This window comes from Abrus precatorius, unplaced genomic scaffold (genome assembly GCF_003935025.1).
Source record: "Abrus precatorius isolate BTA unplaced genomic scaffold, Abrus_2018 Scaffold8, whole genome shotgun sequence".
Taxonomy (NCBI): Eukaryota; Viridiplantae; Streptophyta; class Magnoliopsida; order Fabales; family Fabaceae; genus Abrus; species Abrus precatorius.
This window is the reverse complement of record NW_020874428.1, coordinates 21,697,126-21,841,304: the sequence shown is the minus strand read 5'-3', so window position 1 is coordinate 21,841,304 and position 144,179 is coordinate 21,697,126. Positions and strand designations below refer to the sequence as shown.

The 144,179-nt window shown below is 30.0% G+C and overlaps 11 protein-coding genes and 2 non-coding genes across 20 annotated transcripts; 11 read left to right on the top strand and 2 right to left on the bottom strand.

The window, feature by feature from the left end:
• The first annotated feature begins 316 nt into the window (after positions 1-316).
• On the top strand, positions 317-7,203 carry LOC113846521 (B3 domain-containing transcription repressor VAL1-like). Of its 2 annotated transcripts, none has more exons than XM_027474903.1 (13): positions 317-442; positions 779-943; positions 1,868-1,949; positions 2,054-2,155; positions 2,803-3,431; positions 3,531-3,627; positions 3,774-3,948; positions 4,292-4,368; positions 4,469-4,888; positions 5,037-5,086; positions 5,818-5,919; positions 6,067-6,134; positions 6,399-7,203. In XM_027474903.1, the coding sequence occupies exons 2-13, from the start codon at positions 831-833 to the stop codon at positions 6,980-6,982; spliced, it is 2,499 nt and encodes an 832-aa protein (XP_027330704.1). In that variant the 5' UTR covers positions 317-442; positions 779-830; the 3' UTR covers positions 6,983-7,203. The 2 variants fall into 2 exon arrangements, with proteins under 2 accessions (XP_027330704.1, XP_027330705.1); XM_027474904.1 differs by lacking the exon at positions 5,818-5,919 and having other exon boundaries at positions 393-667; positions 2,803-3,112; positions 3,188-3,431.
• A 1,977-nt stretch (positions 7,204-9,180) lies between these two features.
• Positions 9,181-11,264, top strand: LOC113874445. The gene is made up of 3 exons (XM_027512667.1): positions 9,181-9,681; positions 10,151-10,254; positions 11,009-11,264. The coding sequence occupies exons 1-3, from the start codon at positions 9,181-9,183 to the stop codon at positions 11,262-11,264; spliced, it is 861 nt and encodes a 286-aa protein (XP_027368468.1).
• Positions 11,265-15,446: 4,182 nt separating this feature from the next.
• Positions 15,447-17,725, top strand: LOC113847709 (transcription factor RF2b-like). Its single transcript, XM_027476953.1, has 4 exons — positions 15,447-16,020; positions 16,388-16,520; positions 16,979-17,063; positions 17,207-17,725. The coding sequence occupies exons 1-4, from the start codon at positions 15,512-15,514 to the stop codon at positions 17,572-17,574; spliced, it is 1,095 nt and encodes a 364-aa protein (XP_027332754.1). The 5' UTR covers positions 15,447-15,511; the 3' UTR covers positions 17,575-17,725.
• Positions 17,726-52,218: 34,493 nt separating this feature from the next.
• LOC113874444 (receptor-like protein 13) lies at positions 52,219-66,077 on the top strand. The gene is made up of 5 exons (XM_027512666.1): positions 52,219-52,305; positions 52,594-52,602; positions 59,014-59,296; positions 63,860-65,955; positions 66,054-66,077. Exons 1-5 carry the CDS (start codon positions 52,219-52,221, stop codon positions 66,075-66,077), a joined length of 2,499 nt encoding a protein of 832 aa, XP_027368467.1.
• A 4,549-nt stretch (positions 66,078-70,626) lies between these two features.
• Positions 70,627-72,534, top strand: LOC113848471 (expansin-A15-like). The gene is made up of 4 exons (XM_027477999.1): positions 70,627-70,934; positions 71,058-71,200; positions 71,304-71,592; positions 71,964-72,534. The coding sequence occupies exons 2-4, from the start codon at positions 71,068-71,070 to the stop codon at positions 72,292-72,294; spliced, it is 753 nt and encodes a 250-aa protein (XP_027333800.1). The 5' UTR covers positions 70,627-70,934; positions 71,058-71,067; the 3' UTR covers positions 72,295-72,534.
• Positions 72,535-93,898: 21,364 nt separating this feature from the next.
• LOC113846941 (expansin-A8-like) lies at positions 93,899-95,933 on the top strand. Of its 2 annotated transcripts, none has more exons than XM_027475718.1 (3): positions 93,899-94,058; positions 94,594-94,906; positions 95,630-95,933. In XM_027475718.1, the coding sequence occupies exons 1-3, from the start codon at positions 93,911-93,913 to the stop codon at positions 95,931-95,933; spliced, it is 765 nt and encodes a 254-aa protein (XP_027331519.1). In that variant the 5' UTR covers positions 93,899-93,910. The 2 variants fall into 2 exon arrangements, with proteins under 2 accessions (XP_027331519.1, XP_027331520.1); XM_027475719.1 differs by having other exon boundaries at positions 94,022-94,034.
• A 3,650-nt stretch (positions 95,934-99,583) lies between these two features.
• Positions 99,584-110,245, top strand: LOC113846460. Of its 5 annotated transcripts, none has more exons than XR_003501685.1 (10): positions 99,584-100,123; positions 100,835-101,020; positions 101,736-101,828; positions 102,149-102,331; positions 102,459-102,561; positions 102,644-102,826; positions 106,861-107,798; positions 107,909-108,342; positions 108,503-108,682; positions 109,929-110,245. XR_003501685.1 is itself a non-coding variant. In XM_027474765.1 (10 exons), the coding sequence occupies exons 1-9, from the start codon at positions 99,875-99,877 to the stop codon at positions 108,561-108,563; spliced, it is 2,430 nt and encodes an 809-aa protein (XP_027330566.1). In that variant the 5' UTR covers positions 99,584-99,874; the 3' UTR covers positions 108,564-108,579; positions 108,649-109,513. The 5 variants fall into 5 exon arrangements, 4 of the variants coding, with proteins under 4 accessions (XP_027330566.1, XP_027330564.1, XP_027330565.1 ...); XM_027474765.1 differs by lacking the exon at positions 109,929-110,245 and having other exon boundaries at positions 108,503-108,579; positions 108,649-109,513; XM_027474763.1 differs by lacking the exon at positions 108,503-108,682.
• Positions 110,246-111,370: 1,125 nt separating this feature from the next.
• On the top strand, positions 111,371-111,441 carry TRNAG-GCC. The gene has a single exon. It is a non-coding gene; the product is annotated as a tRNA-Gly (tRNA).
• A 4-nt stretch (positions 111,442-111,445) lies between these two features.
• Positions 111,446-111,533, top strand: LOC113848690. The gene has a single exon (XR_003501953.1). It is a non-coding gene; the product is annotated as a small nucleolar RNA snoR114 (small nucleolar RNA).
• A 7,735-nt stretch (positions 111,534-119,268) lies between these two features.
• Positions 119,269-123,787, top strand: LOC113846353 (probable serine/threonine-protein kinase WNK4). 2 transcript variants are annotated; one of them, XM_027474503.1, is made up of 8 exons: positions 119,269-119,807; positions 119,943-120,039; positions 120,613-120,878; positions 121,236-121,459; positions 121,554-121,711; positions 121,792-122,095; positions 122,364-122,699; positions 123,198-123,787. In XM_027474503.1, exons 2-8 carry the CDS (start codon positions 119,956-119,958, stop codon positions 123,656-123,658), a joined length of 1,833 nt encoding a protein of 610 aa, XP_027330304.1. In that variant the 5' UTR covers positions 119,269-119,807; positions 119,943-119,955; the 3' UTR covers positions 123,659-123,787. The 2 variants fall into 2 exon arrangements, with proteins under 2 accessions (XP_027330304.1, XP_027330303.1); XM_027474502.1 differs by having other exon boundaries at positions 119,269-120,039.
• Positions 123,788-126,782: 2,995 nt separating this feature from the next.
• On the bottom strand, positions 126,783-130,177 carry LOC113848368 (transcription repressor OFP4-like). The gene has a single exon (XM_027477842.1). The coding sequence runs from the start codon at positions 128,427-128,429 to the stop codon at positions 127,293-127,295; it is 1,137 nt and encodes a 378-aa protein (XP_027333643.1). The 5' UTR covers positions 128,430-130,177; the 3' UTR covers positions 126,783-127,292.
• Positions 130,178-131,988: 1,811 nt separating this feature from the next.
• Positions 131,989-132,543, top strand: LOC113848188 (transcription repressor OFP17-like). Its single transcript, XM_027477590.1, has one exon. It carries the CDS (start codon positions 131,989-131,991, stop codon positions 132,523-132,525), a length of 537 nt encoding a protein of 178 aa, XP_027333391.1. The 3' UTR covers positions 132,526-132,543.
• Positions 132,544-133,457: 914 nt separating this feature from the next.
• Positions 133,458-134,789, bottom strand: LOC113874443 (protein GRAVITROPIC IN THE LIGHT 1-like). Its single transcript, XM_027512664.1, has one exon. It carries the CDS (start codon positions 134,787-134,789, stop codon positions 133,458-133,460), a length of 1,332 nt encoding a protein of 443 aa, XP_027368465.1.
• Between the last annotated feature and the right edge of the window lie 9,390 nt (positions 134,790-144,179).

Here is a 144,179-nt window from a genome sequence, read left to right as displayed (position 1 = left end):
GTGAACTAGATTACGTGCTTCATATATAAATAAAAGTGTGTGCGTCACTATGTGTATATTCTTTTTAATATAAATTTAGTGTATATTGTTTTTAGCCAAAGTATATTTTTATATATAATAAAACTGTTTTTCTTTAATATTTAATATTGGTCAAATTTTCATAAATGTAAGTAGTATAATATAAATATATTTTTATATTCACATAGTTAATGACTCCTTTTTATAAGTATTTTTTTATTTGGTATTTATTCGAGCTACGGTTTCTTTTACAGAAGATACAAATTTGGTTTTTGTAAAAAATAATTGAAACAACAGAAATATATTATAAAATTATTGGAGTATGAAACGGAAAAGGGTGAGAGTTAAAGTCAACCTGGAAAACCAGTAAGATTAATGTGAAGCGAAAGCAAAAGAGAGTGATAAGGGAAGACCCGTTTATAAGGTAAACGGTGATGTTAGTGTGATGTGTCTTCAAGTGTTGTGCATGCATTTTTCGCACCTCTGTGTGTTTATGTTACAGTGCTTTGCATGCACTTTCTCTCTCTATGCTCACACCTTCCTCACTCTATTCTTTCTTCTCTAGTTCCAAAACCAAACGTTAATTAACGTCTCGATTCACTCGCTGGTAATGTGAATGGTTGTTGCAGCACACAGATAGCGCCACAGAGTTGTTTTTCTTGTTTCTTTTCGTTCTGTTTTGTTGTTGTTGTCACCGTGAATTTTGAAATTTGTGCGTCGGCGACGATCTAATCTTTTGTGTTCTGTGTTTGATTTTTAGGGTTTTGACTTTGCTGTGGAAGGGATTGATTTTCGTTTTGGGTTGTGTGTTAATGGGGATTGAAGTTTGCATGAACGGTTCGTGCAAGAATGGCTCTGCCAGTGAATGGAAGAAGGGGTGGCCACTGCGATCGGGTGGATTCGCTAGGCTATGCAATAAATGCGGGTAAGTTTTGATTCCTTTCCCTCTTTTCTTGTGTTGCAATTCCATCAATTTTCCATCGTTTGGGGTGATTTCAGAATATCATGTAATTTTGGGTTTTAATTTGATTTTTCTTTTTCTATTATGGATAATTTTGGGCTTTGACACGAGTCTTATGAGTTCAAGTTGGATTAGTAAGGTTCAACGTTTTTTCTTTTCCGAGATTTTCTGGTTTTGTGAGTGTCACTGATATATACAGAAACTAGTTGTCTTCTAATAACAGTAATTGCATAGTTCAAGAACAATTGTAGTTCTTACTTCATTAATGTAAACAAAGGAGCTAGTGAGCTACTGCTCTCTATTGTTAGTCAAACTTGATTCTTCGTTTTTCTTTTCTTTTTTAAAAACAATTTACACTTAACAGATTAAAGCGTGAGATACTATGTACACAAGTGTAATCGGAATGTCTTTGTATGTTACTTTCTGTGTACCTTTTAACGGTTAATGGTTCTTACAGTTTGATATTCCTAATTTGTTGAAGTTATTTGGCTTTGTTAAATTCTACCTAGCTTGTTTATCTACTAAGTTAGATTCAGCTCCTATAAAGAGCATGCAGCAGTTAAGAGGGTACAACGAAGTGGTAACAGATGATGAGAAAATCAAGACATTGACTTCTCACATATCCATTTATCAATTGCTTCATTTACTCTCCAGAGTGCACTTAGAGTTTAGAGTATCTTTTTCCTCTATAGTTCTTTACAAATGAAAAATAGGTTTGGTTTTTGTTGTCAAGTAACTCAAGTTGTCTCTAGGACATGAAATGTTAATCTACCTTTGCTCTTCTCTTCCCTATTTTAAATCTTGCATTGCTTTATTTGCTAGTAATAATTGATTTATTGGTTCTATTCTCACTTGGTAATACTGAATGTGTCACTCTGTGTGCTTTAGATCTGCTTATGAGAATTCAATTTTCTGTTACAAGTTCCACGATCACCAGACTGGTTGGAGGGAGTGCAGCTATTGCAACAAGGTAAAATGATAGCATGCATTTTTTTTTTTCTCTGTTTAAATTATATTCTAGCCTTGTCTTTCTCTCCTTAGACATTGAAGTCTATTGTTTGACTTGGTTTGCAGCCTATCCACTGTGGATGCATAATATCAAGGTCTTTGTTTGAATACCTTGATTTTGGCGGTATAGGTTGTCTTACCTGTGTAAAGGCTTCCCAACTTCCTTTGGTAAGGCTAATTTGAATATTCATTTTAGAGGAATGATTTCCAAGCCTAAAGTTTATTTCCTTATTAATGGTTGCTCTCTAGTTATATTTTAGTTTATCTCATATTGTTGCAAAATTGCAGTTCTAGAATTGCGCTTTTGCACATGGATGTATAAATTTTCATAAAAGTTATTCAGAAGAGTGATCACAAGTATTATAATATTATTGTTGAAATCATAGGGATCGGGGAAATGAGAAAATAGAAAATGTCACTAATAGCTTTCAAATGATTGTGATTATGTGTTATATAACAGAAATTGTAATGCCTGTTGATTCTAATTTCTGTGACCAAGTACCAGTGAAGTACAAATTTGGACATTTCCTACTAAAAGAAGACAAATGTAATGCCAATTATATACTCGGAAGACTAAACTCTACATTTATTAAAATTTGCTCCCTCGCTAGTTATTTATATGTCACTGCTTTTGTCATGTAGTTCTTTTTCTAATTAATAATTAAGTTTAGCAAATTGTTTCTGTTTGCTTGATGGTTCTTGTTAGTCATTCTGTGTCCTGTTACTGCAGTTATTTCACCATGTACTTGGTTTTTTGTACATTGTTAGCAGTAATTTTGATCAGGCTCCACTTATTATTTAATGTTATGCTACAGATACAGGATACTGAAAATACTAACAGGTCTGTTAGATCAATAAAAAATAATGCAAGTGATCGAAATGCTGAACGTATTGATGGTAGACTATTGGTGGATGGTGCTGGCGAAGGAAAACTTATGCAATTGTGTAGAATTGCTGAAGCAAGTGAATCCAGCCATTGGTCTCGACCTCAGAGAGATGGCGTAGATTCATGTATTGGTCCAACCAGGCAAGAGGATAGAAGATTTTCAAATGTGATGAAAGTCTCTAGTCATCCATTAGCGTTTACATCATTAGAAAATAATAAACCAACATGGGAGACTAAAAGTATGCATGAATCACTCTCACTGAATATTTCTCTGGGAACCTCATCAGGGAATTGTGACCGACCTTCTGCTTCAGAGATTGTAGAAGGGAGAATTCAGGGTAAAGCATCTTCTTCTCCCCTTCATCAAGGGCAGGGATCTCAATCCGTATTGTCTAAATCATCAAAGAGTGAGATAACTGCGATTCTTGAACCAAATAAAGGCATTATTTCTCAGGAACGCATTGCCCGGCCACCTGCTGATGGAAAAGGCAAGAATCTGTTACTTTCTCGATACTGGCCCAGGATTACTGATCAAGAGCTGGAGCAATTATCGGGGGAGTATCCTTTGTATTTATTACTTTGGTCTACTACATATCTACATTAAACTTTGATATAAAGTTATGTCATCACCTGTTTCCCTTAATGTTATTATCACAGTTTGAAGTCTACTATAGTGCCATTATTTGAGAAGGTATTGAGTGCTAGTGATGCAGGTCGAATTGGTCGTCTTGTTCTCCCAAAATCCTGTGCTGAGGTATGGTTTTATTGGTTTGATCTTTTTCTCTATCTACTTGTGCATATTTGACTCTGTTTATCCTGTTCTTCTGTTTTTTTTATTAAAGAAATATATTGTCACCCTGTAAATGCAGCACATCTTACAATTTGGCGTGTAAATTTCAGGCTTATTTTCCTCCTATTTCACAGTCAGAAGGTATTCCATTGCAGATCCAAGATGTGAAGGGGAATGAGTGGACATTTCAGTTCAGATTTTGGCCTAACAACAATAGCAGGATGTATGTATTGGAGGGCGTAACCCCCTGCATACAGTCGTTACAATTAAATGCTGGCGATACTGGTATACATTAATCTAGGCAATGAATTTATGCACAAACACAAACCTATTTCATTGCCATTTTATACCTGATTGAAATTCATTTGGTATTATGATTTTTGTCAAAATGTTATCAAAAGTGCATCTGCTTTCATGGTAATAATTTGTTTTATATTTTCTTTAATTGCTGCCATTCCCAAATCTGTTCTAATTTTTTCAGGAGAAATATCATGGCTTTATAGAATTGTCTCCTTGTACAGTATTTGTTGTGTACTATGTAGTGTTTTAAGTATAGATATACATGGGGCAACTCATATGTCTTGCAAATTTCAAGATACCATTGATTAGTATGGTTTTTTTGTTGCAGTGACATTTAGTCGAATAGATCCTGGGGGAAAATTTATTATGGGTTTCAGAAGGGCATCCAATTTGATAGATACACAGGTAGTGACTGATTTTCCACTTTACTATATGTTGCCTCTTTAGATAATACATCTATATTCTTCTCTTCTTTTGGTGAAATAAACGGTCACTATTGATACAGGATGCCTCTATTTCTTCTCATTCTAATGGCATTTCAACAAAGGAAACAACCTTTTCTGGTGCAACTAAAATTCTGCCCTCAGGATGTAGTTTTCCTGATCTTCTCCAGTCAGGGAAGGGGAATGGCGAATTTTACATAAATGGACATCCAGAACATCTGCATTTGGGTACTCGAACTGCTGATTCACTTCAAACTGAAAATTGTGAGATGGATAACAATAATTTGTTGCAGCAACCAATTTCGGTTTCTGAGAAGAAAACGCGAAATATTGGACCTAAGAGTAAGAGGTTACTCATACATAATGAAGATGCTGTGGAGTTGAGACTTACATGGGAAGAAGCACAGGACTTGCTTCGTCCACCACCTACTGTCAAGCCAAGCATTGTAACAATTGAGGACCAAGTATTTGAAGAATATGATGTAAGTGTGACACTGTCAATGCAGTAAATCATTTTGTTGTATGAGTTTGCTTTTTCAAGGTGAATATGAACTGATATAGTGTGGACTTTGGAGCACTATATTCAAATTTCTGTTAGCTGGCTAATCTTTGTGACTTCATTTACTTTAGGAGCCCCCGGTTTTTGGAAAGAGAACTATTTTCAATGTCCAGTCATCTGGGTAAGATTAAATACGTTACATATTTACATTGTATTTGATTCAGTAAAAAGTCTTGATTGGGTACAAGCAGTTTTATATTTTCTTTGTTGCTAGATCTTGTCTACAAGTTTGTTCAAACAGATGATGACAATGTTGGTACTTTTCTGGACCAATGTGCTTTATGCATTGATATTCCAGTTTGTGTGTAATTAAAATTCCAAATCACTGTTTTAGCTGTCAATCACAGTGCAATCTCAAAAAAGCTTTTGTCCTTAATAATCACTGCTTCAGCTGTATGAGACATGAACTATTATCCTTAAATTACTAGCTTTCATTTATTTTTCCTTGGAACTCTTTGGTAATTGATGTAATCAGGCGCCAAACTATTTTTTTAGTTGTTGAATGAAACTCAATTTGAATTTTCTTTGTTCATAGACAAGTTTAGTTTATAGGATAAATACAGCAACCTGTTAAGTTGCTAATGCAATAATTTGGCATGGTAATTGGTAGATTAATTTCTGCTTCCTGTCTATATTATTAAATTATATATGACTATCAATAATAGGAAGAAGAAAGAAGCATATGTGAGTTAGCAAGAGTTAGTCTCTCAAGAATCGAGATCAGGAAGGATGATTCATAATGGAGATTAGGATTGGTTACCTTCTCGTTTTAAAACTAAAGCATAGATCAAAATATTATGTAGAATGTGGCTTTTGTGTCTTGAAGAAATTCTACAATTTTCCTTCTGACAGAAACAGGAACGGATTTCTAAATTTTTTCTTAGGAGACCATGGGACAAAGATGACCTGTTATGATATGGAGGGTAGTTTTGTTCTTTCTGATGAAGAGAAAGTGTAAACATAATTCCATCACTTGGTTTTCATATGACAGCATTTCTTTTTCTGTTCAGTTCCATGGTTTGTTTTTAGACCTTGTCTTGATAAGAGACTTGAGAGTGAATACATGGTCATCAGTTATTATTATGGACAACGGTTTTTCAGGTCTTTACACGCTGCAGGCGAGGAGACGAGTCCAAAGGAAATGGACAATATTCTGAGAACTAGCGAAGGTGTGATTCTGCTATCTCTTTTTTTAATATACGCTCTGCACTTGTTGTGTTCGTCACAACAGGTTTGATAGTTCAGTACAAGCAATTGAATGTTCAAGATGTAGGATGCATTTATGCAATTTCTTACATTCCTAGACTTTATCAGAATGTGTGCATCGATATATCTGTTAAATTTAATGTTCACTATTTATATTCAGATTTGCATTCTAGTTGTCTTTGATAATTAGTAGCTTGATTAATCTGGCTGCATATGATCTACCCCAGATTTTAAAAAGCGAAGAATTGTAGAAAAAAGTGCATCAATCCAAGAACACAATCCTTCTGGCTTAGACGCTCTTGCCAGTGCAGCAGTTTTGGGCGATGATCATGTTGACCCTCCTGAGCCATCTGCTGGAGTCACTACCAAACATCCAAGACACCGTCCTGGATGCTCTTGTATTGTTTGCATTCAGCCCCCAAGTGGAAAAGGGAAACATAAACCAACATGCACATGCCTTGCCTGCATGACTGTGAAGCGCCGGTTCAACACCCTGATGACGCGTAAAAGAAAACGGCAATTAGAATGCGAAGCAGATGCTACCCCAGAAGATCATATTCATCACAGGGATGAGACAGATACCAATGGTGCATCAAGAGATGATACAAGTGTGTTGGAGAAAGAGGTAAGCCTGAACAGAGGTGGTGTGGAGGTGGATGAGCCCAGTGCAGGACAAATAGATCTGAATTGTCATCCCAATCATGGAAAGATGCAAGTGGATATAACAGCAGGATTGAGCATGACTAGTCATGTTGAAACAACCAACTTTCCTGCACGCGAATATATGAGTCAAAATGGCCTGAAACTTTGATTCTGAACTGCAGTTTAGATCACAGTCTTCTTTACTTAATCTTCTGTTCGGAAGGTGGAAAAAGAGATGAGTCATAGTGTCAACCCAATCACAGTCAGAACAATATTTGTTAATTTTATTTATTGTGTTTCTCCTTCCGCAAACACTACATAGTTTACTTTCCTTTTCTAAAGGGTGGTAAAAGATAGTTCTATTCTTACAATCAAGACTAAAATGTTATTCTCCTTTGTCTTTGAAGTTTTTACTTTTTCATGAAAATGAGTTTGACGTTGAGGGTGCATCGGAAATTACGGGAAAATTTATACTGTTATATTTTTTACAAAAAAATAATTTTAATTTTTTAGCTAGGACTTTATATTTTTATTATTTATCATCTAAAGGAATTCATAAATATAAAACCAGATTTTTATGTAAATATTAATGCCGTAAGCCCATCCACTCTCTCTCCTCATTTGTTGTTGTAACTTTTTCCATTAGTAGTTTATGAACATTAGAATCTTTCTAAAATCATCTTCAAAACATACATCGAAGTTTCTAGACTAGCTTGTTTTAAAATTTAGTTTTTAGAAAATATAATCCATTTTTATTAAAATAACTGAACGATTCGTATCTTTCTTACAATAAAATAAGCTTTTGATCTTTAAATTAGTTAGATAATCACTTGTGGATTTATGTTATAGTTACACAGTATATAAAGATTTTTTTCACTAAAGTTCATTTATTAGAAGGTAAATTTGATACATCATAAGATTCTTTGATAAAAAAAAAATCATTTTGCGTATTAGCCTTTTTTTTATCTTACTTCTTTTTATAATCATTATGGAGTTCAAATGGAAACTTAAAAGATTATCAGAACGTTTTTTAATATATAGAGTTATAATTTAACCTTCTTGTAAAAGTATTTATTCATTTTAGTTAGTATCGGAGTACAACTTTCTTAAAATGAATATACATATATATATATATATATATATAATAAATGATTTAAGTGAAAATACTTTTAAGAATGATAATGATAAATATAAAATGTTAATTAAATAGTTAATATTTAATTATGACTAATCACGTATGATTATGTAATCCACATATATTATTTTCAGAATTTTAAAATAAAATTTATTCTCACTAAATATTACGTACGTGCATGCATGCATATATATTGAAAAAGGAGAAAGGGACATAAAATAAAATTACAATTGCTGTTCTTTACTTAGTTCGTACTAAATAATATTAAAATTATGTTTCATATTACTATGCTAAGAAATGAGTAAATAAGTAATCAAATTTATTCGAGGACCCATTTGACATACAAACACGAGAAGAACAACATGAATACATATACACAGAAGATTAAACAATGAATGAATGGTCCAAATTGCAAACATTAATTAAAACTGAACTGGACCAGGGAATTTGATTAATTGAAGTAAGAATCAGTCAGGTAAATGGTTTGGACAACTAAAAAAATTAGTCAAATTCAATTTTAAAATCTTTGGTTTATAATTGTACAGGGGAGAAGCTTATCTGGATATGTGGTGGTCTTGTGGTCAGCAAGCTAAGTGGAATATCACAGACTTCACCGATATCATCAGTGGAGGGTCGGTTTCGAGAGAATAAAATAATGTTGGTTCAAATTGAGTACTTCTGTTACTCCTTGCCATGAATAAAGTTTATTTTGCCTATCAATATCCACTTAATATTTTATAAAAATATTAAATAAAAAGTAAATACCTCCAAATTTTAAAATATAAAATTAACTATTTTTAATTCAATATTCAAGGTGCAAGCATTTCGACAGGCTAAGCAAAAGAAAAGAGGTAGCTTCGGCCTTCGGGTGAATCTTAAACCTCCCACATCAACTTCTAAAATTTAAATATTTTATAGTAGACAGCCAGCCCTAGTTTTGAATCTTTCAAGCGATTTATTCGATATATCTCTTAGAAATGGGCTACAACCAACAGGGAAACTTCGAATCTAGTGTACTAACACCCAGACGTAATCTTCGACCGGCCTCAAAACACGCAATCTTGGCCACATGTGGTCGTCTTTATTTCCTATTAGACCGAATTAACATACCCAATTAACCTTTGTCCCTTTGTTCACCCTTTGCTTAAATTTCCTATCATATAGCTTATAGCTAGGCTCATATATAGCTATACCCTTATCTCATCTTATACTTAACTTAGAAGTGCTCTAATATGGGTGATCACATGAACAAGGCCATGCAAGCAAAGCCAATATTACAAACTCTCGAAGATTTGTACCAAGGAATCCCAGATGAATCCGTTAACCTCACCTTTCAAGACCTAGCTGAAGTGAACACATTAGAGAAGAGAAAACCCACAACAACAATAACATCACCATCACGCTCTCTAGCCAAAATACCAAGTCTTGATTTCACCAAAGGCTTGCAAGCATCTGGTCAACACCACCAACAGCAAGACTTTGGCTTTGGAGGTTCCCATCATGGTGACTCACCATGGAGGCATTCTGGTCATTTTAGCCATGCAAGTGTTGGTGCACAAAGTCCTCAATTTATGGCCAGTAGAGATGATCATCATTTGGGGTATAGCATGAGCTGTGATGATATGAGTGAGGCTTCGGGAAGAGGTGTTCGACGACGTCGTCCCGGGATTCCTCACTCTAAGATTTGTGCAATTTGTGACACCTACATTTATATCTTCCGAACTAGATGCCTGGTACGACTTATATACATTAAATGTTAAGTAGATATATTATTTACCGCTAGTGTCTGGCTTGTATAAACAAAATAAAATGAAACATACTATCGTGTTTCTTTCTTCTTCATTTCACCCTTTTTAGTGGGGTTAAAATGTGTATCTTTTAATCTCATATTCTATATTATTCTGTTTTTAAAACTTACTAAATATAAAATAAAACACTACCACTATTATTTGGAGAAAGTGGAAGATTTTTGTTTTCAAATAAAATGGTAATTTGGTGTGTTACTAGCATGCGTTGTTTAAGTGATGTCTTTTTTTAATTACACAATAGAAAATGTACAATATATCAATGCATGGGACTATGTCATCGCTAGCTAATAACTTAGTTTAGATATGAAAAAGAAGAACATAGTTTAGATATCAATTAGCTGGATATAGTTGCGTAATTCAAATCTATGGCTTATAATGATTGTGGTGCACGCAGGTGTGCGGCAGGGTTTATTGCAGGCGATGTGTGGAAATAGGGATGGGAGAGATGATAGAAGGAAGGAAATGTATTGAGTGCCTTGGATTGAGATTCAGCCAAAGGTAACCATTTTTCCAGTGTTTTAAAACAAAAAATAAAAGGTTGCTAATGTCTAAACTAATTATAAATATATTTTAATTTAATAACTCTAGCGCAAGCTGTTTGACTCGTTCTCCTGATCTCCTCACACAATTAGTTAGTCACAAGGCAATTCATTACTATATTTTAATTAAGAGGCTTTTTTGACCTGTGCAAAGAGGTGGACATAATAAATAATAATAATTTGTTTAAAAAATAGAACATTTAACACTATTAATGCATTAAATTACATTGATTTATATAATTTTAATAAAATTTAATTATATATAAATATTTATCATATACTTTTTCACAAGTTAAAAAAAAAAACATATTTTAAGTACCCTACGTTTTGTGAGGCATTTAGGCTTTTGTTTGCCGTGCCGTTATTTTGTCATCGTCTCAGCAAACAATAGTTCTGTAGTATACAACAAAGACGCACGGTCCTCACCAATCAAGAACCACATATAATGCTAAACTATTAACCCAGCTTTTCCTTTCAACGACCCTTTAATTATGATCAAATTATTAATTTAATTATCCACTTTAATTAATATATACGTGTGTAGACAGACACACATATACATACAACTTGGATGAAGTTACATCAGTGGTGCAGACTAAACACTTGTCAGTTACAAAAATACAAATACATGCATACGTATATAAAATAGTTAGCATCAAAATAATCTTAGAAGTTAGAAGATTTATTTTTGGTTAATTTGATCTGTGACATAGGTATATAGAAAGAGCAGGGAAGATAGGGTGCTGTGGTTGGAGGTATCCAAGAACATTGAAACAGGTTGAGCTAAAGTGTGCAGAGAAAGGACCAAGGAGGAACGGAAGGTATGGTCATAGGGGAATGGCAACCTCATCAAGATCAAGAAGTCCTATCACCCCAAGAAGTACTCATCCTATTGGTCCCAATGAACACTCTTTTGTTATGTCTTCATCCTTTTCTTCTTTCTCTCCCCATCACACCCTCCCTTTTTAAATGAATAATAATTTAATTGCAATTTAATATCCTAGTTAAATCAGTGCCACGTTAGTATTCTTTCATAATTTGTTGTGTTAAACTTTATTTTATGCTGTTTAATATAATCTGTTTATCAGGCTTAATTGAAAGCTCATATGATCATTGTCTAGCATTAATTTGTTACACCTTCTAGCGTTTCTATATGAGAAAGAAAATCTGATGAAATCGTGTAGATAAAAAATTGAAAGAACTTTATGATGTTCAATCTATATTATCAAAAGTCTAGCTACCTGCTAATCATTAATTAGCCCCGAAAATAAACGGTAATCTCTGATTAATAGATAAGCGGATCTCTCTCACAAAGAGATATATTTAACATAGTTCATAATTAAAAGAATTATAAAAATAATCTAAGATTATTTTATATAAATTTATTAGTTTTCTTAATAAAATTTATGATTAAACTTATGATATTAGCTCTCATGTAATAAAGATGCATTTAAATAATAGCTTAATTAAATATTATTTAATAAATTTTTATTACATAAAGACTTATGATATAAATTTGATCATAAAATTTATTAAAATATAAAATAAATAAGAATTTATAAAACAAATGTAAGTTGCTTTTATAATTTTTTTAAAAATATATTTCAAACGTGTCCAAAATTTATTTTATTGAAATTATATACACAAATCAATCCTAAAAATCGAACAAACGTCAGATACATCGTCCATCTATGTTTTAGATGGAGATACATTGAACAGCACCCTTGATTTTGACAAAACGGAAACAGATCCAAATCCAATAATTAAGGAATTGTTTTAACTAAACTATGTCTATTGTCAGTAGGTGCTACCATACTTGAGCACGTTTAGATTTGTACTGTGATTAATGTTCTCGTACTCAAAACCTCATCTTTATAGACTAAAAAAAATTTAGATTAATATAAGTTTGAGACGTGGTGGGTATATATTTATAATTAATGTTAAGCTTTTTCTATTATAATATTTTTTAATATTTTAATTTTTAAAATTTATTTCTTTAAAAGAATATTAAAAAGAGATATGAAAATAATAAAGATAAGAAAAAAATAGTTTATATATATATATATATATATATATATATATATATATATATATATAAAGAATAAATTCATTTACAGTGTAAAAGACTTGTACCAAATCTTAACGGTACAAGTTAAATAATTTAAGTTAAATAATCTAATGATTGAAAAGTTATTTGTTGTTTAATTGATGTTAATAGATTTTATTTATATATATATATATATTAATATTTTTTAAATTTTTTTAATTAATCATACGTTGTTAGTTACTTTTATTAATTTGAGATTAAATATAGTTTATATTTACAAAATCACGTAATTTGAATAGTTATGTCATATTTACAACAATCTTTTTTTTTCTTCTTCAGCCATTCATTTATTTTTTCATTAGACCTTCAAAGCTTCTAGTAACTCAACGTAGAGGTTGTCTTTCTTATTTCTATGACAGGATAGAATATCAAATAACAATGATTTTGTTCATCCATTTTCTCTTAATATGCTCTTTTGTAGATATACCCTAAATTCTACACATTTTATTTTGTTTGACTCGTCTAGACTTCTCGTGCTAATCTTCAATATTTGAGTGAATCCAATAAAAATCATCATCACCAACTCAATAGCTTTAAAAGAAATAGATTTCTTTCTATTGAAACACTTTTTGATATTGCACTTGTCATTATTCAATACTTCAAGTTTGTCTTTATTAAAAAAACACTTATCAATTAGACAATTCAAAATTCTATTAATTAAAAAATAATTCTTTTACACAATTATATAAATAAATATTGTAGAAAATATTAAATATTATTTTAAAATTTTCAAATTAAATTTTAATTATATATTCATCCATCTTCGATCAATTTGACCAGCCCCTTCAAACTTTCTTTGGAACATGTTCATGATAGCACCCCTCAAGTTTGATGCATGGAGTTGGAGAGAATTAAGAAATTGTAAGCTGCATTTTATACATTTACATTTTTTGTCTCTGAATTGTCTCCATGGCATCTCTAGTGTTATGCAAGACTGCCATTGCAACTACCCAGTGGCATTTACTAAAAGCACCTTTTTATTATTTCCAAACATCAATAGAGACCGTATAGTATTAGATGAAATTTACGATTAAAAAATTTAAATTATATTAAAATTATCTATAAACTAATGTATAGGAATTAAAAGTATAATTAAACAAAAAAAATTAAAATTATATATAATAGAGTAAATTACATTCTTTCTCTTAAAATATGTAAATATTATACTGTCATCCCTTTTATTTTGAATTATATAACTTTTTTCTTAATTAAATTATATTACAATTTAATTTTTAATTTTTTTTTTGTTGAAACACGGTTAATATCTATTTGACAAATTTTTTTACTAACATACTCTTTCTTTAATAAAGTTTAGACTTTCTTTTTATTACTTTTTTTAGAAGATCAACGAGCTCAATGTTTTAAGGACTTGTCTCGTATCAAATATTTTTACATTAAATGCAAAATGTATAAAATATAAAAAACTTGAAACCTTAATACAATAAAAAAAAAAGGTAAACTACAAAAAGATTTAAAAAATTAAGGTATATAAATAAAAACTAAACTATGGATAAAATAACAAATAAATTAAAATTTGAACAATGCTTTAATAAAACTTAAATAAATTAAAATCTGATGTATTTTAATATTTTTGACGAAGTTGTATAAATTTAAAATTAAAAAAATAGAATACTATATTCATTTTCTAAGAAAAAAGAGTAATTTTTTATAAAAACATAATGAATCCCTTTAAAAATTATCTTTCACTCAAAAGAAATACAAAAGCACTTGTTTTACTAATTGGAGTTCAACTTTTCATTTAAAATTAAAATAGTTCTTGACGCTTCAATTTTAAAACTAAAAAATGGAAGAAAAAAAAAGTATTTTAAATACTTTCTTATTTTTAGGCAAAACACTGGATTAATGATTTTTTTTTTTTCAAGTTCTACGATAAACTCAACTCTAATGTTTCTTCTTCCTGCAATTGTAACAAAGAGATAAACAAATGTTTTAGTCATCCCAACACTTCCTTATGTCACTCAGTACTAACTCTCTTCGAAGGTTCTGAGTCAACATGCTCCGACAAGTTTTGAACAGATTGCATTATATCTTATGTTCTATTTAAAATGTTACAAAATATTTATTTTTATTTTTAATTATGTCAACTGAAAATGAATACCAATAAGTTTATAAATAATTTATAAAAAATTAGTTTAAATAATTAATAACATTTAAAATTTTTAAATTAAAATATTTATGTAAGAATAAAAAAATTGTGGTAGTTAAAATTTTAGAAATTATGATTAAAAGGTAAAAACTTATTTTCAACTAATTTTACTTGTATATTTATTTTTGATAATTAATTAATTTAAATATAAAACTAACTATTCTAAATAAATTTGTTTTTATTTTTATAATTATATTGCAAAACTGATTATTTTAAATAGTTTAAAAAATCAATGATCTTAAAATTACTTTATACCCAACATTTTTAAACATAAAATTGATTTTAGACAAACGCTCATTGAAAATTAAAATGTAATAAATGTCGTTTTGATGCATACTAATTTTTAAGTTGAAGTTTTGTATTGATTGATTTTTAAGCAAAAGTTACTTTGTTTTAAAATTTTGTATATAAACTATTTTAAATAGAAAACAAATTAGTAATACTCAATTCACACTTGCTTCAACTTCTTCACCTGCACACTTAAATATAGCAAAAGAAAACCCTTCCCAAGGTCAAAACACCAAATTGTACAGTGTATAGTGACATATCACTGGACCTTTTCAACCGAGTCACATGATCGTGCATGTGGTGCTACATGGTGTTTGAAAATGATGTACATAAATCCATAAATAAAAAATACTATATGATAGGAAATAACAACGAATTAAATAACATTTGAGTCCTCAACAAGATATACTATGATACATATAAAAACATATTTTTTAAATTCACATTGCTTTCATTTCCACAAGGCGGGGATCACAAGGAGATTTATAAAGTAGTAAAAACTAAAAATATTAAAAAATCATAACATTAAATATTTCTTATTGTTATTTTATTTTTATTACCAAAATTGTTAGAAGAAGAGAAAGAAGGAAGGAAAGAGAATGCATTTGTGTTGTGTTGTTGTGTGACAAAAACCGATACGAATTGTCAAGAGAGATGCAAGATCCGTCTTCAAACCCTAATGACAATCCAAATCCTCACAATGCCAATGCAGCTTCCCAATTACCACCAACGCCGCCGGCCACTACCGCCGCCGGCGTCTCCTCGTCCTCGTCTTCGATGTTCGCGCGCTCCGGCTGGTCTCACCACCGGAGAGCCCACTCGGAGGTGAGTTTCCGGCTGCCGGACGACATGATGGACTTGTCGCAGTCCGATCCGTTAGCCGGCGGGTCGTCGACGGCGAGCATGGAGGAGATCGGATCCGAAGACGACCTGTTCTCGACGTACATTGACGTGGACAAGCTCGGAGGTGCAACCGGTTCGGGTGGCGCCGGAAACGGAGCGGATCCGAACGGCGAACGCGAGAAGAGCCCGAGGCCGAGACATAGGCACAGTAGTTCCGTCGATGATTCTTCGTCGTTCGGCGAAATTATGGAAGCGAAGAAAGCTATGCCTCCTGATAAATTAGCTGAGTTATGGTCAATTGATCCCAAGCGTGCCAAAAGGTTCTCAATTTGGTTCACAAAATGCTTCATCTACACTAATTATAGTTTTGAACTGATTATGCTTCGATATTATGAGTAAATAAATTTAGTTAGCTTATGAAATTAAATAAAATTGAGGTTTGTTTTGTATGATTGTTAACCGGTTTCAATGTTTAACTTTCGCGATGTGATATTTTGATGATGTTTGCGTGAATTGATAATTTTTCATTTTTGAACGAATAGAGACCATTGAGAATATTTCTCGTGAGTGCGAAGTATTTGAATGATGGGAGAATGAGAGAGAGGTTTATTATGCAAAAGATGGTGCTCTCTAGTTTGATCAGTAATTGTTGTTTTATTATTCTCATAGTATTGTTTTTGTGGATAGAATAGTTGCGAATCGACAATCTGCTGCTCGATCGAAAGAGAGAAAGGCTCGGTATATACAAGAACTTGAGCGCAAGGTTCAAACTCTTCAGACTGAAGCCACAACTCTTTCTGCTCAATTGACATTATACCAGGTTTGTTGAGTTGACTTGTATATAAAATTATTACTTTTAGAGTTCGATTTTGTAGAGTAGCCCCTGTTTTTTGTAATTTACTGATGTAGCTTGGTGCGATGAATTCGAATGCATCATTACTTTTACCCCAGAAGTATCCTAAACTTGCTTGAACTAGGATTTTTAATATGTTACTCCAGTTTTATTCTATTTGTTGTGCATGATTTTATTATTTTATACAAAAATATGACATTTCGGATGCACTGTTTGTATTTCTCTTCTGGAATTTCTTCTATTTATACAGGAGTCTAAAATTTTCAGGAATTTTATAGAATCACTTGTAGTGTGATTCAAGGTAAATATAACGGTGCCATGTTTGTGAGGCTTCATCATAGTTGACTTCAGTTTTTATTCGTACACTACACAGACTTGTGGTTGAATAGGAGTATGACTCAATCACTTCTTGATTCATTTTACAGAGGGACACAACAGGCCTGAGTACTGAAAATACAGAGCTTAAGCTCCGTCTGCAGGCCATGGAGCAACAAGCACAGCTTCGTGATGGTAACCATTATCACTTTTATTCTATACCCAAAAAAAAAAAATATTTACTGCTTATTTATCAAAATATATTTTCAATGAGAACTTTTGGAAGAATGTTTTTAAGGTTAATAATCATACTGCAATTTGTTTGTGATCTGTTGCAGCTCTTAATGAAACATTGAAGAAGGAAGTTGAGAGGCTTAAGGTTGCTACTGGGGAGATGATGAGCCCCACTGAATCTTTTAATCTAGGAATGCACCAGATGCCATTTACAGGATCAAATTTTATGCCAATCCCACCACAATCAGGTCCTTCTGGTCACCAGAACATCCAGTTGTCACCATTTGGTCACTCCCCATCTACAATGCCAACTCATCAACTGCAACAAACCAATTCTTATCCATTTTCAGAAATATTGCGAAATGACCAGCTTGGTCGTTTCCAGGGCCTTGACATTAGTAGCAAAGGATCAACTCTCGTGAAATCCGAGGGCCCCTCACTTTCTGCAAGTGAGAGTAGCACTGCATTTTGAATTTGACACAAAACACTTGACCTGCTGACTTATCCATGGCATTCATTGTTCATAGTGTTGACATCTAGTCAACTAATGAAGGTACCTTATTCATGATTCAGATTGAGGATTAATTCTTAATTATTTATTCATAGAGATGCTCATCCAAAAAGGGAAGCATCGTTGGGTTTTGTTGCAAAGTTCACGTAATCATGTTTCAGCATGGCAAGTGTGGGCTGGAATATTGGGAATTAAAGGCCATTCTCATTGTATCTTTGTATGTCAGGATGTGCATGTAAACTGTGTGATTTATTGTTGTTTTCACTTCAGTGATAGTCCAAGTACAATGGACTTGGGTTCTTCTATAATTAACTACTTAGACTTAGATTTATTCATAGTCGTACAATCCAAAAGTTTTGGGTACTTGTATTAAGCTTCTATTGAGATCAGACCTTTTTGAATAACTGGCACGTCTTAGTTGCTCTCTTCAGATTTTAATAACTCTAATGATGGACGCATAAATTAAAATCTATATATTTGCCTTTTGATTGTACCAAGTTTGTTTATCCACCATAAAAATGAAGAATCGTATCAGTAATTATCTAAGCTTCTTAAGGCAATAGCACTGTTGAAACTCCTGAAAGACTTCGCCTTTGACTCCATGTATTAATTTTTTCGGCATGCCGGTGGCACTCCTTTTGTAAATTTTGGTGGAAGTTTTTAGATTAATATCTCTCTCTCCCGATAATGGATGATCTGATCTTATAATTGTTAATAATTTTCTGACCCGAAGTTCCCAACATGAAATGATGAATGGCATATTAGGTGATGTGGTGGTGTTTGGGGTAAGAAAAATTTTCTAAGTTAAAAATCATGTTAAAAGGAGCTACATTTTGACAAAATGTTGAGAATCAGGAAGGAGTCTAAAAAGGTCTAAAACTTGAGAAGTATTGGAAAGTTATTTAAGACATTTTTGTTTCATATCAAAAGGACACATCTCGATATATTTTAGAGGTTTTTGTCACCTCGTTGATGTTCCTCTAAAACTGCTTGAAAAATAAGACTGACAAAAAAATATTTTAAGTCCACAAAATTGAGGGCTTTTTCGAGGAGTTTTGAGGAGCTTTTAAGTCACTAACATCCAAAATTACTCGAAAAACGAGACTGACAAGAAAATATTCTAAGTCCACGAAACGGATGGCCTTTTTGAGGAGTTTTTGAGAAGTTTTTCAAGTCTCTGATACCCAGAAAAACTGCTCAAAAAACAGGAAGTGATCAGAAAATATTCTAAGTCCACAAACCTGGTTTAGCTCCAGATTCCCTCTAAAATTGCTCGAAAAACAGGAAGTGGTCAGAAAATATTTTAAGTCCGCCAACTTGGTTGAGCTCCAGAATCCCTCCAGAATTGCTTAAAAAACAGGAATGAACAAAGAAAATATTTTAAGTCCACGAGATCAAGACAAACTCTCAAAACTCCAGAATTAGTCGAAAAGAGAAGTGAATGAGAAATCACTTTAAGGTCATAATACTAAATGAGCCTCTTCGATTTCTCCCAGAAACACTCAAAAGATAGAGAAACAAAAGTCTTGATAGGTCAAGTCATTGCAAAATCCAAAAACTGTTACCAGCAGTCATCAACATTCATAACTACGCAAAGGAGATCGTGGACGATAGCGATTACGAAAGAAGCCCCAACCAACAACACTATCACAAGCAATCGTGGATGATGGGCATCAACAGTTGAAGGTAGTTACTAAGAAGTGTCGGCAAAAGGAGGAGAACGATGGTGGTCTTCTTGCCTATAAATACTTCAAAGCGCCATTTCATAGATGATGACTTTTTGCACCCTGACACCACATCTAAATTCTCTGAAACGCTGAAAACCTGTACCGCGTCAGACACTAGTTACGAGGAGACTCACGTGTGGTCGCTATTCGCTGTTGTGATGATTCGTACGTTTATATTCTCGCATATTTACATTCCTGCACATTTATCTTTCTACATTTTAATTCCAGTTTGTTGCTTATTTTCTTTCTGTAATTTAGTTTCTATTTAGCATATTTCTGTAAAAATATCTACTTCTAATTTGCTATTTCCATTTAATCTTTTACTTTATAACATCAATTCTACTATTATGTTAACAATACATTTAAAAAAATTTAAAAAAGACTTAATCCCGTCTTCTCTTCTTAGATTATTTATTTATAAATTTTTATTTTTCATCGTAAACAAGGCATAGCCGAGCACAACCATATATATTCATCAAAATCAAAGATGAAAAGCTGAGAGTGTGAGATGATAGGTTGGTAAGTAAAAAGTGGTAAGATTGATGTATTAGGATTTAGTCTAACTGTCGTACGATGGTAGATAATTAATCTGACATCAACAAAAAAAAACTAAGTAGGGCAAGTGAAATTGGAATTATCAATTCTGTAATTACGGGGTATGAAGAAGCACTGATCTGGATTATTATATTGAAAGATAAAAGTCCCTTATACTTGGACTTGCTTTATGTTAACAGTGAGAGAGAGCAGATCCAACGTGTCGCGTTAATCACGCCAGAAGCAGAGGTTACTTTTAACTTTTTAGTTTGGTTTGCAGAGACTGGGAGAAAAAGGGACCATCCAGCTTTCACACGCGCGTGTGTACTTTTTGTAGAATTGAAACAAAATGTCGTCATCTATTGTCTCATCCATTTGGCAGAACAAAACAAACTCCTCACAGAATGATTCGATGTACCTGTTGAATTCCGCCGGCATCCCTTCGATCGTGTTTGTTATGTTTGCTATTTTTGAGTTTTTAAATTTTTTAAATTATAACTATTTTTAATTGTTATAATTCTTAACTTCAAAAATTATAAAAATTATTTATTAATTTAATCATGTTTGGTGATAGAGTGCTGGTAGAAATAGGAGAACAATAGTAATAGTAACCACATTAATAGTCATGAGTATTAGTGACAACAAGTGATACTTAACAATAATTGAGCAGTGATGACAGTGAGAATGACAAAGACAATTATTAGTTTTAAAATTGAATAAAAATAATTTAAATATATTTTAAATAATTATATAGTTTAAAATTTGTGTTAAAAAATAAGTAGTCGAAAACTAGTAATCACTTTGAAAATGTCCTTATATATTCGTCTTTATTTTATTTTTTTAGTGATCCTACGTCCAACTTTACACGTAGAACTATAACTCCACAAGTTTAACTAATTTGGTTACAGCCCCACTATTTTGGGTCTTTCAACAATATTAGGTTCAGTTACTTTTTCATCAATGGATCAATTTTTTTTTTAAAATGTTACGAGTAGCTAAATCCCTGTACTTGGGAAGTTGATGTAGCTCGGGATTTAAACCCGTATGGATGAGTATCATTCTTGATTTTATTAATGATATATATAGTTTATCTTTTATTTTTAATGCCTTTAAGAGTTAAACGCACTTTGATTTTGTGATTCGTATGTTGATTGAAAAATAGATGAATTTGACTTAGAAATAGACTCTTTGATTTCATTGCCTTAGGAATACTGTGATGGGTCTCATTAATTCATTTGAGTTAATTAGTTTCATCCTTGAGTTCTTGATAAAATAGTTGAGGAATCAATAATTTTGTTAAGATTTCAAGGGAACTAGTGGATTAAGGAGTTAATCTCTAGTTAACTAAGGAACCAAACATAAATACCATGACGGTGAACTAAGGTGATTTTTCAAAGCTTTGATCCATTGTTACATTAGATAGAAGCCCAACAAAAATGAAAGGCCCAAAATAAAAAACAAGCCGAATAAAAAAAAGGACCAACAAAATTAAGAAAGAAATGAACATAAGTCCATAAATTTTAAACAAAAACTTAAAATAGAGACTCAAACTTTAAGTACATGTTAAAAATAATGGTAAAAAGCGTTAAAATAAAAGTCACAATTATATTAAAATTAATTGGACTTGAGAAAAAGGGTTAAATAATAAAAGATCTAGTATTGATAAATTAATAATCAGTTAAATGGTATATAACTAAGTTGATTACAAGTCTATTTCTAAAATATTTTAGACAAACATATTACTCAAACTTAAACTCATTATTTCTCACGCTCTTGAATCGAGCTTATATTAAAATTCTAATATTTGATATATTATTTTGTTAATTTTTCTTATTTTAATAGAATTTTCTAATCTTGAAATTCATGATCGTTCAAATAGAATAAATATAGCGAATTAGTGCTTAGATCTCTTAATCTTCACAGTACACTTCTCACTTGGCAGACCAATAAGTTTTTAGTGCGATTGTTGGAGATTAATTGTACCCTAATACTATTGGTAGCTATAGAGGTTCAAGACTTGGTATTTTGTTTTTATTTTTAACTTGTTTTAGCTAACTTTTTTATTTATTGGTGCATGCAAAATATAACTGATTCTAGTGCTTTGTTATTTGACTAAAAAATATAGACATGCTATAAAACCATGCATAATATGAATACAAAATTTAGTTACCGCTTAAAAGATGTAATTCTTTAACATTAATTTTTTTATTATTTTTCTATGATAAATGAAGTTGTAAATTATTGTATATAACTTCATATAGATTAGAAAAATCAATATGGTATTTATCACATTAATCAGCTTATTCTTATCACAATGAGGACACAAGGTTTGATCTTCCAACGTTTTGTAAACTAATAAAAAAAACTGTGCAAATAGTTTGATATACTTTCTCTAATTAGTAAAAGTTCCATTTTATCTTTGAAGAGTTGGGATCTTAAGAAGTGAGAATTTCCGCCCTTTGACATGTGATCATTGGTCATTTTCACAATGGATGAAATTTATGTGATTTGTTGTCTAAAAGATGTGAGGGATATCTATTTACACTATATTATAAATTGCGATACTGTTGATGCATAAAATTGAAATGAGTACCGATTAAGAAATCAATAAATAATAATTTTTTAATTAAAAATCATAATAGTAAATATATTAATTTTTTCATGAAATATTTTTACTTTTAATTTTTTTAATTAGACTCTTAAAACTACTGTTCAACATTTTTCAACTGTAAATGATCGCAATTTATTACATTTTAATCTATTTTTGAAATATCACTAAAATCAATGTAGAATTACGAAAACAACGAATGAAAATTCCATAAAGAATTCGACTCAATTTCAGAAAGAAATTATCGAGCTGCCTCACCCAGATTAAAGATCATTACTTCTCCCCTTGCATTTAAATCAACATAAATGTTAGTACTTTTAGATTCCCGTTTAAATAATTATTAATTTACGTTTATTTCAATACTATTATTGATAATTTTTACGTTATATTTATGTTTATAAACTTTTAAGGTATTTTAAAATACCCATTAAGGAAAATTTTTTTTGAGACAATGCATATTATTTATTTGGTAGTACTGTCTATCTTACCATGAGAAGTAAACTGTATGGTTTTTGTTTTGGCGAGGGCATAAAAATAATACATTTCATGGTTTGGGTAATTAATTTCTTATATTTAGATTAGAAGGACTATACTAATTTCCGTCAATTTGTCCTGAAAATTCATCTTCAAATATATATGCAAATGCACTGTCTTCTTTAATAAAAAGGAAAAAACAAGTCATTTGAAAGGCCAGCCGAAGCACACTGAACAATTCCTGGCTATGTGATGGATGCATTAAACTGAAGATTCAACTAAAGAAAACAGTGTCACTATGCTACAAACCCAGGATTTGTTCCCAACTTCAGACTTAATGCTATTAAAACCAATTCACAGACCACGAGAACAAACATTTGCAAATCAGTTAACTTTTAAAGATCATCAATCAGTAAATTACTTATATACTAGCTAAATAATCACAGTGCCATCTTAGATTATAATTTAATAAATGCCTGCTAACATATTAATAGCCATTTAATTATCAGTTTGGAGATTATACCACATAACTAAAGCCAAGGATGAGTGCATTTCAACAAAATAACTGGTTGTTGGGTTCAATATTAATATGATCTACCATTAATATTTTTAATAATACTCGGCCATTAAAATTACGGACCCAGATTCTCTACTGCAATCAATGCAGTCACTTCTATAATCATGATCAAAGGGTTTAACTTCTTTTCTTATATTTAATTAAATATGTCAGGTTTAGAAAATAAAATAAAAGGTAGAGATTTAACTTTCTTTTTCTCCGACTGCAGGGATCCACACCATTAAAATAAAACACTTACCTCGGAAGCTGAAGGTTTCAAGTCAACCAAGTCCTCTCCTGTAAATCTGGCTCCAGTCAATCATATATCATACAAAAACAGTAAGGTAATCATAGAATAAAGGATAAAGTACTTTCTGCTGTGTTAGAACCATATCCATCACTGTACATTTTCTCCTTGCTTCATGCCATGTTGTTCTAGGCAGGGTTTATTTTTTGTTTGGTGTATTCAGGAGGGTGCACATGCATGGTTATGGGAATTTGTACGTTGAAGGATACGGAACTAACACTGCAGCTCTAAACCCAGCTTTGCTCCACAAGGATTGCTATGAAATAAGGCTAAGCTTTGTGTAAGTCAGAGACCACTGTTGTTTCTGCTACCAATGTGTCAGAAACTTCCTTCTTGCATATTGCCAAATACAAATCTGGAATTGTAACATGTAAATTAATTTTAGAAGACATGTACTTGTTTTCATAAACTAAGATATCTATGTTTAAAAGTATATTTAGCGTGATTGTTAAGTATTTATTATCACTTTTTTTTAAATCTTTTTTTCTAAAATCTTGAGTAAAAGACTTTAATAGCATAATAATTGCTTTGTCTATTTAAAAGAAAAGTTAGTGAATGAACAAAAGAGAAAATAGATGTATAGATATAATTATTGAAAAAAATATAGCTGCAAGATATCTGAATCCAAACTTTTCACACGTTTGCCCTGAACAAGCTGCAAGCAGCCCCTGATTCAAATACATAAAAGTAAAAAACAACGACGATAACACACGGGAATAATGAAATTAATTATAATATTACATATTAACTTTTAAATAATGAAATTGTAGTTGTCGACATGTCTGGTGTGAGTGAGTGGTACAAAATCCGGCAAGGCAAACGGGAAGAAACATGTATACGAGACATGTTTGATATTTGTGTACTTTATTTATTGAAGTTGAAGGATGGTTTTGCAAAACAACAGTACTATATGTGTTTGTGTGAAAACCGAATGCAATCTTCACATAGAAAATCTTACAGAGAAAACACTCAGAAAAACGTACCTTCTCTTCCTCTCCACCCTCCCTGTGATCGTGAGAGTAGGTAACAGAGAAGGGACATTCTAAAACTAAAAGATTATCTTGGTTCACAACCAAGTCTTTGGTTGGATTGAATTTATAAAGCTGATTCTGGATTTTTATTTTTATTTTTCATTTTATTAAATATATCATTCAGGATATGTCGTAAATTAGAACTGCAACTTTCACTTAAAGTCATCGGTCTTCAATATGACTTATTATTTTATATTTAAATTATGCTTAAAAAGTTAAATAATAGTAACTCTGATTTACAAAAGATTAAACTATTAGAATTAAAGAAAGTGATTAAGTTAATTATAATTTTCATAAATATAAATTTTATTTTAAGAATACTTATAATATTAAATAGTATAGTTAGTAATTTATATATTTAATAATATTAATAAAATAAAAATATTAAACGTTTATTTTATAATAAGAATAAAAAAAATGTTATATTTTATTTTTTATAAAAAAGATAAAAAATAGTATATTTTTATGATTTTAATGAAGAAAGAAATAAAAATAAATAAAAGTCACATAAAAGTTTAAATTGTTTAAATTAAGAAAAGTAAAAGTATGAATTTGAAGAACACTTGTTTGTTTATAAAGTGCGTAGAAAATGAATTATATATAACTACTTTATCATCCATTGAACCTAATTTAACTTGGCATAAATCATTTTTATTCGTTAGACAAGATTTCTAAATTGTAGGTCCACGACACTTTTTGACACGTCCTATTTACCTCTTTCCTTAACAGAAGAGACAAAGTAACCAATTTCTTTTCAATTCCATTCCTCTTACTTTTTTTTTTCACTTCAGTTCGGTTTAGAATAACACATTAATAAATTATATTTACTCTTAAAATATAAAATGGTCATTTTATTTATTTATTTTGATTCCTATATTAAAAAGACTTTAACACAAACACTTGTAGCATGTGCTATTTGCCATCAATATGTTTTGTAAGATCTTGTTTATTATTTGAAAAATATGTTGAATTCATTAAATAATATAATTTTTATTTCTCATTTAATAAATTTTATTCATAATTTAGGAAAAGGATTTTTCAAAGTAAATAAATTTTTAAATTAAGATAGGAAAGCGTAATTCATTTTTAAATTTTATAAATTAGTACCGTCATATATTTTGAATTAAATTAGTGATCGATAATCTCTTACTTTTTTTACTTTACAAAATCATTTATATATATATATATATGTTCATGGTTCATCTGCGAAGCTACTTCCTCGAACCAGAGTTATGTTTTCCGCCCTATTCTTCGTTATATGGTTTCTCGTGGTAACCCATCTAAGGTTATAAACGACTCTTTTATTATTATCATTTTTAATATTTCTCAAAAACAAATTATTAAAATAATACTTTTTAAAAATAATTATTTTATTTGGAGCCTTTTTGTTACGTTACAACTAATTTCGTCTATAAAAGAGACAAAATTGTTTTTTTTAATCAATATTTTTATATAATAAATCAAATATAAACTCATTTCTAAAAATTATAGATAATATTTTTTTATCTATAATTATTAAAAAAATTTAAATATTTTTTCATATCAATTACAACAAATTTAATTCTTGATGTAGACGAAATTTGTTATAATTGCATCATATGTCACACTTGTTCTAGGCCTAGCCATTGAAGTTTGATTTATTTATTTATTTATTTTATTTCATCTTTGTTACAGACTAAATTTATTACAATTTAGACATGTGTTTAAATGCGAAAGTCTTCCATCTTTTGTATATTAAACTTAATAAAAAATAAATGAAGTTTCATCCCATTTTAATGAATACAAACAGAAAAAATTGTTTTAAAAAATATTATTTTAATAATTTATTTTTAAAAATATTAAAAATAAAAAGCTAATTTATACTCTTGAATTAACGTCACATCTCTCTTTAACGTGTATTATACTTAGGAATTGAAATTTTTTAATTAACTATTTATGCTCAACTTTTTTAGTTATACTGTCTATGACGCAATCTTTATTACTAGTTAATTTTTTAAAAAAAATTTAAAAAATATAAATGTAAGAATGATAAAAAATAATATTTACATAATTTATATAATTATTAATAATAAATGTGTTAAAAAAAGGTATATTCGTTAAAATGTTAATCACAACTAACTTTTGACTCATTACCCCATGATCATCACGGGTTACCGAAAAATCAGTCGACAAATTTCTCTTACGCTTTTCTTTCTATTTTTCTTTTATTATTTAAACAAGCCAATCCCCAGTATCCACGCCAGAAGATTTTGCTTCCTTCACGGGTTACGACAAAGAACATCTAGAAGTAGCTTTTGTCTAGTAAATGATCAATAATAATCTCAAAAAATTTATTATTTTCGATCATTTTTTATAAAAAATAAAATAAAATATTTTTTATTATAACAAATAAATTTAAAATATATTAATTATTAATTTTTTTATATTTTTTATTAGTATTATTAAATATACAAATTATTAATTACATTTTTTAATATTATAGATATTTTTAAAATAAAATTTATATTTATAAAAAATATAATATATTTAATTACTTTTCTTAGTTTTAATAATTTAATTTTTTATTTTTTATAAAAAAGATCAGAAAGAGTATATAATAAAATTAAAATAATATTTATTATTTTATATGAGATAAAAACTATGATAAAAATCAATATAATGAAGAAAATGTAATAAACGATGAAACTCAATAAAAATTTGAAATTGGTAGGGACATATGCCTCAAATGTGATACATGTAAGTTTTATTTTTCCATTTCAGCAGTCTTAAAAATTTAAGTAAAACTGTTTTGTTTGTGAAAATCAAACACTTTAGTTGGCACCTTAATTTATATTTTAAATTTGGTTTGATACTACATAATAAAATGATGCTTAGCACTGCCCAATAAATTGATTATTTATGAAGAGTGCGGTAGAGCTGTTAACTAAAGCAGCTTTTCCTCGTATTAAATATTGATTATGCTAAGAAAAATTGCGGTGGGCATAGGTTGTAGCCGCTGGATTCCAAGGTAGCGCCCAACCCGAGTAAACAAAAATATTTTACCCTAATCTCGTTTCACGCCCCATTCTAAAGTGGATGGGATTATGGGAATACCTTTTGTACCAGACAAGACATATACTACTTGCTCACTGTCATGAAACAAGAAATTCAAATACTCTTTCAGCGTGATCAAACACCCACTTAGACTAAAATAAATTAAAGATATTTGAATAAGATTAAAATAAATAATTATTAATTAATTATCTAAATAAAAAGGCTTTAATATAAGCTGAGTTATGAGACCCATTAGTCTAAATATGACCTATAAAAAGGAAGTAAAAAATACAGATAAATTGTTGACTTTTAAATAAGATATAATATTTATTATACCGATGTTTGACTTTACTATTGGAGTGTCTTTTGTAAGTAATAGAATAAAGTCAAAGGTATTTGCAAGGACATTATCACACAGTACAGTAGAGGAGTTCTGGAGGACCAGTGTATTCCCAGCAGGAATATTTTAGCGCTCACCGTGGGGCTCAATATGCCTCAATTTCAGATCAATCATGGTGCTAACAAGGAGTCAACATGAAAGACAGAGTCAGCAATAAGGAGCCTCTCATCAGCAGGAGGATACTACACCTAACCCACCGATATCGGCAATTCTGGCCGAAGGGGGAGGAGATGAAAACCTCTTTTTGGTAGTAAGACAGCTGAGGGCTGAAATGATGGACATACGAGGTTGAGAGAAAAATATGCGCTTCAGTTGTTGACTCTAAGGAAGGAGAACGCCAATTTGAGGGATGAATCAAAACTTACATTCCTTCTCAAACCACCCCTTTCATCCAAGAGCAAGGTGAGACTTCGACTTTGTAAGAAAAGCCAAAAACATACCAACAAACTACCCCTCTTATGGAACGAGATAAAACGAGTAGAAGTTCTTTTACTCGATGATAAATCCATATTTTACTAGTATTTTACTTTAGTTTTTAATACATTTGATATAGAAAACATGATGGAGAAAGCTGAAAAACTCATAAAAATAATAAAATGTTCAAAGTCTTGGATAAATAGCTAGTTGTTTAGATTTTATGAGTTTTCTATGTAAAAAATAATGATTAGATCATATTTTATAGGAAACTCTGAGCTAAGTTCCTAAGGCTGGAAGATCAAGAGAAAGATAGAAGAAAAGTAGCAACTTTGGAGACAAGGAACAAGAATTGATGAAGTTGTGTTGGGTGTAATCACTATTTTGAAGTAAAGTGATCACTCCAGAGCCTAATTTCAAGGATTAATATGTGCGTTATCACTTTTATGAAGAAAAGTAACAATGCCCATGATGAAGTAACCTGTGTTATCACTATTTTTGACAATAGTGATTGTTCCAGAGACTGTGTGAGAAGAACAACTTGTGCGTGATCACTATTTTGTACAAAAATAAACACGCGTAAGTCTGAATAGAGGAAACTAGCTGCGCGTTTCTCCTTTTGTAAAACAAAGTGAACATGCGCATGACCAAAAGGCAAAACAAGATCTGCATTGCTACTTTTATGAAAAATAGTGATTGTTCCAGTGAAGAAGATTACTAGATAAGACTTTGCGTGGTCACTTTAGTGAAAAATAGTGATTAAACAGAAAGGCGAGAAAATCTATAAATTAAAGATTAGCTCAGAACTTAGTATCTTTTGTTCATTTTTCATTTGCATTTCGTTTTCTTGTCTTGAGAGAGTCTGAGAGAAAGATTGAGGACGAATACCAAGCTTCACATTTTGAGGAATCAGATTGAAGATTGGATTAAAAATAATTCTCTACTCATCTCTTTCTTCTCTTTCTTTTTCTTTTCATCTTGTAATGTAGTTCTAAACTCTTCGTAGTTAGAGATTTATGGATCCAAAATAAAAGTGTTAAATTGATTTTGGATCTGAACTTTGAGTGTGGGATTAGATTGAGTAATTGATTCTGCTTTTTAAGTAATTATTGAATAGAAATTTGATTAACTAATCACAGAGAAACTCTTATTAATGGAAGTTGAAATTGTTTCTCAGATTTGAATCAATTACCAAGATTATTGATTTCTTAGGGATAAGACATAGTAACCTTGCAATCTTTTAGTTTCTAATGCTTAATGCAACATTTAATTGAACCAAATCTAAGAATTTAGGATGATTGAATTGAATGTTAGATTCATTGAGTTAAAGAATTAACCTCTGATTAACACATCATGAAATTGATTGTCATTCAATCCAAATGCTTGAAGGTTCAAAACTTGATTGAATTAACACTGAAGTTTTGGTGAAGTAAATCCCTAACTATGTTTCATACATCTATTTCCATATAGAAATTTGTATCTTTTGCTTTGCTGCAATTTCTGTATTTTGTACTGGTTTATTTGTTTTCAAACATTACAAATTCCAATTGAATTGCTTTAGGCTCAACTAATTGTTGAATTGTGAAGTGATATTTGAGAAAATTATTCCCTGAGGACGATATTTGGAACTCAAACATGATTCAAAGATTTTATAATTTGCTACAATAATACTAGTACACTTTCTAGTCAATTTTATTGCAACTGTTGAGAAAGTGACACTCGACCCATCTTGGAAGCTTAATTACCAGAAAATTGGAGGGGTATAACATTGAAAAAGAATTATGGAATGTCTGATCCTGAAGAGCATTTATATATCTTTTCAACTCAGGTCGACCTATACACAGACAATGATGCTTTATTATATCAGATATTCCCCCATCACTCTATGGACCAGCTCTTAATTGGTTCACCAAATTTTCCCTCTCGTCAATCAACTCATTTGAAACACTCTGCACAAGATTCATTCTGTAGTTTGCCACAAGCTGTTCTTATCCATTGACATGATTGACACTAGTTAATATTCGTCAAGAGAAGAAAGAGATACTTAGGGCGTTCATGAAACACTTCGGCAAGGTAGCCCTCTCAATCCACAACCTGGAATCGGCAGTCGCCATGCATAATCTTACGACGACTTTAAAGCTGGGACCTTTTGTCAATAACATATGTAAGAAACCACCCACTGATTTAGATGAACTAAGAAGTCGGCAGCAAAGTACATACAAATGGAAGAGCTGGCCGAATATTGAGGCCAAGTTTGAATGGAAATGGGGTCAAACCAAATAGAGGGTGACAGGAGTGAACCATTAAAAAATAGACAGGAAATCAGAGGGAAGAGAGGTGGAGTTGAGCGACCCCCAAGAGGACCAAAATATACCTCTTATGCCACTTTAAATACTAATCGGTCTAAGGTACTCGAACAGGCATTGATAACAGAGATACTGACTATCCCTAGGCGTGCGAACACCTCCCTCAGGCAGATAAGTCAAAATCATGCTGTTACCACAGAAATAGGGGCTATACTACAGAAAAATGTAGAACTCTTAAATACCGCATTGAGGACTTGATTAAAGCTGGCCATATGCAAAGATTTATACAAACCGAGAGGGGCAGAAATTACCAATCCGAGCCTTCAAGGAGATTTTAAGAAAGGAGAAATGAACGACAACATAGTAGATCAAGAGAGCCACCTGCTAGGTGTCATGAGGAGCGCGAGAAGTATCCTTGTCGAATCGTTAATACTATAGTAGGAGGATTTGCTAGGGGCAAGTCTACCAACTTGACCTGAAAAAGACATTTGAGACATGTTCAATCTGTAAATCATGCGTTGATATTCTTAATTGAAAAGTATGAAAAGCCCTAATTGATTAAGGGAGTTCGACTGATATCCTTTACTTGAATACTTTCAAGCAGTTGGGGATACTAGAAGAGAAATTGAAGGAGTATAATAAACCACTCATTAGCTTTTCAGGAGAGCGAGTGGAAACCTGGGGCTGCATTGATTTATATACCCTGTTCGGATCAGAGTAGGAAGGAAAATATATCAAGGTAATTTACCTAGTGGTACATGAAAGCACTTTATATAATATATTGCTCGATCGGCCATTACTCAATAAGTTAAAAGCCATAGTGTCCACTCCTCACTTGACTATGAAATTCCCCTCAAATAGAGGTTAAATTGTTACGGTTCATGCAGACCAAAAGATGGCTAGACAATGCTATTTTGCAAGCTTGCACCTAAAACCCCTCTCTGGGCATAGACGAGATGTCAACATCATATCTCCATGGTTCGAGGTAGAGTTGGATATAGAACTTGACCTAAGAATAGATGAAGGGCTTTGTGTTGAACCGAACGAAGATAAAAAAACCTTTTTAATTAGGAAAAAATTTTGAACAGGTCACATACCTTGGAACCGGCCTGTCCTCAGACGAGAAGTAGGTCCTTCAAAAGGTGCTTCTAAGCAATACGAACTTGCTTGCATGGTTGACCTCAGATATGCTAGGAATAGACCCTGATTTCTTGTGTCATTTTTTATCAGTCTATAAAGGGGCCAAACCGGTAGCCTAGAAAAAAAGGAAGATAGGAGGTGAAAGAGCATGAGCAGTCTGAGAAGAGATTAGCAAGCTATTACAAGCAGCTTTATCTGTGAAGTACGTTACTCTACTTGGCTGGCTAATGTTGTTGTGGTAAGAAAGGCTAATGGGAAGTGGAGGATGTGCACCAATTTCACTGATTTGAAGAAGGCATGCCCTAAGGATGCTTATCCCCTTCCCAACATCGACACCTTGGTTGATGGAGCCGTCGGCCACAAAATGCTCAGTTTTTTTTTGGATCCTTTCGGGTAACAGCCTGCCTAGACAACGAATCATACAAGCTTGAAATACTCGAAAGGAAAGCTATACCAAGAACCTAGAATGTGTCGCATTTAAAGCATTATTTTAGTTAAAATGTAATGTGTAAACTATGTGCACTTTTTTCCTCGCTCGAGTTTTATCCTCTTAAAAGAACGTGAAAAGAGGTTTTTCTGAGGTTTTTAATGAGACACTTATCAATAAAAACTACTTCTTACATAAGATCTGTCTACTTATAAAATTTTCTCCCAAGTACCCCTATTCGGCTAAGGATGAACAACATTCCCTCCCGAGTATCCTGTTCGGTTAAGAATGAACAACATTCCCTTCTGAGTACCCTTATCGGGTGAAGGTTGAGAAATATTTTCTTCCATGTATTCCTACTCGATTAAGGATGAATCAAACATGCTGGCATCTGCGGTTAAAAATGACATACACTTAGTTACACATTCAGTTATAAATAATTCAAATTCAAATTTATTTTATTCTAAGTACCCTACTCAAATATTACTTGATTACCGAAAACACACCAGTCATGATTTACGATTATCAAAAATAATGTGTAACATAAAGACATGATTGAATAAACTAAAGTTGTTTCATTTAAAGGCACCAAATGGCCGAGAAAGATTTACAATATGGTCCTTATTGGCCCCATTCTAAAAAATGAAAAATAAATGGCCTATGGACTACTCGCCGGCTCCTTGGGTAAGAACATCTTCAACAACTTTATCAACCTAACCTTGATTGCCCCTGTTTGCTGGCAAGTTTTGGCAGGAAGCAAGGGAATTGGCTTCAACATATTCAAGCATTTCTTTGAAACGAAGGAATTTTCCTTGGAAAAAATCCCTCGTCACATCGAAATGGAATGAAGGCGGTACTTGACAAAACTACACCGCTTGCTGAATAGCGTATTGGAAACCAACTGCATGCTTGTCAATGATGTTGCGATGACACTCGGCTACAAAAGCCTTTATGTCTGCTTCAGCCTTTTCCTTGTTCTGCCTCTCCTTTGCCAAGGCGTCGGCCAACTCCAAGCCTCTGGCCTTGGTAGCTTTCTCAACAATACGAGCATGATCCTTTGTAGACTGAGCACAATCTTCTGCCACCCGAGCCTGATCTTTGGTAGCCCAAACTCAGTCATCCATGATTTTGAGGTGCTTCTTCAACTAATCCACCTCATGCTCCAGGGCTTGATTAGTATCGGCCAAGTTAGACCAAACTTCTTCACTCTGCTCCAAAGCCTTTTTGGTGGTGTCCAATTGATGTTGAGTCTTCTCGAAATCAACAATGGGCTCCAAAGCCAAATTTCGGGCCATAACCATGGCTCGGGTGTGGTACTCGCAAAACCAAGCCCACTTTGATCTCTTATCATGGCCATCAAGGAGAGCTCTGCCTTCTTCTGATAGTATATCTAGAGAGACCAACCGTGTTAGCCGAACACCCTTTCCAAAAAAGTTCTCAGTCATCGACAACGGAGGAACAACAAATTTGGAAGAACTACTCAACGTGGGAGTAGTTTTTTGAGGGGCTTTAGTGTGCAGTTGTTTCTTCTTTCAAGCTGCTTCTTTCTCCTTACCCTTGTCTTTTCTGTTCTTTTAGGCACCTTCAAGGATCGAGGTGACGGCAGGAGTAGGGCGACCGGTATCAAGATCTGCGATTCTGTCTACTTGAAGATGGCGGTGTTGCTTAACTATCGTGCCCTCTAGGATAACATCTTTAAGGGCTTGTCGGTAGGTCACAACCGCTCCCACTTCTGCCATTATGCCTGTACTGAGAACAAGAAGCCAAATCAATATAACATGATCAATAAAATAACTATCACAGAAACGAAGCATACCCTCCATATCAAATCGAGGTTGAAGAGATTTGAGCAAAAGTATAATAGCTCGGGCAGGAAGCTCTTGAGGCAAAGATTTCAAGTAATTCAAGGACGATAACTTTTTAGCAGACAACATCTCTTCAGGATATACGTCATACTGACGAGGTACTCGGGTACAATGGAAAGGGAAGAGGACTTCACCTTCATTATCATAAACATATTTTTTTCCTACACGAGGGTTCACTTTTACTTTGAAGTATCCGATCTTGAAACTCTTGAATGAAGAAGTATATGGTTTAAATAATGACAATTCGGCTTGCCTTATTAGTGAAACCCACCTAGCCTTATCAAAAGGACGGGTACAAAAGAAATGGAGGAAAAGACCTATACTAGGTTCTATATAATGAAATTTATATTATGTATGAAATGCTTGCATTGTGGGCCACCCATTTGGGTGCAACTTAGTTGACGCCACATTTAACAAGCGGAGTACTCCCATTTGAAAATCATCAAAGGGAAAAAATACACCTAATTCTCTAAACAAACATTCATATACAAAGAAGGTATTGGCTAGCCCAGCATCTTCACCTAAAAATACAAGTTTTGGATTTTCCGGCCCATCCCCTCGACAAACCTTAACATGAATAGGGTATGGATCTATATCCCCCCACAGACCTATTTTATACAAGTCTACAAAATTTTGAAGATGTTCCTTATAAATAAAGCGTGAAAAATATGCCAGTGCCTCTCCGTCTACCCACTCGTACCCAGGAACAGTACAAGGGAGAAAGTCGGCCTTTCCCCCATAGGGCTTGTATTAGAAAGAAGTTCATCTGTGTCAGACTCTGTACACCTCGGTACTGGCTCTCTCACTTCATCATCTGAATCACTTGATATATTAATATGGTCAAAAATATCTTCAATATCCAACTGTTGTGATGTTTCTTCCACCCCTTCAGTCACCCTGAAATGACCAACTGTGTCCCTATGACTATTCGGTCCCAAGCTCTCAGACAACGAATCCTCCCACTCCATTGAATTATTCATACAAGAACAAGAAGAGGAGGACAAAGTAGAAAACAAACGTGCCTATAAATATGAAAGAAAGAACACTCGAGCAAATGAGCAAGAAGTATACCCTTCGGTGCAGAGAAGAAAAGCGTACATAATACCTGAACTACCGCCTATTTATAAGACATATGCCTTCAGACAGATGAAAGGCCACTCCCTTTCTCAACCGTCAGGTCTATTTTAAGATTAACAGTTCAGAACGCGTAACCTTTTGTTTCAGAAGCACGAATCATGAAGAAACCCTAATCCATGAAAACCTTAAAAAATCTATAACTTCAAATATAATAACTAATTCGACCCTTTCTTGCGTATTCAGTTATTCGAGCACCCTTTCAGCCTAACAATGTCAAAGCTTACACGTACCTTATCAGTTTTACCCATCGGCCTATATAAAGTATTAACTCCAACTCTAACAAATCTGATGCCCTTATGTCTTACCTCCTCAAGCTTGGGGGGTAATGTACCGGATAAGACAAATACTACTCGGTCACTGTCACGAAACAAGGAATCTGAATACCTCTTTGACCTGAAGACCAACACTCAATAATTAATTACCTAAATAGAAAGGCTTTAATATAGGGCTGACTCATGAGCCCTATTAGCCCAAATATGACCTATAAAAGGGAAGTAAGAAGTATAGCTAAAAGGTTGACTTTTGAATAGAATATAATATTCATTGCTTATACCGACATTTGACTTTACCATTAAAGTGCCTTTTGCAGGTACATTTTCCTAATGCCATCAGATAGAATAAAGTCAAAGGTACTTGCAAGGATATCATCACACAATACAGTAGAGAAGCTTCTAGATGACTAGTATATCCCTAATAGAAACACTTTTTATTTATCTTCATTACATAAGAAAACATTATCATATATCCCAAAAAAACATCACATTACATTTGACATTCATTACGTTTATATATGTGTACAGTAAGGCTCCACCAAAAATTATGAAAAAATATATAATAATAATAAAACTCTTTTTAATAAATTAAAATTCATTTTTATTTTTTAAAACTCTTTTTTGTTTAACTTCTCTACTTTTTTTAAAAAAAAATTATGTTAAATTTATAAGAAAAATTTTATAATTTTTTGTTATTTTTTTTTCTTAAAACAACTTTTTTGCAAACTCATCCAAACTTGATCATAATATAATATGAATAGTAATTAACATATAAAATGTAAATTTTAAAAAATTTATTGCAATAATGTAATTTGAACCTTAAATATTTTAAAATAATTTTTTATTTTTTAAAAAATAAGTTATTAATATAATATACTCATTCAAAAAAATAAAAAAAATAAGTGATGTTTTATCAATACAACTTAAGTTTAGACATTACACTCATCCTTTTTTATAAAATAAAATTTATTATTTATTATTTTTAACAAGTAGAATGTTAACAATGTAATTTTTTCTTTTTAGCATTTACTAACGTATATGTATACATGCATAATGATAAATTAAAGAAGTTGAACTTATTTAGGAAAATTTAAAATTTCTCTAAACATCACTGAGTTAATAGTTATTATAAAGTATTTTGATTATTTATTTATTTTTATTTTGTATGAATTTAATTTATATTTGATAAAAAAAAGTAATTATGTGTTTAGGTAACGAATAGCATTATTAATTTTTCAAATATGCTATTAAATCTTAATGTTTTACCAATTATTAGAAATAATGTTAGTGATTTCATTGAAGAAAAAGGAAGGGGCCTTAGAACTTAAACATTGCTATAAATTTTTATAATATATTTTTTATTTAAAAAATTAATTTGTAAATTAGATTCTTTTCAAAAGTATTCAATGTAACATTTTTTAATATTTTTGATATTATTTTAAAAAATAAAGAATACTTATTTTAAAAATTAAATGTGATAATATAAATAAAATAAATTTTAAAAAAATAGTAAATTTACTTTTATTACATAACATACCATATTATTTAACACATTAATTGTTTTTCATCAGAAGTAACTTAACTAACTAGTTAACTAATCTATTTTAATATTAAAATTAAATTTTAATAAGATAGTCATACTTGTTATTTCTCACTATTTTTTTTATTAAAAAAATTGAAAGTCAAACGTAAAATTGACAACTTATTTTTTTTAAAAAAAAATTATAAGGATGATAATCATATATTACAAATAATCCCAATTTTAAAAATTTTTAGTAAGTCATATATAAATGTGACCCACTTTATCTGCATAAAAAAATTAAAAATTATCGCGATCTTTTAATTTTAAAATGAAATACACTACTGTAGTAAAAAAAATCTTTTTTTATTATTTAATATATTTTAATCAAAATATTCTAATTATACTAGATTAGAAACTACTCGATTAATTATACAAAAATGAAAACTGAATATCCTTTTGGTCTCATTAAAGAAGAAGGATACTTACACCCCTTCAGCTTTACTTTTTAGACGATGAGTACCAACACCCCTTTCGGTCACATCAAAATAAATTAATAAGTTAATTAAGATAATTATCCAAGCAACCAGAAGGATAATTTAGGGCTGATCCATCAAGTCCATTAGCCTAATATTATGTCTGTAAAAGAAAAGTAAAAAAGACAGGTAAAGAGTTTGACTTGAGAATATTTAATAAAATTTATTGTCTTATACCAAACACTGACTTCACTATCATAGTGAATTTGCAGATACCTTCTCCCTTATACACAAGAAGAATCTTGAATATTCTACAAGGTCGTCATAGCAAAAGACAAGGGCAGAGATTTCGACAAATAAGTGTATCCTTTACAGGAACACTAATAATTTAAATTTATCACATTATCAACTAATTATAAATTATTATATAATTAAAAATATTAATTTTATGATAACTATCTTAAATCACATGCCTAAAAATATTATTTAATTAATTAATGACAGATAATATTTATACTAATAAAAATATAAATAAATGTTGAGTATACATACATATTTATAAATATATAATTTATTTAATACTAGATCGATATGTATATTAACATAAATATATAATTTCATTTAATAGTTATATTAATAAAATTTATTATTTATAAAAGCTTATTAAGTGAAATAATAAAATATATTTTTGAATATATATATATATATATATATATATATTAAAATTAAAGAGACAAGAACAATTTCTAACTTTTACGTGAGAAAAAAAAATAAACTTTATATTTAATTCTCATAGTTTACATATTTATCACTTATATTTTGATTTGTGATCTAAACACGTTAATAATAAAGGTAATCAAATCATAATAAAATATTTGTATAAAAATTAAACTATTAATTATTTCAAATATAGTAATTAACATTCAAATTTTTTAAAACATAGCGACTAAAATGTAAACTTTTTTAAGTATTAAAAATAATTTATAAATATATCAAATATAAGAATTAGATATATATTTTAATCAATTATAATTTTAAAGAATACAATATATTAAATTGAATTGAATAATATATATATATATATATATATATATATATATATTATAATTTGATTTTATTTTCATAATACTTTTGTTTGAGTTCATAAATTTCATCTTTATATTTGTTTGATAGTTCCAAGAGTGGGTTTGTTGTTTTCTATAATCATGTATAAAATGCATTTAGTGTTATTGCAATGTGTTATGATGCATCTAATAAAATTGCATTTATTAAAAATATTAAATAGTGCATGTATGTGTGTATGATGATTAAACCGTTTAAGTTGCAACTAAATTTGAAATAAATTTAAATAATGACAAGGTTGGATGTATGAGCACAATTATCAATGAGTCTAAGAAAACTTTCCTTCTACACTAAATATTAGTGGAGCAACATTGGTCATGCTAGTTTGATGAAGTTGAGTATTTGACGTTAGATAAAAATATATTTATTAATATATATATATATATAATTTTTAAATATTAACAAATTTATATATGACATGATACATCATCAATTTTAAACTTTTATTTTATTATTTATTTAAAATATATAAATACAGAGTAATAGACCCCTACGGGTTAATAACTAGTAATATACGAAACAAAATAAACTAGTAATATTATTATTTGTGGGATTGGTTAGTTGAAGGAAACAAAGTTAAATGATAGTTTTAATGTTTCTAATTGATCCGTTTTATTACATTATTGTATATAAAAAAACTCATACACTTAAATTTTTATATAAAAACTTAGTTATAATTATTTATTAAAGTTATAACAAAATTTAAATATTTTTTTATTTTTATATATAAAAATTAAAATATAATATAATATTATATCATACGTAAGACTAAATTATAAAATTCCTTACACGAAAGGGTTGAAATAAAGTATAAAAAAAAAAAATCAAATATAGATATTAATTTAAATATCAAAGCAATTTTTATATAAATTGAATTTTAGGGCATTATTTTTTTTTACAGGAAAACAAATGTTATTAAAGAGAGTATGGATACTTAAAACTCTTAGACAAAGGAAGAAAATAAACTAGAATTCACAAAAAAATAAGGAAAATGAAAAGAAGTAGAAGTATAATCATTTTATGCTTTTAAGTTTTAAACAAGCAAAGACATGAGTTCAAGTGCCAATTAGCAAAGGTAATCAATTTTTTCTTGTTACACAATGACAATCACTTCTAAAATCTTAAAATAATAGAATCCAACAACTCCCTTTCATCCAAAACACTAGAAAAAAAAAACATATTATTCCTATGTAGTCATGAAGACCACACAACACTAACCCAAACAATAAATAGAGTATGAAGCTCACTTTTATTGCTACTAGTACCAATTTAAGATAAAAGATGAGAAGAAATATTTGCCAGTAAAACTATTAAAAATCCAAGCCAACATAAAGTAAAGTATCAGATCTTAGATGAAATTGAACATAGTAAAAACAAATGATTTGAAATTTTCTCCAAATAGGAACAGAAACATTAGGAAGTATTAGCTATATGGACACCATGACTATCAACCCTCTACAAGGAAGTGTATTCAACAGTAGTTGTCAAGAAAAAATAATATACTTGAGAAGAACCTTATCTTTTCATAACTTTCTCAAAATGTCTACCATAACAAGTGCAATATTATTCAGACAACTCATCAATTCAGATAACAATAAATAAGAAGATTAAATTGAATAACAACCTAAGGAATCAGCTCTCTAAACTTATTTATCCTCTTCCAAAACCCTCACAAAAACATCGTCTATAAGCTCTAACATAAGGTTATTAGTAGTGTGCTTATGTTGAAACAAACTTCTCCTTTAACTCACTTTCCATACCTACCTAGTTCCATCATGCAAATTATTTTTTAGAATATTGGAATTCACATTTCTTATTACCGCAAATAAACGTGAAAAAGCCTCACATAAACGCACTCCACCAACCCACTTATCCCACCAAAACAAAGTATTTAAACCATCCCCTACACACCTATCTAACTTCTCATCCAGTCAAGAATGACCTTGTTGAATAACCACCATCAGATCATACCACTACATAGAATTCTTATTATTCACAACAAGTCTATGAATAGAAGAGGCAAACTTATCATACCTTGCTTCTAAGACACAAACCCATAAAGAGCCAACACTATTAACACTAAACCATATCCATTTTCCAAGAAGGGTTCAATTAAACCACTCCTTATTGCGAATGTCCAAGCCGCCATCCTTCCGCAGACAACAAACAAAGTCCCATTTCACCTATAGGATTTTAGACCCATCCTTGACATCCCTTCAAAAAAGTTATGCTGAATGGATAGAAACTCCATAATAACTAACTTCGATGCTTTGTAAAAGGACAAGAAGTGTAACGAAATCGCATTGATGATAACATTAATCAGAATGATTGTCCCACCAATCAATAAATATCTATGTTTCTATGAGACTAACTATTTTTTAAGAACTTCAATCATACCTATCTATGCACCAAACTCTCTTGGGTTGTTATAATTTTAATACTGTTAACTAATTAAAATATATTATAAATAGTATGTTTAAATTAAATATTATAAAATAAATTATTCTTATTAGTATGGTAATTAAAAATAAAATGATAGTATACATAAAAATATTTATTTTTAATGTATTTTAATTAAATTATTTTGATGAAAGGACTAAAATTTAATATTTTTTGTAGAAATTAAAAATAAAAAAGTATTACATGTCAAAACAAAATTTATAATTTAACTAGGAAATAATTTTATTTCATGAAATGTCTTCTCGTAATTAATTGAAATTTCTAACGGTTAATTTCCTATAAAGTGAATTGTAATTGTAATTGTCAATAAAATCGAATTAAAGTGTTAGAATCTAGGGATTTTAATATGTCTCTTGATGACAATTGTAACAATCTTTTTCTAACAACGAAAATGCCAATTTTTTTTTTACCTATAAATTGATTCTTATTCTTAGTGAATCATTCTCATATAGTTTATCGCATGTATATTCTAATCAAGCAAACACACTTTCAATTACAAGCAACGTGTCAGACTTTCCTCCTTAGCAGTCCTAGAGACTGACTTCACATTTATACAAGGCATAAGGCGTCCCATACCACTTTACACCTTGTACTCCAAGGATCTAATGCGTCCCATACGACATTAGTTCACGAGGTAAATATTAAATCCTTAACTAGTATCATACCAATTTGGTAAAATCCAACATCAAAGAATTACTTACCTAGTGACTCTAATAACCCTAGTTAACATATGAAATTCCATACGTGCATAGGAACTCCCTTGTGCGACCATGATCCGATTGACACAATTGTGTTTCTGGTTGTAGCAATTTTGCTAACAGAATCTTCTTATAATCCTCAAGTATTCTTGTGCCCCTGGACACAACATCAAAGATTTGCAAAACAAGAATAAAAGAGAGGGGTGAGACTTTTCAAATACTCATAAAAGCAGCTAGGACTTGAAAGGAAAGAAAGAAATAAAGAGGAGAAAGTATAAACTTATATAAAACATTGATTTTCAAAAATCAACTTAACCAATATAATATAAATAATCTCATTCATTCACAAGCAGACACCTCATACATTTCCAATTCAATGGTAGACCATGATGCATGGGACTTATGCATATGCTGACATTTGGTTTGGTTTAAAATCATTTGTTATGCTCATGTGACTCTTGGATCCATTCCTATCATTAGAAGTTGTTAGGAGTTTCACTAGCCAGCGAACATTTCACATGTTTGGTAGGGACTCAAATCTCTGCCGACTGATCTAGCTCAACTAACATGATAAGCCTCAGGAGAAGGTTAGGATAAAGGAGCATCACGTGGAGACTCCCAGCCAGAGTTTCGGGGCCTAGAACACTCATAGGGCTATTGGTAAGTCACTCAACTTCATTAAATCCTCTAGATGTCGAGGTCCTCCCTATCTTTCACCAACAACAATTATAAAATAACCTCGTGACTTCCTTCACAGGGGAGAGGTATCTACACCCATTGCCATCTGAATAATTCATTTCTCTTTGGAGCTCAATCTCCATATCATGCATACAGGCGCCAATTCAAATCATAATTAATATCCCATATTGTTTCACATCACACACTCAGACATTGGTTTAAATCCAGGATCAATATTCCATATTCAACTATTTAGACAATTTTCACAAGAGATTGACATATACTTATACCAATGCTTTCAAGCACATCCACTTAAGGTCCCTAGCTCACTAGCCTTGTCTCTTTCTTTGAATTCTCAATTTTTATCCACCTAGTTAGTTTACTACTCATGATTAAAAAGATGTTAGATTTTTGCAAACATTTGCTTTCCTTGATTCAATCGTTAAGGTTCTATTGCAAATTCTAGGTCCAAGACAAGCAAGTGGCTAGACTCAATAGTGTTGTCATACTTACATGTCAATTCCGTCTATGTGTTCTCATTAACGCATACACACCCCTTCAGGGTTTCATAATCACAATGGGGGCCTCAATCCACTTCTCTATGCATCTCTACATGCTTTCAACCAGCTATGGGTCATCAATTCACATGTGCTAAACCAGGCTTTAAAATCATGCAGTCATCACATTCATATTCAAATGTCACAATGTGTGCAAGACTTATGCATATACAAATAATAGCATATTCAAAACCATAATACCTCAATCATCTTCATAAAAGGTGAATTTCATTCTCATAGGCGTCCTACATTAGGTTTGTCCAAGTTTCCTTACAGCATTTCATTCAATCTTTTCATCAGATATTTTGCTATATAGAAGGACTTTAGATTTTTTTTTTTTTTTTATTTTCTAAATCCACGAGCATAGTTAACGTGACTAGTATTTTATCAAACATAACCTAAGTCATTTTGTTTCTATTCTATACCATATTCAATTAAATTTTCTAAAAGGTCAGATACCTAAATCGAGGCTTCATTTTCTCTTTCCTTTTTCATCCATTATTGGAGTATATATTAAACTTGTTCAATTTCTTGCTTATTGCTTGTTTTAACTAAAATTATAAATTAGGGTGATTAAACATAGCATGACTTAAAGTCATAAGACTTGTCAGTTAATTATATTTTCTAAGTAACAGTCTGATTAATGGGTCATATCTTTTTCTAAATTATCAAGCATAAGTCTCTAGGTGTTCCTATCTAGCATAGTCTGGTTTGATTTTACTAGGTGATAGAATATAGATGTTAATTTATAGCTTAGTTCATTCAACTAGTTTCGGTGTACTTAATGCTATGATGTAAGGGACAATTTCCATTCTCCTTAGTATTCATCAAGTTTAAAAGTCTAAAACTTACCATGAAATTTTGCTTAACTTAACATTTAATCACACAATTTCACATATACATGTGTACCACAGTAATATAAACAAACATCTCAATATCAAATACATGTCTATAAACTCAAGAGAGTGGGGAATTCTCAAGAGTTTTCAACCACATATAACATTGATAATTTCATCAAGTGTATTCTTATCCATTCCATCAATTCCTAACTCGAGTCATATGAAAGTTTTCCCCCCTCACCATAGAGAGTAACTTAGCTTGGTGAGGAAAGACGCTCCATTTCCAGCCTGGTTTGGGTTGTAATAGCGTTTTTCTCAACAGGATCGATAATCGTCCTTTTCGAGTGGTTCTTGCTATTGAGCCCATAACTTAGGCATTAGTATCTGAATGAAGTACATGAGGTACCAATGCATTTCTCATTCAAGAATACAGACATAAAGCTCATTAGAGGAGGTTTTTAACTGAGTCAAATAATTTTAGTTAACTAAACACAGTATCAATACAACACGGTGCTTAGTTCTGAACAACTAGAATTTCAAGTTTCGATAAACTTACCAAATGGAGTGTAATTGAGTGATATAGTGTCCATATTGTGCTCAAGATAGTTCTTTGGAAAGGTAAAACTGTCATGATTTAGAAAATGCGTTGCTGACTTATCCTCGTTCTTTGAGGAAGCAAATGGAATCTAATTCAAACTTGGGATAACTTGTTAGAAAGCTTATATAATCTAGAATATAGGAACATGGTTAGGAAATGTTTTCCACATGCATGCATAGGTTTCCAGAAATTGAGAAAAAGTTGCTGCCACATGCAATTTCATAAAAACATTTTTTACAAAATTCTACATTGGACAGCTTGAGAGTTTTGGACCAAAAGCAAGAGAAATGACGTCCAAATTGAGTTCCGCAGAAAGGGTTTGGAAACTAACATCCTAAGGATTATGGAGATGTTCTTAAAATAATTTTTCATGCATGCAAGAGGTACAGAATAACAATTTTACTGAGATGTGTTTCTGCTGTCATGGATTGTTTTGGCAGATTTAAGATACTTAGTTCATGCATGTCGTTGAGAGATCAAATGGACTTCAAATCAAGCACAAGATAGCTTGATGAAAAGGTTATGACATAAGAAACACAAGTACGTGAATGCATGTCAATAAAATCATATGAAAGTGGTTCAAAAAGAAGACTTTTACTGCTGTTAGCAGAGAAAACGTAATTCTGAGACAACTTTATTAAAAATTGCATATCTCATTAATTTGTGGTCCAAATCAGGTCCAACCAATTTTGTTTGAAAGCTAAGACATTAATTTTTATAAAAATATGTTCCTTCAAATTTTTGGGAATACATATTGGTCGCAGCACTCACATTAATGCAGAGTGTGTCTGCTGATTTTTGAAATGAGACCTTTGTTTGTCCTGACATTTCGACTTAGCAAATGAGATTGAATATGGGCTTAAGATAGCTTGTTGGAAAGATCTAATTACAAGAATTTCATAAGTGTTTATGAATGTTCATAAAGCTGGATGAAGAGGGATTTAAAAACACATTTTTTCATTGTTTTCATAAATTTTTTAGAATTGGATATATCATGGTAAAAATAGTTTTTCTCCTTGATCTTTGCTCCAAATATTACTCCGAAAGTGGCTATGGAAAGCTAATGAAGTGTATTATGTGAAGGAATAAGGCCAAGTTAAAAACAAGTAGGTTTAGCAAGCGAAAAATGCAGAACAAATTTCATGCAAGGTGAAAAATGCAAACTTTCTCTATGAAGTTTTTGCGTGCGTCTCACCATTTTTCGCATATCTTGATCAATTGGAGTCCAATTGATGAGCCGCAAAGTGCGTCAGAAAGCTGAGACAATAAGGAACAAGATGGAAGGTTTATATTTCAATTTCTCTGCATGAATTTTTCCCAAAAATTGAAGAACAACGGCTGTTAGACTAGCAAAATTTAGCTTGGATTATACTTACGAAATTAAGTCATTGAGGTGTGAAACGAACTCCAAATCAAGCTTGAGATAGTGCGTCAGAAAGCTATCTTTATGTAGCTTATGAAAATCAAAATTATAGATTGAAAGAGATCACTTAGGAGGGCATGAAAATTGATTCTTTATACTATTTTTGCATTAAAACGTAAGAATGAAGGCACTCACGTTCTCTAGGTGATTGAGGGGCAAATAATGTTAGATTTAAGCCTACAATATACTATTTGAAAGGTATTTCTGCAAGAAATATAGAAGGATGCTTGCATGTCAAGTTTGGAAACTAGAGAAGCAAGAAAAATGACCTCCTTTGTTGCTGAAACACTGAAACGCAGAGCAAGGAAGAGATCTCACTGTTTTTACCACAACTTGTGAATCCGATGTCCGTTTTGAGTGAAACTACTTGCGTTTGAAAGCTTTTCCATAGCACAATTCAAATATGTAGTTATTGGGTATAGAAAAATAAGTTTAGAGGGTCAAAAATGTCTCACACAATGGATGAATGAGGGAGGTTTCAAGCTTTTTCATGGAGGAGGTGCAAGAACCTTGGCTTATGCATGGAGAGGGAAATGTTCAAGGCTTTGGCTGTGAAGGGTGGCAGTTTACAACCCAAAGGTCACCAAAAAATAAAGAGAAATGGTGGAGAGAAGAGAGAACCGAGAGAAAGTGTGTGAGAGAGAGAGCTTACACGGTGAGGGAGAAAGAATAAATTTTAGTTTTGTCAATCTTTCAACATATGGCTGCACGTGTGTCACGCATGCAAGAGCTGGTCTTCCTTCGCTGACACATGGTGTCACGCAAGCAAGGGATTCTCCTTCTTCGACACATGGCTGCCATGTGTCATCACGCATGCAAGGGCTTCTCCTACTTCGACACGTGACTGACACATGTCATCATGCATGTAAGAGCTTTTCCTTCTTCGACACATGGCTAACACGTGTCATTGCGCATGTAAGGGTTCGCCATATTTTTCCACCTATCGTCACCTATCTTATGGTTTTGTCACCTATTTCATGAATGCATGATATTTTGAGGGCAGTCTGGTCATTTCACAATTCATTTAAAAAAAACTTGTTGAAGCAAAATTTACCTTGTTGAGGTTTGAAACCAGAGATTTCTAACTCTTGAATAAGGACTAACCTTTCTACTACTGCACCACCTTTGCTAGTGCATATAGCAATTGCAACACAAATATAATTATGGGATTTTCAAATAATCCCACGCATTGAGATCCATCTCTTAAAAAATCAAACACGACGAATTATTGGAACGAAATAAAATTAGTATTCTATCCCAAAATTTCTTTAACCAAAATCATAAAATTTCGTAAAATACGTTGAATTATCTTTGAGAAAAAAATGGAATCGTATTACACACGTGAACATGGAAGGGAGCAAAAATAAGGATGTTACAACAATGAAATTGTGAGAACTATCATGGAAAAAGTTAATATTTCCCTATCGAAAAATGAAGATCAAGAATTAAACCTAATGATTCCTAAGATATTTGTCCAAAGATTAGGGTTCCTTTAGATGACTATGAGCTGTGGTGTTTCCCATGTAAACTGATTTTAATTGTCAAACTGTTAGGTAGATCAGTGTACTTCAACTATCTTAATCAAAAGCTAACAAACATTTAGGAAAAAATGGATCGTTAAAAATCTTAGATCTGAATAACAACTTTTTTCTTGTACAATTTGATAAAAATGAAGATTATAAATTAGCTTTGTTTAATGGACCCTAACTTATCCTTGACCACTACCTGTTGGTCCAACAATGGAGGCCTTTATTTAGGAAAGACTAGGAACTTAGAAAAATTGCTGCTTGGGTGAGGATCCCTGACCTTTCCTTGGAATTATACAATGATAAATTTTTATGGCAGGTGGGAGTTTGCCTGGGATCTATGTTGAAGATAGATTCCCATACTTCATTGCTCTCGAGGGATAGACTTGTTAGGATCTGTGTAGAATTGGACTTAAGAAAAATTTTATCCCTTCCTTTATGGTGCTAGGTCAAGAGTTTAAGGTAGAGTATGAGAGACTGCACCTTATTTTTTTCTCTTATGGAAAGTATGGCCACTAAACAAGAGTAGTGCATGGATATTAGTCAATCTCATACAACTGCCACTGTTTCAATGGAAAAAAAATGATGTTTCTCCCCCACAACCTAGGAATAGTGAAGATAAAGGTGAAGATCCTCTTATAGGAAATGAAAAGGAAAGGCAGAGTAGTTATGGGCCATGGATGCTGGCTAAAAAACTTATGAGAAAGAAAATAGGACAATCTAGGACAAATGACCCTCTCAATTATGTGGATACCAGTAAGGATCATATTTCAAGATCTCAGTTTGATGTCTTAGGCAATAAGGAATCCCAGTTAGGGAATCTCAATAAATCCTAGTACCCAGAATACTAATACAAATCTTATACCTAAGCCCTCTCATAGTATTCTCACTTAGAATAGATATAATAATAAGAATACTATCAAATCTGGTAATTATCTTAAAAAGATAAATAAATCTAGAATAATTCTAAAATAGGAAAAATCAGATAAGATTAAGGTGATTCCCCCTCAGACTGAGATTAGGATGGATTGTGAAATTAGTAAGAAGAAAACTGATAATCATGATAATAAAGAAATCTTGTACTTGATGAATCAAATCCAACAAGATATAATTCAGAGTTCTAATGGAAGTAAATCTTTATAAATCGTTTGTGTATCAATCCTAAGGGTATCTGGCCGCAACCTAATATAATGACCCCTAAAGAGAAGCATCCAGATCCTGGCAAGCAAAATAGTATTAACACTGTTTAGGAACAGGAATTTAATAGGATGAGGACCTTCAACCCATGGAGTGTGTTTTTAGTTCTCAGCATATTTCAGATGCTATCAAAACCTCTATCCCTTTCTCATGACCTGTCTTTTTTAGAACTGTAGAGGAGTTAGAGGAAAATGTTTCTTCAGACTTGTTAATGACTTGATCTCTATTCATCATTTGGATTTCATAGCCTTTTTTGAACCTAGAGTCAGTAAAGCTAAAGCTGATAAAATTATTAAAAAACTTAATCTAGATACTTCTGAAAGGATTAATGCTATTGGATTTTCTGGGGGAATTTGATGCATTTGGAATACTAAAAAGGTTAATATAGGTATTCTTCACAAAGCTAAATCAGTCATCCACTTGATAGTTAGGTTTCAGGGATATGAGGAGTGGGTTCTCTCCTCTATATATGCTAGCCCCATGAGAATTTGCGCTCTGATTTCTAGAAGGATCTCATGGACTTTAGTGTAAATATCCAGTCCCCTTAGTGTTTGGCTGAAGATTTTAATTTTGTTTTATATGAGAGGGAGAAGGTAGGGGGTAGACTTGCCAATCCCAGCTCCATTAAGAAACTTGCTAATTGTCTTGATTATTGTGGACTGCAAGATGTAGGTTTCAAAGGAACCCCGTTTACTTGACAAAGAGGACAATTAAAAGAAAGATTAGATAGAGTAGTGGCTAACGATGCTTGGCGTACCTTGTTTCATAATAGTTTTGTCATTCATATTCCTATTTCCAAGTCTAACCATGTGGGTCTATGGTTGAAAATTAGGGGTAGGATGCCCCTATTAAAAATAATATCACATTTAAGTTTTAGCTTCTTGGCTATCCCATAGTGATTTTCCCTGTCAGGTCAAGAAGGCTTGGATTAGATCCAGTTCTTAGGTGGAGAATGTGCTTAGATTTAGGAAAACATTTCTGATTAGAATCAAAATGTTTTTGGTAACATTTTAAAAAGAAAGTGTATTTTCAACTAAAGGTATCTCTCACTGGTTGGCTGCTAAGAGTAATCCTTTTCTTTCCAATCCCACGGTTGCCTTATGGAAGAAGTACCTTTTAATCCTAGACCAAGAGGAATGTTACTGGTTTCATCATCATAAAGTTGTATGGCTTAACCTTGGAGACAGAAATACTAAGTTTTTCATAAAGCAGCCCAAATTCGTAGACACAAAAATATTATAGAAGCCTTAAAAGATAACAATAATATGTGGGAATATAATCCTACTAAACTTAAAACCTTGGACATCCAATATTTTTAGAACCTGTATCATGACCCTCACCCATCTGGTTTTCATCTTGATAGTACCTCTTCTTTTCCTCTCTTCAAGGATATGGATATAGTTAGATTTCAAGCTCCTGTAACTATTCGAGAGATTAAAAATGCCTTGTTTAGTATAGAAAATTTTAAATCTCTAGGGCTTGATGGTTTGCATGCTTTATTTTTAAAAAACTAGTGGGATTATCTTGCCCCTTTTATCTCTGACTTTGTTATGGATATTTTTAATAACCCTCATCGTATAGTTAATGTTAATAGTACAACTATAACTCTTATTCCTAAAACTCATTACTAAAATCATAGCTAATAGATTAAGGAATTCTCTGCCTTTGTTAATTTTTGAAAATCAAACTAGTTTTGCTCCAGGTAGGCAAGGGATTGACAATTCCCTTATCCTTCAAGAACTCCTTCACTCCTTTAATAAATTAAGCACATTATAGTTTTATGATATTGAAATTGGATTTAGAGAAAACCTATGATAAAATTAGGTGGAGTTTCATTCTGGATACTCTGCTTAAGGCTGGTCTTGACTCTTTTTTATCTAATCTCATTTATGAATGTATTTCATCTTCTTCTATGTATCTGAACTGGAATAATAAACCTACTAACTCTTTTAGACCTTATGAGGAATCAGGTAGAGAGATCCTCTTTCTCCCTACCTTTTTGTTTTATGTCTTGAAAGGCTAGCTAATTTAATTCAAGATAAAATCATTAATAAAGATTAGACCCCTTTTTCCTTTAATGGAATAGGTCCTAGGTTATCCTATTTATTCTTTGCTGATGATATCATCCTTATTACTAAAGCAGACATCCAACAGGCTAAGAGCATTCAATAGGTCCTAACTTCTTTTTGCTCTGCTTCTGGACTCAATATTAATTTTAATAAATCTTCTATCTTTTTCTCTAAAAACAATGATCCTATTCTCTCTAGTACTATTTGTGATAAGCTTAAAATCAAGTCTCAGGTTAAGTTTGGAATTTATCTTGGAATCCTTATTAACCATCATAAACCCAATAGGACAGACTTCTCCCATCTCATTGACAAGATCCAGAAAAAACTTGCTTCTTGGAAAGTTAAGTCTTTGTCTATGGCAGGAAGGGTCTCTCTGGCCCAATCTTGTCTTATGAGTGTACCAACCTATACAATGCAAGCCTTGGTTCTCCCTGTTTCAATCTGTGAGGAAATCAATAACATTTGCAGGAATTTCATATAGGAGTCTCTGGGTAAAAAGAGATGTCATTTGATTAGTTGGAATAAGATCTGTAAACCTAAGAGTCTTGGTGGTCTAGGCTTTAAGGATATTATTCTCCTTAATAAAGCTTACTTGTTAAAGCTCTATTGGAGGTTAATTAATTCTCCTAATGACCTTTGGACCCAGGTTATAAGGAGCAAATATAGGTTTGTTTTGGGGCATAATCCTTGTATTAGTTTCCCCCAAAAGGTGTCCCATCTATGGAAAGGGCTGGCCTCTGTATGGCCAATTTTTTCAAAGGGGCTGGGATGGACTCTTAGGGATGGCTCCACAATTAAATTTTGGACTTATATATGGCTTCCCAATCACCAATCTTTATTTGAGCAATCTATTTCTCCTGTTTCAGAAGCTGATTTATGTGCTCCTACGACTTTTTCTGCATCCCAGGGTGTTTGGCAGTGGGATAAGTTCAAAGATTATCGTCCTAATCCTATAAACCTTTTAATTAGTGAGATAAACCCTCCTTTTAGGACTGGGGTCATGATTTATTCTTTTAGAATTTAAATACTAATGGCAATTTCTCCCTTAACTCTGCTTATTCCCTGCTGTTGGATCTCCTCTTGAATTATACTTCTTGTAATAAGGTGTTTGATATGATTTGGAAGTGGAAAGGTCCATTGAAAATCAATCTATTTTTGTGAAAATTAGGGCACGGTAAATTGTTAACAAATTTGGAGTGATTTGATAGGAATATGGCTGATTCAACTTATTGTTCTAGGTGTGGTGAGGCCTCTAAGTCCATTGCTCATGTTCTTCAGGACTATTTTCATGCTAGACAGGTTTGAAGCCATTTTATTTTTTCAGATAATTAGGCTTTTTTCTTTAGCTGTAGTTTTGATCAATGAGTGAGCAGTAATTTATCCAATAGGTATCATAATAAATTTCTTGATTGGAATAGGCTGTTTGGTTTTGTAACTTGGCATATTTGGAAGGATAGAAACTCCTTTATTTTCCAAAATTTCTTTGTTTCTCCTAATCAATTGGCGCAAAGAATTATTTGGGAGTTTAAATATTTCAACTACTGGTATAATCATAACACTAATTCTGTTTTTGGTTCTGTGTTGCAGCAAGTTAGGGTTAGCTGAATTCCTCCTAGTCATGGTCATCTGAAGATAAATGTAAATGGCTCGGTTCAGATAAAGGGATGACTGGCTTTGGAGGTCTAATTCGAGATGAGAAAGGGTTCTTTATTGCTAGTTTTCATGGTAGTACCTCCCCTTGCACTCTCTTGGTTGCTGAATTGTAGACTATTTTTTAGGGAGTTACCCTAGTCATTAAGAAGGATATTCAGTGCATTTGGTTTGAAGGAGATTCTAATGATGCTCTCCATCTTATTTTAAATGTTCCTTCCAAGACACTCCATTTATTTGCTTTAATCTCTGATATCAGATCTCTGTTAAGACAAATTAATTTTGTTAGATTTAACTTTACCTGTAGAGAAGTCAGTCAATGTGCAGGTTGACTTACAAAGTTTGGAGCTGAGTGTTGTAGTCTTTGTATTTTGTTAGATCAACCTCCCTCCCTTCTATTGCCTTTTCTTTGTTTAGATGCTTGGATGCCTCTGGGTCCTGGGCTGTTAGACCCTAGTTGTGTTTTGCTGAGCTTTTACCCTCCTTTTTTTAGAAAAAAAATAAAAAATAAAACCGAATTAACACGAAACAATTGTATCTTAAAGGGTTAAGCATTCTTAGTACATATTTTAAACGATGTCATTGGCCATGCCCTATGAAAGTCTCATAGTCGTTAATTAATTCATTAACCATGACCTTTCTATGTAACTATTTAAGTGATGTCATAATTTAACCCGGGTCTTAGACTTATTAGACGCTGTAAGAAACCATGGTTAACACATCTTCATAAGATATTGGTATTATTAGTTAAAGTCTTAAATTTGATATTGATTGTCTACGAAACTCCTACCATACTCAATTGTAACGATAAGCTTTTTGACTACATTCAGCCAAAGCACATTAAGAATTGCCAGATAGTAATTTAAACAATTAACTCTAATAATAAGTCTTCTAAAACAATTGATCAAATGTTTAAAGTGACTTTAAGTTTGGAATAGGTATAATTTTCCTTGACAAAGTTATTCGCAGCAATTCACTTTAAATACTTTATATTTCATGTACCGACACGAAGGTCTTGGTCTTTCAAAAAGGAATATTTAGAATGTTTAGTAAAATTAAAAACTAAATATATAAAATAAAACAAACTTCTAGATCAATGGCAAGTAATTGGTTAAAGTTATATGTATATTTGAAAATAAAAAATAATAATAATAAAACCGAGACAAAAAACATATTTATTGTTTTATAATTTTACACCGAGTTTAATTTTTGTCTCTTTCGTACATTTATTTCCATTTTTAGTCTTAATTTTTTTTAAAAATAAATTTATCTCAACCACTAAATTCATCATAAATACTATAAAATTGTTCTCATGTGACATGACATCCATTTTGGTAACAATAACAGAACCCCATATATGGGTCTACCTATTATTATTATTATTATTATTATTATTATTATTATTATTTTATCAAAAGATCGGATAAATTTGTTGAGATTAAAAATAAATTTGGAGTTCATTTAATGAAAACATTTTTCCATACGAGAGGAATTAACAATAACTGAAGACAGGAGTAAATTATGATTTGAAGTTGATTTTCTTATTATGTTAAGGCTTTAAATCTTGAAATCGTCTATCCGTTTATAAGAAGATTAGACCTGAATATTCACTCCCGATCTATTCTTACATTTATACTTGAAGGAATATGGGTCAAAAAATTATATATGGGACAAAAACAAAGTTTAATTAATTGATTGTAGTCTTTTCTAATTAATATATACATTATAATAATACTTGTAAAATAAAATAAAATAAACAAATTCTTACTATTTAGGAAAAGAAATTGACTTCAGTATATAATTTATTAGTATTAATTTTTTAAGTACATTATTAAATAAAAAATTAATTTTGTTATTATGTAAAGTAATTTTTTATATATATTATATATTTAATTTAATGTTAATTTAAATTTTTAATTCTGTAAATAATAGAATATTTATTACTATAAAATATTAATATATTAATTTTATTTAATATGATAAAATATTATGATTAATAATTATATATTTACTTTTTAAAACTTTATAAAATTTCAAAACAGTCATATGATATATTTTTAATTATATATTTAAAAATAATTTAATTTATTAATTTCTGTGAAGTATACAAAATCTAATTCCAGTTATTTATATTATTTTTACATAATTATGCTATTAGAATTTCAATCAAGTATTTGCTGAACATAAAATTATTCATGAACATTTACTTAAAGCTTCATGTTTTAAGAGAAGATGTCATTCACATAATATCCAAATTTGTGTATATTAGATTATTTATTCTGAGTTTTGCCGTCATTTAAAAGATACACTTAAAAAAATACATTATAATTATTATTTTGAAAATTGAGAAATAATTTTTAAGTTTATAATCTACATGTATATATGCTTTTTAAAGATCGAAACAAAATTACAGAATATATAAATTATCTTAAATTAAAAGTTTAAAAACTTCATTTAAATGACTCAAACAAAAATATTAAATAAGCTATTTTGTCAAATGTATTAATCTTACAAATAACATAAAATATGAATATATAAGAAAAATTTTGAATGAAATAATGAATATCTTATAAAATAGAATAAGTTAAAAAGAAATCAATATTATTTTTTTATAACAAAGTTCACTATTTTTAAGTAACGAGATTTTAAAATCACATGATATCTTTTTAACATGACTAAATAAAGACGCTAAAAAAATATTTTTAATTTAGTACAAAGATCATATTTATTATTATAAAAAATAAATAAATTTCGTTAGTCATCTACTATTATAATATCACTACAACTCAATTAATCTATCCTATAAATATTATCTACATGTACTCAAGAAATGATAAATCCAATGACATCTCTCAAAACGAAATAAGATTGTATTTAAAATTAACAAATAATAATGTTTCTTAAATTATTTGATAAAATTCAAAATATGACATATAATTAATTTTTTTTTATAAAAAAGTATTTTATTTCTTTAATGCCAAAGTAATTTTAGACATATAATATGTTTTAACGTACATTTAAAATATTCAATAAATAAAAAATAGCGTAATTTAAAAAGTCATCTTTAAATTAGTAATTTAATTATTTATATAATAATAAATTAATTTGTTTTATTTTGTTCCGCTTTTTAAACAAAATATATCTTTAAACTAAAATATCTATTATCCTTTTATTAAAATTATTCTCTTTCCTCCTTTTGAATCAAACAATACGTTAAACCTAAAATTTAACATATGCAAGGGCATTAAAATTTCATTCTTATGATAGTAAATTCATTTTTTTTTCATAACTTTAGACATAGTCGTCTCTTCTTTGACTTTACTACACTATATACTTTTAAATTGTGAATAATGGGGTTAGTTTGGAATTTCGTCACACCAGCTCCCGAGTAATAAAATAAACAAATCTCTCTTCCATTTTTCTTTCAGCTTTTCCCCTCTTTAATTTCTATGCAACTTTCTTTTTCTTTAAGTCTTTCTTTTTTATTTTCTCTCTTGAAATGATTAATCATTTTTAAATTATCAATACTCAAATACTAAATTTGACTCTTTTAAGATTATAAAATATTTTAATTCAATTTAATATTGGATAATTCATAGATCGATATTGAATTTAGTTTTGTATAATTCAAAACTAAAGTCACAATGGTTGGGTAAGAAACATTCGGAATGTCCACAGGTATTTTTCTTTTCTCCCTCTATAAAAAAAATCATATTTATAAATAAAAATACTGTCAATTTTATAAGAAAATTAATTTTAGTTTTTAGTGACTTAAAGGCATACCGTGATCGATGTTTACTTTTGGACAAAAAGAACCTAATCCTCGTCAGCAGAATGCCCTTAATTTGTTTCATATGATTATAGAACTTTTATTAATATTTTTAAAAATATATTAAAAATAAGAAAGAAAACAAACTATATCCATCTTTATCAATTATCTCATATAAGTATATCTTTATCGCGATAACTTAATTAAAACGTTATAAAAATTTACAAAAGACAATTGAAAACACAATCACATGCACTAACACCTACGAAAGCAATTGAACCCAGACTTAATAACCATCTGTAAACATTACGATAAAGAGAAAAAGCGATCTATTAAACGGGTCTGAACATTCACTCATAAAAATAAAATAAAAACTATGTAGATGAATATAAGTACGGTAGTACCTTACTAAAATCTATATTAATATTCACATGTTATTTAATATATTAAATTCGAAATAAACTACTACCGTTATGCAAATCATTCTAATTATGTCATTTACAATATTTTTACGCAAAACTCTATACATAATGTATAACTAATCAACGTTAATGTATAATTTTTAGCATATCATGGAGGATGCATACACCATACTTATAAATTAGTTATTTTATAAGTTTATTTTGTTAAATTTATTTTTTGTTAGTATGTTTTCTAATTAATTTAATATGCTCATTTTTAAGTTTAATTAAATATTTATTGTTATATATTGTTTGGTATGAAATAATATTTTTATTAAAGTAAAGTGTTACTAATCTTAGACCTTATTTTTCATTTAAGTGCTGCCATATACTCTTTTCGATCATTACGGCAAACTAGCGAAATATTAATAAATAGACCCTAAAAAATTTAATAAATAACTGTTGAATTAAAAAATGTATTATACACTCTTTCTATTATTTTTAATGTATTTTTAACACAATATTTTAGTTATTAACTAATATTTTTAATATACTGTTCTGTAAGACCTTTATTGATTTTTATCTACTCCTTCCATTTTAAATTAGGAGTTATTTTCATAAAAAAATAATATTAAGTGAAAATTTAATATTTAATGAATATTAAATATTTTATTTTAATTCTACAAAAACTTAATATAATGATTTTTAATAATCTATGAATTAAGTTTTCAATAAATAAACAAAAATTAGTAAAACTAATTTAATAAAATTCATCTACTAATTAATATATTTATTTTTTATTAAAAAAATATAAATAATAATAAAATTTATATTATAAATTAAAATATTCTATTTGAGAAATAAAAACAACTATCTCTCACGATTTGTCATTGTCATGTGTACTTTTAAGTTAAATTTATTTAAAAATAATAATATAAATCATATTCTTTCTTGTCACAATAATTTTATTTTAATTTTTTCTATATTTTAGATATAAATTTTGTTAATTAAATTTATTTTATTATTTTATATAAATTTTTAGATTTTTCTTGAATCTCTACTTTTATATTCATAAATCTTTTCTTATTTCTTTATATAAAATGTTAATTTTTTACAAATATATTTATTTATATAATATTTATAATGCTTAACATATTATTTTTATTATTTTGAAATAAATTATATTTTAAAATTATTATAATTTTATTAAATTTTTATCATTTGACACATTATTTTTGTGATTATAAAATGAAGACAAAATAATTGTTTTAAATTAGTATTTCAAATAATTTTATTATTATTATTATTAGTACTTCAAATTACTAATCAATTAATTTAAAATAAAAGAACTTATAACTCCAATTAAAGTTGCTTTAATGCCGTAATGAGCATCGCTAAAGATCGATAATCATTCTCACGTTGAACCTGGTGTGCATGGTCTGGCCAATGACGAGCCAAGAAAATATTGAATATTCACGTAGGTGAGACTTTCCTATGAACTCAAATAGCCGCTTTTTCTTTTCAATTTTGTTGAGTACTATTGAATCACAACTCGCGCATTTGTCTTTATAATGTTATGTATATTTACTGAGTGATATCAGTGTCCCACAACTACTAGTAAATTAACTGATCTTCTCTATATATTTGAATAACTCTAAGGTATTTTAGTATAAAGATATATAAATTATTTTTCATTTGAGATATTATAATTCTATCATTATTACTATTATAGTTTTGTTCTTGTTATGACATTTTTTTTTTATTTTTTTAAAGACTTTATTTATCTCGGTCTTATAATCAAGTTTAAATATTCAAATATAATATTTTTATATTAAAGATATGAAAATATAATTTTTTTTAAAATATTATATTTACATATTTAAATTCAAAATCTTAAAAATTGAAGTTAATAAAGTCTCTTGTTTTTTTATTCTATCATTTATCATATTATATATTTTTTTTCTGCTTTTTCTCTCCACTCATTTTATGTCCCTACCATGGGATGTGAAAAAAAATTCATTTTTGTTACAAGCTATTACCTTGTTGACAAGGAAGTCCAGAAGCAACTTATATATAAATGGAATTAACGGAGACAACATCTCTCATATATACAGTAGTAAACAAAAGGCAGAGATGAATTCAGCCAATGTCTTGTCATGTTTTTTCATGGCTTTGTTTTACGTGCAGGGATCGAAAGGATGTTTGGAGAAAGAAAGGGTTGGTTTGTTAGAGATAAAGGACTACTTCCACGTTCGATATAACTTTCCAACTTGGAATGCTAGTGATTCTAACTGTTGTGGATGGAGCGGTGTTGTATGCGATCAACCCACTGGGCGTGTGACGGATCTTCTTCTTGAAAGTCTTCACTCTGATCAAAAGGTTATGAACTTCTCATTGCTGCTTCCTTTCCAACAGTTAGAGTATCTTGATTTATCAGACAACTATTTCAATGGTTCCGTTGTGATTGAAGGTAAAGTACCTTAAATATTACCCTAGAATTCTCATGGTTCTTTTTCTATGTATGTCATGCATGGGCATGCTTTCAACTTAATCTCTTCGCTAAATTAAAACGTGAGGCTTACGAAAACTTTGTTTATAGCTTAATATTGTAATTTATCAAAAATTTATAAATTTGAGGCTCTTGTTATTATTTTTTTTAACATAAGATGTAATAAATATTGTTCTCCTATATTCATGTGCTAATTATAATTTAATTAGTATCTCGCAGTTGCCACTTTCTTCTTATTTATTTCTATAATACAAATTTAAGTTCTAATTTTTAAAATAAGATAATTTCTTTATGTATGGAGATAAAGCTCATTGAGATAGCAAAGCTCAAGAATGGTTGGAAAAAATTATTTCTTTTTAGTGAACACATGTGTTCATAAATTAAAAAAATATTCATATTTAAAACTTATATTGTGAAAATTATCAAAACTTAACTTAATAAATAGAAAATTGTTTATATTTTGATTTTCAAATATCTCATTAAATAATATTGGCTGAAATTTTGAGTATTAGTTTATCTCAACTTTAACTTTGATCTTATGAATCTATTTTAGGCATGGAAATAGGTAAGGTCGCCTGATAGAGTCTTGTGGCCTGGCCTAGTTTAGGCTTGTTTAAGTAAATAAGTCAGGTCTGAGTTATTTATAAAGCCTGACAGACCAGCCTATATAATATATATATATTATAATTTAAAAATAGAGCTGTTAAAATATATTTAAATAATAAATTTATTTAATAATATATTTTTTATATTCTTAATTCTATTATTATTAAATTAATATATTATGTTATAATTATTTTTATTTATAATTATAATAAATAGAAATTATAATCTATTAAAAATATTTATACACGATTATACTTTTTAAATAATAAATTTATTTAATAATAAATTATTATATTTGTTATATTTAAACAAGTTAAAGAATAATTAAGTCTTTGAACATAAATAAGATGTAATTAAAACTAAATGAAATAAAATTTAAAAATAAAATAATAAAATTATATTAATATATTTTTTATACTCTTAATTTTATTATTAGTAATTTAATTATTTAATTATTATATTAATATATTATTTTTAATTTTTTTCTTTTATAATAAATAGAAATTATTTAAATATGAATTATATTTTATTCAAAACTAAAATTTTATAAAAAATTATAGAAAAATAAAATAAAAAATTTAATGTACAATATACATATATAATAGGACCATATAGTAAATAATATAATTTTAAATAAATTATGTATAATAATATAAACTTTTATAACTTACTATGTGTTTTACTTTTATTGGTATAAATTTTTTTTGACTAAAGTACCCATAAAAAATAATTTAAATACTAGGTCCATAACACACAGCCACATACTTAAATATAAATATGTCAAATTTTAATTATTTTATATTATATTCAAAACTAAAAATATTTATACACGATTACACATGTTTAAAAAATAAATTTACTTAATCATAAATTATTACATTTGTTACATTTAAATAAGTTGAAGAATGTCTAAGTCTTTGAACAGAAATAGGATACAGTTAAAATTAAACGAATTAAAATTTAAAAATAAAAATTAATATTCAATTATTATATTAATATATTATGTTATAATTATTTTTATTTATAATAAATAAAAATTACTTAAATATGAATTATATTTTATTTGAAAGTAAAAATTTATAAAAAATGATAATAAAATAAAATAAAAGACTTATTATAATACATACACACACACACACACACACACACATATATATATATATATATATATATATATATATATATATATATAATCAGACCATGTAGCAAATAATATAAATAATATAGTTATAAATAAATTATATAATAATATATATTTTTGTAACTTGCACATGTTTTAATTAAATTATTAGTTAATTTATTAATTTATATGTAATATATAAGAATGTGTTTTAATTTATTGTATCAGTAATATTTTTTATATTATATTAACGTTATAGTATAGTTAATTTTATATTTATTTATTAATTTAAAATAACAAATTAATGAAACAAATAAAATTAAATATTTTATAATTATTTTTTAATTTAATAATTATTATTATTATCATTATATATATATATATATATATATATTGCATTAAGTTTAAATTTATTTATTTTTAAAAATATAATAATTTTCTTTTAATTGATTCAACAAATTGTGTAAATTTTATTTTTTGTAATCAATTTTATGTGTTTACTATAACTTTATTTGTTGAATATAAGATATCTTTAAATAAATAAAATATGTTTCTAAAATAAAACTAAAATCTTTAATACTTATATAATTTTTAAAAAATAAATCAAGAAAAATATAAATATAAATGTTATAAATATAAAATATTTATAATTAATACTTAAATAATATTTTAAAAATTATTTATAAAATTATATAATTATTATTATAATTATTTAATAATTATTAATAACATAGATAAAAATTAGAAAAATATGTAAACTAATTTGACAATAAAATATTTATATTTTTATTAATATTAAAATATTTTTTTTATAATAGGCTTTGTTAATAGACTTCAAGTCAGATCAAGCCACTTAAATAGATAAGGCCTACTTAGAGTAAAACTTGACCTCACTTATCCTGTTTCCATCTCTAGTCTATTTGATGAAAAATATATATAAGAAAATAAATCATAATATTTTTCTTACTTTATCATAATTTTAGCATTTAATTAACTATCATACATATTTTGATCCTTCTCTCTTATAAACTTATATTAATATTTTTTTTCTAATGTAAATTTTTTTATCCGAGAATGCTTGAGTTATAAATAAATAAAATATAATTATATTATGAATTCAATTTATTATTTCAGTATATATTGAACTAAAATAAAAAGTCTATTATACTCTTGTTCTATCATATGTTATTTTTTAACTCATATTCATTTTATTTTATTTTATTATGTTTATGAAACATCTTAAAAGTTTGACCTTTTGTTTTAATAGTTCTAAATTAAGATTAAGATTGTAGTCCTTATAATTATAAAGGGGTTAGAACATTTTTATAATGTAAAATATATAGTTATTAAATTTGTATAATAAACTGTAGACACTAAACCCTTTTACTTAATAAAGTAACGAAATTGTTCAAATTTCCTTGAGGTATTTATTAATATATTTTTGTTGTTTATTTATATATAATTATATAAGGTCTAAAAAACTTGTTTGATATGCGACTTTTCTTAATTCAATAAGTTTTTTTGAAAAGCTTAAATATTTAGCTTTTTTTAATAAATAGGTTAAGTTAAATAAGGCCTTAAGCAGATTAAGTCGCAGGCTCTCAACATGGATGATTCATTTCCATTTCTAATAAAGACTTGGCATAGACTTGAGTCAAATTTATTATCATATAGAAAAAGTAAGATCAATTAGATTTAATTTATCCATGTTCTCGCACTGGTTTTTCTTATTAGTCTAGTTTAAAATATGTTTTAAAAAAATGAGATAAACATGTTGTGTGAAATAAAAAGAGAATAATATAGAGTTTATTCTATTTTTGAAATAGTCGAGTATGTTTTCGAATAATATAGAGGTTCTTCACTTTAAGAAAAGAGGAAATGTCATTTTTAAACTTTTGAAATTTAAGTTTCAATATTTTTGTCCCTATATTATGATATTTGCTGTACATTTTAAAAAACGAGATAATCTTTATATGTTTTCTTTTCATGTATAATCACGAGTCTTCATTGTGATATGTGTTCTATAAGTTTCTATAAATCAACATTTTTCAATTAATTATCAAATAAAAGTAGACTTATAATTTCTTTAATTATTTCAATCAATACTTAAATTTCGTCAGTAAGTATAATAGAATATTTATAAAATATTATTAAAATAATATTCTTTAATTCTATTAATTTGTTATATTTTTCAAAAATAAAAAGTTTCAAACTTGTATATTTCATATTTTAATTTATATGTTTTTTTGTTAGTAATAAAATAACAATTCTTTAAATATTTTTAGTTTTATATCTTTTCACATTTCATATGTACTCATGCAATTAACGAAATAATTATACCATATACTCTTTATATTTTAAAATACTTTTCTCTTTTAATCTTTTTTTTATTCCACCGATGTTACGTAATTCTAATATAATCTTAAATATATTTTCAAAATTTCTTTTAAATTGTTTGTACCATTTAATTTTTGCTTAAATTTTTCCAGTATAATGAACATTTTTATTTGCTTATAAATTATTAATAGGTCTTTTAATTGTTGCTTCAATTAAAGAGGGTTTTAAAAATTAAATTATCAATTTCTTATTTAAAAAATCAATAATATTTTAAAAATAAATAAAACTGTTGAAATTATATAATAAATAAATATTTCAAAATTAAGAAAATATTTATTCAATAAATTAAAAGAATTCATATTGAAATTTAATATAGGACCACCAACTCTCATCTACCTCTTACTTGCAAAATATACTCTATAATTTACGACATATTATTCATCTCTAGTGAATATGCACAGGCCTTTGTGGATTGAAGAATCTGCTGGAACTGGACATGAGTCATAATTTTATTAGTAGTCTTCCCAAGTGCATGAGCAACTTGACAAGCCTTACGGTACTTGATATTTCATCAACTACTCTGACGGGGAAATTTCCTTCTTTCATCACAAGTCTCAACTCACTCAAATATTTCTCTCTCTTTGATAGCAATGTTGATGGCTCATTTTCATTCAACTTATTGGTTAACCATTCAAAACTTGAGGTTTTTTTGCTGTCATCAGTTGCTCATAACTTGCATGTAGAAACTGAATCTTCACCATGGCTCCCAACTTTTCAATTGAAGGCTCTTCAACTTGGAAACTGTAATTTGGATTCTATTCCCAGTTTTCTTTTGTATCAGCATGAGTTAAGGCTACTTGATCTTTCTCGCAACAAGCTGCATGGAGAGTTTCCAACTTGGATCTTAAATAACAACTTAAAATTAGAGACCTTGCGTTTGGCAAGTAACATGTTCACTGGAACTTTGCAACTTCCTACCTCCCAACATGGTTTACTTAACCTAAGAATTTCAAGCAACAAGTTTGGTGGTCAAATCCCAAAAAGCTTCGGTAGTATCTTCCCAAATCTCTCCTATGTAAATCTTGCTCAAAATAATTTTGAGGGTAGGCTTCCATCTTCAATGGTTGAAATGCTAAGGGTAAAGATATTGGACTTGTCCAATAACAAATTGTCAGGAGAATTTCCAAAACATTTTTTCTCAAACTGGTCCTCATTGATTCTGCTGAATTTATCTCACAACAACTTCAGTGGAAGGGTAATTCCGAAGTTTTCCCATCATGCAAAATTAAACTTTTTGTTTTTAAATAACAATCACTTGGGTGGAAAACTTGAAGATGGAATTTTCGACAAGTCTTCATTGATAGCCATGGACATATCAAGCAACATGGTATCAGGGAGGATCCCTAGATGGATTAGCAACTTTACATCACTCAAATTACTTTCAATGTCAAAGAATCTTCTAAAAGCTGAGGTTCCCATTGAAATGTGCAGTCTAGTTGTCATCGAGTATTTAGACCTTTCAGAAAATAGTTTATCTGGATCCTTGCCTGAATGCTTGCTTCATATGGATTTGTTGAGATTCTTGCATTTGCAAAAGAATGCTCTCAAAGGTTTTATGCCAAACAATATCTCTGACATTTTATATTCATTAGACCTAAGGGACAATGAATTTTATGGACAAATTCCAGATGTGATGTTTTCCAATTTTGCCCAATTGAGGTACCTTTTATTGGGAGGGAATGAACTGAATGGTAGCATTCCTATCACCTTGTGTGATTTAAATGAACTCAGGATTGTGGATCTTTCAAGAAATAGGCTCACTGGAATAATACCTTCATGCCTTGCCTACAACTCATTTGCAGTGGACCCCATGGATGGTTGCCAAGCACTTACTAGTATATTCCTATGTGTTGGAAATAGAGAACCATTGCAATCAGACTGGTACATCCTTGAACAATCAGATACTTCATTCAACACCGGTTTGGTATTGAACAAAAATTCTCTTGATGATGTGTATTTGATTATTCAGCCGCAACCAGCAGAGTTTAGAACAAAGAATAACATCTACTATTACACAGGGAATATCCTAGAACTGATGTCTGGATTGGATTTGTCATGTAATGAATTAAGTGGTAGCATTCCACCAGAAATAGGGTTCTTAGGAAACATCAATGCCTTGAACCTTTCACATAACCACTTATCAGGAACTATACCTCAAAGCTTTTCCAATCTTGTGAAAGTGGAGAGTTTGGACCTTTCCTTCAATAACTTGAGTGGTGCAATACCATCTAATTTGACTATGTTGTACTTTTTGGCCATCTTTAATGTCTCATATAATAACTTGTCAGGTTCAACTCCTACTGCAGGACAATTTGCTAGCTTTGGTGTGGACAACTACAAAGGCAATCCAGGTCTTATTTTTAGTCCATTTAACACAATCTTGTCACCTCTTCATACATCTCCAGATATACAAAGATATGAAGGAGAAAATTGCACAACCATTGAGTTGGTTTCTTTCTACTGGGGATTTGTTATCTCTTTGTTCACAGTGTTGTTGGTCTTATCACTAATTCTCTGGTTTAGTCCCTATTGCTGCAAAATTTGGTTTCAGTTTGTGGATTTTTGTATATATTATTGTTTTCCATGCTTTTTCAGGAATGGTCTCTTCTAAGCATCTAGCTTTTATTAATAAAACGTTGAGGGGTGGGGTGTTGAACTAAGCTCTTGTGCCAGCGATTCGCTATTACTCTATAATATACTTTGTTGCTTTAATTCAATATGTAGTATGTGGTCTGCTACAGAATATGTTGTGTAAAAAAGCCTGTAAACAAAAATAAATAAAAGTAGTTCTATGTGCTTTCATATTCTTTTTGAAGTCTTTGATATGACAATCAATCAAATTTATTTGTGTGCAGGTTTCTTGTTATTGGCGTATTATTACCACATAACATCTATATGTGCTATTAAGATATATTTTTCATTGGAAATTCTCCTTCATTCTCTCTTTCTTACCTGTTTTTAGTAATACCTACTCTTTACACAATTTTTTCAAAACGGTTTATATTTATGTGCACCCTTATACCTATAGGTTTGTACTTCAAAAATTTATTATTCTTATTAATATTGGATCTTTTCAAACCCTTTATTTTATGTTTGCTACATTATGTACAATGGTTGTAATTAATTTATCGAAACAGAAATGTGATGAAAACCAAAAGGAAGTCACTGCATGAAATTGGAGATTACCCATAACTAAGTGCTCAAATAAACTTCGTTAACTGTAAGAATTTTGTTCTTGCGGATCATTAATATGCCGAGTCTTAACATTTTTATATTGCTCATTGTTAATAACTGATTATGTATAGTCTCCAAATTTCAGGCAATACATACTAACAAGTCTAACTTTTTAGAAGTTGATACTTCAAAAGTTCAAGTTACTCAAGTTGGTGTCTTAAAATAACAATTTGCATTCCTTTTATAAGTTAACGTAAGTTGTTAAGATAAAACAAGTAAAAAAACATACTTCAATTATTTTTATCATGATTTGCACAATTTTATATTTTATCTAATAATTTATTAATTTTAAGTAACTGATTAAGAGTCACCGAGCAACAAACATATGACATTCATTTTCTTCTAGTCATGTGCTTGCAAATTAAGGAATGTTATCATAAAGACTTTTATTAATGTTCATGTAATTTGACTTAGATAATTGTTATTTAATTTTCATATACTTTGTTAAATTGTGGAAGATAACTAATAATTAATGTTATGCAAGTATTTTAGTTTATTATCTTCCTGTATCTATTGAATGATATTATTGCATTACTTATTTATTTTAGGAAATTTTTTAATTTATGAGCAGGTTCAAAAAAATTTGAAAGATAAAAGAAAATGAATTTTCTCTGCTGTATTTCAAAATTTTGCAGCAGCCATAAATATTTATGAATTACTTCTATTAAAACTTTCTACCATTAAGAAATCTTGCAACTTTTTTCAATTTTTTTAATTTGATGATGGTCATCAAATTAACAGCAAATTAACAGCCGTAACATTTTCTAAGAAATCACTTTTTATTCTCTTTTTTTGGCAGCGGTTATAGCGACTGCAATCATTTTCATCATTTTTTCCGATCATGTAATTTTATAAAATGCATTACTCATTTGACATTTCAGCTTTTTTTTTTTAATCTTATAACTATTGTAACAATCATTACTTTCACTTATAATTGCTGCAAAAATCCGTTTTCATTGTAGTGAGAGCAGAAAATATAACTCAATTCTAATTCTATTTGCAAGTAAAAAAAATGTAATATAAGATTTGAATTAGATGCTTTTTTACTAATACTCTAAATGCCATTAATTGTTTTGGACTTCCTCTCCATATTTTACTTAAAGTTGGAAATTCAGGTATATTATTGAGAAACGTTAATCAATCGAATGTATTATTGTATGTACTTAAACAAAATTTATTTTAACTATGCTAGTGAAATTCTGATATGCAAATTCCTTTATAAATTTTTATATTTTTGAAAAATTTTGTACAACAAAGTAAAAGATAGTATTTTTTTAATTTTTTTTTAGATATTGAATGTATATCTTAAGTTAATTTTTTAGTTTCATTGCCTGAAATAAAAATTAATTTAATATTCAATATAATATTTAATATTTAAGTTGTAAAAAATATTTTATAAGAATATATAATTATTTCATTAAAATATTCATTGGTTAAAAGGAAAGTTAATTTTCCTTCTACTTAAGACACAACCAACGTGCTAAAAAATGTCAAGATTATAAATGGATAGAAAAGTTTACGTTAATATAATATAATATTTAAGTTAAAAGGCATTTATGTCATATGAGAATATAAATTTTAAATAAAAATTAACATTAAAATATTTAAATCACGTGATAAATATAAGAAAATAGAACTTCCATAAATATATATAATCTAAATTATGGGAATGAATATTTATATCGCATATAAATAAAAAATTATATATAGAAGAATTTGGTGATTTTTTTATGTGATGTGAATTTTTTTCATGTGCTATTTAGATGTAAGTCTACTTTCATAAAAATCTAAAGATTTGTTCTTACAATTCAAATTCTATTTTTTATTTAAATTTTTTATTTTTATGTAATGTAAATATTCATATATGTTTATTTATAGTTAGTTCTTTAACTTTATTCAAATATTATTTTACTACCATCTATGTTCATTTAAATAGACTTAGATTTAAAAGATTTTTTAAATGGTCTAAAATTTTACATTTTACATAAATAGTTTATAAAAAAATTAACTTAATCTATTTATTAAATAAACTGCCTAATTGAACTAGGTCTAATGTAAGTCGTCATATACTCCAATGAAGAGTAAAATCTATTTCCGCTCCTACTAATCAATTTATAAAAATACTTGATATCATACATTTTCCTTGCATGCAAGCATATCTAGTGAAAACACGATTATTGGATTACTTTTATTCGTATTATTAGCAAGATTAATATCAACACTACAATTGATAGATCAGCGAGTCGTGTTAAAAGTAAAAATAAATTGCGGGACAGTAATAAAAAATAAAATCAAAATTTGAAGTTGTAAAATTATATATAAAAAATTGATAATTTACATATCAAATAATACTAATAAATTAAATAAGATAAATATCTAGTTTCAAATAGTCATTTTGGGATAAGTTACTCAATATATTCGTTTACTTGTGAATAAGTTTGAGAAAATTATCTTTAAAGTCTTGATATACTTGTTTTGGTTTCACGTTAAATTATCTTTTAAATGATCTCTACCTTACTACTCCTGTTGACCTTGCAAGTTAAAAAAATTGAAAAAGCTTTAAGTGTTAGTATGTTTATTAACTAAATAACTAATTAATAACTTAAGGTTATGAGTAATCGTCAAAACCTTAGATCTAGTTTATCCTATATTTTCATTGATTAAGATTAGTTCGATCACTCCTCTCTCGCAACTAGATAACATGCACACAATTAGCTAAATCATAACATTCAAGTAAACACAACAAAAATAAACACAATTGGAGAAAAGGAAACATATATGCTATAAATAATAATAATAATAATAATAATAGGATTTACATCCTAGGTTGTCATAACCCCAGTCATGATCTCAATTACACATAATATGAATTAACCAAAAACTAAAACCATGAAGGAAAACTTTGAATAAAAAATAAGAGAAGAAAAATATAACCCAACAAGAGTAGGCAAATGTCGGTCTAATGAAAAATAAATCCAATCCTTGTAGCAAAAATGTTATAAACCTGCTTGGTGCACTTTGAGAGAGAGAACGAATCAATAAAGAAAGAGAGAAGTTAAAAGAAAAAAAGTAAAAGGTTGTCTTGTAAGTAAATTATCAATTTGGTTTGTATTATTTTTAAAATTGTATTAAAATAATTTATAAATTAAGTAAAAAATTATTTTAATTTTTAATACATATAATTATTAATTATTTTAATTTTTAAAATTTTAAAAATCTATTAAAATAGTTCATAATGTAAATAAAATATTATTTTAATTTTAACGCATTTAATTATCAATTAATTTAATCTTTAATGTATATATTTGTTAATTGTTTAGACATTAGTTATTATAACAGACAAACTAATTTAACAAATGTTAGTTAATCATGTTATATAAAATTTAATAATAACATGATAAAGTAATATTCTTTAAATTTTTTTTAAAAAAATTTGTTAATTTAATTTTTAAATAATTTATAAACTTAAAATTTTATGAAGACTAAATTAATTATTTTCGCTACGTTATCATTAAATATCATATATTATGTTTACATGATATTTAATATGTCAAATTATTTTATCCTTAAAATAACTAATATTTAAGTCATGATACAAATAAATTATCGATAATTATATATATATTAAAGACTAAAAAATAAGATGATTACATGCATTAAAAATTAAAATGATAATTTATTTAGATTATAAATTATTTTTATGAAATTTTGAAATTATAGAAATTAAAATAATTATCAATTGCATATATTAAAGATTAAAATAATATTTTACTTAATTTATAAATTATTTTGATGTATTTTTAAAATACTAAGACTAAATTAATAGTAGTGTGAATATGGGCTTTAAAATGTAGATAGTAGTGTTATGGGCTTTAAAGCCCACAACTTACAATTTCCTACACTTTACTCCCTTTTGTTTTACTTTCATTTTCTTGACCTTTCTCAAAAATAAACCCTCTTCGAATCAAACTTCGGATTTCTGTTTTCCTTCCTCACTCTATTCACCCCATTTCTCATCTCTTTGGGGTCGATTTTGCGGTGATCGTGTTTGTGCATTCAGACAGGAGTTGATTTCTGTTTTCCTTCCTCACTCTATTCACCCTATTTCTCATCTCTTTGGTCGATTTTGCGGGGATCTTGTTTGTGCATTCAGACAGGAGTTGATATCTTCAACTATTCCTTCTTTCTGTTGTTGGCTCTTCTCGCTCCAAACTGAAATAAACCATTTTGTGTGTTTACTGGGTAAGTTTTCTGAGTGTTTTTATCATGGTTCATCTGTTGCGCAGCATGTGTTTGATTAATTTCCTGCACACCATGTGTTTGATTAATTTCCTGCACTACCTTACCGTCATTGTACTGTTTCAGGGAAACTCTAATGGCCGCCAAGGCATCTTTAATGATGCCATTTATGTTAATTGGTCTCATTGGTGTTGTTTGTGCTTCTGTCTATGATGATCAGTTTTGTGGCCATGCTACTCTCTTTGATGCTGCTGGTGCTTCTTTTTTAGGTATCATGTATTTGTTAGCAAAATCGTTATCTTTTGGGTCTATTGTGCTTGTTTCCATTCATATGGTGTGTTGAGTGACCAGTGGTGTCACATTTTCATGTAGGAGGGGCAAGTGGTAATGGGAATTACGGAGCTAACACTGCATTACTAGACGAAACTTCCTATAAAAATGGTTTGATGCATAATGCTTGCTTTAGAATAGACTGCGCCTGTAAGCCTCGGTGTAAGTCAGTGACCACTAATGTTACTATTACTGGCCATTTCCGACCAAATTCTACTTTTTCCTGCAATAATGGATCGGGCAACCCTTTGCTACAATTCTTATTGCAAAAAGGAACCTTGCTGACAATCGCTAATGACAAAGTTACCGATACTCCAGTGAATGCTAGAAGGTTTGTACGTGCAGATCAACTATGTATTGGATAACATAATATTTTGCAATCCTATCTTGTGAATCTAAGATTAGAGGATTTATGATGTATTTAGGTAAACAGCTTAATTAAACTTTTATTTAATAAATTATTAATACATGAGAGTTTATATCATAAATTTTATCTTGAAATTTATTAGAATAAGGTAAAAGAACTTATTAAGTTACGTGAGTAAACTTATTGAAATAAGTTAAAAGAACTTACAGGAATAGGAATTATAAGTTACTTTCATGAACTAGAATAAGTTATAATGGCTTGTTACTAATGTCTCTGAGTTCGTATAGTTTTATTAGTTCTACTTCACCACTGACTATATTTGGCGACGGTGACAGGGCGTTGTGTGGGCGAGTAGGGGGCATAAAGTTTACAATCACAGGCCACGATAACTTCACCCGGGTTTTGCCAGAAAATATGGCAGGTGCAGGGAATATTAAAAAACTGTTTATCAAAGGGTCAGGAGATAAGTGGCAACTCATGCAATGGGATGGGGACGGATACTGGCGGATCAACTGCTCCTTCATTGGAGAAAGTCTCTCTTTTCGGATCATTGCCGGTGACGATGCAAGATTGTCATGCAACACTGTATTCGACGCCCAGTGGACTCCTGGCCAAACTAATGACACTACTGGGTGTCAGTTTAATCCGAGTGGGACACACAACTAAAGTTGGCAGGCAGTCTTTTTCCTTATATATACAGAATCTCTATGCTTCAGTTTTCCCCAAGTTAGCATCAGAGACTTTGCTTTAATACGTGATTGAATTTTGTGGAATGTTCATATTTAGTTATTTTTATTTCCATTCTGTTGAAAGATCATTTAACCAACTTTACCTGGTGGGATGACCCATGATTGTTGTAGTTTTGTAGAAAGATTATTCTATCAAAAGGAAAATCGAGTTCTACCGTCGAACTGCGCTGTTGGATACATTTGAAATTATACGGTCAATAACAGAATGTTGGGGGATAATGACATCTGAAAATAAAAAATCAATGATTAGTTAGCTCGGTGGTTGGAGGGAAGATACGAAAACATAAAACAAGATTGTCATAGTCTTAACAAATTCATTATTCAAGAAACCTTTTTCCTCTCTTGTTGACAAGTGATCCAGTCGTAGTGTTTGAATAGGCAGAGATTTTAAACGCTACTAATTATAACTTTTGGAGTTATATTTGCAAGTTTTTTAACTCTTGACATTGTTTGAAGTTAGAGTTTTGATTTAAAATTTAATGGTTAATCTATTTTATGTTATCCAAAACTCACATTTAGTTACAATTAAGTCACAAATATTCCTAATAAATGTCAACACTAACTTAATAGTATTTTTCTATTATATCTATCACTGTGTTTTATAGTAAAGTTTTAGTCAATAATAATACATAAAGAAAAATATTAAACTTAGTTCTATAAGCAATTAATAATAATAAAATATTTATTATATTTTTATAACTGTGTTTTTTCCATAAAAATTTTCTATTATAAATGTTTAAATTCAACTTAAAGAAACCTCTACACTTACAAATTTAGGCGATTTAACAGCTGACTCAATTCTAAACAGAAACTTTTGGGCTTTCATTGCAATTAAATCAACCTGAAAGAGAACAAAATGGAAAATAAAAGTTGATTAGTTTGTTTTTTGGCATCATATAAATACATTTAACTTGTTTCAAAATAAACAACCAATGCATCAATTATCAAGGTTGATAAAAAATATGAGAAAAAGAATATACATAGCACCTATCCTATGAGAAAATAAAATAGTAGTCCCCAATACTTTTGATATAAATTATACTCGATATATATAAACCAAATATAATGAAAGAAGACGCAAAAAAACAATAATACTGTGGATGATTACGATACCAGTTGGGGGGCATGGAAGATGGGGAAACGGGACACGATTGGAGCATGAAATATGGCGAACTGGGCTTTGATTCCATGGTGATTGGTGGCTGAGTCGTTGAGGAGTGTAGTGGTAGAGGCTTGATGGCTTGGACAATGGAAAGAGGGATCAAAGGCTATGGGTATGTGAAATTAAACTCGTAAACACTGAAACCTTTCATTACCTCTTACGTTAATCACTATATATCTCTTCTACGTTAAATATCCATGGTTTAAGTGATATCATTGATTTGCAAGACCTGAAAGTTAACCTTTAGACGACTTAATTTGCAAGACTCGTTTGGCATGTATGTGCGGCGGGGGTTAATATGTCTAAACATCAAGTCACCGTGAACAAAGAAGGATATTCGATACAAAAGAATAGGAAAATCTTACTCTCTTATCCGTGATATGGTGGCGAGGAAATTCTCTGAGTGGTTCCAAAAGTGTGTGCATACGTCAAAGTAGTGGGGGCAAAGAAGTAGCTGCTTCTTGGTGCTGCATGTGAGGCGAAATTGCAGAGAAGTGTGGCATGGGAAATTACTCATGCAAGGACAAAGAAAGAACATGAAGAAAGATGGTTTAGTTTGACCATCAAAGCAGCCCAAAAAAACAAGAAAGAGAAAAAAAAACGTGTTTACATTATTTATTTTAGTTATTTAACACTACACATTAACTCAAGAAAAACCAGTGCTTCAAGTATTTGTGACTAGCGCCATTTCTAATTCTTACTCAACACTTCCAAATTTTCAATCCGACGACTAAGAATTAGTGTTACAGGTGGATATGAATTTGGGTAGATCAATAAATTGGCCAATCCAACTTAACTTGAAACTTAAAAATTGGGTTGAGTGGATAAAAGATAATAAATTGTTGCTAATTTGGATTGATCTCACGTAGGCATAAAATGACAAAGAAAAAACAACTAAAAATATTATTTTAATTTACACTCAAAATAACTTAAAAAAAGAAAGAAATGAAGCAATCAACCTTTAAACATGTTCAACCGTTTTCCTAATTTATTGTTAAGAAGATTTTATTTTTTATTATTTTCATCACCGTTTAGAACCACTTGTAGCAACTTTTTTCTTTTTTACATTTTTACTTTTGTTGAACCTTGAGGTTTTGTAGCAACTTCATCCTTTGTTGCCTTCCTTTATTCCCTATTCAAATTTTACTTCGCTCCATCTTACCATCCAAAAGATGCCCCCTCCACCAAAATAGGTACATTCCCAATTGAATTTTGATTCAATTCGGCTTCATTTGTCTCTAGTTCTAATATTATTGTTTCCTTTTCTGTCTGCTCTCAATTTCCTTGTGTAGTTTGGTGGTCTACACCTTTTTTTTAATGTGGTAACTTTAAATGTTGGTGAGAGTGTTGAACCAACATTAGTAATTTTAGTGAGTTAATTCGAAACTCTTATGACAATAAGCTTTGGGGCTTTTATGACCATATTTAAAATTGTAACAATATGGCTTAGAGTGAAAATTATAAAAGAATTCATAATTAAACAAACTGTATAGAAGTAATTTATCTAATTGATGGCATGACTTTACCTTCTACAAGTAAGACATTATTATTAAGCAAATTCAAATTTTATTTTCTTTAGAGATTATGATATTTCTATTGATTATACTCTTAAAAAATATAATTTTTATACTAATTTAACTAACTTGGTGTGTTTATTATGGACAATCATTATTCTTAACCACCACTTATTAATTATAAATAGTCAGTGCTAACATATTTTTTTATTATCTATCTTAATATTTTTTTTCTTTTTGCAACAAAATAAAATTATACAAAATTATTTAAAAATTCAAACAATGTAAATTGTTATTTACACTAAACTATTTTATTTCTTAAATTTAATCAATAGTATGATTATGTATCATTTTCTAAAATAACTTTAAAGAACAGTTATGTGTCAACTATTCTTATAACTTAAGATTTTAAGAAACTCTTGTAATTTCTAACTTATAAACGGGTGACAATCTATTGTGTGTTAAAAATACAAACAAAATGGATCTACCTCCAAACAAGCAACACATATTCATATAAACTAGCAAACAACAGAGCAGGGAATACATATATACATACCTTGAGTGAAAGCTTTGATCCCACTGCAAAGTTTTCTCATGTGAGTTTTGCTCCAGATGATATACTATTTAGCCTCCAGTCATGATGTTCATTCCTGTAGAGTACCATTGCCGGAAGCACTTTATATATCAAATTTTCGAAACACGCTCGTAGAAACCATCGTGCATGCTCAAATGGTCTTGTAAATTAAAGGTGTATTACCGCTATTCATGGCCACTGAATTTGTTGTCTTGGACGAGGAATCAATGACGATCCATGCTCTTAGAATTAGAAATCATCATGCATACTCGTAGTTGAAGTCTGACCCCATTTTCTCTACGCAGAAATGGAGTAGTTTCTTTTTTTTGTAGTCTTGGCTGCAAAGGAGTATAAAGGAGGGTGATAACGCTGGAATGGAGTAGTTTCTTTTTACAGTCTTGGCTTCAAAGGAATATAAAGGAGGGTGATAACCAAAGAATCAGTCATTACTTAATTTGCAAGACTCGTTTAGCATGTATGTGTGTGTGTGTGTGTGGGGGTGGGGGGGGGGGGGGTTAATATGTGTAAACATCAAGTCACCGTGAACAAAGAAGGATATTCAATACAAGAGAATAGGAAAATATTACTCTCTTATCTCTTATTTTTACAATATTACTCTCTTATCTCTTATTTTTAAGATATTAAAGAAATTATACTTATTAATACAAAGAAAGTATAAAATATTTTTTCAAATTTACAGTTACTATAGCAAACATCTTTATTTAACTATTTTTATTTTCTAACTTTTATTTATTATGTTTCATTTATATTCATCCTTTCTTTTCATCTCTATATTTTATCACTAATTATATTTTTTTATTATTTTTTCCATGAATTTATTTCCACCCACTTTTTTTAATTTTTCCTTTTCATATCACAATTTTTATTCTTGTATTCTTTACTTTTGAGGTCTGGTGCTTGTAGTCATCTCACACCCGTTACAATATCATTATTCTTGTAGAACAGAGACAAAGAAAAGGTAGTGTGAACGCGAATAAATTATCCTGTCAATGCGATGATCGAAGAAGTTTTCTTGCTCTACATTATATACCTTCTATAATCCGTTTCTCCCTACTACAAAACTTGAATCCTTTAAGAAGAACTAGAAAATTTTTATGGTGATATTTTATATTTTTTTTATGTGTGTAATGATTATTATTGTTAATTTTTAATAAATTTTAAAAAAATATAAATACTTTTTAATATTAAATATATTAAGAAAATTATAAGCATTAATGAGAATATATAATATCTTATATCGTAATAATTAAGGACGACCTTATGTTGTTTGCTTACCAAGTCTTGGCAGTTATAATATAAAATGGGGAAGAATAAGTAAGTCCTTTAATTTGTCTGGACTTTGGCGCTGCCTTACCAATGGAATGGCATCCTTTCAAAAGCAGAAATATTATTTTAACATTAAAAAGCATTTTGAGTGTTATAATAAGACCCCTCTGTACAAAAAGTCATTCCATTATTCATAAACAATGATCCTTGTGCTGCACATCACCAATCTTTTCCCCACAAACCGCGGTGTTAGTACTAACTTTTTATTTTTCAAAAGGATTTGTATCCATATAATATAATATAATTATATTCAAATATTATTAACGGTGCAACACATTCAAATGGTACGTATTTTATCATTTTTTTCACTGTAGATCCTCGGCTGTTCTAAACCCAACTAATATATCTTTGCCACTTTACTTTCATGGCTGCAAAACTCACAGGAAAATCTCAATGAACCTTCTATTATTTTACCCTACTCTGCCTTCTCTATCATTAAAGGTCATGTTCATCAATTTGAAGAACTCGCTGTTCTTACTCCCAACCAATATATCTCTACCATCTCACTTTCATAGCTGTAAAACTCAAAGAAATCTCGATAAACTTTCTACTGGTTCACCCTACTTTGCCTTCTCCAGTATTAAGGGTAATGTTCACCAACTTGAGGAACGCTATTATCAGAAAATTTTCTCTGTTCATATTTTCCTTCTAACAAAAGCCAAATATCATAAACTAAAAATAGAATTTTCTTCTAAATAGAATTCCAAAAAACTTCTTCAAATTAAAGAAAAACAAAAAATTTATGAAGTTGTAGGAGAAATTAAAGTAAAAAAAAAAATTTACTGCACTGCATATTCGAATCCAATCTTCTATCACATTAGGAAGGATAAAAGTTGATTCTTTCTTACCATGGTTATTTTGGATTCTATAAGAGCAAGTTCTATGGTATAAAAAGGTTATGAAGATTGTATACTTTTCTTTACACCTTTAAACTTGAAGGTTTGCAGAAGTAGTTTAGTAATTGCAAAGTTCTCAACTAAATCATATCTTTTACGTTATCATCTGTCTTCCATTATCAAATGAATAGTTAGAATGATGGTTAATAATTTAGACTTGTCTGTAAAAAATGAAAAGATTCATTTTAATTTGTTATTAGTCTTTTTGTTAATTGAATTTACAGAATAATAGAAAAATAAAAAGACATATGCAAGGGTACGAAGTTTAATGGAGAAGATGACGATTAAATAATAAATTACAAAATTATTCTTTAATATTATTATTTTATTTAAAATATTATTATCTATTAGATTAAATAATTTTTTAATCGAACAGTTTATAATCTATTAGATTAATATTATACAACTTTTTGAAAGGAAAATTTTTTTCTTACTTATGAAAATTTTGGAAGGACCTTATAAGCAGCCTGTTAAAACAACTATTATTCTCAAAATTTGGTTAATTCTATCCATATCTTATCTATTTGCATTTATTTTCATATGTGAAACTAGCATGTATGTTTTATATTTAAAAATTATTCTTTTGCAATTGTGTTATTAAATAAAGTGTAAGTTGGTTTACTTCTAAAATTTGATAAGCAATGCCGCAAAATTAATGACTTTTACTTTCAAATGCAGTGCAGTAATAGAGTCAACAATTTAGTAATTTTTATGTCCTAATTTTCATCCGCCAGTTAAATGTGTATAGATAGAATATATTACTGAGATATAAAATTACTAAATTCTTGATCTATAACTACCTTTGAAAATTAAGGAAGTAGACTTTGCAACAATGCTTATCAAAATTTTCCAAGTCAATATATTAATATACTTTATTTAATATGACAATATTAAATAATTATAATTAAAATTTTCCAAGCCAGTTAATTCATGATTACTTCATATATACATGCATACTTAGATAATTATAATTTTATTTATTATATTTATTTAAATTCTATATTTAATTTACTATTATCATTATATGTGTTTTGGATATTTAACTTTATTTTTCAAGAGTTATATTTTAAATAAGTGACTATAACTTTTTAAAAATAAATACACTATTTTTATAATAAAAAATATTTTTAACCTTAAGGCATTTTAAAGTAAATAAAATTATATTTTATTATAATTTTTAATCTATTTTTTAGCATAAAAATTATATATTAAACATTAAATTAATAAAATTTAAAGTTTGAAAAATATTTAAATAAAATAATTAACCAAATTCAAACTTTAAAATTATTAATTAAGTCAAATTTAAACTCTAAATCTTATTTATTTAAATAAATGAGTCAAATTTAAGCATTGTTTGTTGTTGTATAAGTTAAACTTAAATTTTAAATAATTTTCTAAAAAAGTATAAGTCATATATTAAACTTTAATATAATTAAATATTTTGTATAAACACGTAGATCGTACAGATACAAAAAATAATTACCGACAGGTATGATTAAATTTATTAAACCAATTTAAAAAAGAAATAAAATTTACTTTAACAAAAAAGTTAAATTATTTAAATTTCTTATTAAAATTAAAAAACAAACTTTTCAAATAATCTCTTACATGTACATTGGTATAACGTTAAATATTTTTTATTAAAATATTAAACATTAAATTATATATTAAACATTTCATTTTGACTTCTATACATTAACATTTTTTTTTATTTCCCATGTGACACTTTTTTTTTTATCTTGATTCATATAATTTAATTTTTTCATATAAAACCTAAAATAAAAATGTGTAATATATAAATATTATAATAAAAAAATATGTTATGTATAAAGATTAAATAAAAATTATTTAAATACAAAATAATAATTGTTATAAAAATGATAATAGAATAAACTATTTTAAAAATATTTTTAATTTAAAAATTTTGTACAAACATTTTGTATAGGTACTGAATAAAAAAATAAATTAAGATCAAAATAATATTGTAACATATTTTAAATATAAAAAATTCTTAGTTTTATAATAAATTTTATTTAACAAAATACTTTTTTAACTCCATCTCTCTTTTTTTTCTTCCCTCTCCCCTCCTGATTCCTCTCTCCCTAAGTTTTTCTTCTTCTTTTTCCCTTTTTCCTTTTCTCCCGTGTCCTCCACCAATTCTCCTTCGCCCTTTTTCTTACTGGCAATTGAATGGGAAGAGATTGCTGCATGCAAGTGGTTCTCTACCTAATCTCTCTTCAAGCTTGTTGAATTCTCAGGTTTGGGTGATATATATGTGGTTTTAGGGATGGAAAGACCGACCTCGATTGCTGCTCCATGGTCACCGGTGGTAACCACTAGTTTCGCACCTTTTTGAACATCGCGAAAACGATTTCATCCTTCTACAACGTCACTGCATCTAGATCTACACCTTTTTTCTTGTGATTCCATTCTTTTCTTTTGTTCTATGATGCACTTATTTGTGTTCTAAATTTTTTCTTCATCTTTTCGTTTTATTTTTAATACAAAATGGTTGAATGTATTCTGGTTGATGATGACCGTGTTCTTCGTGTGTATATATATATATATGCAAGATATTCTTGTACGGCATAAATTTAAAAAATTTTATTTTTATATAAATTTTTTTATTTAATTTATATTTAACAAGTTATAATTTATTAATAAAAACTTCAACTTAAATATAAAAAATTTTAAATGATACAATCTTTCATCTATATATATATATATATATATATATATATATATATATATATATATATATATATATAATCCACCATTGTTGTTAACCTTACACTTTTAGCCCACGATTTCTTATATGTAACATTTTCTTGCATAAGGTATGGTTGTTTGTGCCAACTCAGGCAATCCTAGCCATCTGTAGAAAATATTTACGGTAGGTAGATCAACATTTGCTTTATTTGTTTAGTAAATTTGGATTAAAGTATAAATAAATATTCACAAAGTACGGACACTTACTATCCATATTCATTTACCTGCAAAATATACATATAAAGTTTAGGATAATATAATTTAGTATATGTATTAATATTATAATTTAGTATTTTATTTATAATTTAATATTTTATTTGAGTATTTTAAAAAAATGTTCTTTATTTTATAATAATGTAACCTCTCTTTAAAAATATATTTCAATTGACAAAATGTTGATAATGATATAGATATGAAAATTTGAATATTTAACGTATATGAGAATAGGTTCAGATAAATTATTTTAAAAAACATAAGTATGAAATTCTTTTAAAATATGAGTATGAAAATGAATACTATAGCATCTTATTTAAACTTTATTCATTATTATTTGCATACGAGACCTTCGATAAATTATTTTTAATAATAACTTTTTTGATTTTTTTTATGTTTATTATAACTTAACTCTATAATCATAAATTTAAAGTAATAAAACTTTTTATCAATATAAACATCAGTATTCATGTAAAATTTAAAATTTTATATTAAAAAAATTAATAACTTATGTTTCTAAAAGTTAAAATAAAAATTGAACAGTTATAATAAAACTGAATATGTCTTTAAGAAGCTCGTTTGCAAAATTCTTATTTAAATATTGATTAGGCATGCCTTATGAAAATAATTATCTCCCTCTCCCACAGGAACGAAGTTTTTTGTGGTATGTGAGGGTGGAACACAACACATGGAAAATTTATTGAAATTCATATACGAATTGTACACCGATTATGTTTTGAAGAACCCTTCTTAACTTCTATGAGATGGAGATGCCTATACGTTTTCGTTGTGAGGTTTTTGATATCAACCTAACTCATCAGCGCAAAAGGATTGTGTTGCATTGTTGGGCCAATAAATCGCTTTGGATCTCGCTGTACAAGTTTTGCTCTTTGCTCATCACATATTCCAAAAACTGTTATTTACTTTTGACCAAAATTTATATTAATATAAATGGTGAGATTAGAAAATCATTCTCATGACAGAGTTGAGTAGGATGATGGTGAAAAAATACTTTAACCGGGATCAAGTATTTCATCTTTTTTATTTATTTTTTAATAATTATTAAAATTAATTAGAAAATTTATTACAAGCTAAGTTGCAATTAAGGTATCAAATTTTTGCATTCAGTGGCTCTACAAACTCGGAGGTTGAAAAGCGTGGATAAATGTATATTTTTATTGTCTAAATATTAATTTGTCTTTAAGAAAGAAAAGGAGTTTGCTCAATGTCTGATTCACCGTCGTAGGCCGAAAACCAGGCATAAAAATTCTTCCACGAGGTCCTTAATTTGATATGACATAAGACCAAATTTGGGACAACCCCTTGTGAAGGCATTTTCGTTGACGCCTAAGCACACAGCAGAAGCTGAACAAAACTGACATGCATATCTTCTTGCATGTACTTCTATTTTATCAAATATAAGAGCATGAGATCGACCAAAAATAAAAAATAAAAATGCAAGAGCGTGAGCTGATACATATCTTATTTTAAGAATATAAGATCTACAAATTTAGAACATATAATTATATATAATTATTTAAAATTAAAAATTAATTAGTAATTACATATTTAAAAGTTTTATATGCATTTTTTTAATGTTAACTATTTAAATAAGAATTAATAATTTATATTTATTATTTTTATTTTCACAATAATTAAGTCTTTTTACTTGACCCAATTCATATATATATATATATATATATATAAAAGACATAACTACTTAAAAATGAAGTATATACTTTCCTTAAGATGATCATTTAAATAAAATCTAATAATTATATTTATTATTTTATAGAATAATTATATTTTTGGTGATTCAGGACCATGTAATTTTAATCATTCACTATGTGACAAGTAAAAACTTTTCTTGTAAATTCTAACATTCTAAAATTTGGTAAAATATTAATGGTTGAGACCACATGATTCTAAGATCATACAATAAGTTTTTCTTTGTTGTATGTCATAAAATTATATATGCTTACACTACACATACCTAAATACCTTTTATGATATAAAAATATTTATACCTACACTACATAGACTTGTTATAGTATTGTATGTACGGTGTATATCGCATGTATATCTTGAACTTTGTATATGATCAAGTTTTTGGTAATTTATGATATGAAAGAAATTTAAATCTTCTCTCATTTAAGTGTAAATATGATAGCCTAGTTGAGATTCGCTTAAGTGAATTTAAATTTAACTTAAGTAAAATTAAGCATGAATCGCTTAAGTGAAGACTTATTTTGCTTAAACGACTATAAATTTGCTTGACACATTTTGAAGCTTACCTAAACAAGACCATTATGTCATAACCTATACTCGCTTAAGTGATATTCCATTCGCTTAAGCTATTGAACTTTCACTTTAGCGAGTCCAAACAAATATAGTTAATCTTAAGCAAAAGTGGAACAAATAACATTGTTTAGGAACTCTAATATTTGCTTCAGCCAGCTTAAATGCAAGTAGCAAATTCCAAATAGCTTAAGTGAACTTGAATCCACTTTAGCAAAAATAGAATTGCGCATTTATTTAAACAAATTATGAAAGAAAAGTAAAAAATCAGCAGAATCAAACAACAAGTAGAAACATGCATTAAAGCATACTTGTTTTTAATATTCACCAAGTCATTGAAAATAAGGAAATATTTTGTAATATTAGATAAAGAGACCATTAACATTAATGAAAGTAGCATCTTATAGACATAATTAAAGTGCTCAAAACACACCATCGTGCTTTATGATGGGTAAAACCTTGTAAATATTTTATACTCTCATGATTTTAGGTTATCGAATCCACTCTTCTCCTTAGAATAAAACACATCATCGTGCTTGAGTGAGTGAGGGTTTGGAAAACTAGAACTGCAACCGCGAATCAACTTTGCAATCGCTGGAGGTTAGTGTTCTCAATCCATTTTGCTTTCGCATAGTCTTATTACAGTTTTCATTTGGCTTTTTATTATTTATATTTGGTATCAAAACATTGTATATGATAAATCCATATTTTGCCATGTTTTTAGCATAGTTTTTGGTTAATAATTAGGAAAATAGTTCTAAAATAAACTTGAAAAGATCACAAAAACAATATAATTTAAATTGTTTGTTTTGTTGAAATATTAAAAATTGTTTAAATTTTTGTAGGAGTTCATGCAAAAAGATGAAAAGTTGTTGAAAGTGCTTAAAAGAAGGATAAGAAGATGAAATTAAAGAAGAATAGTCAAAAAATCAAGCTTGAAGAAATCCTAAGAGTTGGGCGTTACAACTCCAAGTGATTGGCATTTGAACGTGAAAAGAACAAAATACAGCACTGGGTCTGCGTGGCTATTCTGAGTGATGCGCGTTAACACTCCAGCAAATGAACCTGGATAACTATCATTGCGTTGAAACGTACATAACCTGCCGCTTTGGCGCGCAACAGAGCGTGGAAACGCATAGCAGATGGCATAGCAACGCAGAGCTAAGCACATAGAAGAAGCATTAATTGGAGTGTTGTGCGTTGAAACGCACATCACTTGAAGCCTTGGCGCGCAAGAGCACATTGCAACTCATAGTACATGGTGTGGCAACGCGGAATTGAGCATCCAAGTAAAGTCTAGATTGGAACTTTACGCGTGGCAATGCAGAGCAGTTGCAGCCAAGGCGCGCATTCGCACACCTTTACTCCAGCCACTGCGCGTTTTGGTGCAGATTTCTGCAACTTTATAACTTCTTCTTCTTGCTAATTCTAGACGTTTAGAGCTTCTGTATCACTTTTAGAAGATTTCAGAACACCTGGGAACAACTAATTATCAGAATTTCAAGGGTCAAGTCGAAGAATTAGAGGAGCTCTATAAATAGGAATTAGGAACTTAGAAATGAGATCTTTTTGTCATTTTTAGTTTTTGTATTCATTTTGTAACTGTTTTAACTTCCAAGGGAAGTCAGAGGGAGAAGAGAGGAGCGACTTTTGTTCTTCCTTGCTAGAGGAATATGGAGGGAGGCAAAGTTATTGAGATGGCTCTTTGCTTTTCATTTTCTTTTCTTTTTACTTCTCTCCATTTCATTGTAATGTGTTTCTAACTCTTTTGTTAAGGATTTATGGATCTAGAATTGATATATTGATTTTGTTTTGACTCTCAACTTTGAGTATTTGATTTGATTGAGGGATTAATTCTGTGTTTACTTGATCTTTGAATGGAAATTCAATTGATTAATCAAAGAGTAACCTTCACTAATGGAAACTAGGTTTGTTGCTTGGATCTGAATTAATTACCAAAACTCTTGATTTTCTTAGGGATAAGTGGTCTTAGTTTTGCAATCTTTTGGTTCTAATTCGTAATGCCATATTGAATTGAATTTGGCCTAAGGAATTAGGGAGATTTGGTTAAATATTAGGACCAATGAGTTGAGGAATCAATCTTTGGTTATTGTAAAGAGAAACCGATTGTCAATCAATCAAATGCTTGAATGTTCAGAGGTAGAACTGAATTGATATTGATATTCTAGTGAAATAAATTCTTAACTTTCTTCCATTCGTGATTCATTCTAATAGTACAAGTTAATATTCTGTTTTTAACAATTTCTCATTTCTTTAATTTTGAATTTTACTTTCTTGCATATTAAAATCTGTTCAATGAATTGTTTGGTGCAAATGGTTATTATCTTGTGAATTGGTGATTAAAAATAAGATCCTAGAGGACGATACTTGGGACATAATCTGATTTTCACATTTTATAACTTGCTACAACTACCTAGTACACTTGCTAGTAGTGAAATTACACCATTTAAGTGCTGCGATAAAAAGCGTGTAACAGTATATCCTCTGCCTTGCTTGTTCTGAAAATTCAAAATTTTATTTTTGGATATAAATGTTGTGTGTTTGACCCTTTTTTTTTTTATTATCAAAGTCGAATATGGAAAATCATTTTTTATATTTTTTGCACCTAAAAAACGTATTTTTTTTTCACGTTTAATGCATACTAGAAATGTTAAAATTTTGAAATCGAGTTCGCGGGTCATAACTGGGTCAAACTGACTCGGCTGGAGGTTGAAGACAACTGCAACGCAAGTTTTTTTTGTTGTTTTGTGTGTTTTCTGAAAAAAGTGCATTGGTTCGAGCCTAAGACCTCTACAGTAGTGGACTATATTGACTTCCACTAAGCCCTTATATTTGTAAAATATATGTTTCTGAAATCTATATATCCTCTCTTTGTGATTATTTAGCATGACATTATTAATTTTTATGTCTAATTTATTTGATATTAATGCTAACATTTGGCTCTTTGGAGAGAATTAATATTTGGTGTTGAATATAATTTTAATAAATTGGAGAGTAGCCACAACACTTTTGATTGATTAAAAATTATATATATATATATATATATATATATATAGTTTTTAAATCACATTAAAATTTATTAATTATAATTGATTATATATAATGTGATAAAATCTACCTACAGGAATTTTATTGCATGTTTATGATTAATTAGGATAAAATATTATATTATATTTTTTAATCTACCCACAAGAATTAAAAAAAGGAACATAATTTGATAGTTTTGTCATAAAGATGTGTAATAAGTCTAATTGAATAGGACTTTAACCCATAAACAAGTTTTATGTCACTAGATTCATGAATTAAAGTATGTTTGCATTGGTAAAACATGATATTTATTTTATCCTTAAATTATTATGATAAGCATGTGGTATTTTAAACTTTGCAGTTTCTCAATTTGTGAGTATTTCTGATATTAAATGTGGTATTCCTGAGTTAAAAAGTGACAACTATAAGGTCTGGAAGGAGAGATTTCTTCTTCATTTGTGATGGATGAACATTGATTATACTATTAGAAAGGACGAACCACCAGCTATTACTGCAACTAGCACTCCATATGCAGTTGATCTTTATGAAAAGTGAGAGAGTTCTAATAATCTTTTTGTGACTTTCATAACGACCAACATTTCTACTAGTATTCGGGGTTATATCGATCCGCATGATAAAGTCAAAGATTTATTGAAGGCCATTGATGAGCAATTTACTACTTTTGATAAATCTCTTGCTAACACCCTTATAATGTAATTTTCATCCATAAAGCTCACTGGGATTTTTATTGAAAGCCTTGGAGGTTACCATGTCTGATTCCTTCTTGGTACACTATATTTTGTGTCCTTGCCTCATCAATATGCTCTCTTTAAAATTTCTTATAACACATATAAGGATAAGTGATTTATTAATGAATTGTTGACCATGTGTGCTCAAGAAGAGGAAAGGTTACTGATAGAAGAAGGGGAGAGGGTGAACTTAACTACATTTGGGAGGAGTAAGAAGAATCAAGTTAATCACAAAGGAAAGATTCCTATTTAGCTGGACATAAAAGAAGGAATCAAAGTGTTTAATTCTTTTATAAAATGAAAGGACACATGAAGAAAGACTGCCTGAAATTCAAGACACAGCTAGACAAGAAGGGTAATTTATTTGTTTTTGTTTATTATGAATCTAATATGGTTGATATTAATCATAATACACGGTGGGTTGATTCTGGTTCTACAGTCCATGTTTGTAATACCTTGTAGGTTATGCAAAACCTAAGGAGGCCAGTGGAAAGTGAACAATACACTTACTCAGGGAGTAGGATAAGTTCATATCTGGAGGCCGTTGGACGTGCAATTTAACTTTAAATAGTAGTTTTGTTTTAAATTTAAAAAAGACAATTTATGTTCCTGATTTTTCTAAGAATTTGATTTCAATTTCAAGATTTGCACCTTTAGGCTTTTCTTTTAATTTTTTAGACATTGGTTTTACTTTATTGAATAAATCTAAAATTGTTTAATTTTATTGAACCATGTAATGGTCTTTATTCTATTACTTTGCGAAATAATACCGCTTATAATTCTATACACGTCACTACTGGGGTAAAACGATATTTTGTAAATGAGGAATCCTCTATATTGTGGCATCGAAGATTGGGACACATCTCCATTGAGCGAATTAAGCGATTAGTAAATAAAGGAGTACTTAGTGCTTTGGACTTTACTGATTTTGAGACTTGTGTATATTGCATTAAGGGTAAGCAAACTAACAAGTTTAAAATTGGTGCCAGGAGGAGTTCAAACATGTTAGAGATCATTCATACAGATATTTGTTGTCCAGACATGGATACAAGTAGTCTGAGATATTTTATCACCTTTATAGATAATTACTCACGATATATGTATATCTACTTACTTCGTTCTAAGGATGAAGCTTTAGATGCCTTTAAAGTTTTTAAGGCTGAAGTAAAGCTGCAATGTAGAAAGAAAATTAAATTGTGAGATCAGATAGAGGTGGATAATACTATGGTAGATACACAAAGAATGGACAAGCACCTGGTTCATTTGCCCAAACACTATGTCTAGTTCTCTGGATCAGAATAGTGTGGTAGAAAGAAGGAATCGAACTTTGATAGACATAGTGAAAGAGCATGGAGCTTAGTCAAGTAGAACCAGGTTGCGCTGCTTGATGCTCCGATCAAAAACAAATATCTATTCTGCTTGATGCTCCGATCAAAAACAAATATCTTTGATAGATATTTGTTCAATTCTTATGGATTGAAGCACTTAAGATGATTGTGTATATATTAAATAGAGTTCCAATTAAGGCTATCTCAAAGATAACTTTTGAACTGATCAAAGGGTGGAAATCTAGTTTGCGACATATACGCATTTGGAGATGTCCGTTTGAAGTGAGAATTTATAACCCACAAGATAAGAAACTTGACCCTAGGACTATTAGTGGGTATTTCATTGGATATGCTGAAAAATCCAAAGGGTATAAGTTTTATTGTCTATCTCGTAGCACTAAAATTGTGAAATCAAGAAATGCAAAGTTTCTTGAAAATGATTTGATTAGTAAGAGTGACCTAATTCAAGACACTGCTCTTGAAACATATCATTATAAAGCTAAACCTTGTGAGTCAAGTGATAAATTAATAGTCATTCATGCTCCTCCAGTTTAAAAGTATATTAGACAACCAATTATCTAAGTTCTACAAGCTATTGAATATGATTTGGTAGATTAAGTTATTGACAAGAAGTCACAAATAAATGTTGATCAATATGTTGAGGAAATGGTTGAACAACAAGTTCCTCATCAAGATAATGAAACAACGTTAAGAAGATCTACTATAATAAAAAAGTTGGCAATTTCTAGTGACTATGTGGTGTATTTACAAGAATCTAACTATAACGTAGGAGTCGAAAATGATCCTGAAACGTTTTCACAAGCCATGAATTCTAAGAAATCAAAATTTATGGTACAATGTCATGAAAGATGAGATGAATTCTATGGCATCTAGCAAAGTCTGGAATCTCGTTGAGTTTCCTGATGATGTAAAAGTCATCGGATGTAGGTGGGTCTATAAAACCAAGAAAGACACATAAGGCAACATTGATAGACATAAGTCAAGACTTGTCGCCAAAGGATTCACTCAAAGGGAAGGAATTGATTACAAGGAGACCTTTTCTCCTATGTATAAAAAGGATTCTCTTCAAGTGATTATGGCATTGGTAGCTTATTTTGACCTTAAGTTACATCAAATAAATATGAAGACAATGTTCCTCAATGGTGATCTAGAAGAAGAAGTTTACACCAAACAACTTGAAGGATTCTTCTCTAGTAACGGTGAGCATTTAGTTTGCAAGCTTAGTAGATCTATATACATATTAATATTAGCCTCTTGTCAATAGTATCTAAAATTTCATGAAGTCATATCTTCATTTAGTTTTGAAGAAAACATCATAGATTAATGTATATATCTGAAGGTTAGTGGGAGTAAGATTTGCTTCCTTGTTTTATACGTGGATAATATTTTACTTGCGGCTAATAATAAGTTTATGCTATATAAAATGAAATAATTTCTCTCAAAGAACTTTGATGTGAAAGATATAAGTAAGGCATCTTATGTCATAGGCATTAAGATCCATAGAGAAAGATCTCGAGGTATTTTAGATTTGTTTCAAGAGACCTATATCAACAAGGTTTTAGAGATGTTTAACATGAAAGATTATTCACCAAGTGTAGCTTTCATTGTGAAGGGTGATAGACTTGAATTGAGTCAATGTCCGAAAAATGACCTTGAGCGAGAACATATGAAAAATATTCCATATACTTCAGCTGTTGGAAGTCTTGTGTGTGCTCAGGTTTGCACTAGACCCTAGATCTGACATTGCATTTACGGTTGAAATTTTAGGAAGATATCAAAGTAATCCAAGTATTGACCATTGGAAAACTGCAAAGAAAGTAATGAGATATCTTCAAGGAACAAAAGATTACATGCTTATGTACAAACAGATTGATGCTTTTGAAATGATAGGCTACTCTGACTCAGACTTTGCTGGCTACATTGATATCACGAAATCTACATCTAGTTACATTTTTATGCTAGCTTGTGGAGCTGTGTCTTGGAACAATGTGAAGCAGACATTGATTGCTACTTCCAATATGGAGGCTGAGTTCGTTTCTTGTTTTAAGGCTACCTCACATGGTGTATGATTGAAAAGTTTTATATATGGGCTTAAAGTTGTGGACTTTATGTCTACGTCATTAAAGGTGTATTGTGATAACTCTGCTGCAGTATTTATGGCTAATAATAACAAAAGTAGAAGTCGAAGTAAACACATCGACATTAAAATATTTAGTCATAATAGAACGTGTTAAGGAAAAGAAAATGGTCATTAAGCATGTTAGTACTGAGTTGATGATTGTCGATCCTTTGACTAAAGGCATGCCACCAAAGAATTTTAAGGATCATGTAACACGAATGAGACTTAATTTCATGATTTGACAATCATTATGGGTACTTTTTTTTTTATATAAGACTTTTATTCAGATTTGATGTTTTCTCTCGTTTTGTGCATACTTTTGTTTGTTTGAGAAATATCGTTTAGTTTTAACTGTGAATGAACATGTGGTTTATTCATTAAGTTGAGAGTTAGTCTTGAGAGACTTGATATAATGTGATACATGGAAGATAATACTCACCATTAGAGCAACTGTCACCATGATTCATATATTTGGTTTCTTATTATGATTGATAATGGGTTTAATGGATCAAGTGGGAGAATATTAGCAATCAATTTCTATTTTTAGTTCCGATTTTCAAGGAACATTATGTGATCCACATAACCTCATTATTTGCATCTGTTTTTGTTCCACGCGGAGGTTACTTTTACTATTTTTTTGAAATGGGCTTTATGATGGATAGAACCCTATAAATATTTTACACTCTCATAGTTTTAGGTCCTTGAATCCACTCCTCTCCTTAAAACAAAATACACTATTGTGCTTGAGTGAGTGAGGGTTTGGAAAACTAGAACTGCAACTGCGAATCAACCTTACAATAGCTAGAGGTTAGTGTTCTCAATAAGTTTCACTTCCGCATAGCCTTATTACGGTTTTCATTTGGTTTATTTACATTACACACATACAATGTTTAACTTATTCTATCAAAAGTTTGCTCTATTCTTAGCTTGCTATATATATAAAAAGATTAAAACTCTCTATTTGTTCAAATATGTCATTATTATAGTCAACCAAAAAAAATCACATAGAGTACATTTCATCATTCTTCAACTACTATATCTTGCATTTGTAAAAAGTTTAAAACATTTATCATACTTTATTGTCATGCATTAAAAATATTTAAAGTCAATAATCTCAAGGTTGTCCTTTGAAATATATACTTATGTTGTAAGAATGTTGTAACATTATCCATATTGTCAAAGGAATAGAGAATTAAGGAAACCTAAACTTAACACCTCAAAACGATACTGTCACCAAATTAAAAGTTATAAGCAAAAGAGCTCACTGTTGTGGAGGTATTAATTAAATCCCACAAATCAATAGAGCTAATCAACTTCAAATCAGGTTGGCAGAGTTGAAAATTTGATCAGTGAAAGTTCTGTCACGTTGTTCTAATGATAATGACATGGATATGTATTATCCAGAATTCGATCATGGATAACTTATTCGTTTTAAGTCTTATATAGTAAAACTTGAGAGAAAGAATGAGATAACAAAATATTATAAAAACATTTATTATGTATTTTTTTTCCCTGTCACATTACGTAGTTATTTAGATGTAATGAATATATTTCAATAGTTATTTTTCAAGTAAGGATTACAATTTTATTTCTCTAAAAATTATGTGAGAGAGTTGAAATTTTTATCTAATCATAAATTATAAAATAATAAAATTATGATAAAAAATTTTAAATACAAGTAAAAGATGTTAAATTACGTTAAATATGTGTTATTATTATTATTATTATTATTATTATTATTATTATTAAAGTTGCTTTCAACTTTAAAAAATGCAAAAAGTTAATTTTTCCACCGAAGTTCACAAAAATAGGGGTAATATTGACATTGAATGTTGTTTTTTCTTCTCTTTAGTATTAACAGGAGGCTCACCCCTTGGGTTGTGTTTTTGCAGTCTTGGCATCATCTAACATTTGAAAATTTGATCAAGTAGCAGCAGCCATAATATTTCCTTCACCAAAGGCGATGATAGCGTAGAAATCTGAGGTGTCCAATTTGCTTGCTTATGAGTGTGTAAGCATGAATTAACGTTATTTATCCTAAAATAATAACGAAAACGTACAAGTCATGAAAATAAATAGTCAAGTATAGAGGTTCACTCCTTTATTTGTTTTAAATTAGAAAACTGACACTTAGCTATGCTTATTCGGCAATACACGTGATTGTAGTGTATTTGTCAATGTTTGGTAATGCAATAGTTAGAGTGAGAAAGAAACGACGCTGCTTGTAGCTCCATTCAGAATTGATTAATCAACAAAGGTTTACAAATAAGAATAATGATTATTTGACTTTCTTTGAGGTGTATATATCCAATACGTAAGAATAAAGAGGAAAACAAGAATAGGTATATATACAATCAATAATGTAACGTAAAAATTGGAGTGTGAAAAACATTATAATTACGGTATATAATTAAGTTTTTGAAAGTGGGATAATTAAGTCTTGTGCATTAGATTTCCAAGAGAACAATTGGTATGACTATAGTATTCTATGATCTATCCGCATGCGTTTTGGGTGTCAAATACATAATCAATGATCAAGTATGATATGTGCAACAACTAATTTTCATATTATCTAATAAAAAGGTTTTGATTAGGCAGATCAATTAAGCTCTCAATTTTCATTTCTTTTATTACACAGACAGGGATATAGGGCATGTATCAACCAAGCACTTAAAGTATATTAAAGAACCGCATAGTTAATGAACATGCCCGTGTAATACTGTCTCCAAACACTTTAACTGTAAAGCAAGTAGAAGATAATGTCTTTCCCTTGCGTGCTGAAAAGGGGGAGCATATATCCTACAAATGCCCTTAGCTGCTCCTGCTTTCATTGCCAGATAGACAGATACTCTTTCATGTGCTAAGATAATTTTAAGTTTATCATTTCCTTAATCAAGACCCTACCATACCCAATTCAATTGGGAATGCAATTAAAGCTTTTGTCACTTGGGTACAAATAGGGGTATTGAGTGCAATATATAAATGCAATAAAATTTAAAAAATTAGAATATGTGTATGACAAAAATATACTAAGTAAAATATTTTTTTATAAATTGTTTATATTTTAATAATTATTTTTTGTTTTAATATAGCTTATATTTATATTGATTTATCATCATCATCATCACATTACTATAATCACTGGCACACTACACCACCAAGCAGCAAGCATCACCTAATGGTTCGTAGGTTCTTAACAAATTTGAAGAAGGAAAGAAAAAAAATCATAAAAAAAATGTATAACATTGGCCTATAAAGTTGGTTGGGGATGCATGTGCTGTGGTCTGGCCTACAAGATTAGCGGTTGGGAATCCCAACTAGAACCAGCGCATGTGCACTTGATTTCTCACTTGTTGTGTGGCTTTAGGGAAAGAAACCCCACCAATGTGCATGTTAATCACCAAATGATGCTTATAAATAGAGGCCTCCCTGTTGCATTCAATATCAAAGCAGCAAAAAAACTTCACATTCCCCTGTTTGATCAAAAGACTTTCCATGGCACCCCATGCATATTCTGTTGTGTTAGTAATTCTCTTTTTTCTCTTCATTCACATGCACTTGCAGGGTGCCACCGCTGACTATGGTGATTGGCAGGGTGGCCACGCCACTTTCTATGGTGGTGGTGATGCTTCTGGCACAATGGGTGAGTTTTGCTTCTACCTATGTTTAACAATTTTTTTACGTTGTGTATTTTTTGAGAGGGGGATTGTTTAGAGGATGGAGCTATGTTTGGGTCTGCGGCGCTTACTTCAAAGGTTTTTAAAATTTTTGGGTAACTAAAATAAATATGATTAGCTATCTTAAAAAATATATTTACTGTTTCAAAATTTGTAAGAGAAAAAATAAAAATGTAAAATAAATTAAACTTTTAACTAATAGCATCAATTTTTTAAATATATCTTTTACAATTTTATTAACCTTCGCATTTAAACTAAACTTTAAGAACTGAGTTTTTTTTTTTTTTTTTACTTTTTAAAAAGTTGACCTGCATGAATTAACTGTAACTTATAAAACAAAATTATTTACCTTATCATTACTACTTGGCCTAAATACAAAACATCGACAAATTAAGACTTTTATTGATCATATAATTTGACTAGTCTAATAAATATTTTTTGACTCAGCTCTGATTGTTGAGAAGGTGGGGTTTACTTAACCCTTTGGTTTGATCCATATAGGAGGTGCGTGTGGTTATGGGAATTTGTACAGTCAGGGGTATGGAACCAACACTGCAGCTCTCAGCACTGCTTTGTTCAACAATGGCTTGAGCTGTGGGGCATGTTATGAAATGAGGTGTGCTGATGATCCAAGATGGTGCAAGCCTGGCACCATTGTTGTCACTGCTACAAACTTTTGTCCACCAAACTTTGCTCTGTCCAACCATAATGGTGGTTGGTGCAACCCTCCTCTTCAACACTTTGATATGGCTGAACCCGCATTCTTGCAAATCGCCCAATATAGAGCTGGAATTGTGCCTGTGGCATTTAGAAGGTATGTGCAGCCACAAACCTTGTAGTTTTCTCAAGCTTTAATTGCCTTACAACTATACAATTCATGAATCATTAACTAATTACAAGGTTCCATTAATTCCCTAACAAAACCAAAAAAAATAATATTAATGTTTTGAAAGCCAATTCCACGCTCATCCGAGACCTAATAAAAATCAACCATTTGTTCTTTGTATTTTGTAACACCTGGCCTACTCTGCACCATAGAAAATTGGGGTTGCTTCTACAAACATCACTATCCAGCTTTAATGTTGACGAATTTGAGTGAGCGCAAAGGGCTTGGATAACCCTTCAAATTACTAATAAAATATCATATTTATTTTTTTAAAAAAATTAGGGACTAAATTTCGTGATAACCTTTTTGAAAAATCAATATGATAATAATTTATTCCCAGTGTACTTGGTGGATGACGCTTGTAATCTCATTCCTTTTAATAAATAAAATGTCTTATTCCTTATGATAAACATTCTATAAGATTCAAATTGGAGTATTGGTACTTGTTCTCATTCAATTATCCTGATTAAGATGTGACAACATATTTAACAATTATCCAAGAATGATCGCCGAAGAAAAAATGAATAAGTTTCCGAAATTTTCCTGTGCTGGAGATATTATTTGATGATGACAATAGAGTGCATATAGCTTGTTCTAAAATTCTACCAACTTACTTTCTAAGCTTTTTTTCTTATTTGGTGACGATGACAGGGTTTCTTGTGTGAAAAAGGGGGGAATAAGATTCACAATTAATGGACACTCTTACTTCAACCTGGTTTTGATCACCAACGTCGCGGGTGCAGGGGATGTCCATGGAGTGTCAATCAAAGGGTCAAGAACTGGCTGGCAACCAATGTCAAGGAACTGGGGGCAAAACTGGCAAAGCAACTCCTACCTCAATGGACAAAGTCTCTCTTTCCAAGTCACCACCAGTGACGGTAGAACTTTGACAAGCAACAACGTGGCAACATCTAACTGGCAGTTTGGTCAGACCTTCCAAGGGGGTCAGTTTTAGAATTTGCAATGTGGGGTAGGTTAGCTAAAATGTTTGTAATCAAGATAAAAGTAAAGAAAAAATGCTAATTGCTAAGAGAGGCATTGATCCTTGGAGCTGTGTGATTCTGGAAAGGTAGCTGAGGTGATCATTATATTATGGCACCCGCAGGGGACTCACAAATGTATTATGTACTGTTATTTTATTTGAATATTAATTTATAATTTTAAATCATTTTCCATTCACTCTTTTCTTTATCTACGAAGGAAGATCTATCTTTAATTTCTTTTATAAGATTTGAGAAGTAATTAATTTTGTGATATGATTTTTTTTAAGAATTTATTTTGACATTCCGATTTTATTTTATTTTTTGTATTCAAGACACATACTTAGTTGCTTAATTAATGTAACTAAATAAGTTTACTATTTCAAAAGAGAAAAAAAAATAAAAGGAAAAGGCTATATATATATATATATATATATATATATTGCGTTTGGTAATTTTCACCTCTGCACAAATTTTAAAAAAAATTTATAATGATAAAATATATTATGGATAGGAATTAAAATAAAAAATATTTAAATATGAGATGATGAAAATTACTGTTTAAAATTATTTTTAAAAAGTTTCATATAGAAATTAAAATAATATTTTAAAAAAATATCCTCACCGACTTTAACCTACCATCTGTACCCTCTATGACTTCTCCCATGTGCACACAAAATCTATCCTCCCCAGTTATTCGTTAAAAGTACATGTACAAATCTGTTGGCTTGGATCACTCTCACGCATAAAGCCCAAGTCTATGTGAGTTATATTGTGGTTTATGTCATGACCAAAAGAACCGCAGGCATGTTTTTTTATTTAATAGAAATTTATGGCAAAATGAGGGGAAATGTTGTATAAAATGAGAGAGAAACATGGGACCATTTTTTTTATCAAGTGAGCAGAAGATCGACCCCTGGATTTATTTATGTATAATTCACGTTTGAACTTATATAATGGGTGAGATTTAACATAGCAGGGGTTTGATTCTTCTTTAAATATTGTATATATCGGAGATTGAAGATGGTTCACGCGTGGTTTGTAATTTTTATATTTTATAAATGCGTAAACTAGACAAATATCCTGCAATTTTTTGGTATTGACTTTTTCAAATAACCATTTTTGCTAATTTTAATATACTTTTATTTTGTATTAAATGAGAATAGTCAAATGTTCTCCTATTTAAGTATTCCCTTGAAGTGTTTTTAATTGCTTACTATTATTATATTTAACACTTTTAAATACTAAAACAACTTTAAGACCAAATTCTTATATAAAGGGAGATTTTAAGAGTTCTTAACTTTTAAAATAATTACCATAAATATTAATTATTTCTAATGATGCGGTAATGTATATTATGAATACATAATAATTTTCTATCAACTGAAGGATACACACGTATAGAAACTTGTGGATCCGTTACATGTAATTGAATTCATTTGGTGGACTATTGAATAACAACTTTCCAAGAAGGGCATTGAAGTTAGCTAGACCTTGTCTTTGACGACGAGTAGTTTGTTTCCTCTGTATTATTCCTTCTTTCTTTCTCTCTTGTCTCTAACTCTCTTACAACCTCATCTTTATGGCACCTCACGATTTCGGTGCTTGATTTCACACGTTCGTGCGTAAGCATGTATAAATTGTAGTGAACAGTCATCTCGGCCTTCAGAATTCAAGTTTCATAGGTTTGTCGGCATGTGTTCTATATATGAAACATTGCTTTCAGATATTTGATTGTTGGAAATGTCTTTTCCCAATATGAGATATCTTTTACAATGTTTTTGGATAAAAATAGAATAAAATATGTTGTTTAAACGACTAAAAACGCATTAAAAAAATTATATTTTCTTTATTTAAATTGCACTTTGTAATTGTTAAACCAATGTTATAAGGACCTTGTAAATATAAATTTATTATAATATATATTTTATTTTTAATAAATACTTTCAAATTTAAAGTAAAGATAATAAGATTGTAAAACTGATAAGTGCTTTAACATGTTACTTAAATAGTCGGTTGTGATCAAGTTGATAATTGTTATTCTAAGAAATGCTAGCAATACATCTACTTGATCATGTTCTTCACCACACTTTTTATAATTTGTTATTTTAAAATAAGTTAAATCACTTAGCTTATAAATTGATCACTTTTTTAATTACTTTAACTTTTTTTTTAAATTAATCAATCACATAAACATAAGTGCATGTTTAAAAGAGTATATTACGAGTATTTCTTTAATTATTATATATATTTTTATATTAAGCTTTTATATAATTTTTTTAAGTAGGGTTTTTTTCTCGACAAATCGCATGATATTATTAGCATTCTAATATTTTCAAAAATCAATATTATTTTTAAAAAATTTAAGATTTTATTAGCTTTTTTTTTATTTTTTACTTTGCAATGACTACCAACATAAGTCAAAGGCAATCATTATCTCATGTTGACTTTTTTTATAAACTTTTCAAAATAATGATTTTAGAGAACTAGTTTTACCTGAAGAACTAAAGAAGATGAGACATCATATAATTTATATTGATTCACACTGAATACTAGGGTTACGTCTAATCTAAGATCTAAGATCGGGATTTTTATTATTTTTCACAAGAACTTAAAAATTTACAAACTCAAGTGCACTTGCAATAATTTTTTGTACACTTTTTCAGGTTCTCTAAACATTTTAAAAATTTGAGTTTAATTAAAAAAAAAACTTTGAAACCTTTAATTTAATAGTTAAAAATTTATATATCTTAATTTTTTTCTTCATGAATGTCTGTTATGATTATATAAATGCCTGTTTGTTTAGATCCTTTGATAGTTTTAGTCCTTTGTTTTTTTTTTTTTTTTGCTATTTTAGTATTTGGTATAAATAAAAGAAGAAAGATACCTACGAAGTCCAATTTCTTGATGCTATAGACAAAACCAATTACAAACCCTGGGAAAAGGAAGAACAATGAAAGGAAGAAACCTCCCAACGCCCATCATAATAAATAAGAATTGTCCAACAGTATATAAAAACAAAGTTGACTCATGAATCGACAAGAATTGAAAAACCATTTCTTCGTTTATTGATATGAATACAATATATTATCTTTTAACATGCATTTGAAGAAACATAATAAAAATTTATATATGATAATTTTTTACTGAAAACAATAAAGTATAAAAATTTAATGTATTAATAATATTAAATATTATAATTTTTAATACAGGTTAAATAACACACGTTAAGAAATAATAACCGTACATTAAATAGTTTAAATTATCATAAAAAGTATGAATTGAATATTTCTTCAAAATAATAAATATAATATTTTGAATAAAATGTTTATATTTTTAAATTTTAACGTGTACTCACATACACATATTAAAATATTTGTTTAATGAAAAAATTAATTTCTTAACATGGATTTTGCTGAATTTAAGCATTCAAAAGTTAATAAATTTTTGTAAAAGGAAAATATTTGTCACGTTAAAAAAAATACAATAAATATTTATTTTTCGAGTAAAAACTTATTATTACTATACTTATTTGATTGTATAATATAATGTTAATGTACGTATTATACATTATTTTGTTGGAAAGGCAAGGCCCAAATTTGGATCCATTTAACATGACTATTGCATCAAAATCTGAAATAGGAGCCTGCGATGCGAGTGTCGGAGTCGGTTTCTTCAAGCATCAAGTACTAAGAAAGAAAGAAGAGCCCTATTTTCCTTTTCCTTTTCCTTTTCCTTTTGTTGCCCTTTCCCTCTTCCCTCTGCTCTCAATTTTATATTTTAATTTTCCTCAGCCCTTTCTCTTTTCCCTTTCGTATCACAAAAAACAGCCACGCGCCACTGTTGCTAGATTCACACCAACTCTCTCTGCCCCGGACTCAGATTCCGGGTCGGGTCGTTCCCATTTTCCATCTACATGGGCGATCTTCATGTGAACGGCGTCGTTTTCGGGGAGGATCGCCCCTGCGCCTCCTCCCCGCCTTCGCCGCCGCTTCCACCTTCTAATCCCGATCCGTCCTCCGTCTCGCCGGACGCTTGGTCGGCGGCCGAGAAAACCACCGCCGAGATTCTCCGCCGCATACGGCCGACCGTCGCCGCTGACCGGAGACGGAGGGAGGTTGTTGATTACGTCCAGAGACTCATTCGATCCGGCGCTCGCTGCGAGGTGATGTAGTTTACTCTCTTCGATTCTCGTTGATTCAATTGTCGTCACTACCGTGGTTTTAATTCGTTTTTGTTTTTTCTTTTCCAATTGAATTTCAACGTTACTTTGAGGATCTTGGCGTGCTTATTCGGTGTTTCGGTTTGTTTTTGTGATTTTGATGATTCTGACGGTGTTGGAGGCGAATTTGGAGTTGTTTGTCGTGTTGTGATAGAGCTGCCTTTGAAATTAGGGCACATTAGTAATCAACTTGTTTGGTAGGAAAGAGCGGGGTAAGTGTCCGATGGTAAATTGGTTATGGAACGAACTCTCTCTGCCTTTACTCATGAGGTAGAAAGAAAAAGAATGTGCTAGTTGACGGATTCAACGAGTTTACTCTTGGCACTGGTGGTTAGGGCTGCTGAATGTGAAAGAAAAAATTGTGTGATTTGTTGTGTCCTAGATTTATATGCCTAACAATGTCAAGTAGAACCATGGAAGAATGAACACTTCAAAATAGTAGCTATGTTGGTTTTGTACTCATGATGGCACATTTTAATGTCAGTTGCTAGACACTTCACAGGCACTTTGGATATTTGCTGAAATGTGTATTATCACACTAATGAACTGAATATATTTCTGTCACAATAAGATATATTAAAACATCTTAGTGTGATGACAGGATTCTTTCTAATGTGTTATAACATCACTGATGTTAAATTTTCTTTTTTTTAGGTTTTTCCATATGGGTCAGTTCCATTAAAAACATATCTTCCGGATGGTGATATTGATTTGACTGCCCTCAGTTATCAAAATGTTGAGGATGGTTTGGTATCTGAAGTTCACGCTGTTCTTCAGGAAGAGGAAATCAATGAAGCTGCTGAATATGAAGTAAAGGATGTTCGTTTCATTGATGCAGAGGTTCTTCCACTCTCTTAATTGATGCCTTATGAGAAATTGAATACAGTTTGGTTTGAATATTCTATGGCAAATTAAATTAGAAATTTAGGGTTGTTATGCGAATGAGCCTGAACAATCTGCAACTTCATTTACTTTTATTTGAAAGGGAATATATTTTACTCTTAAGGATGGGAATGTTTGCAAGCATTTTTTTCTCCTCTATATTGAAACTTTGAGGTGTTTTCAAACATTCAGAAAATTGCCTTTTCCCTTACCCTTTGTCTCTTTTCCAAAGCAGGCATGTTAAGAGTGTTCTGTTTATGCTTTATGCTAAGTAAGTTATGGGAATGTCTTTACCCCTCCCTAACTTGTTGCTTCCATCTTTGCAAAGGTACTTTATTTTGGCAGCTTTGACTGGAATCTGGAGCAGATCCTTGCAATTCAGTTTAATTTTTTATATATTTTCCTGTATCATATCTGTACAGCAAAATTCTTACATCTGTCTGTGTAGAGTTTGCTAAACTAATGTACTAGGCTGATTCTGCTATCCAGTCTGTTGTTGGAATAACTTATTCAACTTTTATATTCCTTATATGCAGAAGTATTGAAACCTTGTAATTTCTAAAGATGCTTAATATAGGTCTTTGTTGCAATATTTGTTTAGTGATTTTCTATTTTTGATTTTATGTGTTGATATTTTTATGTTTTCATATGTTTGGGTTCTTTTCTTATGCAGGTTAAACTTGTTAAATGTATTGTACAGAATATTGTTGTAGACATCTCTTTCAATCAGCTAGGAGGACTTAGTACATTATGTTTTCTTGAGAAGGTATTATTGGACGTGTCCTCTTAAGACTGCCAATAATTTTTGTAATGCAGCATTTTTCATATGTACTTTTCTGCTCTTTCACTTAACATTTCAGAAAGCAGGATATATATATTTTCTTAAAATTTAAAATTTTCTTTATTTTATTTGAGTCTCAGGACTTTTGAAACAAGAATTATATGTTATGTGCCACAGCATCTATATGTATCCACATATCCTAGTTTGGAATTAGTGTGCATTAGAGCAGTTTGACTCTTCCTTTTGTTTTATATTATATTATATTGTATCTGGTGTTGACTTAATTTTTCTCTTATAATTTACAGGTTGATCGACTTGTTGCCAAGGATCATCTTTTCAAACGTAGTATTATCCTGATAAAAGCTTGGTGCTATTATGAGAGTCGTGTTCTGGGTGCCCACCATGGCCTGATTTCAACATATGCTTTGGAAACACTGGTGCTGTATATTTTCCATCAATTTCATGTGTCCTTAGATGGTCCTCTAGCAGTAAGTTCTCCATCAAATCTATGTGAATCATACTTTCTCTTGAAAGAAGGAAAAGAAAATCTGCATCACATGATGATGGTGATGCATCCTTTCATTAAGAATTTTGTGCACTCTGCCCTTTTTCCAGGTTCTTTACAGATTTTTGGACTACTTCAGCAAATTCGACTGGGACAATTATTGTGTTAGTTTGAAGGGACCGGTTAGCAAAACTTCTCTGCCTAACATTGTTGGTAGGAAATTGTTTGTATCATTAAGTAGCTTTATGTTTTTTGTTTCTTTTTTGTGTAATTTTCTGTTTCTTGTTGTGTAAAGCTGAGGTGCCAGAAAATGGGGGAAATACTCTGCTGACTGAAGAATTCATTAGAAGCTGTGTAGAATCATTCTCGGTACCTTCAAGGGGGCTGGATTTAAATTTGCGTGCATTTTCCCAGAAACATCTAAACATCATTGATCCATTAAAGGAAAACAATAATCTGGGTCGCAGTGTTAATAAAGGTATGTGGTATAACTTTTATTCTGAATGGCTGTTGAGTTGTATTTCAATGTTACGCATTTAGGATGTGTTATGTTATTCTGAACCTAGTTTTAATGCGTTGTCTTGCTTTATGAAGATTTTTTTGTTCAATGGAACTCTTTTATGGAGGGGAGAATCTGTAATATTGAATATTTATTAAGGAATAACTATATTCCTCGTTTCAAAGGATTTAAGAAGGAGATAATAGATCAATCTGAAGCAAGTTCAGCAGTTACTTGGTGATAGAAAATTCTCCTAAAAAGGAGGGAAGGGAAGAATTTAAAAGAATCATTTGCGGCCTTTTCTACTAAGACTTTGTTCCTTGTTGGCTTCATAAAGAACTTGTCTAATGTTGCTACTATGTCTGGACCTCAACATTCTCCAGCCTTCATCAATTACAGGATTAAATATATTTCTTTTATCTAGAATATATTTACTACCAAGGATCTGAGAGAACTGTGTCCATTTATGAGACCCAATGTCAGTTTTGCTATTGCAGTAGCTTCTAAGTAGATTTTTTTCCTTAGTACATTGCAAAGAGTCTCCCCCATCTCTGGCTCTCTGCTTACTGGCATCTTCAAGTTGCTGAATGACTTTAGGTTTTGATGGGAGTATTCAGAAAAATGATAATGGGCTCAGTTATGATATAGGCCCAGTGTCCCAATATCACTGAAAGTGTACGTGTGGAGGAGGCAGGAGAATTTTCCAAGCAGTGAGTGGGTTATATGCCACATAAGGATGGTTTGCTAGGAGGAGAGGAGATTGGTTTTTTTTTTCTTGGGGGGGGGGGGGGGTGTCTTGTAGAGGAAGTGTGGGTTTTGTGTAATTCATTTTTTGAAGTTGTAAGTGCAGAGGTTTTAATGATAGTCTCTCAGTTTTTCACTCCATTTTCTCTGTTCCCATTCTTAGTCCCCTCAGGTTCACTCACAAAATAATGGACCACCTGAAATAATCAAATAGTTTGTTTCTAGAGATGCAAGTGAGGAAGATTTTAGAAGAAGTCATTGGCTTACAGCCTCTTTGCATGAACTAATTTTACGTTAATTGTGCTTTTCTAGACTTCCACAATAATACACTTGTGAAATTAATTCATTAAGACGGATTTTGAAACCCAAATAATCTGTTTTGTGGTTGATTTTATGTGCTAGGAAATCTTAGGTTCAGGCAATAAAACCTTTTGGATAACAGACATTGGTAGGTGTGTATAATTTTTCAGACTATATTGGCCTGTAGTTGTTGATAGTGCCCCTGCAGTGGTGTTGCAGCACTTGGCAGACAGGCTGCTTCAGCAAAACTGTTGTTTCACAAATTGATGGAGAGTCACCCCAAGTAGTACTATTTAGTGGTTGTGTGGCTGTTATTGGCATAAGGGTGTTGAAGAACCTTCTTTACTTCTGATGATTAGTTGTCCATCCAAATTTTGGGTGTAATTTCATAATTTCTCCACATTTTGGGAGAGTTCAAAACCCTTTAAAACAGGCTGAATCACTCGCTACTTTCACCAATATCTCCTCTATTTGATGCAAACCATCTGACCCAGAGCTCTCAGGTGCTTTCCTGGCCAACCCACAATCCATAGCTCTCCAGTGCACTGTTATGTGGTCTCTGTTCTGCTCATGTTCTCTCTATACTTTCATGCTTCCAGTGTCATGTTCAGCTAGGTGTAGGTAGCCTTGTTTTGCTCTTTCTTGATATGCTTTTCCTATATTAATTTACTTTTTTATTCACTTGTTTGTTTTGTCTAAATTTTACTTTTAATTATTAATTATGAATTTATCTGTAGTTTTTCATAATTTTTAATTTTGAAAATTTGTGTATTATAAATTATCTAGTTTTTATCTATAAGCTTCAAAATAGTCATCATCCTGGGACACCTGCTATCCTGATGTAGTGGTTTTAGGGTTCGGTACCACTATTTTGCGTGGATAACTATGCATTGACCTTAATGAATTATTAAAATCCCAAACTTCACAAGCACTTCTTGAAATGTCCATCTCATTGACCTTTAATTGTGAACCACACTTGTGCAGTTGATCTTATTAACTGTACTTGAATAAGCACTTAAATTAATTATCCAAAGTTTCAAACAAGGCATTGCTAAGGTGACTTCTGTGGGGATTTAGTTCAATGCTTCCCTTCTTGAAGCCTAGTGATAATCCCTTTGGTAATGTTGTCATCATTCATGGGAACCTGGCTTGGTTCCCATATAACCCCACTCATTTTTGGTAAGAAAGAAAACCCCAAAAGTAAATCAGTGTACCTCACCTCATCCATCTGTAAAAGGTAAAAAGAATGTTGACATGGGCCTCACCACACCTAGAATGGCTTTCAGAATGTATCTTTCTCCTTCGTAGATGCCATCGAGACTGAAATTGCAGTGGTAGACATTTCTCCTCACATGCCACATCAGCATGTTTCTTATGGAGGTACTTGCTAGTTGTAAGAGGAAATGATAATTGGTTAGAGTTCAGTGCATTGAGATCTGTATTAACATCTATTAGCCAGTTGATATAAAGTAAAATTGTCTTTCATGATCTTGATGAACCTGCATCATGCCTTGTGTGTGTTAATTTTAAAGTGCTTGTGTTTTTCTTACGAACAGTAGCAATAGATATGTATGGATGAAACCAAGATTGTGAAACTATCATATTCTAAGGGTTCTCTTCAATTTTAGTTGAGCCTAAGTGTCTAAATTTAAGTTATCTCTTGAGGTGAAAATTGCCTATAATTTTATAATCTATACTTTGGCTATATCTATAGTCGATGTAGATCTCAATACAAATCTCTCACGCCCTTGAGTGAAAATTGTAGAACTATTTCTTTTCTTTTATATTCCATTGAGAAAGCTATGGGACTAACTAGATTGAGCTAAAAAATCCACTAAATTAGGTAAATTGTACTAGAAAATCTATAAGGCTAGTTTAATTGCTCTATAGAATTGATTTTTGGACAGTTGAAGGTGATCCAATATTAGATCTATGACAGGTTCTAGTACTATCTTTGATGGGCTAAGCCTAACTTAACTCCAAAGTTTAGCTCTTGAGATGAGGTTTGTCTAAGCCTTTATAAGCTCTACGTCAATCATATTCAACACATACCTCCCACACTTAGGGTTGGAAATGGACATTTGGGGTGTGGAGATTTTAGGGTTTAGGGTTGATTTTTTTATAGATATATTACACTAATAAATCCATGATGCTAGGTTGATTGTGCTGGAAAATATGTGGGGCCAAGATTTTGGACATTTGAGGGTGACTCTGAAATCTATAATAGGCTTTGGTATTATCTTGATTTTAGACTAGCTCTTGAGATGGAGATTGACTAAGCCTTTATAGGCTCTATTCTAATCATATTTGTAGTTAATGTGGGATTCTAACAGGTTTAAATGTATTTTTGTCCCTGTACTTTAAAAGTTCAGTCCTAATAATTTTAATTCGTATCAGTTTTGGTCCTTCCCACCATCAATATGTCACCCTTCAGTAGACAACCATTAAGAATGTTTGGTGAATATGGGGCCAAAATCTAAATAGGATGAAATTATGATTAATGAAACCTTAACAGATGAAACTCTAGAAACCAAAAACTGAACTGTTAATGGATTGGAACCGAAGTCAAAATCTAGATAAATCATAGAAACCAAAATTGTACTGACCTATTTTAAATTTATTGTGAGCCAACATAATTGCTATGGCATGGTTATGTTGAGCAAAATGATTAAACCACCTATTATAAGTGTCTGCTAGATTGCAGTGCAGTAAATCAGTTAACTTCCCTCCATTCTTGTCTGCAAGATTGTACCAGCATAAATTAAGAACACAGTAATGTGTTCTCTTCCCCATACTATGAAAATAGTAACAGCAATCTACTACATCTACTATACCAGTGCAACACTACTGATAATGATGCTTTGTATTCTTTATTTATGGACCCAATGAGTAATAAAAAATAGTCATGGAAGCTTTGCTCTTTCATCTAATGTATCGTTATAATAGTAATGTTCATTTACTTCTTTCAGGTAATTTCTATCGAATACGCAGTGCATTTAAGTATGGTGCCCGTAAACTTGGCTGGATTCTTATGTTACCAGAAGATAGAATAGCTGATGAGCTTAATAAGTTCTTTGCAAACACATTAGTTAGGCATGGAAATGCTCAAGGGAATGAAGACAAGTCATTTTTGTGTTTATCTACTGGATCCATATGGAAACCTGGAAATCAACATAATTATGAAACCAGAAATGAAAAAGAAAGGTATGCAGTTAAAGATGTCCCCTCTTTGGCAGGGCCATTATTTGACTCCTCTTGGGATGGAAATGCTGTTGCAAGTTTCAAATTTCGTGAAGATTCAAAGGATGTTCCAACATCTGAAGTCTTGGATATTGCAAGCACTGGTGGTTTGTCATATTGTTCAAATGGGAAATTTGAAAGTAGTTTATCTAGTGGTGAATCATTTGTAAATTCTGTTATTGATGATGAGAAAGAAAAGCATGGTATGGCAAGCAATTCTCCCGGATCACATACTGATGAAAAGAATATAGCATCTTATGGTTTGGCAGTTTCGAAAGATGCTATTGTCCTTGAAAATAGTTTCTTTAATAGTGATAGACCTACTAGTGTTTCTGAGGGCACTGAAGGTTCAAAATCGTTGTTGGACCTTACTGGGGATTATGACAGTCACATTGGGAACTTACAATATGGTCAGATGTGTAATGGTTATACTTTCTCTCCAGTTGTTGTGCCTAGTCCTCCTAGGTCTCCAAAGTTTCAGAACAGGAATCCGTGGGAAACTGTTCGTCAATGTCTACAGATTAATCACAGCATTCATTCTCAGACAAACTCAAATTGTGTCATGGGTCAACAACTTTATGTAATAAATCATCCTACTCTACCAATGGCTTTTGGTCCGGAAGAGAAGAGAAAATTACGAGGAACTGGCGCATACTTCCCTAATATGGTATTTATAAAGTTCAGTTATTAAAATTGGACTCATACACGTACTTCTACACTATTTACACACACACATATCCAGTCATCATCTAACTGTTAAAGCTCATAATTTTGCAGACTTCTCGATCATACAGGGACAATAGGCCAATACCAGGGAGGGGAAGGGGTCAAGCACCAGGTATTCATGGACATATTCAGAGACACACTCGTAACAGTGGCATGGCCCTAGCTCCACAAGAGACAAATTTGTCTGCAGAAGGAACTTTTGAGCATACTGCAGAAGGATATCCTGCCCTTGGTAGTACTAAAACAAGATCATCTGAAACATATTTCTCTCAACCTTCAACATGGGGATCACGCTATGCTAATGGCATTCACTCAACTGAAATACACGAGTCTGGATCCATGAGCCCTCAGCTTCCTGTATTGCCAAGAACTGAAGTGAGCAATTACCCAGATTCTGGCATTTCTCCTTCTAGGGGCACAGTGCCCAACACTGGGGCAGTGACTGAGGAGAGGTCTAATCCACTGTCTCTAGTTGATTCCAAAAGGTAATAAAACTTTTCTGTTGATGCTTATTTGTTGATACAGAGATTGCTTATGATGCTAAATCACTAGCAACTTTCTATAGAGCTTAAAGCACTATATAATCATAGTTTGTACTCCTAGTTTTCATTTCCTTTAAGGGGGTGTCTATGGTTTGAGATTCAGGGTTGAAGTGCAAGCTTATCATTTGAAGAATGAAGATGACTTTCCTCCACTTTCCCACTGAGTGCCACTAAAGGATGGTGAATATGTAATAGCATTAACAGTAATGGTCAATACATGGAAACTATTATGACTTGCCTACCTTTCAGCAGGTGCTACCAAAGGATGGCGATTTTGTAAGAAGTAAGAACAATGTGCATTCGTCTCAAAAATGAAGATAGCTTCCCTCAACTCTGGGTGTCTTCTAGAGATTGGTGAACGCATAGAAATGAGAGTACCAAATAAGTAGAAATATGCTGGGATAGCCATAGATACTAACAAACTAGACTAAACTAGATTGAGTGTTGTTATCCTTATTCTCTCTTACAGTTTGTCTTTTGTACAGAAGTGCATGTATATTCTGGTTACCTTTTTTGTCTCATACATCCGTTTTTATTTTTCATTATTTAGGGATGTATATATCAGGTGATTTCCTGAGGTTGAGTTTATAGTTCTGTTCTGTTGTTTGTAGTTTTGAAGTGTAAAACCAAAAGTTTTAGATATCTTACTGGAATGGATACCCGGAATTTCTGTCACCTGCTGCCCTGCAGTAAATATATTTTAGTGTGTTTACCTTGGCATTTGGGTGTTTTTGCCCATGATTTTATGCGTGGCCATGCTTGATGTACACAAGAAAGGCTTCAATGTTTCATATGCTTTATCTCCAGTGAGGAGAGGCGACCGAAAATATCTGTGATGCACCCCCAACTCTTTACTAGCTGTGGTTTTTTTTGCAGCCCGTTGACTTTGATGATTTTTTCTAGTGTATATACAATATGATAGATTAGGTGCTGAGTTGTGAATTTAATAAAGGTGGCCTAGTCAGTTTATTTTTATTTTTCTACCTTGGGCGGGAGGCTGTGGTGGTCTGGTGTTGGATAAAAGGGAATAAATGAAAGCTTAAGTAAAGTAATACTTCTGGAGGACAAAATGGAGTGCTTTCTTAAAATGGTTTAGTCATGACGTGAAAAGAAGACCAAGATAGTAGAGTTGATGGGGAAAAAATTACTCTAAAAGCACAGGTAGGAAATGGTCAAAGAAAACTTCTAAGTGAAAACGTTACAAAAGATCTTTATGTAAACTACTACTATTATTATTATTATTATTATTATTATTATTATTATTATTTGTGAATGAATCTTCTTTTGTTTCTGCCAAAGCCGCAAATTGGTTGGATATATGTAATCTCATTTAGTCAGTTTTTTCCCCTATTGATTGTATCTGGAATATTGATATTTCAAATATGAAGTGAAAAGAGATTAATGAACTGTTGCAGATTCCATATGCAGGCTGTTATTTTGGCAAGCAATGTGTTTTCTTCCATTTATTTAAATTGAGTAGTGGTTTTGTTTCTTTTATGTGATATTTTACCTATTTTTCTTAATGACAGCACTATCTTTGGTGGAGTCCATGACCATTCAAATAGCCTTGACGATGCGCCCGAGAAACGTGTATCGTAGTTTTCATGTTGTGTAGCTCAAAATGTTTTTTGTGAATAGACCTAGGCTTGATTGAACCTTATAATCCAGCCAAAAGCAGGATTCAGAATAGGAAAAATAAGCATATTCTTTGATTGGATGTATGTTGTATCTTATACTAGTAAAGAACTTATCATTGTACACAAATAAAATAAGGAACTTGTCATGAAGAGGTCCCCGATAGGATGTTTCATCTGGCTAGAGTTAGTTTAGCTTGGTGCGAAAATAAAACGGGGTAGAATTGCTTTTGTTCTTTACCAATTTTTTTTATTTATTAATATTGATGTTTCATTTTATAAACTATTTTGTTTTTAAAATGTATCAAAATGTAAAATAGAATGCGCATGTTAATTCGTTCTCATTCTGACATGTCCATTAAACGGTATCAGAGTATCATCGTCATCTTCATATTGCTGAATGCTGATAGCATAGCAATAATGATCCATTCGAAAGAATTGTCCAAATGGTAGCAAACTCTAAGCTTTGATTTTAAATTACACATCACTTTTTTTTAATGACTTGTTTTTTAATTGCGGTCTTTAGAACTTTTTACTTATCCTTTTTCATTATTTCAATTTTTTTCCCTAAATAAGTTATTTATGTTTTTCTAGTATTATAAACCACAATGTTGTACATAGAAAACGTTAACTTTTTAAATTAAATTATTTGGTACAACGAGAACAAACATAAAAGGGAAAAAATTTTATGTTTTCATAAATGCAAATCCAAATTTATGTATGCAAACGTAAGTTATATGCGGGCCAAAATATAATATATGATAAGGTCGTTACAGGGAATAAAATGAAGACTTCTTGAAAGAGATAAAATTAGCAAACAAAAATGTAATATATATATATATATATATATATATATATATATATATATATATATTTGTCACATAATATATCAATTTTTTACACACAAATTATAACTATTACTAAAATTTATTAATATTTATATGTTTTATTTTTATATTAAAATTTAACTTCATTTTCAATAAATAAATGCATAATCATGAATTTTAACTTAAATTTTTTTAATAATTAGCTCACTACTAGTTAATATTAGGAATATTAGGTCAGTCATAGTCGAGTTATAAAATAAAATAAAGTGCAATATAGATAAAAGAATCATTAATTTAATTTATGAAAATTTTGAGTACAAAATAATAATTCAAAGATTTTAGAGAATAAAGAATCATTAATTATTTTTAATTTAAAATTAATAAAATTAATTTTTTTTAAAATCAGAATTTTATATATAATATAAATTAAAAAAAACTAAAGGGGAAGGTGAAATTTATAATCTGGAATGAATTAAATGTAAATAAAATGTATGAAAGTAATAATCGAAGGCACCAGTGGTCTAGTGGTAGAATAGTACCCTGCCACGGTACAGACCCGGGTTCGATTCCCGGCTGGTGCATGCTGAGCAGTGACGAGGTTTGTGCCAGGTGTGATAGATGGGTCTATCACTATCCTCTGATACTTCAGAAGAAAGATGGCACATCAGAGCTCTTTTTTATTTCTTTCTTTCTTTCTTGGGCCTCAACTTCATCTTTTCCTTTTTATTCTTTAACTATCATCATCATTGCCAGATTACAGTTATCCTCACATAATTAAGAGTGCTCCGTACGTAATTCTCCAAATCGCACCACATATTTTCTTTGCTGGGTCACCCACTAAGCCAACATTCTCGTAGTGGCCAAAAGAGCAAGTCAATAAACAACATCCATTACAGTGTGCAGTTTCATGTCTCTTAGTGTGTGTGTGTGTGCATGCATGGCTGGATTCACCCCAATACACTCCATATATGAATTCATTATCAACAAACAGAATGCCATGTCTTTCTTTGTCGGCACTGAGCCTATGATTAGAGAAGTCTGAAGTTTTTTTCTTACATGTCTTAAATCTCAAATGAATTGTTGATAAAATTAATTAGTGCTTTTTACGTTACTCTTGAACTTGAGGTCACTAAATACTCTTTCTAAATTATACTAAAATATTAAAGAATATTTACATTTTTTTAAATAAATTACTAATTCTACTATTAAAATCAGCTGCTACAATTGTTTTATGTATAAGAAATCATATAATATTTCCTCAATTCTCATAATACGGTAGAATTTAACAAATTATTTTTCTTTTTTTTTCACTTTTTTAATGTTAAATAAAAAAGTACACACTGCACTCAAAGATTAGAAACGCCTGTTTTTCATTTTTCACATTTTACTTGAATCCAGTTTTCAACTCGCGAGTGGCAGCACTTTCGCTTCAGTGGCACCATCATTTTTTTTAATGAAACCGAAGATGACTAAGTTCAATTAATTCATACACTCTTTTCTCTCTCTATTTTTTATGTTTTCATTAAGATAGCTTTTTTCCCTATATTTTGTTATTATATGTTACTTTTTACATAATCACTACCATCAAAGTTAGATTCTCTATTAAAGTAACTTACGGAAAGCAATTGGTGGTGACTTATTGTATTCTCGATTTACACACTTATAATAAATAAACTAAAAATTAGATGCTAGCTATATTAAGAAGTTAATATTAATTTTGATATATATAAGATATTAATTGCATTTTTGGTTTGCCTGCTAACTTCTCAAATAGATGGATAAAAATAATAAGAATAACTCATTTGTCTAGTTAACTAGTATCTTAATTAAGGCATCAGTTAAAAAAATTAATAAATAAAAAATGATTAAAAATTATTTCAGAAATTAATGCATTAAAATAATGGTAAAAATAAATTAACAACACTGTGATGTCAAATAAATAGGTTGGATAAAATTAGAATTGAATCATAATAGATTAGTCAAAATAAATAATTAATCTATTATGATATGTTAAAAATGCATTAAAAATTTTAATTTATTCATAACTTATTTAACCAAAATTTATCCAATTCAATCATTAAGTAATTTTTATCAATAAATATTCAATCTATTCAGTTAAGTATATTATTTTTTAAAATATTTTTATAAAATACATTTTAATATTTATTTATATTTTAACATTCAAATACAATAGAGTTTAGGGTTCATTCCTTAAGTAATTATTCCTCACTAATAGACTCTAGATTATTTAATTTAATATATTACAAAATATGTTGAATGATTTCTCAATAATAAATAATGAGTCAATTTTACTTATCTATAATTCTTATTTTAATAATATATATATATATAGATTGGGATTTATTGACACCTTATATTTACACTAAATATTAATTGTACAAATTAATAATTTAATAATTAAAAAATTATTTATTATTTAACTAAAATAATAAAGTACAAGCGCATAAAAAAAACTGTGTTTTGAGAATGTTACCGTATAATTATTACACATTTGTCATAATTGATATACCTTTTGCAGTAAAATATTAATAACAGTTGTTAAGATTAATTTTAAGCAACTATAAAAAAATTTGTTGTTAAAAAAATTATATTTTGTAAAATAAAATTTGATTAATTTTAAATACTTAAATGAATCAGATTAATATTAATAAAAATATTTTTTATTCTACATTATTAAGGTAATCACACCCTAGACTACTCAGAAAGTGAGATTCTTTAGGTTTACCTACGAAAAGTCTTGGAAAGCACTGAGTGGTGACTTATAGAGTTATTGTCTTTTCAATCGAGCAGAAAGACTAGTCAGCTTCTATGGCACTAATAATTCAAAGCAAACTCCATCAATCCTTATAGGTCTTATTCAAGGAGGGTAGAGACCTCTTAGAGTTACCCAGATATGCTATCCTCATTACCAAAATGTTTCAGTTTTTACATTAAGCCAAAATTAAAGTTCTGCTTTCAACTCATTAAATATAAGATAAATAAATAATAATAATGATATAACATTTAAGATAATTTAAGAATAAATAAATACAGCCAACAAGCGATGAACACGGTAAAGAAAAGGAAAATTTTATGAAAACTAATTAACAAAATAAATTAGATAGAAACTAGCATTCAATTTCATAATTACATGCATAAGTATTTCGCTGGTGGCAAAAAGAAGAAAAAGCTATTCGCCTATTGCTATATGAAGAATCCAAAAGTAACGTTTCAAGCATATATATATCTCAGAAGTCATTAAACTTTTAATAAAAAAATTAAACAGTGTCTTATTTTCAGCACTTAATAATTTAGGGTCAGATTAAATCGTGCAATTTGTTTTGTTTTGATTCAATTATTCAAAATGCAACACTCGTATCACTTTTCTAACTGGAGGTCACCTCTCATACACAATTATTGTCATTTTTCCTTTGAAATTAAATAGCTATTCTATTATTATACCAACCCACTACTCACTGTTTTCTAGTTTTGTTCTTCCGATAACATAATTACTAGCAAGAGGAAAAACTCTTTTTCCTTTTCTTTTCTGAAAGTGGAAAATCATACTAACAAGATTGGGGAGAGTTGAACTTTGGGTTAGTAATTAGTTTGGGAAATTAATTCTCTTGTGTAAACCATTGTATATGAATACGTTTCTCAAATCATTCAGAGAGTATTTTAGGTTGGAAATGTATAAAAACTGAATAAAAATACTTTTAATTCCTATTTATAACACAATAATATCAGTTAACTAATCTGCTTAGGGCTTGTTTAATTAGTAGCTGTTTCTTTTGTTTTTATTTTTAAGCATACAGTAAGAACTTTTAAATATGCTTTTTTTTTTAATATTTGAAAGGACTGAATTGACAACGTTATAAACGAAACTTAAAGATACGCATTATCTTCAAAATGTTTATTAGTGCGAGGATTGATTTTAAAAAATATTAAAAGATGAAACTAAAATGTAAGTGAATATAAATGATCGAGACTAAAATTTTAATTTAATCAAAATAATTGTACTGTAGAAAAGAATTGAAAAAAAAGTTTAAAAGCATGTACGTGTGTTTGATTATATATATATATATATATATATATATATACCATAGTGATTTCGTATGTGTTTGAATTAACTGAAAAATATATTAATTTATTATTTGATATTTTTAATTAACTAATTTGATAATTATTTATGTCAAATAAGTTATATATTTTTATATCTTAAGCAAGGAATAATTTTAAAATAATATTTTATGCTTGAATAGTATAAAAGGATATTTTTAGGATACAATTACAAAATGACATAAATTTATGTGTAATTATTAATTTTGTATTAAGATAATTAATTGTTAAAAATAAAATAACTAACAATAAAATAAGTTGTAACTTATAATCAATAATATGTTCAACATCAACTTATAAAAAAATTATTTAATATGGAAATATTCAAGACTTTGATTTTCTTTAATACAACAAATCCTAAACATGAATAAACAATATTCTTAATTTTTTTCAGCAAAAATCATTTTTAATCCAAAAAAAATGGCACCCAAACAGACATTTAACTTTTGGCGCGCACTCTATGGGTGGTAGAAAAAGATTATTTGTTTTATGAGTGCTATTTTAGTTGTCTTCGTTCCACGAATATAGACATATATCTGCGAAAGTTAGAAATGATATCATCAATGACACAAACCATTTTGAACATTTTTTAATAGATAGATAAGTCATATATAAGAGCATCACATTTTATATTAATTCGAACTTTGTACGTTTCATATACTACATTAATAAATTATCAACAAAAAAATATATTGATAAGATGTCGAAGCTTTAAAAATGTCACCTAATCATACACATACAAAATAACTCCTTTATTTTTTTTATAATTAACAATTATTAAGTAAAGTTCTGTAATGAAGTGAAGCTGCCTTTAAATGGGTTGAAACAAAATAAAAAAAAAATTCAATATTTACATTTTTGTAATGTATGCCTTGAAAGCAACAAGACATAGATTGATTAAGCTGAGGTTACATATACGCTGGAAGATTAAGATATTAGAGTTGAAGATCATTTTTTGAAGTTGTCAAAGTTAATTAACTATACTTCATTATTGCTCTTCTGGTTGTTCATCTTTTGAATATGTTAACATATAAAATACAGGAATACGAGTATTCTTTGTGATAGTTTTTTATTTGTTTACTTTGTACATTGCAGAAGCAAAGACAAAATCATGATCTCATAGACAATACAAGCTTCTCTGCCAATGAACCGAAGCACAAACTCAAAATGATGACACATTGTTTTTGTGAGAAGTATTACTAATACATCCTTCAATAAACCTTGTTTAATATACTTTTATTGTAAATCAAATTTATTAAAAACTACAAAATTATAATGTCGATCCTCAAGGATAGTACAATAATTCTTTGTTTGGATGGTGGAGATGTAAGAAAAAGGAAAAGGATGTTTACGTGAATTTTATTTGTTTCAAATTTCATAAAATAAAGCAAATATGTTATTGAATATGTATAGTGTCATAATCATAATAATTTTATTCATGTTCTTTATTATTTTATTTAAATATTTTATATATTTTTATTAATTTATATAATTAATAATATGTTATACTCTTATTATATTTTTATTAGTTATTAAATAAAGTTTGAACGTGAGAAAAGTTAATTTAAATAACTAAAAAAATTAAAATAAATAAATATGAACAATTAAAATTAAAAAACCATAACAAGTTATATGCTAACTAAAATAACTAATTAAATATACTCCCAAGTCATAATAAATTCAACTCTTTATTAGAGTTTGATAATCTCTTTAGACATATACATGCTTTTCTTCTGACATGACCACATATTTTTCTTATTTTGTACATCTCTTTTGAGTATCTCTATCAAATTAAATCAATATTTTTCTTTTTGGCCATTAATTCAATCAAAGGATACCTATTCATTCTTTCAATGTCTTTAATTAATAAACAACTTCTTCAACTAAAATTAACTATAATGAGATATTTAAAATATTTTTTTTTATCAATTAAACTAATTTTTGAGATTTTTGTTCCAACATTTGTATATTCAATTTTTTATTACTGATAAAATAAACTTTCACCTGTATTAATTTACAAATACTCATGTGCTTTAATCTATAAAATAATTAGTAGTAAAATATTAAATTCACAATATAGATTGTGTGTGTGTATATAATGTTCTTAAATTATAATTTAGGGAGGATTAATATCCTATTCCTTTCTCTCTCGTTGTCTTTTGTTTATTTATATTCAGTTCTGATTTATGCTACCTCTTGTCTTGTTCTGGTGCTACCTTGATACGGTTAGTTAGGTAATCGAAATGATATAAGAAAACTCTCACTTTTTTTTTTTACTTTTGCCTCGACTATATTTATTTTTTATTGATTTTTTAAATCAAATAAAATTTTTATTGGCAATAAAACTCTCTCTTTAAATATTTAACACCTGTATTTCTGCAACTTTATTTTGCACTTTCAATTCCCAAATTATTTTACCTAAATGAAAATAATAAATAACATGCATGAAATGTAATAAAATGATTTTTTTATTTAATTATTTTGTACACTTTTTCTTTGTAAATCTATACAAATAAATGATATATCACGTTTTATTATATTTTTATTAATTATTAGATAAAATTTTAAAAATAAAAACTTAATTTGATTAATTAAAATACTATGAGAATCAAATATAAAATATTAAAATCAGGAGATAAAATAGCGCATAAATTAAAGTATGAATACTTAAAATGCAATTTATTTTTTTCTTAAATGAAACCATGAAAACGAGTATTACTCGGCTCAAACTTAAGAGGTGTCATCCTTGTTATAGTCAAATTACAAGAATAACACAAATTAGAAAAATAAAGACATAAAAATTTTAAAGAATAATTTAAATTTATTGAAATGTTATATTTTGTAATAAAAAAGGAAAAAAAATAAAAAGAAAACATCTAATTATTTCAGTAAATATTTTTAAGATAATCAAAAAATTGTTTGAAAAAAAATTGGATTTATCTTAATTATCTTTGAGAAACTCGAGAGACTCAGATTGAAGGACCACCTAACATAACCGATATCCAAAAAAAAAAAGGTAAAATAAGATATTAAGATTGGAATATATGGACATCTAAAAAATGTGATAAAATTGTATATATTAAAATAATATTATTCGACAGTAAAAGATGACAAAATGAATAACTGTGTGACACAACCCAATAGAATCAGCTTTCCACAATTAACAGTCTCAATGGCCATAGGGACAACGCTAGTGGTGGGGCAACGTTATTCCAAAGTCCACTCACAAAAAGTCAACCTTGTCACCCCCAAATTTGGAATTTTCTTACCCTCGATCAAATTTTTACATGTTATTATCAATACATTTTTTAATATTTTTTTACTCATCTTTTTCTACTTATATTATAATTCAATTGCTTCTTAGATATATAAAATGCAATAGATATTCCCCAACTTTAGAACTTAAGCAGTAGAAATGCATATTTATTTTAACTTATTTTAGATAATGATTAATTTTTTTATCAATTCTTAAAAAAATAAATTATTTTTCCTTAAAATAATCCATCTCAGACACGGTTGATATGAAGTTTCAAATCACTCATTTATTTATTGATTTTATCAAAACTTCATCTAAAATCTTCATTTTATTACCTGAACATCCAAATTTAATAATAAAAAATTCAAAACTAGTTATTGATCATACTATTTAAAAAAGTATCCCTAAAATGCTTATTTATATTAAAATGCATTAAAATGCAACATTAATATAGCATAACTTTTTAGACTAAAGAGAATAATATTTAAGCATTCATTAAAAATTAATAACATTTAACACATTTGATATGATAATTGAGTTCTTTAAACATATTAAATAAAGCTAAATACTTGCCTCTGTGGCCCTTTATATAAAAAATTATGGAAAATAATAAAAATTACTATAATAATCCTTACCTTTTAAAAAATCAATCTCTCCTTATCTACACAGGTTTAGAAGATACTTTTATGACACATAAAATAATATTCATAGAAAAAGTTTATTTTACTTTTAACATTAAAATATGACTAAAATCAAAATAAGACAATACAAATAATACAAAACCAAGATAAATTTAATGCTGATCTAGCACTTTACAATTTGTCTTTCTCCACTGATTGGGCCCACCCTCCCCTCAAGTACATGACACATCAACAACCCCTTAAACTCTGCCAAGTAAGTCACAATGGGTTCCACCACCAACCCAACCCAGATCATCCTCTGCTTTCACTCTCTTCATGTGCTTTTCCATGTATCATCATTATTCATTATAAATTCACATATCATACATACCCTGAAAAAACTACTCCAATTCCTCACCACTTCAACTTCATTTCTTCTTCTTCTTCCAAATTTGAGCTTCAGCTTCTGTGTTCTGTTCTTTCCTTTCACTCTGAGTTTGCACGTTTTTTGGCTACCCACCAATGATTACAACAAAGCGGGTCCACAGATTCTTCAAGTTCCGTGCTTTAGTGAATTCCCTTATCATATCTATACCAACCATTCTTCGTGCTTTGTGAATGCCCAAAACTAACCCTCTCTTCAACCCTTACCTGCCATATATCATATCCCCTGCATCTGAAAGGGGTATTTTGACACAAACCTGTCACTTTCCAAGTTAAATAGTATCTTCTTATTCTCCCATCCAATCAAAACTTGCACCACTTTCTTTCTCCTTTCAACTTTCGTTTTCAAATAGAACAAGAAAATAGAAAATTCAAAACCAAATGGTTGCTAAGGACTATAATCACTTAACATGTACGGTTCTCAACATGGGTAAAATAATGCTAACTCTTCACTATTCCAGACTTTTCTGGCTCTTCTTTGGCATATTCTCTTACGTAAACCATGAAGGCAAGCCTCGGATTTAGGATAATTCCATAAAATAATTAAAATTATTTTAAATTAAATTTTTCTGCTTTTATTTTCCTTTTCTTCCTGCTCTGTGCTTTCTGCACAACTAAGTTGCTAGTATTTCGACAAGTTTAGCTCAGCATCAGACATGTTTTGTAAGAGAGAAAACAAGGAAGATGGCATGGCAGAACATCTCTATGTGGAAACCGACCCAGCTGGTCGCTATGGTAGGGTAAGTTCTGAGTCCCCTGTTTCTCTCTGTTTTCACTCCATTTCTTGGACCATTTGTTCTGCCATTTGAATTCATATTATTATAAATGTTATGGGTCTGTATTTGTTGATTTAGATGAGATATACTTTTTTCCATTTGTGTGCACGTAATTAGTGTTGTTAGCAAGTTTAAGCCATGTGCTATATTTTGTTATTAGACTTGCAGGGCAATTGAAAGAGTATACAAAGAGCATATGAAAATAGTTTCTAACTCTCATAAGTTATTTTCAGTTTATTTCAGTAAGTCTTTCAGTATAGTTATCAGAATAAACTCTTTTCAATATTTATGAACTTTTATGATTAAATTTATTATGGCATACTTTCGTTAAAATATTTATTGAATAAGCACTTATTAAGCTATATTTTCAAATGCACCTTTAGTAAGATAAGTGCTTATTTCTTAAAATTCTGAATATTTGAGGGAAAAATAGATTTTAGAAAACTGTATGTGTTACCAAGTGCAAACGATTGAGAGATATTGTGTCTTACAATTAACTTAATGTGAGTGATGTTGAAGCTCGTTGTGATTGATTAGTTTGGAGAAGTTCTTGGAAAAGGGGCAATGAAGACAGTGTACAAAGCAATTGATGAAGCTCTTGGAATAGAGGTAGCATGGAACCAGGTTAGACTCAATGAGGCACTTCGCACCCCGGACGATTTGCAGCGGCTTTACTCAGAGGTTCATCTTCTCAGTACCCTCAAACACCAATCCATCATACGATTCTACACTTCTTGGATTGATGTTGAGAACAGGGCCTTCAACTTTGTTACAGAAATGTTTACATCAGGGTCACTGAGAGAGTAACTTCCTTTCCTGCTATAAATTAGGCAATTACTTAGTCCCATTATGTAGCTCCTTAGGAAAATGAGCATGCAACATGTTAATGTATGTGTACAAGTTAAACTCTCTATGATAGGAATAAGGAATTATCTAGTAATTGGTGACCATTATCTAGTAGTTTACATATCCAGAATATTCCAACTCAATTTAGGACTAACAGTCATCACATGGATTTTTTTGTTTGATCTCTATTGGAAATTTTAACTCTTATTAAGTATCAGAAAGAAATAGGAATATGATCACGAACATGAAATGTATATTGCAATTTTCTGCTAGTATATGCTTAATGAAATAATGGATAATTCTGGCATGTGCAGATATAGAAAGAAATATAAGCGTGTCAGCATACAAGCAATAAAGAGTTGGGCACGCCAAATCTTACAAGGTCTTGTTTATCTACATGGCCATGATCCACCTGTGATCCATAGAGATCTCAAATGTGATAACATATTTGTCAATGGCCATCTTGGACAAGTGAAAATTGGTGACTTGGGACTGGCTGCAATTCTTCGCGGTTCCCAGCCAGCTCACAGTGTTATTGGTACTTATTTTGATGCCAATGAGTGTTGCAATTTGAAGGTTCTTAGAAACTGTTGTTATTTATTTTCAAACCAAAATTTCTCCTTTTGTGTTAGGCACCCCTGAGTTCATGGCACCAGAATTGTATGAGGAAGAATACAATGAGCTTGCTGACGTGTACTCATTTGGAATGTGTGTATTGGAAATGCTTACATCTGAATATCCATATAGTGAATGTTCTAATCCAGCACAGATTTATAAGAAAGTGACATCGGTAAATTCTGGTTCTGGTGTAAGTTTCAGGATAATACTAAAGCTAGGTGTTTTATTTAAAAGCAACATTTTATATTTTAGGGGAAACTACCATTGGCATTTTTTCGGATTGAAGACTTGGAAGCACAAAGGTTTATTGGAAAATGCTTATTACCTGCAGCAAAGAGACCGTCAGCAAAAGATTTATTGCTTGACCCTTTTCTTGTGTCAAATGAGTCATCATCGACAATTAAGTTTGGGATTCAGAAGCCATTTTTGAATGACAGTGAGATGGAAAAACTGCAATTGAGCGATGATCGTCCTAGGACAGGAATGAAAGTAATAGGGAAACTGAATCCTGAAGATGATACCATCTTTCTCAAAGTGCAAATTTCTGATAATGATGGTTAGTGATCTTTTCTTAATGCTCATATCTAGTTGTTCGTTTTAAGGAAAATGTCCCCTTAAAGTTGTTTAAGATTAAGCACACGTTTCTCGCAATTAGACCAAAATACTTTCACTTATGTTTTGTTAATGACTTAACGAACATTGGTCATTTATTGGCTTAACTTTCATAGCCATGCAGTAAACTTCAGCCTGGTGACACACTCATAGTTGAAGTCAGGCCCACATATTGGAGTAACAATACTTTTTTCTGCTTCGTATTTCTGCAGGTTCTGTTAGAAATGTATTTTTTCCCTTTGACATTTTGACTGACACTCCCATTGACGTTGCAACTGAGATGGTGAAAGAATTGGAGATTTCTGATTGGGAGCCTTTTGAGATTGCAAATATGATTGACAGAGAAATATCTGCTCTGATACCACACAGGAGGCAAAGTAACTGTCCAGATGCTTTCCACACATTCAGTTATCATGATTATGATGATGATGATGATGGACCTCATCATCATTTCCACTCGCTCTCTTCTTGTTCATCATTCCAAGAATCAGTATCAGATTTAGTTAGTAAAGCTGAGCAAATATCAAGTGGATATTATTGGTTCAATGGTACGTCTTCGTGGTCCATTTCCCCACCATTGCAGCTGATAATGTGGATGTCCTATTTATTTTGTGTTTGAAACACACTAAAATGGGGTTAAACCTTTATTTAATTTGAAAGATATAACTTGCAGCGTTAAAATTGATTCGCATTTGAAATAGATTTGACAACAATCCAAATACACCATTAGTAGCTCCACAAATTGAACTGCACAAATATAACTAGTTAATTACTACATGTTAGTTTAATTTTCTTTTGGAAGTCTAAAGCTCAAGACTGGGAACCTAGTGTTATTAAATCCTTCACATGAGATTGGAGAAAGGGGATAGAACCTGTTGTAGTATGTTTTTCCAACCACTCCATTTCAGTTTAATGTTTTTGATGAATTTGTAAGGAAGTTCTGATGAAAATATAATACACTTTACTATAGTCATCTAGTAGGAGAGGGACGTGTGGGTTTAACTATTTTTAAGTCTCTATAGTAACATGACAAACTATTGTTGCAGATGATTTGCATGATGATACCAGCTCGCGATGCTCGTCACAAGGGACATATTCCAACTTGAATTACTATTCTATGGATGATCAAGAGTACAATGTGTCTTCTATGAGAAAAGATAAACTTCCCATCATGAAGAGTCACAAGGGTACAAGGTTTTCCCCCGGTGAAGACTTAAGCAATTTCAACCAGGGCAAAGTCTTAGTAGGATCACAAACTCCTCCTACTAGTAAAAGTAAAATATTGATGAACAATCGTAGATTAACAAGAAACAGGTCATTAATTGATATTCGGAGCCAACTATTACACCGATCTTTGGTGGAAGAGGTAAGCAAGAGACGGTTATTCAAGACAGTTGGTGCTGTGGAAAATATTGGATTTCAGGCACCTTGTGATGTTTCCACAAAAAAGTCACAGCCTGTATGTGTTCCTTCAAGGAGTGGCAAGGGAGAAAAACTTAAGAGATAAAAACATTTACAAACAAATGTCTCCTGAGCATTGAAAAATAAATAGATGAAATGCATAACATTGTGTTATGTGCTTGTGAAAATATTTGGTTGATTAAATATGCTTTAATCATATTTCCAAAAATTGATTTGAAGGAAATGTTAATCTTAAAGTTGGCACTGTTAAGGTCTTAGGCTCAAATAAATGTGTGATTATGTGTGAACAAAAATAAATGACTTTTCAAGTCTTCTCAAAGGTGCTGGACCAACATGCTATACTATTTTCGAAACATACACCAATTTCATGCTATTAAATATGATTGTATGCTAGCTCTTTATTGTCAGTTATAAAGATTTAAAGAGCCATGTGGCTAAACTTTTTTAAGTTAACACAGGTCATGTGTAGTTCCTTTGTGTGGCATTGTTAAGGTGACATGAAGTTTCTCCATAGTAATCAATTATTGATGTGTTGGATGTGATAGTTGCAAACTTCATCCAAACAGCAACTTGGAGTGTACATGTGATGTGCCTAGTTTCCCGAGTAGAGTTGCTAGAACTTCGAGTTGCACTATTTCACACTAGACGTTATAGCACCTTGATGAAAAGCGAAAAATCATCACATCTTTAATATTTAATCCGAAAGTGGCATCCTTTATTTGACCCATTTTGATCTATCCTAAGAATTTACTTATGGTAAAATGAGATTTATATGTACCCAAAAAAAAAAAAAAAAACGATTTATAATGATGGAGCCCATTTTTGACTGATGAATCCTATGAAAGCTGTGGAGCGGTATCTCCAGCATGTGTCTCATTTGTTAGATGCAGCATGGCGTTAATTTCTAGGCAATAATTGTAGATATGTAGATTTGAACAAAATTATAGTGCTTATATCCCTTGATCGTGAAGCTTAATAATATTGGATCTCAGTAGAATAATAATTATGTTTTAGAGTCTATTCATACAAGTGGGAGTAAACTTTATTATAAGCTCGTTTTATAGTGGAAAGCTTGAGGTCACAAAAACTTCTATGCTGCTTGAATTATGAAATACAAAATTATATACTTTAGTTACATGAAACTACAAACTGAGGTCGATTGGAGCTATCCAGAATCTTTACCGTCTCTAGTAAACAACGTAGTCCTTCAAAAATACTAATTATTATTAATTAAATTTTATTACAAATTATGGCCATTTCATTTTTAATTTAAACTATCTTACTAATAATTTTGTAATTTATAATAAATTTTAATCAATAATTAAGATTATGATCGGATAGAAGAAATTAAAATTACTACATAACATATATTTGGATAGTAAAAAAAATATTTTTAAAATATTATAAAAAATTAATTAAATAATTTTTATATCAAATAGAAATAATTTTAAATAACTTGACTTTAAAAATGATTTTTAAAAGGAAAATTATTATGTTTAATTTCTTACATTTATTATTCATAATTCCTTGACTTTCATTTTATGCAATTTTTTTATTAATTTATATTTTATAAAATTTTAATTTTTTTTATCTAAACACAGCCCAAAAGTGTATAACAGTATAAGAGACGGGGTATTTCTAACCCTCTTTAAAAAAACGTTGAATATTTCTTATTGGAAAGAGATTGATCATGTGGTTGTAGCTGCCATGTAAGCTAGAAACTTCAAAGCAATGCAACTCTTCTAATTCTCCCAATCAAGTTTTCAAATTTTCTTACCTTTAGCCGGGTCCTCAAAATCCAAACAGCAATATCCTAAAAAATTAACCTTTATCTGTAAATATATCATTAGATTTTAAGCATGAAGTTATAATGGTACCATTTTTTTTTTCTGATCTGTAAACGACTCCAATTAATCTCTTGTACTATGACGAGTATTTCTCCACCTTTTCATGATGGTACGGTAGATGATTATCCATCACCATCAATTTGTGATGAATGAATTACATGTTCATATAAATGCATATATTGCACATTCATTCTCATCCTTCTGATTGTTCCAAACTCAACTGCTACAATCAACATTTTAACTTATGTCCCACGTATTTTTCGTACCATTGCAGCCAATACATTTAACTCTGGTACTCAAACCAAGAAAAAGGAGACAAGAAAAAGCGAGAGAATAATTCTTTTTTAAACATCTTTGTGTTAATCCTCTTAATTACTGAATAAAAAAGTATTCAATTTTTTTTAATTTTTAAATATTAAATAAATTTTCCTTTTCATGTAATGTTTCCTTTATAAAGTATTAGGAATGTATTCGGTAAGTGTTTATGTGAAATAAGTGAAAAAACAATTTATGAGAATAAAAAATAATATTACCTTAAAAAATAAGTGTATCTAATATTTTAAAATTATAGCATTATTCGGGGCAAAGAATACAAGAATATGCTACTCGTATTGGAGCTACCTAGCTTTCCAATATTCATGGAATATTCTTGTATTGAGGGAAGTATCTTTACTAAAACGTTGACTAAGAAACATTTATGGCCACTACCGATCTCAATAATTGTCCTAGATTTTGGCAAAGGCCTACAATATTTTATGTCATTAAGGGTTATTAATAGGTAAGTAGCAAGAAAAGAGAGCTATGTTATGAGGACCTTTCATATCATTCAATATGCTTTCATGTGACTTGAAATGCAGAATTGCTAACATCATTGCAATTGATTCCAGAGCGTTTGATGTATCCAACATTCTGATTGACAATGTGGTTGACATTCTTTTTTACTAGGACAAATGCCTAATTGCCTATGGAATTCATGACTATCAGCAACCATAACTGTATGATCACTTGCTTCTTTGATTGCTGTTGACACAACTTCCAAGTTCCAACATTATTGCAAAAGAAATAACAACCTGCTTCAAGGCTTCAATTCCCAAACCCTGAAACATTATTGCTCACAGATTTCCTATGTAAAGAGAGACTCTTCTAGAAAGAATTTGGAAATAATAGTAATTAGACTACCTATTTCTTTGAGGTTTATGGATATCATATTTTTATCTAAAGGAACACCTGGTCACTTTACCTTTTCCTGAGTAACTTCTTTATACTACAGAAGCAGAACTAACCTTGCCACAATTGAACTAACTTTTCAGAACTAACGATACATAGGACTGTTTTCTCTGTTTTTCCTTTTTGTGGAGTCTGCTAGGCCAAGTTGCAACAAAGAATTTTGAAAACTTGACATTTAGCTCTGGATTGTACCAGCTGTTTTTGCATGTCAGTTTTTCTACTAATCAATCAAGATATAGTTAAAAACTTAATTCTTCAAACAAAAACATTTAATTGACATTTGACACTATAGAAGAACATAAACAACTCAAATAGTGGCAATCTTGATAAGGAAGTGGCAAGGGAATTCGGTGAGTGCTTTTGTCATTAGTTTGCACTCGTCAGGTAATCCAAGTAGAGATTTTGAATCACAAAGTGTAGATTGTTGTCACAGTCCATAGAAAAATTCTAAAGCAAGTGAAAAAATCAATAATGCTTAACCGCAAATTCAATGTTGCGTGCATATTTCAGGTTGTCAATACTTGAGAATATTCTTTTTATATGATGATACGAAATTTGGAATCCTGATAGTTCAGAATAAAAGTTGATGCAAAGAGTGGTGGTAGTTACAAGACTATAAACATGCATTGAATAATATCAAGAACTTTACATTCTGAGTTGAGCCATGTCATACCAAATTTGCTCAAATGCTTTAACAATGAGATCATGGTATTCACTTGAATTGAGGGAAAGATAGCAGGCAAGTAAGTCCTCCAAATCTTTTGATGCCCGGATATTGTTCTCCACAATCATCTCCACCATTGACTCCCTGAAGTCACTCTGTGGATCAAATGAGGACTTAACAACAGCAAACCCATCTGGAAAACCTGTATTTCTTGAACCTTTGCTTCCAGTGGATGACACACTTCTCCTTGCACAGGCTTGAATTTTTCTACTTGCTAGTTTTGGAGAATTGACTCTAAGCCTTATGCCTGCGGAATTAGCGAAGGGCCTTCGCCCTATAAGATTACTTCTTCTCCTCCTTTGAGTTCTACTGCATTCCTCTTTGTTAATTTCAATTGAGAAAGATTGATCATCCTGCAGCTCATCCAATTCTGTTGAACTTCTCAACTCATTAGCTTCAATGACCTTATCATCAAACTTCACTGGCTTTGTCAATATTGGAGCTAGACCAAGCTGTGAAATTGTATCAAACCCATCATGGTTTTCAGAATTCCCAATGAAGGATTCATTGTTCATGTCAATGATGATGTCATTAGTGGAAGAGCTAACTCTGCAGCTGCAATTAGAGGCTATTCCATTAAGCAAGTCAGGAACAGAAAAGCTATCACAGTCAGACTCAGAATAAACATCAGATTCAGAAGAACTTTCAATTGAAGACACATCATAGTCTGGTGACTGATTCTGATATGGCTTGGTCCAATTATTTGTGGACTCATAGCTTGAAGTGGCTATGAAAGAAGAGGATACAACTGTGGGAGAAGGCTTGTAAATGGTTTTTCTCCTAGCCCTTCTTTTGGATGACCTTCTAGGTGAATCAATGAAGGGAATTTCCAAATCTTTGGTGTGAATGGGAGTGTTGTATAGCTTACCAGTTCTGATTGGTTCAGTGGAGAAATAGTGTGAATATCTTGGAAGCGACATTTGAGATGTTGTTGGTGAAGATACTTTGCTCTTCATAACATTAGAACCATTTCTCTTCCTTGATCTACTCATATCTTTTAGCTTGTAAAACCAAGCATTTGGTATCATATCTGACAATTTGAACCTGTTGTTACCCATCAGAGATATGACTCAAAACACACACACTCTTTGCTCTCTCAGTTTCCGTGTTTCGTTATTGTGATACCTCAAAATTGTTCAAATTCATATATGCTGAAATGGAAGATGAATAAAGCCAGAAAGCTTGGTTTATAACAGGAAAAAATAAAGTTGGGTGGTCCAAAAGTCCCAGCATGAAAGCAAGGGGACCAAGTTTGTCCACCAAATTACTTTCTCTCATCATTGCTTACCAGCAAACATGCACAAAACTCTTACTGTTTATACTACTACAACATTATTAGTTTTCTATATTCACGCTCATCTAGTTATCAAATTCCACAGTGACAAGTATGATAGAGTTGTACAAAAAACATTCCGTAACACTATTCGTCATCATGAAAAAAAGAGATGCATAAACTATATTCGGAGGCTAAAAATCATAGCAAAAATTAATCACAACATGGAATGTGAAATTCAGAATCCTCAAGTATTCTAAATCAGTATATATTTATATAATATTAGCAATCCATTTCAGTTTTAGTTACTATCTTTAAGAAACATAAAAATAGGAATAATGTGATTTATATCCCTATTAACAGCATTTGATTTTTATATGGAGGTTATTATGGCTAATTTTTTGGATTGGGCTCTATGATGATTAGTACTATAAATATTTGCACTTTCATTTGTTTTAGGTCACTAAATTCATTCCTCTATCAATCTAAAATACACTATCGAGTTTTGAGTGAGTGAGAGTTTAGAAGCGAATCGATTTTACAATGGCTAAAGGCTAATACTTTAATCTGTTTTTGCTTCTCCACGTTTTAATAATTCTTTCATATACAGAAATTACAAATTACAATTTAATGCGGTATCTATGATTGCAAGTGTTACAAATAATTAATGTGACAATTTTTGGATCATTCATTGAATTTGAATTTGACAAAGAAAATATCTATTGACATTATAAAATGGCACCATAGATTTAATAGGCAGCATTGGTTGAATTGTCCCACCATAGATTTTATCATCCAAGATACACAATATGTTAGTATAATTCTGTTAAAAAGTTGCATGCTAAAGGCACGTATGGATCATAGGCATTTCATTATGGGACTAATGTTGGACTTGGGAGGTTGAAATATCTACAGTGCCTAAAAGTCATGACTATGCAATGAGATTGCTTAATTTCATTCCTTGCTTACGCATTTTTTCTTTGTTTTGTCTGGAATGCTGTGAGTACAAATAGTTTTGCTGGCAATTGAAGGATTGAAACTCATGAGTTGGTTCTCCACGCTCTGTCTAGTAGTGTGTATATTTGACCTTGAATAAGTAATCATGAATTCAGCAAATTGATGAGGCCCATATTCATTTATTCCCTAATTCTTGGCTTTAGGAATGATGGCACTTTTTGCCTTTTTATCCTCAGTTCCCCACATGAATAGTGCTGCCTTAACCATCTCTCAAAGCATTAGATTCGTTTCCTTTTCCTTTTGTGGTTTTTATAATGAAATTAGAAGCATCATGTCGTGTCCAGCTACTATTATTGGTCATGGGCATATGGTCTGACTATCCTCTTTCAGGCCTATATGTGCTACATTCCAAGCTTGAGAACCCAGCCCAATCTGTTTAGATAACAATTACTGACCCAAAAATCATTTTGACAAAAAACCCAAAAAGAAATGATAAACTTATAGTACAATTCTAGTTATTAATTAATTTCTGCTGCAAAAAAAGTACAAATAGAATCTTCGAATGGATGGAATCAATATTATACCCCTTTCATACATAAAAATCTTAAGATTGAACCACTTGTAATTTCAAAACTTAGATAAAACATTAAACTAGGTACTGAAAAAAAGATTGATTTATTTGATAGAATATTATTTCTCATTTAAAAGTAAAATTTAATTGAAATGCATTAACAATGTTAAGATATTTCTACACTATCAACCAATAATAAATTGTCGTATCAACCAAAATCATTAACTTTATAATAATTAATTTAAAAGACATATACATCGTATATTTAATTAATCAACAAGATGATGTCTCTTTAGAGTGGGGTAAATGTAAATCCTTTATAAATGTTTTTTGAGCTCAACAACTTTCTCTGCTTTAGAATGGGACATTTTCTTCTCTTAAAATTTATTAAAAACAAAATTATTTGTTTTGAAAAATATTATAATTTGGTTTAGTATGTAAGTGATCAAGCCTGTTCAAACAGATAACTTCAAGCCCAATAAGGTTGTCAATGCTTCCAATGAAGCTTCATGGTAATTATGACCGTCGATTAAAAAAATTTGTGATTATGAACAACAAAGAAAATAAACTTCATTTGTAATTTTTTAATTTACAACAGTTACATTTTTTAGCCAAATCAATCTCTCTTCTTTTTTCCATTTTATTCTTTTCCTCAATTCTGCTGAAACGTAGCCTTTGTAGTTAAATGTAATAATTTCGCTTGTCTCATATCAACTTATATTCTATTTTGTGTTCATCCGCAACATGGCAGGGACATAAAATAAGATATGAGACAACACTCAAGACAATGCCGAATTCCTTTTAGTTACCAACTCCACTAACTCTTATAATCTCTCACCTACTTCATCGACTCTTTGCTATAAAACCTAAACATATAGAAGACGAGGCTCTTTGTTTAAGCTTCTTTTTAGAAAAGTGTTTTTAATTAAACATATATTTTTTAAAGTTATTTACAATTAGATATATCTAGTTTTAAAAAGTGTGAACAATTTTTTTGAAAAAATCAGTTTCTGCAGATTTCTTCTAAAGTTAGAAAGAGAAATAAAAATAAAAACTATCATAAAAATTCGTTTTATCCAAATTCGCCCCTTGTCTAATATATAATGTATCATGTTATTGTATTTAAATCATTTAATGTTGTTAAGTAACATCGTATGGTCATATAAAGAAAAATATACATTTTTTTTATCAAACCAAGATCCATTATAATTGCTTATTAAACCCACTAATCAGTTAAATAAGAACGATTCCTTTCACTCTCATATATAACCATATCATATTACTTATCCACACAAGAATTTAACGCCCATGTTAACAAAATTTTTTGATACTTTTGTGTAAATTATCCTAAGTCATGTTGAATTCTACTATATTCATGATTGAAACTATGCATACACTCATATATGTGAGAGATAATAATAATAATAGATTTTTAAAACCAGAGGTCATAGTACAGCTAAAGACAGCCCTGCTTTTTTCTCTTGACGCGTATAGTGTATGGTAACATATTCATGCTATTGCTATGCCATTTCTATCGAATGCTACATCACACAAGACGTGAAACCCACACTCACCAACTAAGCATAACTTTTTAAAGACCTTACATCCTCTCAACACACCAATAGACTTCCCCTTTCTCTAACTAACATCACAACCTCATTCTCTCCGAGTTACTACAACAACTTTGGCTTCAACAAACATCCACCCCTCTCTCTCTCTCTCTCTAATAGTAACCATAAGCAACAAAGCCACCATCCTTCTACTATACTAAAGCACTCAACATTCTTCAACAACACTCATCTTTTCCTTATTAGAGATGAAAGTGAAAGCATTGGGTGTCTTTAAATCCAAGCTTTTCAAGCCATGCAAAAAAATAATATTTTTCTTCAGACTTAGACCCAAGAAGCCTGTGTTTATAAGAGCTCTCAAATTTCGTGCTCTCAAACCCAAGAGGCCAACAATGTCTTCTTTGTTACAATCAGTGTTTCGCTCCCCTAAGAAACCTAAACACACTGACATGTTACCAGGACTCAAGAGTCCCTCCAATGTGCATGAAACTCCACTCTTTCCATCGCCACTTACCCCGGCTTATGTAAGAACTCGTGCGGCGAAGAAGAGAGAAGAAGCTTCAAGGCAAGAGGTGGAAGATGCATGCAGGAGTTTTGAGAACTATTTGGTGGAGATGATTGTGGAAGAAGGGAAGACCAAGGATTTGATGGACGTGGAGGAACTTCTATATTGCTGGAAGAACCTGAAGTGTCCTGTTTTTGTTGATTTAGTTTGTAGATTTTATGGTGAGCTTTGTAAGGACTTGTTTTCTCCAGATAGTGAGGAAGGTGACAGTTCCAAGTAAAGGCCTAAGCAGCCAGTGAGAGAGTAAATAGATATTGATTTTTTTAATTATAATTTTCAATTTTGTATTCCAATAAATGTGAACAAGCTATCAGTGTAGTTTTTATGAAAGGATTCATCTTGAATTATTCATCCTCAGTTTTTTAAGGAAAAAACCATTGTTCTAAAGTCTTGACACTTTGGTTATAGCTATTGGCTTGTTGCCTTTTCATATTGATTATTTTGTCTTTTTGACAATAATCAAGCATTAATGAGGAAGGCTTCTAGCATGTACTTGGCAATATGAAAGCAAGTCAGCAAACAAGAAAGCAACAGCAATTTGGCATTTTTTTAAAATCTCAAATCATTCTATTCTGTTGCCCTTTAGAGTCTCAAATACGATAGCATCATAACGACAGAGACAAATCATGATCCTTCATATTTTAATAACAGCAAACCATTACATGAAGAAGCATAGTAAATATGAACGGTTCCAAAAGATTAATACATCAACAACTGTTTAATAATCAAAGATAATACAGTATGGCTAAAAGAGATAAATTAATTAGTACCTGATTTCTTTGGGGGGCAGGGGTGATTGTGTAAAAGCCAAGAGTAATATATTCCATCATTGTTAAGTGATGACCACAGAATAAATTGAAGTGCATTCATGAAAGGCAGTTTTAGTTGCACAGCTATTTACAGTTTACAAAGAAATTCGAAAGCAAAAAAGAAAATACAGGGCAATAAAGCAACCAAATACCACTGTAACAACTGGATATATCAGGTCTCTAATTAATAGCAAAGATTACAAACATAGAGCTAGTGGATTGAGGTTCTAGCATAACCTAGTAGTCATTGTTATCTTGACTACCTAAGGTACCATTAAAATAACTCTAGTACAAAAATGATGTGGTTCTGTTATATGAATTACCAGGTAAAAAGGGAGACCATTTAGCTTGAAGAATGTTTGGAGATATAAACTTTAGACTTCACCACCATCTGTCCAATTTTAAACCCAGGCATGATCATAAACTGAACTTTGTAGGTGGTTCTTTCTTCACCTGAAAGAATTGGACTCTCCTTTTCTTCATCCACAGATTCCATGTACAAGCTAGAGAATATGCTTCCTCTGCTCACAGAAAACAGGGTTGCGTCAGTATCTATTGAGACAACAGATCCTAGTAAAACCCAAACCCATTTTGCCATTTTTGCAAACAACTGATAGAACTCAGTTCTAGGGTGCTTGCCACTCATTACGAATGTTCGGTGATCCAAATTGCCAAAGAATGACTCTTCCATTTTCGGATGAACAACAAGAAGGTATTTTGCTTGACAAAATTTTGAAAAATCTGAATGTGGATTCTCCATCAGTGCATCAAATGGATCATCATACTTCATAATATCACTCACATCATAAGGGGTTAATGCAATCCCATGAAACATTCGACGCGCAATGTAGGCCTCAAAAGCATACTTTTTGTCACACCTTTTGGAATAAACAACATCACTTTCAATGGAGTTTGCAGCCCTATCAAGGTCCCAACCTGAAGCTTTCATCAAACTAATCAATGGTTTTGCAAAATCATGGATGGACTTCGAAGCAGCATTGAAAACATCCTGAAAAGTAGTAACAGTCAAAACACTTCCTTTCCTCTTATCCAAACTAATCTGCTTGATCTTCTCAGCCAGATTCTTGTTCCCCATCTGCAAATCCTGAAGCTCTTGTCTCAACCTAAGAACCTCAGAATCTTTGGCACTGTGTTGAGACTTGAGCTTCTCCAACAATACCTCTTTGGTCACAACTTCAACCTTCAAGAGATCAGAACGTGCAGCATTGAACCTTGCTTTTTTGCATTGTTTCTCCTTATATTCACGCTTGAACTTGCAGAGCTTTTCAAGCTCAGCAACAACCATGTCATCCGCAGCAACAATCTTCTGTGGATCATAAGGAATGTGAGCTTGCTGAAGCTGAAGGTATGCCAATTTCAAGGCTGAAACAGCATCAAATATCTTCTTCATGACCTCCAAACCAACACAAAAACTCTCTTTGTTTGTCACTTCAATGGGATGTGGATGCACTTTCTGGTCATAGCATTTGTTCTCTTCAGCGCTGTTTTGACTCAGAGAAGCCTCATTGCAAATGGGTCTGTGCAAGTGATGCAGGTTGGGTACTTCAGAGAACACCCCAATAGATTTCAATTTACAAACTTTGGCGAACTTGCATACCATTTCTGAGATATTTGAGTTAGGTCTCACAACAGGTTTAGTGTTTGTGCAGTCCATGGTGAAGTTCATAGTTCAAACCTTGAACTCATATAGATCGATCTAACAGTGATCCTTGAAAAAATCTTGAAAAGACATTACACCCAAAACACATTAGCCAAGCCAGAACCAAGATTCCAGACCAAAAAAACCTGATAGTGGAGGCAAGTAGCATCCCAGATGAAAAAAAAAGTTTTTTTTTTCTTTTTTTGTCAAGTAGCAAACGCAAAGACCATTTTTTCCTTTTAGGGGTCTAAGAAAAGGAAATCACTATTCACTACTACTTGGATGGGAGAACTATGTAACACATTTCAGCACTCAGAAACACACAATGTTACATTGAAACTTGGCAACAACATTAAAACACTGAAATTAAAAACACCCGAAAAAAGAAGATGGCAAAGGCATGTAGAGGAAAGCAACAAAGTAGAAGGAAAATGTAACGAAAAAGTGAAAGTGTAGTTAGAGAAGCAGTGAGGAAGAGTACGAGGAGGTTGGAAGGTGTCTTGGTTGGAGTTGAGCGCTGGTTGGCACCATTTTCTGCTCTCTGACATTTGAATTTGAGTGGAATGCGTGCGTGTTTGCATCTCAAAAACACTGTGAAACGCCACTAAATTTATTATTATTATTATTATTTTAATATTTTGGGTGTTTGGGAAAGAGTTGAACGGGGAATCTCCATTGTACTGTTTCAAAAATCTGAAAGATTTTCAGAGTTCAGAGAGAGGAGGGTACATGCAGTGCAGGATCAGACACGCGCAAAATAGTACCATAATATTTCAAATTTTGAATAAAGCAATTCAATGACAAAGAATTCCATTTTTTTAACACACCAGAAAATTTATATTCAAATTATGGGAAAATGAACTAATATTTTTATTTTTTTTATATCCTTTCACGAAAAAATGGTAAAGAAATAATATAGCACGCGAGGGAGCGAGGTTTGTTTGGGTTCTGTGAAAATCAGGGATCCCCATGCAATGCGAGTGATTCCATCCGTGTCTCGAATCGAAACTCACTGCACGACATCACAGCCGTTCAATTATTTCCTAACAACAACACCACGACCCCGTTTCCCTTGGATCCAACTCCTTCCTCTCGTTCACGTTCGCGCGCAATTTCTGTGTATTTACTAAACAACATTTTTATATAAGCTTAAATAAAACTTTTTATTCATAGAATTAAATTTCAAAAAATATTTTATTAAGATTTAATAATAAAAAAATTATTATTTATTTTTATATATTGATTTTGAGCTGATCAACAAATTTTTATTCAACATTGAATTAGTTAATAAACTTCTAATTCAATGATGTCGTGTATCATAAATGTAACAGACATTTATCTTAAATAATGTATAATGATTAAAAATATTTTAAAATGAATCTTTATTTATTTTTCTATAAAAATTATTATATTTGAATTTAGCCTTTAAAAAATATTTTAAAAATAAACAATAAAGTTTTCTTAGAATTTAGTCAATGAAAAATTAAATAAATAAAAAATATGTTTTTATTTTTAAAAAGTCAATAAAAATAAATATGAGACATATTTAAAATATATATATATATATATATATATGATTATGTGTTAATTTAGATAAATATATATAAAAACTTAGCATGTGATAGGGTTGAATTAAAATTATGTTAGCTAATTCAATACTTAACAAATAAATATAAATTAACTAATGACTTGTGCTTGATTCACTTCATTTTTATAACGTCTAAACCATAACAAATTTTTAAAACCATTAATTTTAAGCATAATAACTTTTATAAGAACCAATTTTTTATTCAACATTTACTTTTAAATATATTTATATAATCCTTAGCATGAAGCAAATTAGGTATAAAATCTATTAGCTATCTTAGGACTTAACATGCATAAATTAATAATATAAACTCATTTTTTGTTCATTTAACTTATGAGAAAATAAATTTTAACCAAAATATTTTAAAAAATAAATCAAAATACTATAACTTATAAAGAAACAAAAATTTATATAAGCCTTATATATATATCATTATCAATACATAAATATTAATATATATTGATATAAATTTCAAAACTTTTTATTAATAATTTTTATTAAAGAAAAATTGCAATAATAAAAAATATCTTAATATTTAATTTTTTATTCCTTAATAAACAATAAACTTTTAGCAAAATTTAAATACTTTTAAAATATTGTCTTTATAAATTATTAATATATAATTTCTATATTATAAAATAGTACACTTTTATCGATGTTATAAATAATTAAATGAGACAGATAGAAGCATCACGAAGTATTAAAAGGATCTGATACATGTTATCTCAAGTGTCAAGGATTCGACTGTGAATGAAAATATCATTTTATTACTTGAATTATTAAAAATTAGACTTGTATTTTTTTTAAGTCTTCCTTTTGTGTAGTTTGGTTTCTAATATTGTATTTAATATATTTATAACTTTTTGTTTTTAATTAAAATACATTTTAAGATATGTCTCCCAAAAAATGAAAAAATCATTTTTCTTGTTACTAGTTGCTACTCGGGAGCGTTGTTTCTCGAGGTCGTTTCTTTCTTTCTTTCTTTTTTCAACAGGTCGCATTTTCCTTTTGTATAACAAATATATATATATATAAAGCTACAAATAATAATAGATTAATGTACACTTGGAAATTTTATGGGGATTTTTATTTTACATCCTTAATATACTTATGATAAAGTGAAGTGTTTTCCTCTTTAGTTTAAGCTTGCTAAGAAGTTAAGTTGGTCAATATAAATAAACATTCTAATATTATATGAAAATTTGATCTCTTTACTTGTTAACGCAGTGTATCTGGTTTCAAAATTTTGGTTCTTAGTTCTACACCCTTTTTAACTAATAAAAAAAGAAACTGAAACGTGACTATGATATGTTCATATTTATCTCCACTCTTTGAATATTAAACCTATGTATGTTCCCCAACTTGTCAGACTTTATCAATGCAGTAAATATAAAGAAACATGTAAAACTGGTTTGCACGAGGAAGACCTCAATATTCTATATCATGTTGACTAGTGTTATACTATTTCAGTTCATATATAGACAAAATAATATGTATTTAATTTTGATATACTATTATGTTAAAAAAAAGTACACTTACAACTAATGATGCCTTGTTATGTTATTTTAATGAATTTGACATCATATAATTATTGATATAGTCCAAAATTAAAAATTAAAATAAGACAACAATGTATAAAAATACATTAGTGAACTAAAAATAAAATAATACTTCCTCAATTTTTTACCTGTCATATTTGTAGAACTTTTTTTTATTATTTTTCAGTTAATCTTAAAAGTTTAAATTAATATTTTCTTCAGTTATACCCTTAAAAGGTATTTGTATGAAAAAAATAGTTCTTGAAAATAATATTTTGTAAGAATTATGTTTTCCAATAATATGAAAATTTAGTTGGTGTGTCGAAAACATTCTTAAAAATGTTACACTTTTTTCATTTTGTGCTTAATTTTAAATAATATCTCTTAAAAATATTAATATTTTTCTAAAAATATCTTTCTTTTTCTTAAACACCTTACTTTATGTGATAATAAATTTTGTTATGCTACTAATTCAATTTATGCTTCTTTAAAAAATAAAATAATATAATAATATTTAATACAAGAAATGTGTGTATGAATATATATATATATATATATATATATATATAATATCCAACATCATGAGTTATATATATAAAAAAGTTGAAAAAAAAATAATGAAACTATGTGACATTGCCGTTTTAGTTGACTCGTCTAATTCACGAGGATTATGAAATATTAATTATATTGGCAGATAATATAAGTTAGGTTTAAAAGTTCAAGAATATTAAGAGATAATATAAATTAAGTCTGAGTTTAGATTCTCATCTTCCTCTAAAGGGAATGTTTTGTTAAAAAAATATATCTTTAAAAATGTTAGTTTCATTATTAAAAACGTATTCATAAAAATAAATTTTAAAATACTTCTTTTAAATATGTAATATTGCATATAATAAAAAGTTATATATAAATTTTTTTAATAAAAATTACAAAATTTAATATAATTAATACATTGATACTACTAAATGTTATAACTTTCAATAAAAAAAATTACTATATATTTTCTTATATTGTGCAATGTTGTATAAATTAAAAATGATTTTTAAAAGTATTTTTAAAAAAATACTCATACTAAATATAACTTAAATTTTTAAAAAAACTTAAAAGAATTTCACTATCAAATGTCTTCTTAACTTAAAATAAAATAATAATTAGTTGATAAAAGAGAGAAAAACATATAACAAGAAATTATATAATATATTAAATTTGTTTCTTAAGTTTTATTTAAAGTATTAGAGTGATAAGTAGAAAAATGAAGAGAGTAATGAGTTACGATGAAATATTAATGATTCTACTTCCACTCAACCATTGCATAGCAATATTCTTTTCAATTCATAATGAATAATAATTGTCGAGAGAGGCAAGGTCCATTTTTGTCAGACCTGCTTCGCCCTCTGGTTATTAGTTACTTCTGACCATTTAATTAGTGAGTCTCATCTTTGGTAATTGGCGGTGAGAGTAAGAACTTATCTTAACTTTTTTATGAAAATTCATTAACATGGAAAGATCTAGATCCACCAAATTTCTTTTTTATGCTTGACGTTTTCCATGGTTTCAATTGAAGAATACAAAGTTATTAAAATTAAGCATTAAAATAAACTAATCCAGCATGGGTGATCTATCTACATATATCATCACTGAAATCCATACCATTAATGTTTTCCATCGAGATTCATAAGTTTACAACTTTATTTTTGTCAACTGGACAAGTAGTTAACACTATGAGACATGTTATGCCCCATGAAAAACAAAACCTAAGATGGGTGTTGGAGCTGTCTGAAGCCCAATTTTTTAAATGTGTCTCGTCATATCCAAAGCCAAACTCAAGTTGACGACGAAAAAACAAAAACTCCAAGTTGAGAAAGTTTACATGAATTGAGCAAATTTCTATATCGATCTACTGGTTTAAAATATAAGAAAATTTTAATCAATATTTCACTATTTGATGAAATTATTTTTAAAATATTTTTTATTAATTCAAAGTTTATATTTAGTAAATTTTTTATTTTTGAAAGGTAAAATCATTAAATATAACTTAAAAAATGAAAAAAAAAAATTAAAACAAGCTTTCATAAAAATATTATAAATATAAGTTATTTCAAATAAAAATTTAAAACATAAATTATATTAACTATTTTTTAAAATATGCTCAATTAATTATTTTTCATATATATATATATATAGAAGAAGTACCATTTATAGATGCAAACCAAGGCAGTACGTACAAACCGTATGACGGATGAATAATGTAATGCGAGGCTTGCGGATAATCAAGGAGCAAATTTCTTTATACAACTTGCAAATACGTAATGATAATTTTTTTAAGAATATTATAATTATAAATTTAATTTATATGATTATATATAAATAATAAAAATTAAAAGATGATAAAATTTAATTATTAATATTTAACTTTATTAAAAATAACATATTGTTTCCTGAATAAAATGTGATCTCATATTTAGGTTAAGTAAAATAGTTTCAAGGATATAAATATTGTTTTAATTCTTTATAAAAATATTAGAAAATCATCAGTAAAATAACACAATATATGTTATATATATGTGTGTGTTATATACATTTAAATATATTAATAAGTTCTGCAAACTATTCCTAAGCAATAAAACAATGGACAAAATATTATTTTAGCTTAATTTTGAGTTCAAATCCACGTGAATGTGTTAAATATTGAAGAAAATTTTGTTATTACTTACTGTGGTTCTATCCGACTTAAACATGAGTTAATATAAACTAAACATTATTTGCTTAAATTAACGGGCTCAACAAAAAAACTATACTAATTAATATGTGATGTGTAATTATTTAGCTTTCTTATATGCGTATCTGCTATCATACTGTTCTTATGTTACATTTTCTTTTTTCAGAACCTGTGCATTGGCAAATAAGCATTAAAAGGTCAAATGATAACAAGATTTGAGATGCAAATAAATAGTGGTTGGATTAGTGTTTAGCAGTGTTTAGATGTAAAACTGATAAATAATGAAAGTTCGAATGATAAATACTTTAATTAAAATAAAAAACCAAAACACCGAAACTGAAATGATTAGAAGATTTAAGGAATAAAAAAACGTACTTTCCGAATCTACTAAATAAAATGAGTCAGGGACACATATATACCTTAGACATAATTTATAATAAAAGGAATTTTACAGATAAAAAATTAAAGTGGGGTTGAAAGACTGAGACATGTGTTAAAGATAAGTTCTTCTATATGACCGGTGTATTAAAAGGCCTGAAGTCTATTTATGAATTTATTCAGGAAAACGTCATAAATAACTAATTATTGGACATTATTTGGTTCATGTTGGAAGAATCTAATCATAATAATGTTATGATTGACACATACACTGTGTATGTATGTGTGAATTATCTTTTGATTATGTACGTGTTTGAGAATACGTTTTGTATCTTTGTAATTCCTGTGAATATATGACGTATTCTTACCGCCAAGTGAAGCACACGCAGTAGCATTTTCCATCTTATCCATTTAGCAAGAGATTACTAAAGGAAAATTGACTTGCCCGCGGATCTTTGAGCTATCTTTGCAATGACACGGGGTTTCCCTATATTTGTAAGCATGAACATAGTCTGACTTGACTTGGAAATTGGATACCCCACAATCTATCTTAGGTTGTTCATTCATCTACATAATAAATTGTTTATATATACAGATAAGTAAACCACCGCTCAAGGTTAAAATAAAGGGGAATAAAAATCGAAAACATAACATCAATAATAGAAAACTATCATAATGAAAGTAAAGCTGATAAAAACTGTTCATAGTTCAAAGCTAGACAAAAAAAAAACCGTAATTTTGCATATAAATAAACTTGCGACGAAACCAGTACAACATATCCATTTCCTACATAAGAGGTAAATAAATTCGTAGCACATGATAGAGAAAGAGATCACAGAGAGGGATTCTTCTGTCAAAATCAAACAAGTTCAGTGAAAAAGAAAGAAGAAAGAAACTGTCAGCTTTATTCAAAGTTGAATAATTGAGACCTGAACACATTTCACCCCTCACATTTCCTATATCACTATCAAAGCTCTAGGAGTGGTGGGACAACCATCAATTTTGAGCTTCAAAAGTATATACGATTCGATGGAAACTGCTGGAGACAATGATATCTTGCTGTTATGAGATAGAGATTGTGAGATATTAGAGAGAGAAGGATATATAGAAGGCCATAGACATTGAATTGAAGTAACTTGCTTGAGAACAAGAGGATGTGAACAACTAAGATACAAAGGTAACGAGGCCTTTCCTTTTCTCCAAATATGTTTATCTATCGTGAGTGTGTTTAGAGAAACATATTTCTATCTTCGTAATTACTTCGAATAAACATAAGCCTACTTTGATTGTTATGCCAATTTGTATGATTGATCTGGGTCAAAGTTGATTTTATTTATACATTCACGATATGATAAATTATAGTTTTTGTATCAAGTTAAAAACTTTATATTATATTTTATAGTAAATTTATTTTTATGTGAAAATTTTTAAAATAAAAATTACATTGATTTAAACTCTTTTTTAAAAAATAAAATTAATTCTGTTAAATCAAGTTATTTAAAACGACAAAGATGCAATCACATACTTAGTCACGCTGCAACAAAACGGGTTTCATGGATAGTAGGGCAGGGAAAGATATTACATAAAACCTGCAGTATATATATTATGTTTTGTGTACGTAGTGTATTAATAACTAAAAAGCTCCCTACTTGTCCATTCCTAATGTTTCCATAACATACGGGTCATGTTGGAGATTTACCACTTTTGGTTTGTTGTCTTCATTTCCTAGACTTAATTGAAGCGCCGGAAGACATAATTATTGGTACAATGATATCAATTAATAATTAAAATTATCATCAGAACCCACGATGCTTGATCAATAATGAAGACAACCTAATTGAAATATTAAACCAGCGTAAATTTCATTTATTTTTTAAAACGTTTAAACAACTTTTATTTCTTTAGGTTAATAAAGTACACTGGTATCTCTTGGCAATTCCAATGTGATAAATTCTAATTCATTTTGAACTAAACAGTTGTATTGGTAATAATCAATAATTACAAACTAATAAAATTTTTAGAAGCAATATACTCTTTTAAACATGTTTTTATTTATTTATTGAGATTTATTAAAAATTACGAAATTATGTGTAAATAGTGGTCATTGACTATTTGAATTCATAGAAATGGAATTGTTTTCAACGAAGAGTAGTTGGACTTAGGTGAGTTATGGATCTTATAAAGATCGTGGTCTTGGTCTTTGTTGCTCCCAGAAGCTGAGATTTCAAATTCCATTCTCACAATGATATTACAATCCCATTCAATAATGTATGAAGTCTTGCGATTTTTTTTTTCTTTGAACAGTTTGTAATATTTTGTGTTGAGGGTAGGAATCTTTCTTGTATTTTTTTTATTAATAAATTTTATTTTGTTGATAAAAAAAAAGATGGAGAAAATGAACTGATCTTTACTAAAACAAATTAATATTGATCAAACAGGTCAATCGGTGCTAAAGTGTTTAGAATGTTAAGGCTCATTATGTGGTTATTTATTTTAAAAACTCATTTTGTCATAAAAACTTAGTTTAATACTTACTCTTATTTATAAATAAGATTAATCGTTTAGTTATAGATGGAATTAATGAAAGATTATTTTGTTGATCACCGTATAATTTCACACAGCAATTTAGAGGTTTCTTCAAATTCTTTAAGCATATAAGTAATTTTGTCCTTTTAAATCAGTTAGTTAAGTATATTTTTTTCTGAATCTCTTTTTCTTCTTCTTATTCATAGGACTTAAGAGTTAATATGAATCTCTTTTTAACAGGAGAAAAATCCAACTAAATTTTGTTCGAGATATTGTTCTTTCTTATAATTATTTTGTTACAAGCTTGAATTTTTTAACATTGTGATGTAAATTCTTCAACTGTTGAGATTAATTAAATTTAGGTACCACAATCACTTTTCACATACGGGTTATAATAATTAATTAATTTGTTAACTTGTGTAAATTAAGGGCATTAATTTAATTTATGTTAATGGACAAGCCAGTCGTTCTCAACCGAAACTTTTGAGGATCACTAATGAAAATTCTATCAGCTTGTGTATGTATGGTTATGAATTATGGTCAACATAACTATCGCAAAATCGAAATGAACGTCCACTAGAACAGCTACTTATCGTTATCTTGATCCACAATGGTTGTTTCTAATAATAGCATACATGTTTATGCAATTGTCGTTA

What these genes read in the sequence shown, in the direction of transcription:
- LOC113874445 (XM_027512667.1), top strand. Translation starts at nt 9,181, where the DNA reads ATGGGTGATCACATGAACAAGGCCATGCAAGCAAAGCCAATATTACAA. An exon ending in TCTTCCGAACTAGATGCCTG is followed by an intron (nt 9,682 to 10,150) that starts GTACGACTTATA and finishes TGGTGCACGCAG; the next exon opens with GTGTGCGGCAGGGTTTATTG. An exon ending in GGATTGAGATTCAGCCAAAG is followed by an intron (nt 10,255 to 11,008) that starts GTAACCATTTTT and finishes TCTGTGACATAG; the next exon opens with GTATATAGAAAGAGCAGGGA.
- LOC113874443 (XM_027512664.1), bottom strand. Translation starts at nt 134,789, where the DNA reads ATGGACTGCACAAACACTAAACCTGTTGTGAGACCTAACTCAAATATC.
- LOC113847709 (XM_027476953.1), top strand. Translation starts at nt 15,512, where the DNA reads ATGCAAGATCCGTCTTCAAACCCTAATGACAATCCAAATCCTCACAAT. An exon ending in CTCAATTGACATTATACCAG is followed by an intron (nt 16,521 to 16,978) that starts GTTTGTTGAGTT and finishes TTCATTTTACAG; the next exon opens with AGGGACACAACAGGCCTGAG. An exon ending in ACAAGCACAGCTTCGTGATG is followed by an intron (nt 17,064 to 17,206) that starts GTAACCATTATC and finishes GATCTGTTGCAG; the next exon opens with CTCTTAATGAAACATTGAAG.
- LOC113848368 (XM_027477842.1), bottom strand. Translation starts at nt 128,429, where the DNA reads ATGGGTAACAACAGGTTCAAATTGTCAGATATGATACCAAATGCTTGG.
- LOC113846460 (XM_027474763.1), top strand. Translation starts at nt 99,875, where the DNA reads ATGGGCGATCTTCATGTGAACGGCGTCGTTTTCGGGGAGGATCGCCCC. An exon ending in GATCCGGCGCTCGCTGCGAG is followed by an intron (nt 100,124 to 100,834) that starts GTGATGTAGTTT and finishes TCTTTTTTTTAG; the next exon opens with GTTTTTCCATATGGGTCAGT. An exon ending in GGGTCGCAGTGTTAATAAAG is followed by an intron (nt 102,827 to 106,860) that starts GTATGTGGTATA and finishes TACTTCTTTCAG; the next exon opens with GTAATTTCTATCGAATACGC.
- LOC113848471 (XM_027477999.1), top strand. Translation starts at nt 71,068, where the DNA reads ATGGCCGCCAAGGCATCTTTAATGATGCCATTTATGTTAATTGGTCTC. An exon ending in TGCTGGTGCTTCTTTTTTAG is followed by an intron (nt 71,201 to 71,303) that starts GTATCATGTATT and finishes ATTTTCATGTAG; the next exon opens with GAGGGGCAAGTGGTAATGGG. An exon ending in ACTCCAGTGAATGCTAGAAG is followed by an intron (nt 71,593 to 71,963) that starts GTTTGTACGTGC and finishes CGACGGTGACAG; the next exon opens with GGCGTTGTGTGGGCGAGTAG.
- LOC113874444 (XM_027512666.1), top strand. Translation starts at nt 52,219, where the DNA reads ATGGCTGATTCAACTTATTGTTCTAGGTGTGGTGAGGCCTCTAAGTCC. An exon ending in TGGTTCCGTTGTGATTGAAG is followed by an intron (nt 59,297 to 63,859) that starts GTAAAGTACCTT and finishes GAATATGCACAG; the next exon opens with GCCTTTGTGGATTGAAGAAT. An exon ending in CTTTGTTCACAGTGTTGTTG is followed by an intron (nt 65,956 to 66,053) that starts GTCTTATCACTA and finishes ATGCTTTTTCAG; the next exon opens with GAATGGTCTCTTCTAAGCAT.
- LOC113846521 (XM_027474903.1), top strand. Translation starts at nt 831, where the DNA reads ATGGGGATTGAAGTTTGCATGAACGGTTCGTGCAAGAATGGCTCTGCC. An exon ending in AGTGCAGCTATTGCAACAAG is followed by an intron (nt 1,950 to 2,053) that starts GTAAAATGATAG and finishes CTTGGTTTGCAG; the next exon opens with CCTATCCACTGTGGATGCAT. An exon ending in AAGTATTTGAAGAATATGAT is followed by an intron (nt 4,889 to 5,036) that starts GTAAGTGTGACA and finishes CATTTACTTTAG; the next exon opens with GAGCCCCCGGTTTTTGGAAA.
- LOC113848188 (XM_027477590.1), top strand. Translation starts at nt 131,989, where the DNA reads ATGAAAGTGAAAGCATTGGGTGTCTTTAAATCCAAGCTTTTCAAGCCA.
- LOC113846353 (XM_027474503.1), top strand. Translation starts at nt 119,956, where the DNA reads ATGTTTTGTAAGAGAGAAAACAAGGAAGATGGCATGGCAGAACATCTC. An exon ending in CAGCTGGTCGCTATGGTAGG is followed by an intron (nt 120,040 to 120,612) that starts GTAAGTTCTGAG and finishes GTGATTGATTAG; the next exon opens with TTTGGAGAAGTTCTTGGAAA. An exon ending in GCCAGCTCACAGTGTTATTG is followed by an intron (nt 121,460 to 121,553) that starts GTACTTATTTTG and finishes CTTTTGTGTTAG; the next exon opens with GCACCCCTGAGTTCATGGCA.
- LOC113846941 (XM_027475718.1), top strand. Translation starts at nt 93,911, where the DNA reads ATGGCACCCCATGCATATTCTGTTGTGTTAGTAATTCTCTTTTTTCTC. An exon ending in TGATGCTTCTGGCACAATGG is followed by an intron (nt 94,059 to 94,593) that starts GTGAGTTTTGCT and finishes TGATCCATATAG; the next exon opens with GAGGTGCGTGTGGTTATGGG. An exon ending in GTGCCTGTGGCATTTAGAAG is followed by an intron (nt 94,907 to 95,629) that starts GTATGTGCAGCC and finishes TGACGATGACAG; the next exon opens with GGTTTCTTGTGTGAAAAAGG.